The 134,664-nt window shown below is 39.4% G+C and overlaps 14 protein-coding genes across 20 annotated transcripts; 6 read left to right on the top strand and 8 right to left on the bottom strand.

Moving 5' to 3' along the window:
- The first annotated feature begins 1,299 nt into the window (after positions 1 to 1,299).
- Positions 1,300 to 7,946, top strand: LOC306820262 (phosphatidylinositol 5-phosphate 4-kinase type-2 beta-like). 2 transcript variants are annotated; one of them, XM_079338065.1, is made up of 6 exons: positions 1,300 to 1,480; positions 3,045 to 3,083; positions 3,587 to 3,700; positions 4,529 to 4,796; positions 5,051 to 5,154; positions 6,754 to 7,946. In XM_079338065.1, the coding sequence occupies exons 1-6, from the start codon at positions 1,382 to 1,384 to the stop codon at positions 6,832 to 6,834; spliced, it is 705 nt and encodes a 234-aa protein (XP_079194191.1). In that variant the 5' UTR covers positions 1,300 to 1,381; the 3' UTR covers positions 6,835 to 7,946. The 2 variants fall into 2 exon arrangements, with proteins under 2 accessions (XP_079194191.1, XP_079194192.1); XM_079338066.1 differs by having other exon boundaries at positions 1,302 to 1,480; positions 4,529 to 4,790.
- A 949-nt stretch (positions 7,947 to 8,895) lies between these two features.
- Positions 8,896 to 12,078, bottom strand: psmb3 (proteasome 20S subunit beta 3). Its single transcript, XM_079371993.1, has 6 exons — positions 11,941 to 12,078; positions 10,732 to 10,916; positions 10,283 to 10,390; positions 9,964 to 10,141; positions 9,139 to 9,233; positions 8,896 to 9,059 (listed from the first exon to the last, which is right to left on the bottom strand). The coding sequence occupies exons 1-6, from the start codon at positions 11,941 to 11,943 to the stop codon at positions 9,011 to 9,013; spliced, it is 618 nt and encodes a 205-aa protein (XP_079228119.1). The 5' UTR covers positions 11,944 to 12,078; the 3' UTR covers positions 8,896 to 9,010.
- A 600-nt stretch (positions 12,079 to 12,678) lies between these two features.
- On the bottom strand, positions 12,679 to 16,397 carry cwc25 (CWC25 spliceosome associated protein homolog). The gene is made up of 9 exons (XM_079338326.1): positions 16,207 to 16,397; positions 15,623 to 15,795; positions 15,301 to 15,537; positions 15,149 to 15,218; positions 14,778 to 14,923; positions 14,604 to 14,667; positions 14,307 to 14,506; positions 13,234 to 13,401; positions 12,679 to 13,086 (listed from the first exon to the last, which is right to left on the bottom strand). The coding sequence occupies exons 1-9, from the start codon at positions 16,222 to 16,224 to the stop codon at positions 12,975 to 12,977; spliced, it is 1,188 nt and encodes a 395-aa protein (XP_079194452.1). The 5' UTR covers positions 16,225 to 16,397; the 3' UTR covers positions 12,679 to 12,974.
- Positions 16,398 to 19,986: 3,589 nt separating this feature from the next.
- On the bottom strand, positions 19,987 to 26,531 carry sp6 (Sp6 transcription factor). Its single transcript, XM_079337720.1, has 2 exons — positions 26,294 to 26,531; positions 19,987 to 21,761 (listed from the first exon to the last, which is right to left on the bottom strand). The coding sequence occupies exon 2, from the start codon at positions 21,637 to 21,639 to the stop codon at positions 20,713 to 20,715; it is 927 nt and encodes a 308-aa protein (XP_079193846.1). The 5' UTR covers positions 21,640 to 21,761; positions 26,294 to 26,531; the 3' UTR covers positions 19,987 to 20,712.
- Positions 26,532 to 35,880: 9,349 nt separating this feature from the next.
- Positions 35,881 to 47,305, top strand: scrn2 (secernin 2). The gene is made up of 9 exons (XM_079338306.1): positions 35,881 to 36,052; positions 36,737 to 36,899; positions 38,574 to 38,755; positions 39,187 to 39,386; positions 41,057 to 41,272; positions 41,711 to 41,876; positions 43,115 to 43,295; positions 45,082 to 45,238; positions 46,756 to 47,305. The coding sequence occupies exons 2-8, from the start codon at positions 36,738 to 36,740 to the stop codon at positions 45,232 to 45,234; spliced, it is 1,260 nt and encodes a 419-aa protein (XP_079194432.1). The 5' UTR covers positions 35,881 to 36,052; position 36,737; the 3' UTR covers positions 45,235 to 45,238; positions 46,756 to 47,305.
- Positions 47,306 to 51,217: 3,912 nt separating this feature from the next.
- LOC306820267 (uncharacterized protein) lies at positions 51,218 to 56,081 on the top strand. Its single transcript, XM_079338073.1, has 3 exons — positions 51,218 to 51,925; positions 52,018 to 52,113; positions 53,398 to 56,081. The coding sequence occupies exons 1-3, from the start codon at positions 51,290 to 51,292 to the stop codon at positions 54,688 to 54,690; spliced, it is 2,025 nt and encodes a 674-aa protein (XP_079194199.1). The 5' UTR covers positions 51,218 to 51,289; the 3' UTR covers positions 54,691 to 56,081.
- Positions 56,082 to 57,014: 933 nt separating this feature from the next.
- Positions 57,015 to 66,615, top strand: LOC306820333 (uncharacterized protein). Its single transcript, XM_079338152.1, has 6 exons — positions 57,015 to 57,087; positions 59,351 to 59,878; positions 59,963 to 60,091; positions 61,350 to 63,395; positions 65,838 to 65,913; positions 66,168 to 66,615. Exons 2-5 carry the CDS (start codon positions 59,393 to 59,395, stop codon positions 65,910 to 65,912), a joined length of 2,736 nt encoding a protein of 911 aa, XP_079194278.1. The 5' UTR covers positions 57,015 to 57,087; positions 59,351 to 59,392; the 3' UTR covers position 65,913; positions 66,168 to 66,615.
- Positions 66,616 to 68,218: 1,603 nt separating this feature from the next.
- LOC306820114 (group XIIB secretory phospholipase A2-like protein) lies at positions 68,219 to 72,040 on the bottom strand. The gene is made up of 4 exons (XM_079337809.1): positions 71,713 to 72,040; positions 70,220 to 70,308; positions 69,346 to 69,511; positions 68,219 to 68,620 (listed from the first exon to the last, which is right to left on the bottom strand). Exons 1-4 carry the CDS (start codon positions 71,969 to 71,971, stop codon positions 68,502 to 68,504), a joined length of 633 nt encoding a protein of 210 aa, XP_079193935.1. The 5' UTR covers positions 71,972 to 72,040; the 3' UTR covers positions 68,219 to 68,501.
- A 1,523-nt stretch (positions 72,041 to 73,563) lies between these two features.
- Positions 73,564 to 81,174, top strand: LOC306820098 (uncharacterized protein). Its single transcript, XM_079337777.1, has 11 exons — positions 73,564 to 73,849; positions 73,936 to 74,014; positions 74,439 to 74,771; positions 76,298 to 76,411; positions 76,520 to 76,635; positions 76,999 to 77,107; positions 77,205 to 77,341; positions 77,448 to 79,057; positions 79,156 to 79,257; positions 79,360 to 79,487; positions 80,812 to 81,174. Exons 1-10 carry the CDS (start codon positions 73,791 to 73,793, stop codon positions 79,443 to 79,445), a joined length of 2,745 nt encoding a protein of 914 aa, XP_079193903.1. The 5' UTR covers positions 73,564 to 73,790; the 3' UTR covers positions 79,446 to 79,487; positions 80,812 to 81,174.
- A 1,103-nt stretch (positions 81,175 to 82,277) lies between these two features.
- Positions 82,278 to 99,094, bottom strand: LOC306820091 (integrin alpha-L). 3 transcript variants are annotated; one of them, XM_079337757.1, is made up of 31 exons: positions 98,681 to 99,094; positions 96,863 to 96,983; positions 96,359 to 96,450; positions 96,119 to 96,201; positions 95,921 to 96,035; positions 95,700 to 95,830; positions 95,451 to 95,593; positions 95,119 to 95,269; positions 94,078 to 94,213; positions 93,894 to 93,967; positions 93,303 to 93,417; positions 92,795 to 92,937; positions 91,815 to 91,967; positions 91,532 to 91,729; positions 90,973 to 91,103; positions 90,541 to 90,698; positions 90,281 to 90,447; positions 89,839 to 89,955; positions 89,145 to 89,215; positions 88,921 to 89,062; positions 87,975 to 88,070; positions 87,735 to 87,814; positions 87,537 to 87,617; positions 87,358 to 87,433; positions 86,774 to 86,881; positions 86,644 to 86,685; positions 86,428 to 86,553; positions 86,221 to 86,334; positions 85,472 to 85,522; positions 85,260 to 85,370; positions 82,278 to 85,098 (listed from the first exon to the last, which is right to left on the bottom strand). In XM_079337757.1, the coding sequence occupies exons 1-31, from the start codon at positions 98,793 to 98,795 to the stop codon at positions 84,937 to 84,939; spliced, it is 3,603 nt and encodes a 1,200-aa protein (XP_079193883.1). In that variant the 5' UTR covers positions 98,796 to 99,094; the 3' UTR covers positions 82,278 to 84,936. The 3 variants fall into 3 exon arrangements, with proteins under 3 accessions (XP_079193883.1, XP_079193884.1, XP_079193885.1); XM_079337758.1 differs by having other exon boundaries at positions 90,281 to 90,444; XM_079337759.1 differs by having other exon boundaries at positions 95,212 to 95,269.
- Positions 99,095 to 99,198: 104 nt separating this feature from the next.
- LOC306820108 (nicotinate-nucleotide pyrophosphorylase [carboxylating]-like) lies at positions 99,199 to 103,289 on the bottom strand. The gene is made up of 5 exons (XM_079337800.1): positions 103,036 to 103,289; positions 101,994 to 102,247; positions 100,761 to 101,071; positions 99,902 to 100,033; positions 99,199 to 99,816 (listed from the first exon to the last, which is right to left on the bottom strand). Exons 2-5 carry the CDS (start codon positions 102,244 to 102,246, stop codon positions 99,631 to 99,633), a joined length of 882 nt encoding a protein of 293 aa, XP_079193926.1. The 5' UTR covers position 102,247; positions 103,036 to 103,289; the 3' UTR covers positions 99,199 to 99,630.
- Positions 103,290 to 104,239: 950 nt separating this feature from the next.
- On the top strand, positions 104,240 to 117,144 carry ppp1r12c (protein phosphatase 1, regulatory subunit 12C). Of its 3 annotated transcripts, none has more exons than XM_079335250.1 (20): positions 104,240 to 104,670; positions 105,655 to 105,829; positions 105,923 to 106,053; positions 106,466 to 106,584; positions 107,236 to 107,395; positions 107,521 to 107,665; positions 107,814 to 107,888; positions 107,973 to 108,052; positions 108,254 to 108,363; positions 108,472 to 108,539; positions 109,296 to 109,426; positions 109,612 to 109,699; positions 109,902 to 110,022; positions 111,675 to 111,790; positions 113,474 to 113,526; positions 113,774 to 113,813; positions 114,208 to 114,321; positions 114,629 to 114,679; positions 115,246 to 115,296; positions 115,898 to 117,144. In XM_079335250.1, exons 1-20 carry the CDS (start codon positions 104,459 to 104,461, stop codon positions 115,982 to 115,984), a joined length of 2,127 nt encoding a protein of 708 aa, XP_079191376.1. In that variant the 5' UTR covers positions 104,240 to 104,458; the 3' UTR covers positions 115,985 to 117,144. The 3 variants fall into 3 exon arrangements, with proteins under 3 accessions (XP_079191376.1, XP_079191375.1, XP_079191377.1); XM_079335249.1 differs by having other exon boundaries at positions 104,242 to 104,670; positions 108,251 to 108,363; XM_079335251.1 differs by having other exon boundaries at positions 104,243 to 104,670; positions 108,251 to 108,363; positions 114,208 to 114,312.
- A 1,943-nt stretch (positions 117,145 to 119,087) lies between these two features.
- LOC306820116 (rho GDP-dissociation inhibitor 1-like) lies at positions 119,088 to 129,932 on the bottom strand. The gene is made up of 6 exons (XM_079337811.1): positions 129,780 to 129,932; positions 125,850 to 126,038; positions 124,440 to 124,523; positions 122,116 to 122,192; positions 121,739 to 121,802; positions 119,088 to 121,022 (listed from the first exon to the last, which is right to left on the bottom strand). Exons 2-6 carry the CDS (start codon positions 126,034 to 126,036, stop codon positions 120,823 to 120,825), a joined length of 612 nt encoding a protein of 203 aa, XP_079193937.1. The 5' UTR covers positions 126,037 to 126,038; positions 129,780 to 129,932; the 3' UTR covers positions 119,088 to 120,822.
- Positions 129,933 to 130,800: 868 nt separating this feature from the next.
- LOC306820110 (aly/REF export factor 2-like) lies at positions 130,801 to 134,050 on the bottom strand. 2 transcript variants are annotated; one of them, XM_079337805.1, is made up of 6 exons: positions 133,696 to 134,050; positions 132,700 to 132,855; positions 132,465 to 132,612; positions 132,293 to 132,365; positions 131,341 to 131,542; positions 130,801 to 131,241 (listed from the first exon to the last, which is right to left on the bottom strand). In XM_079337805.1, the coding sequence occupies exons 1-6, from the start codon at positions 133,882 to 133,884 to the stop codon at positions 131,227 to 131,229; spliced, it is 783 nt and encodes a 260-aa protein (XP_079193931.1). In that variant the 5' UTR covers positions 133,885 to 134,050; the 3' UTR covers positions 130,801 to 131,226. The 2 variants fall into 2 exon arrangements, with proteins under 2 accessions (XP_079193931.1, XP_079193930.1); XM_079337804.1 differs by having other exon boundaries at positions 131,341 to 131,545; positions 133,696 to 134,048.
- Between the last annotated feature and the right edge of the window lie 614 nt (positions 134,051 to 134,664).

The raw sequence follows: 134,664 nt of genomic DNA, 5'->3' as shown, positions 1-134,664 counted from the left end.
ACACAGACGTATTTGTGAAATGTCAGTAAAGAGAGTAAATGTTGTGAGGATTCATGATGTTTTCACACAGTCCATCCTCTAACAGAGCTCGTTCAGATAATGACAGACATGAAAGATCTTTTTTTTTTAAGGCCCCGTCCACATGTAGCCAGGTATCTCACAAAACGAAGATATTTTTCTGCATTTTGGCCTCTCATCCACACGAAAACGCAGATTTACGGCATCAAAAATGAAGCTTTTAAAAACCTCAGACCAAAGTGAAGATTTACGAATTCTCCGTTTATGCGTTTGCATGTGGACGTCAATAACCGGGGTTTTGCGTTTCGAAACGTCACTGCCTGCAACAAAATATGTTCTTACATCACATATGCGACCTGTGTTTACATTCGGAAACAGTATGGATGCCCTTCTATGGATAGGATTTGGGGAACTACTGCCACCTAAAGGTCTGGTATGCTTGAGTGTACTTAAAAAAGCACTTCTGCGGTTACGCATGGATTAAGTTTTTTCTAAAAACAAGGTCATGTGTACGTTTTTTTAAGTAAGTTTTTAAGTTTTTTTCTAGACGGAGGGGGCAGGATATTAGTTTTTACAAAAACCCGGCTACGTGTGAACAAGGCCTAAATCAGATAGCCATTACATTGTTCTGATCCGAGGCTCAAGGACTCCATTGACAAAAATAGAAGTAATCCCTTAAAGAACACACGACTGGCTTGAATATTGTGCATCCGTTGCTTTTTGTGTTATTGAAGCAGCAGTACAGCAGAAACTTGTGTAATAATACTAAGTTGCACTTTATTAATCCCATTCAGTTTACACTCTGTCTAATGAACATGAACACACACATGGGCCGAGGTACACACTCATGCACAAACAGGATCCTAGTGAGGGGGGCTGCCCACAGCGAGCACTCCAGAGCAGCTTTGGGGTTCAGTGCCTTGCTCAAGGGCTCCCCGGCAGTGCTCAGGAAGTGGTCTGGCACCTCTCTAGCTGCCAAGCCAATTCAAAACGTGTCTTACGTGCAATTTTTTATTTCAGAGCCTGAAAGAAAAAAGAGCCTTGGGTTATAACTACTGAAATCACCATTTCATCTGTACATGCTCAGTTTTTAGAGCTCCAGCTCTTCAGAGATATTTAACAGCACCAGTCTGTGAAGGTTATGAAAACAACCCAACAGTTCCTTCATTTGAATCCAAAATCACAAAATGAAGCAACAGTGTAGAAATGGTTTGACTGTTGAGCAGTGTTGTTTCCAGTATTAATCAGTTTTCATCCTGTATATTTGATTCCTCACTCCTACACTTAATGTGCTCCTCTCCTGATTTTCCTCCAGTTTATAGTTGAGTGTCATGGCAACACGCTGCTCCCTCAGTTCCTCGGCATGTACAGGCTAACAGTGGATGGCGTGGAGACGTACATGGTGGTGACCCGGAATGTATTCAGCCATCGGCTCACCGTACACCGCAAATATGACCTGAAGGTAGGATGTGTTTAAGTGCCTGTTTGACTGCGTCTCTCACAACAGCTTTAACTTCACTCCAAGTGAACACAATCAAAGGTTATGGACGTTAAAACACGTGCATTATTTACATGAAAGATTTCTTTGAAGACAAGTACACTGTGGTTTCCTCCGTTTAAAGAAAAGAAATCCATCTTTATATCTTGGATTTTGCTGTCAGACAGGCTGAGGTCATGCCGTGCCGTTAGCTTCAGTGAAACAGATGCTATAATGACAAAAGGGGGAAAACTCAATGAAGGGGAAATCTTGACGTTACTCATCGAAGTCTGTTTGTTTAGATATGTATGTTTCAGATCTGGATGCCTTTCCAAAATATGCCAGCACTCTGAAATATTTGCCTAGTGTATATTCCCAAAATAAACGATCTGGCTTCAGGGTTTATTTCTGTCAGTGTGGTGCACGGAGCGTGTGCACTGAGCGTGTGCAGTGGTGTGTTGCTGGCTCGGCCTGCTCGGAACACAAGTTTCCTTCCTGATGTCGGTCTTCGTAGCCGCAGGGACATTTTTGTCCTGTATTTGTGGCAGTCGGTTGAAATTTAATGGAAGGCTGAGCGGCAACGCCGTATCGAGTTGTCTGACCGAACTGTCAACGGTTGAGTGGTATTCTGGGTAATGTAGGCTTCAGCTTCAGTCAACTAAAATTATATGTTGGAGGAAAGAGTCATATCTGTGGTGGTGCTGCTGCAGCACTGACTCTGGATATCCAGTAACCTGGAAGCTTGAAAGGATTTTAGGTGGTGTATAAAATCAGATCTGATTGTTTGTCTCTGAAGAGACATTTGTCTTGGACTCTGTCCTGCAGTTGCAAGAGAATGAGAAGGAACATAAACAGAGATTATACAAAACAAAAAACCTTACTGCAGCAGTGACTTATTGACATATTGCACTACGTGAACTGTTATTCAGAATATTAATGAACATCAGTCTGGTCTGAGGGACTCTCTGGGCAGATTAATACCAGGGTTGGGTTTTTTTTACACGTCTGCTCTGTATCAGACCTCTCTAAGTGAAGTAAAACATCTGCCATTGTTCTTCATCTAACGCTAAAAAAAGTCATTAAATCAAGAAGTGGTAAGGCTCTGTCGAAACTCCTTCATATCTTTGAAACAGCACTTACTAAACATCGAGTGAATAAAGACCTCATTGAAATCAGCTGTAATCTGTATCTGTTGAGTTTCAGATGTCCTCTCAGAAGGGAGAAATAGACGTATCATGTCACTTCAAATGTGAAGTTCAAAGTCCAGGTTTTAAATTCACTGGAGAGATTAAAAATACGGTTCATTAAAGACAATGTTGAGGTTTGTGCCGAATACTTCCAAACCAGTAGATTTGGCAAATGATGCTCTGACTGCTTCTTTTACTCTCTCTTAAAATAATCATTGATGATCCTCTTCTCCTGCACAGTGTTTTACCCGTCTAATATCAACGATTGAAAGAGAAGCTGTCTGAGTAACAGTGGGTAATGTGCTTTTGATATTTCTCAAGCTGCTTTCAATTGATTCTATTTTGAATCTTTTTTTTTCCAGGGTTCTACGGTCTCCAGAGAAGCCAGCGACAAGGAGAAGGTGAGTTTTATTTCAGTGTACGATGTCTGCTGACACGATGGGACTGAAATAAATGCCCTCAGATCACCTTAGAGACAAACTAAATTAAGTTGTCTTAAGTAATGTGTGTGTGTGTGTGTGTGTGTGTGTGTGTGTGTGTGTGTGTGTGTGTGTGTGTGTGTGTGTGTGTGTGTGTGTGTGTGTGTGTGTGTGTGTGTGTGTGTGTGTGTGTGTGTGTGTGTGTGTGTGTGTGTGTGTGTGTGTGTGTGTGTGTGTGTGTGTGTGTGTGTGTGTGTGTGTGTGTGTGTGTGTGTGTGTGTGTGTGTGTGTGTGTGTGTGTGTGTGTGTGTGTGTGTCTTTAGAATAGAAGCGTCCTTGTGATTAGAAAATAACTCTTTGATTTTGAACTTTGTCTTGCATGACTGTTTGAATAGTTAATATTTATGTCCCACATGTGCACAGTTGATGATGACCACCACTATTTATACTGCAGTCTGATACCCATTTAATATCCCTCTCTTCAGGCTAAAGAACTCCCCACTTTTAAAGACAACGACTTCCTGAATGAAGGCCAGAAGCTGCAGATTGGAGATGACAATAAGAAGTACTTTTTGGAGAAGCTAAAACGGGACGTAGAGGTTAGAGACACATCCAGATCATCACACCTGCTCCAGTATAAATAAGCCTCAAAGTACGATGCTGACACTGTCTCTTTAAGCAACCAAAAATCTGGTCTTCTACATTTACATGCAACAGATCAGTTTTATTTCAGACAGTGTTACACTAAGGCTACGTCCACACTAGGAAAGATAACGTTTATTGATTGAAAGCCCAGTTGGAAAAAATCCCTTGTGATACAGTAGCTAAAAGGTCAGAACAGAAAAACAAATTTCTTTCCAAGCCGGGGTTTTAGTTCACCACCTTTCGCTAACTCAGTCTGTTGTTTGCAGACGGGCAGTTTATGTGCAGAGGATGTGTAAAAGCCTTTTTTACTCCTTTTTTTTTTTTTTTTTTTTCTTTCCTGGAACCAATTTAGATTAAAAAAAAAGTTTTGGCCCAATGAGACAAAAGAAGTTCAAATGTTCCTCAGGGGCAAATTTGGGTCTTTGTTTTTGTTTTGGTCTTTGTTTTACTCAATCTTCAGATAATTACGTTTAATTAGGTGCACAGAGTTCATAGCGGTGGCGTGCAGAGTCGATGCACCGTGCAGCAGTTAAAGTATAGAAACATCCCAAGGTAAATTCTCTGGATAACATCCTGCTTCATTTTCATATCAGCTCACTCAGACTTGCAGCAGGAAAAATATTAGGGGGCTGAAGGCCAAGTAAATAGAAAAGGCTGTTTGTGGTCACACATACAGCTCCTCAGGGAACTATCCAGAGTTTTTCAGGAGTTTTCTGCAAGTGTGAAAGCACTACTCCAGACAACAAAGCCCTTATCTCTAATGTTTTCTGTGCATGTTTCAGTTCCTGGCCACCCTTAAGATCATGGACTACAGTCTTCTGGTAGGCATCCATGATGTAGACCGGGCAGAGCAGGAGGAGATGGACGTGGAGGGCACAGGAGAGGAGGAAGAGTACGAGAACGATGGGATGGGAGGAGGTGTGCTCACCGGCTCCTTCGGCACACCTCCTGACAGCCCGGGGAACCCTCTCAACTGTGGAGGATTCTTCGGCCCCGGGGAGTTCGACCCTTCTGTGGACGTTTACGCAATCAAGAGCCACGACAGTGAGGGTGGTCTTTGACTTTGTGACTTACATTTTACATTTACCTTTTGCATGCACAGTTAAGCCGAAATACTTACACCAGGCAGGTTAAGGAAACTTTAAACTAAGGAGTGGAGCAGACAAGGAGTGGTCAAATGTTGTCATACAATAATAGAAATGTCTTTGTCATAGAGCCACGCCAAAGAAATGAGGTTCTGGCAGTAGCAGCAGGTTGATTTTCAGTTGGTAGTTAATGCTTGTGTTGTGTTGTTCTTGTCCCAGGTGCTGTGAAGAAGGAGGTATACTTCATGGCTATCATTGACATCCTCACGCACTATGACGCTAAGAAAAAAGCTGCACACGCTGCCAAAACTGTGAAACACGGGGTGAGTGTCCAGACTGCAGCTCTGAGGCCTTGTGGGTAAAATGGGGCGTTCAAAATAAAACGTTGTGCAACAAACATGAATTAAAGCACAAAATGAGAATTTTGCATTTGCTCGACTCTAGTGATACCTTACGCCATCGTCATGATGAAGGGGTCACTTTATCATACAAAACCTGTTCACAAATGTTTTAATATTTCTGCATGAAGTATGTGTTAAATTCTTCCTAAGTTTAAGTTCTGTTGACGTTGAAGATTTAACTCGACTCGTGCTAGCTTACAACAGTGCCACCTAGTGGTGTGGGATTTAAACAACAACGTTGTAAAATAGAAAGAAATGCCTTTATTGTCCTTATACATTTGTACTACGAAATGATTTGGCTTCACCTCAGAGTGTACACAGCTAAAAAGAAAACAACAAAAGAGGAATATAAACAATGTGATGTCTATTTGATTAAGGTTAAAGGATCACAACGATCAACATAACTAAATAGTTACTCAAATTAAAAGATTAAAAGATCATCTTAATATTTGAAGGATTAAGAGATTATAAGTGATTTGACTGAATTATTAACCCCAAGGATTAATATGAGATGTTTTTTTTCCCATTGTCCTTTTTCCCCATTCATTGACTTTTGTTTATTCTTTTTATAATTGGTTTCCCAATTCGGCGAATCACTTGCTTCAATGTCTTTTTTTCTGAGAGTAGAGCTAGAATATAATATGAAAACAAGGACAGCATTTAGGATGCATTAACACAGTTACATTAAAACGGTTAGTCAGAAGGTAAGTGTCAAACACAATGATTAAGAGGACTTTGATCTCATTCCTGATATTTCATTTCACTTCAGTTCCTTGACAGACGTGATCTCCGACAACTTCAGCTCATTTTTTTTTTTTCTCATCAGAAGAAAGGGACATGAATTCATAACGAGTTTTACCTGATTCTGTTGAGACTTAGAATTACATACAAATAATATATGAATTTATATTTTTATGTTGATAGTTTAGTTTAAATTTTTCTTTTTTCAATTTTTTTAGTTAGTTTTCCAAAAGATAGATGCACTTAATGGTCAGAGTGTAACACTGAGTCTTAAACTTCAGGTATATCAGTCTTTCCATTTATGAAGCTCAAGTTCTTATGAATCAGTTTCACCTGCTTTGCTTCAAATGATGGTGACAGCAGGTTCAGTGGAGAGGCGAAAGCAAGACAAGGCCCAAAAAGAAATAGTTTAGCTCATGGCCACCACATGCATTGTTCTCTAGTTTTCTTTTCTGCCAAGCTGCTTCTCAGTGCTGGCAGCTTGAGGTTGTACCTGCAGCCCTCAGTGAGTTGATGAATTTGGTTTCCTTTGTATTTTTGTTCTCAACAAATTATACAATATGCATCAGTGAAAATGTTCAAAACGTAAAAAATTAATTGATCAAGATCAGATGTGTGATTTAAGTGTTCCCTTTATTAGCTGTGTGGTCAATAATTATTAAGCTTTAAATCCTGAATATCTACTTTTCTTAGGAGTGGAGGAATATTTTTTTTTGCACACAACACTTGCATTTGTGTCACTCCATTTTTTTAATAGTTTTCTGTGATGTTGTTTTTCAGGCGGGAGCCGAGATCTCGACAGTGAACCCAGAGCAGTACTCTAAACGATTCTACGAGTTCATGTCCAACATCCTGTCATAGACTCATCTCCCTTCCCCAAGTCCAGCCTTTCACTTCCTGTCATGGATCTGTCAAACGCCACGCACTTATTTCTCTTACTCTACTCCTCCACCCGCCCACCGCCACCCCTGCTCCCTGCTTCTCTACAGTATGTCCTTTAAATGTTCTTTTTTTAAATATCAGTATCTTCCCAATGCCAGCATGAGTCTGGCAGGAAGGATGCATTGAGCCTGTTACATTTCCCACACAAATCTCCCTGGCTCCCTCATCCACCGCAAGGAAAACTTGTGAAAACCCCTCACTGAGTTTGGAACATCCTGATAAATCTCCCTGTTATTTAAAAAAAAAAAAAAAGAAAAAAAAGTCTGCCTCCTGATCCGCCTCAGTCACCTTGTTACTCCTCACGCCAGCACGGGAACTGTCTCACTAATGCCTTGAACGAGTGTCCGCTTCGGCAGTTACCAGTTCGTTAGTAGAGTCTCTTCGGTTTCTGTTCATGTCGATGTTCTTATGATTTCTATTAGACACAAACACACACACGGATGTAAACAACTCACACAGATGCTGAATGGTCAGATTGCATGACAAACTCTTTGACAGTCTCCATCAGACTTCTCTCTCTCTGTAACAACAGAAAAAATACAAAGTATTGCTGACAAATTGGAACAACAGGGGATAAAACATTCATATATAATGGTGTATTATGTAAATGAATGCAATATCAAAATGCATGGCTGATGTGTACATGAGACTCCACCAGTACGTTGAAACATCAAACCACTGAACTTAGCGTCTGACTGTTTTGACTAAAATGACAAAAGAAAACAAAAAAAAAAAAAAAAAAAACAGGAAAAAAAACTTGGTGTTTGAATGTTACGTTGCCATATTGTTTTTGAATATTTTGGGAATTTATCTGTGAGCTTGGTGGAGGTTGGTCTAAGAAAAAAAATTGACAAAAAGGGGAATTCTGCAGCAAATACTTGTTTTATTACCATAAGGATCATTTTTATATCTTGTTTACATTAATGTAGCAATTTTGTGTTTGTATACAGTATTGTTTTGTTACCAACAGACATTAGAAAAAAAGGTTACTTGAAAATGATTCATTGCATATTAAAGGGAGTTTTATCTTGTCTTGGTTGTTGGACTCTTGATTGTTTTCTTAAGTGACTTCATTTTTATGGCATGTGACAGCAAAGCTGTCTCCATGACAACTGGCCTAAATAAAAGTCACAAGATAGAAGTGTTGATGCAGGAAAAAGAGTAAATGGACCCTAAGGGCTCTTTGTCTTTACAAAATGACCAAAAAAAAAAAAACCTGACTGTGCCATTATCTCAAAAATCTAAATGTGTGGATCAGGTTTCATATAAATAAGAGATTTAGTATTACATTAACTCAGTTTGCCGATCGTTTGAACAAAAACATTGCAGTGGTATTATTGTCCAGGTTGACTCTCTTGCAAGTAAATTCACACTCTGAAATCAGAAGTTCCCTAAAGTTGCTTTTAAACAGAATTAAAAAATGAATCCATCCTAAACCCTCGCTGGGATAATCCTGACGTGTTTATTTCTTTTTTAAGAGACTTGACAGCTTCCCACAGAAGCCCACATTACAGAACGCATCATGTACAAATCATTGCTTGGGATTATTTAAAAATGTGTTCAGTAGTTTGTGCGCTCAACTCCTTAAATTACATTTTATTGAATTAATAAAGTACCATTCTACTTTTTTTATATTTGAACTTTAAGTTAGAAGCTACTTAAGAATATTGGTCATCCTTTTTTAACGATTTGAGAACATCTTTTGAATCAAAGCGTGTCAAAATCGAAGAAGTGCGTCTCTCTGCAGTGTGACATACTGGACTTCAGTTTTGTAATCTAGATAATCCTCTGGACATTTTAAACAGATTTGAAGGCTCAAGTGTTTCACATTTAGACAGCCCTTCATGTGTCACCTTCCTTTTATTTTTAGTCAGTTGCCAAAAACAGCATCTTGGTTTGTTGCACAACTTGACATGTAGGGTTTATGAAATGTGCAACAAAGAGATCTGTACAGCACAGCAGTGACAGCAACGCGTTCAGTCAAGGTGATAACCCGGGTTCATTTATTGAATAAGAAAAAGAAGACGGTACAAGCATTGTTTATTATTTTATACAAAACATTTGTAATGGTGAAGTGCAGAGAGACGCAGACGCTCTAGTCCATCCTGGCCTTCAGGGTTCGTGTGGTGATCTTGTCTTTCTCACTGCCAGAGAAAAGAGAAGACTGTCAGTTACATCAAACCTCTGACCTGTGCACACAGCTGTTGTTACCACGTAACTTACATGACGTGTACCACCACTCCCATGCCAGACACGGCATCTCTATCAACTGCATTCAGCATCGCCTGGGAGATGGTCTCAAACAGGTCCTCTGGTTCCTGCACAGTCACACATTCAACAAATGAACAGTCATCAGTTTTTAAGTAAAGACTATCAGGAGCAAGAACAACAAGAAGCTTGGCAGAAACTGCAACAGGGAGGGGTGTGTGCAACTCAAAGCCTGAGCAGAGATCACAGATTGCAAAGGTTTTTTTTTCTTCTGAATATGAATGCTGCTTCAAACTGTCACAACTCCATACTTTCCCACACTACTCTATATTATCAGATCATTTGACATCAGGTAACAACTGGCAGGATGTTTAAACTAAAGCTATTAGCAATAACAGAGTTAAACATGTACAACACATTTAAATGAAATGGCGCTGTTGCAGCCTCGTTTACTCACTCCCCATGGAAGATAAAAACATCCCATTAGGGCATGGCGTCTTTTGAAATAATCTTCAAAAGACTTTAGAATTATTCTTCTAAAAGTTCTGAACGTTCTTTTCTTGTATAAAGAAGAGTGTCAATCGTCTGTAGACTTCCCATACATACTTAGATCTGGAAGGAATCAAATCCAGATTTAAACTTTACACACTGTCAAAGACCCCTGTAGTTCTGACCATGTTTCCATACAACATGTGCTCTACAGACACATAGAGGCAAGTTACACCAAGGATTTGTGAAGATAGGGACTATTCATTTGCAGATCTTTTTTCCCCTATTATATTCAGTGTGAAAACGTGTGAACATGTATAACACTGACGAGAAGCTTCACACACTACTTACCATGTCTGGCTCCCACAAAGATTCACACATGCCGTACATCTGCTCTGAGCAGGTTCCGCTCACGACAAAGTCTTCTGTGACCATGGGGCAGCCAATCAAATCCAAGGAGCAGATGAAGGGCTCTAAGGTTTTGGGATCTAGTCCTGCGATCACGGGCTCAATGTAGTACGGCCCAAACCTAATGAGAGGATCACATCATCATTCACAATTATACAAGTATCTAAACCCACAGAAATTATTTTGTCATCTTGACACTTTTAAGTCGCATGTGGGTGTCACTCACATTAAAATGGGTTCCAGTTAAGTTTAGTGTACTCACCTCCTTTCATACAGCAGGTTGGACACCATGCTCATGAAGGTCTTGGGCTTAATCTGACGACCCTCTTTCAGCTCATACAGGTTTAGTCTGAACTTAAGTCTCTGGGATCTACATGCAAGGCAAAGATATGCAGTTACCGAAAGAGAAAAACACATCAGAGTGAAAAGTTATTTATTTCCCATCTTCCACTAACATTAGAGATGTCGACAACAGTTTCCTCAAACAGTCAGCAACAGTAATAACTAGTCTAGTCAAAGTCCACACTGGTTGTCATCAGAGACGTATTTCATTAAAGTGGTTTTGAATTCCACAGTTTCTAAATTAGTTGGTACACATAAGTCAAATCTGCACGTTGCTAGTTTGTAGAGTCTCAACTAAAGCGTGCACAATGCCCAAAGAGTGAAGGACAACATGAGAGAGATCAGATCATGAGGGTTATTCACACTCACACTGTCTGAACATCAGTGGCCAATCCAGCTAGGCCAATGTACAGCCGGTCTCCCATGGGGAAGATCTTCTGGAAATCTGTGGTGACCATCTGAGCTTGAATACCAAACCTCCGGTCAGCGGCTATCGCCACGCAGTTCTTCCCACGCATGGCCATGACAGCCCCTCCGTTATAGGACATAATAGACTGGATGAGGAGAGAGAAGAGAGGTAGGTCAGATCAAATTAAATGATTCATTGTGTAACATCTGGCGGCTTGTATTCAGCTCAGAAGAATGACTTTATTGTCAAGACAAATACAGAAAGTAAAACCAACATTTCTTGATGAATGTACTTGGGCTTGAAATAGATTTAATAACTGTTCTTGACTTGAATTACTGTGCTCTGGTCAAAACAATCAATTGATTGATAAAATATAAAAAAGGTCAGAATGATAAAATCAAAAACGATCACAAGTAGAAACTTTTACATTAAGTTTGCAGATAAAGAGAAATGACACTAAAATAATCCAAAGGCAAAAAGTATCTAAACCCACATCAACATCACATCAACTAATCTTGTTTTTAGCTCGTGACTTCTTGTGTTTTGTTTTCATTTCTTTTTTGGATGTCTCAGTATTTTACAGTATTTAATTATTTTTTGTCTCATACTGACTTCATGCATATAAAAAGAACTTAATTCACTTAAGTGTTAAACAGTTTAATCAGCTGAGCTTAAGTCTGATATTTTTAATAATAGTTCGATTTAAGTCTGTTTATTAGTTAACCTTTTTTTATCATGATGTTGATGCTATTCAAGCTGACAATTGACACAATCTGATCATTAATGTTTGTTTACCTCAGGTACAACAATAAAATCATTAAGTATCAGTGAACTCGCGAAGCTGAAACAAAACACACCTGTAATGTGAGCTAAAGCTAATCAGTTAGCATCCCGGATATTACCCGGCTACATGTGTGATCAGTCGCTCCCTATCTTTATCTAGGGTTTTATTTGGAATATATTGTTATATAAAAACGTGATAACCTTAAAAAAACTTAAGTTTAACACAATTAATTTAAATAATTTAACGTTTGTTAGCTGAATGCTACATGTATGTTGACTGCCAACGTTAGCTTAGCCGAGCTGTGAAAATGTGAGCTTTATGAACTAAATTAATTACATTTTAAATACAAACCATTCTGATATGATCTAATCCACGCTGTTCTTACCATTGTGATAGTTTTGTGTTATATTCCCAAACACCAGAAACTAAAATCTCCTCTTCGTTGTTGCTGTGCTCGTTTCCCAGAGTGACTACACGATTTAGAAACACAAGGATCAGACTAACGTGATTGAGCTACGTCATTACGCATTCGTGAATGCAATTGGCTGAGGGAACTGCGCTCAGTTTTAAAAACTGCTACCATTGGCTAATGTGGATTGAAGCGAGCATTGGATGCATAGTTAGTGTGAGGTGAGTTAAAGTGAAATTATAACCGGGGACATTTTCTGAAAATGGTTATTAACGATATTACTATAACAAACATCAAAACGAGACTGACACGAACAGGTACGAGAGTGTACGGGAGATCAACTGGTGCTAAAAATTAAAGGATATAAATCCTGTACTGCTATCTTATTGAATGTCCCTCGGGATCAATAAAGTATCTATCTATCTATCTTATACTATTATATTAAATTTCACCATTTTTTTCGAAAGAGTAAAACGTTTCCACCACGAGTAAGGAGTTGTCAAACACCTTTAAAAAATGTTTTATAACTACTGAACAATTAACATATTTATAATTAAAACAATTAACTCCATTGATCAAAATGAAGATGTAGTTCCTTATCCAGCCCTTTATGTTACCTTTATAACGGTTCATTTGTGCCAGGTTTGTTTTCATCATCAGAATAAATATATTGACCCCCACTGACAACATGATTGTTTTAAAAGAACAAATACGTTATGGAAGATGTTTTTATTCCATTGGATTCTCACAGAACTTTACAAAGTAACAAATATACAGTATTTTATAAAAAAACAAGACCTATAATACTGGGGAAAAAATTCAACTACACTTTGTACATTGTTGGCCCTTGTGAATATTGGGGGCCAAAAAGCCAAAAATAAAAGCCACTGGGTAGTGATCAAGCCATACAGACCCCCATCACCATCCAAACTAAATACATAAAAGCACAGTTTGTCTGAGCCTTTAAAGTCAGTTCATTTAATTCTATCTGTACAATAAATGGTTTGTGTTCATCTCTTCATAAAGTTGTCTAGGGAGGCCGGCGTCCTCTGAATGGAGTGAATGTTCCTCTTTACCCTGTCCTCTAAAGAAGAACTGGCAGCACTCTCCAGCTTCATGTCACTGAAAATGAAAGGGGGGGGGGGTTAGTGGAGCTGTTTATGTAGGTTTAAATAAAGAGACATTATTCCGAGATTAAGGAGGAAAATTTGACAAAATGTCTACATGAATCCAAATCTTTTCTTTCCAAGCTCCGTGAGGATAACTTACTGAATGAAGCCAGCATGGCGGTCACGCTTGACATTTTGTTCCCGCTGTTTTTCCTGCTCATCTTGTGTCTTGTATTTCTTCACATTATTCTCTCTGTCCTCCTCCCTCTGCTTGGCCTGGTCCATCATTTCCCGCCTCTTGCGCTCCAGTTCCACTGCAGAAAGTTTTCTACAGAAGACAGAAAAAAAGTGACAATGCTGTTAATGACTTAGTACAATTGGAAAAGATTCATAATAGCTTTCACACAAAAATCTCGTACAACTAATAGTTGAACTACGAGCAAGTGTGGTTGACAGAGGAGATATATTTGTATTTTGAAATGATTGAAAGAATGGATCAGTGCAAAAACAACAAGTCGTTCTATGTTTCACAGGAGAATTTGCAACACAATGGAGACAGGAGGGACATTATAGTGTTACTCAGCAGAACAAACTGTTAAAAAGAGGATTTTTTAATAACATGAGGGTTGGAAACTGAGCACTGAAGAGGAGACTCCAACATTGTGACGAGTTACAAAAAGGTTTATAACAGCTGTTACCGACACAGAATGCACGCTTCTACTTCTAGCCGTCCAACAATAAATACACAGTCTACACCAAAAATATTCATTTGAACATCATCCAGATTACGTAGAGGCAGAGTGTGAACACTCTCTTTCGGCCTTGTTGGGTTCTCAAGTCTCTTAGTATGCATGATGTCCTCTGTTCGTTTTTTGATGGCTGGTAGTGAGTGGGCCTAATTAAGTAACGGAGGTGTGAAAAGTGTGTGACATAAGAGTCGAAACGAAGCCAGTGTGTGACCTGACATCCAAGCAACAACTAGACAGACAGCCAGTACCTCCTGATTTCTGGTTCCTTTTCATTTGACCAACTTGTAAACAACAACACTTGAGAAAGAGACTGAGCGCTTGTGTTGGCCTCTTGTGTGAGGCCTGGCTGTCGGAGCTCGCCACTGACCAGAGGTAAGCCCCCACACTACACCGCCAGCCAGCCACTGTTTGTGTAGTCTATGTATCTTTGTGTATCTTATGAGCCTCCCCTTGACTATCCTTGTAACAGCCCTGTAACGCTTACTTGGACACTTGATGTCTCTGTCTTTGGTAACGCTGTCTCTGTGGGCTGACACTCTTGGGTTCAACTTTTCTGTCTCTTCTCTGTGAAGACGAAGAGTAGGAGTGACCGTTGTTCTTGTGAGGCGATCGGGAGCGGCTCCTCTCACGGCGCCCGGAGTTATTGGAGGGAGTCGAGGACTGGTGGTGTCTGCCAGCAGGGAGCTGAGACAAAAGACTGAGCTGTTAAGACTTGGACGAGCAAGAGATGTACAATGTACATATCCTGTATATGAATATATTAGCTCGACTGCTTCCTTACCTGAAGGCCGTAGCCTGGGACATGATGAGAACGCGATTTGGTAGATTCATCTCTTGAATGTGTCCTAATAACATTTAATTAATACAGTTTAGTGTGCACAACAGCAGTTACAATGTAAAACATGTGACATTTGTTTGTAGGGCTAATAATGTAACAACCTGTCAACATATGTACCTGTGTTTTCCCTCTTCCTCTGAGCTTGAACTCGAACTCCTTCTCTTGTTCTTCTTCTCTTTTTTCCTTTCTTTGTCTCCTTTCTTCTCCTTTTTGTCCTTCTTCCTCTTCTTTTTCTTTTCTTTCTTGCTGAGATTCTGGCGGAGCTGTGAGAAGACAAAATAATTCATGATAAGACGTCCGTCAGTACAAACGTTTTTTAGTGCATATGTCCTAAACATAACATTGGATGGAGAAACAGATTATTAAGTGTCAAAATTTGAGTATGTAAAGTTCAGACAAGCTGGGTTGGTTATTTAAAGCAAAATAATTCAATCCAAAATTATATAATCTAATAAAGCCATTACAAAAAAAATAAATAAGAATTTTACCATTTCTTTGATTTTCTTCATCTTCACAGGGTTACTCAGGACTTCTCTTTTCTTTTCTTCTTCACGTTTCCTTAGAAAACAACAATGAAATTAAACCACTGGCAACTTTGAAATTATTTTTCAAACACTTTGGAGAACAGTGTCTCGCTCACCTGATTTCAAAAAGGGGGTCTTCCCTGATTTTGGCAGCCAGGTCCAGGTTGGAAGCAGGGGTGGCAGGGTTAAAGATGGACCCTGGAAGGAGGCCAGTCTCGGCTGATGGACCACTCTCAGGCTCCTCATATTGATCAGTGATCTGCTTGTCGATGGGACGTCCCAGCAGATACTCATCTCGGGACACCTGGCCAGCAGGGCCTTGGTACATCCAGTCCAGACGATCATCTTTCTTTCTGAAATCATAAAAAGCCACAACATGAATCAGACACTTTGTATCGTACCATAAAACAAATACTTAGATCAAATCAGAGTATTTACTTGATGGCACCCGATTCTTCTGCATATCTGGTCATTTCTTCTCGGGTTCTTTCGTTTTTTAGTTCCTTTTGGAGCTCTTCAATCTTCTTGCGTTCAGCTTCATGTTTCTGTTCAGCTTTCCAAACTCGTTCAATGTTTTTCATAGTCTGGGGATGCCAGCTCTTTTTCAGATTCTGAAATCAGACAAGATTGAAGACATGGATTTACTGTAGCTTTAATTTAACAGACTTTCTAAACAAACACACTGATCTATTAGAAACCGATTACATCTTTGGAGTTTAAACTATTTGCTTGTGAAACAAATCGTTTTAATGTTGTTTTCTTGACTCTTTAATGAAAGCATCAGACTTTAAGGTGAAGTTAGCTTTGGCTAACAGTCTTTAATAAAATAACGTCTCAGTAAATTAATGGATGCTCGATTAAATCGTGATTTCCAACAATGCCCAGTGGATAATGACCCATGTTTCACCAGCTGTATGTATATTTGATATTAGAGGGACAATTTGAACACACGTAAATAATCTGAACAGAATTGTGTAATCATGAAATAATTTAGGTTTTTTTTGGATAAACTTTATACTTACAAGATCACCTCCCCCCATCTTGATAATATCGTCGTTTCAGTCCACCAGAATTAGGAAAGAAAAATGTCCTTAAATAAAGATAAAAGGCGAAACACCAGTTCGCCGTGAGAGAGAAAATGGAGCAGCTAAGTGTTCAGAATACTTCCTGTTTTCTTCTACTCTGTTTCCGGTTCAGTCTTCTGGTGCCTTCAGGTGCATTTCTTTAAATCGTTACAAAATCGTCGACTGTAAAATTATACATATCAGGGAATATATAATAATATAATAATATATATATATAATATATATAATAATATGATGAGTTTCACTCATCATGAGGTCATTACAATTTAGGTCACATTTAGTACAAATGAACGTACACACGCGCGCGCATACACGTTGCACCTTGATTTACTACATTTTTACATTCCTCTGCTTTTCTATTTTACATCTTTATATTGTACAGTGTATTTACTAATGCTTGAGTGTTTTTATTACATGCCCTTGCAGAAGAGTCATTTTGTTTGACTGCCCATGGTTGAGGATTTTTAAAATAATATCTTGAATCTTGTTAAATTGATACAGATTCTTTCTGCATGGGCAGAACAGGTTGATCCTAAAACAGCATCTTGACAAAGTTTAATTGTTCCATGTTTACTTACCTTTTGACTTTTGACCCCTTAAAACTAATATTTATATTGATTTGTTTAATGGTGCAATGACAACTTCCTGGAGCTCAATGTGGTTAAAACCAAATAAATGACAATTGATTTCATGAAGAATGTTGTAACCCTGAAGCCTTATCCGTAATGAGAGTGTTAAAACAATTGAGTCATATCAAAACCTTGGGACCGTGAAATATTATTTTGACAGTCAACATTTTGTCATGTTTTTTAAACATTTCTTTAGCAGGTTGTCTGGGAAAGACACTACAGCACCAACCATATACAGCATATCTTGAAAGTCTACTCAAAGACCACTGGAGTCCAGCTGAGTGACTTGAGCTTCCTTTGGAAGGAGTGTGTGGTCAACAAAGCAAAATGAACCTTTAATCGACCAGTACATACATCTGTTTCCTTTAATGACCTCGAGACAGCGCTTTCTTCCCCTTCAAGGAGAACCACCAGATATGCCCACTCCTTCAATCCTTCCTATCAGGATGATAAATGCTGAACAACTTTAGCTTTAATTGATGATGATCAGTTCCTTAAGCAGCCTGCTGTAGGGTTTATTCATAGAGGTCTCTATTTATTGAAAACATTATCTGATGTTGAATGTATTTATCACTTGAATTTCCCTCGGGATCAATAAAGTATCTATCTATCTATCTATCTATCTATCTATCTATCTATCTATCTATCTATCTATCTATCTATCTATCTATCTATCTTATCTATCTATCTATCTATCTATCTATCTATCTATCTATCTATCTATCTATCTATCTATCTATCTATCTATCTATCTATCTATCTATCTATTATTCATAACTGTTTGAAGATCTGGTTGCTCTTTGTCGACCTGTTTATCTGATGATATGTTGTAACTGACATGTGAATGTATCCCGAATGCTTGTCCTAGAGGATTAATAATGTGGTTTTAACCTGTATGTATAAACCAGACATAATTTAAAGTTTTTCTGTTTTTCATTTGAAGGCTTTTTATAGGCACACTGTAAGGGCAAACTTTCCTTTAGAGCTTGAAACAAGTAATTTAGCAACTGAATAAAGAAAGCTATGCCTTTTCTTTGCTTCAAATGACATAATGATGTATAATTGTGTGTTGTTTTTTTTTAAAAGTCCATTGACCATAGTGTAGTATCTGAGATTTGGAACAATCAAATTGTGCTCTAAAACATCCAATTAATGTCTGCTTCTTCCGCTTGGATAGGCAACTGGAGCTGCGACCTACAATTTCAATAATAATAATTCTGTCTGCTGTTGCAAATGGGTAAAATCAAGAAACACAGAAGAAGAAATATAGGTTCAACATGGACACAGAATATATTTTTTATTTAATAAAGAACAACATTATGGATTAAATACAAATTATTAATCTATGATATTTAACTTAATACAAGTTTTAGACCTTTTTTATTACAGTCAACAAAAGCATTTACTACAGCAACCAAATTTAAAACAAAATGACCATGTTGTGCTACTGACCAACATTTAAGAAGACTATCTATGATATAACAACACAAATGAAAAAATAGTCAATACACAATACTTGACTGTCTATACATAAATACAGCGATAGTGAACTTCCAATAATGCAAGCTCCCAACTAAATATTAATGTAAGCCTAATGTGTGTGATGGTTTACATCCTAATAGTGTTTTAACTGTAAAGCCTCTCACTGCCTGCTACAAACACATAATGAACATTCTACTGAACACATAATATTGATCATAAACTAACTTTCCAAAACTAGCAATCTAAACATTTGTGTTTCTCAACGGCAGTTTACTCAACTGCTAACTTTGTCTGCACGCTAATAAAGAGCCAAATGGTTGTCACATTTAAAAATGTGTTTAATGTTTATTCTTTTTAAGTGAACCTTTAAAACAGAAGACAATCTAACACATGATGATGTGTTGAGTAATAGCCCATCTGCTGCAAACTGTAACAACTTGTGTAGAAGAACTGTTTAATAATGCTAATGCATACGTTTAAGGTCCACTGTTTGACATTTTGTGCATACTCATGAGGGGTGAGGTGAGCTGCAGAGTTATTATTACTTGTTGAATTAAGCCTGAAAAAAGAGAATTAGGACCTGACAGGGGGAGTACACTAGAGGGGGAAGATGTTTCTAAAGTTTAATTTTGAGACTAAAGTTGAAATAATTCAAATAAAGCTAAAATATCGACAATAAAGTTAGACCACTTCAGAATTAGTTTCAAAGATATCAATAAAAGTGGGAATAATATGTCATTACTTATTTATTACTTTGCACTAATGATAAGGTAAAATACATTTACATTTTAAGAACATTTTAAATGTAATGAATTATGTCTTACTTTCAGAATAAGTGCAGGGACATGAATATTAAATATTAGTTGGAGTTTTAAATCAGAGGAGAAAAGATCTGTATACCTATCTGAAGTTTCAAATGTGTTCATATCAAACATTGGAAATGATTATATACGATAAGACATCCTCATTTGATTTTTTTTTTCTTGTGCCTGACAGCGGTACTTAAGCAGAATTCTGGAATTTAAAAAAAACAAAAAAAACAAAAACTTTATTCTTAAAATACCAAAAAGGAAACTTCATCCTCATCTCTTTATGCCTGGCCATAAAAATCTTAAGCTGGTAAGTAATTTCATGCATATGTGAAAAAGACAAACGTTTTTGCAGCTTTAAATGTTTGCACTGCAAAATACCACTGGGTAAAAATAACTACCTCTCTGGACATTTCATTCAGCACCAGGAGCCTGTAATGTTGACAAAGCAGATTGTGGAGTTGTGTACATTTTAAAACTTTTCATTGTATCGATAGCTACACAAACCAGGATTCAGTTGACCAGGCAGCATTTGCTCTTCTTGTTTGCCACTTTTTAAGTTCCTGTTGTTACCTCCTTGTGTAAGTGGAGAACACCAATTGTCGGTACTTTATCTGTAAGCTTACCCTTTTCACATCATTGTTTCACTTAATGCAAGTATGCATTGTTTGCAACACAAACCAGTGTTCACATTCTACAGATGTATGAACTTTTCTTTGACGTGATTTGCAATTAAAATTAAAACACTTGGTAAATACTAGCATTAGTAGTGCATCTATTTTCCAGTTTTATTTTATAGTATATTATGTTCTATTATATTATAACGTGAGCATTACATTATCTTAGTCTGTATGTTTCCTTAAGCACAGCCTTAGCTCTTAACGAAGTACATACCAACTTAGATACACACCCAGTTTTATGGCATGAACCGACAACAATCCCAAACGCTAGTGACCTTTATAATGACACAAAGTACTTTAATTTTTCAGTGTCTCATCATCATCAACAGCACACGCCCCAAATATGGGGACACTCATCGTCAAGCTCCATTCAAAAGCATGCTGCCTTTGAAATTATAGAAGAAGAATATTTTTCCAACTCTACCAGTGACATATTTAATTAATTCCACTGTAAACAAATTAAAAGCCACCATCAAGTGACCTTAGCCTTGTCGCTCTGTCTACTGGTAGCTCTAGCAGCTGCAGCTTCAGCATTGTTGCCTACGTTTAGTCACCTTTCATTTTCGGTAAACAGAGGACATTTTTATCCACAGAATCAGTAAAATGTTTTTTTTTTTTTCTTCTGCGGGCCATTACATATAGTTCACAACTGAGTTAACCCAGTTAATAGACTTCACAGGAAATCCAGCAAACATGTTCTGTTCAATCCAACTTTTATCAGTAAAAGTTTCTCCAAACCTGTTTGCTACTCTCTATTCTATTTTAAAACTATGGCACCTCTACTGTATGGAAGAGAGGTCAATAAATGTTGAACCTTTAATTGCAAGAAATATTCTGCTGAAATTAGTCGGACTGCCCCGTCACACTTGAGACTGAGGGGTCTGCCTCACATTTAAGCTTCAGTGGAGGCTCTGTGCCTTCAGACAAAGACACATTTGAAGAAGACTGAGAAGGTGTAGCAGCTTCAAAGCCCTTCTCTAACCTCCCGTCTCCATTCACTCTCTCCTCTCCATGTCCTGGAGGGGACTCGTGTGTGCGCATGTGTTTAGCCAGGTGGTCATTCCGCATAAACACTCTTGGGCATAATGCGCAGCTGAACTTTTTAGCTCCAGTGTGTGTCTGCAGGTGGCGCTGCAACTCGTCAGACCGTGTAAATCTTTTGCCGCAGAAAAGCCAGTTACACACAAATGGCCGGTCTCCACTGTGCCATCGTAGGTGAGCCTTCAGATGGGAGGTCTTGGCGTAGGCTTTGCCACAGCCAGGTATGTGGCAATTGTGCATGTGTTTCCTTCGGCTGTCTTCTGTGCTCTGGCCCATCTGTTCAGCATGGACACAGTTGGGACATCGACACACAGCCTGGCCCGCACTCCTAGAAGAGGAGCGGCGCTGGGGCTTGGGGCGTGCAGTGACTGGGTTTTCCTGTGGTTCCTCGAGGGAGAATGGTTCTTGCTGCAGCATTTCAGGGGCCAGGGGCTCCATCTTAAAGCCATCATGAGGGTAGAGGTGAGATGAGTGTGAGGGTGGTGCATGTTGTGCAGAGGGCAGAGTGCATAGCTGAGGGTCAGAGCCGTACGGCCCTAAAGATGGCTGCAGCCCCATGGAGCTCCCTGGATTCACTGAAGGTAAGCCCACTCCTTGGCTTGTCTGCAAGTCAATCCAGCTCCCTGGTTGGACGTCTCTATGCAGGTCCCACCAGGAGGGGATGTTCATGTCTTCTGAGCTGCCACTAGGTGGTGCTGTCCGTAACCAAGGCTCATAAGGATGGGCCATGAGAACAGCTGCTGCAGGTGCAAAATAGTTGAGGAGGTTAGCTGCTCAAAGTGTTGTTCACAATCTTTAGGGTAAACCCACGAATATTACAACATGGTGGGATGGCAATTCAGTGAAGACACCTACGGAAGAAAAGAAAAGGCAAACTGTTAGCTCTTTAACTCAGCTGTTATCAGGCTATGACTTCACTAAACCACTTGTGATGACTTTAAAGTTCTGAGGTCATTTTTTTCAAGGCTTTGAAATTACTCAGCTTCTGCTGATCTAAGGTTTCAGAACTTTTGAAGTACAGGCACTCAAGCCTAAATCCTCCTGTCTACAACATTTAAGTAACCAACCAGAGCACACCTCCTTCATCACCATGGATACTGCGGTTCTCACGCTGCGTGGCCGTGGAGACAGAAAAGAGGGGGAGAAAGACGTGTCCAGGCAGAAGCCTGCCACATGCATCCGCTGCCAGGTACTTCCCATGGAGGACAGTCAAAAGAGAAGCTCAAAGAAAACAACATGGTCGGCTGTGTGCAGAGGTAGAAGTAGTGGAGGGGGGGGAGGGATGAGAGTGAAGGGGAGTGTTGACAGGAGAACAGTTTGGTAAAGTAAGAAGTTCCAGGGAGGTATGGCTGCGGGCCAAAGTCTATTTGTACGTCTCTGAGGTTTGTGGAGATGAAACCTGGCAGACAGCAGAACCTGTTTTTTATAAATCACACATGATTTACAACAACAGGCCTCCGGGCGAGTTACAAAAGGAGTCCCGTAAAACTTCCTGCCTCTTACACATCAGCTTCAGAAAGTATCAACAGTAAAAGACGACTTTCAGAAGCATGAGACAAGGAGTCCAAGCATGACATGAGAACAATTACTTTTATATTTATAATTATGGGCACACGCTCTGAAACAGCTTTGTATCCTCAACACACTGCAGGTATGTTGTGCACACCTTCAGTCTGTCAGCAGGGGGAGGGATTCTATTTCCAGAGGTGACACAAAGCTTGTTAAAATCGAACTAGTCTGTTGAAATTTATGACAAGAAGCTACCAGCCCGTGAGACTTGTGCCTGGCTCAAAACATGTCCTAGCCCCAAACAATCTTGTTGACTTCCACCACACCCCCATCCTGGAACATCTACAATTATCTTTACAGCAGGAAACAGTAAAGTCTGAAGCTTCTCAGTCTTGAGATCACTTGTTGTGATACCATATCTGACGCATCAAACTGCTAGAGGTCGTCCTGAAATAAAAGGTCAAACTTCCAGAGGAAGAGATACATGTCTGAGATGTAGAAGGAGGAATAGTGCACGTTGTTTGACACACACACTCTGACTGACAGAGCCAGATCCCCTTCAGTGGATCTCAATTTGTTAAGTCAATAAGACAAAACAAACAGGATAACACTTGCCTCAAAGGTTCAGGTAAACTCACCGATGATGCTTTCTAGTCACAAAGAAATCGTAAAACAATTAGTTTGGAATTCCCTAATGAAAGGTCTGGAGTTAAAGGTCAAGCTGATCTATTTCATGTCGGCCTGGAGCCAGAGCTGCTCTGTAATTTTTTGGGAATGCATCTCAAATGTATGGCGAACTGGTCTCCCCATGTCTTACTGACACGACCGTAAACAAACAGAGACAGCAGCAACCTCCCCATCTGCTAGCTAAAGTGCTGGAAGCACTGCAAGCTCCCAAGGGAAACAGCTGGCATGGAGGGGGCCCCGGGGAGGGGATGGCAGGATGGTACAGAGCAATGACAGAGCTTTGGTCATAAAACTTGCCCGACCAAGACCCAGCATAGCCCACGGTTTACAAGTCTGACATTGAGAAGAGGTACAGAAAAGGGGTGAGGGGGATTTTCAAGTAGAAAACAATAAGAATGCATTCCACCTTTATTATTTTCATGAATTGTATTCATCATCCAATTTTTTTGTAGTAAGAACTTAACGACAAGGTTTTTACACACAAAAATGACATACTCTACCCACCACATTTTTCCTATAATACCTTCCAGACAGGAGGATATTTAAAAAAGTCACACTAAGGGTCAAATGATATTTGTAAGTTGTTTGTTTTATCATGCCAGAAGAAAAGTTGGGTGAAAAGGAACACCTCAGGGTCGGGTCATTTGTGAGCAGCCTGTAGCACCATTCACTTTAAAGATTTTGAGTTAAAAGTGCAAAAAAAAATCTCAGTTTTTGGTGCTTATGTTTTGATGTTCTACATCAAACATGTTTTTTTTAAAATGCTGTAATGATACACCAAACATGCAAAAAGTTCAAGAGGGTGCCATGTAGAAACAAGAAAACGCTTTTCTTTTTATTAAAGTGATTTGTAATTCTACTTCCGATAACTATAAAATAGGATAACTGACATTTACATGTCCTTCGTGTCCTTCGAGTGATGGATTAAGTTAATGACATACAGAGTTTTAGATGGAAGGCTAATTTCATCGTACTTGCTGCTCTTTGCTTCCGCTGTGTGATTAATTGCAGAGATAGTTTGGATATGGATGACAGTTTAACATCCTCATGATTTAGGGGCATTTGTGTGACATAGATTTATATAAGCAATGACACAAAAAAGTATTTTTTTAAACAATCTGCACAGCAAATGTACAATTAACAATAAACAGCTCTTTACGGAAAACATTCTCCTTTGAGAAAAAGTTGAGAAAAGATTTTTCATTTTGACAGCTGCCTTTATCAAGCACTCTACGGTGACGACAAACAAAGTTCAGACTCCTTCTTTTTAACCAAAATCACACAAGCCTCAAAAACTGATTCTTTTGATTCACACACATTGTCCAAAGAAATTGGCAACTGATATATTGATAGTAAAAGTTTAGAAAATATTACTAAAAATGAAGGGACTGTTTATTTTACATTGGAAGTCATGATTACCAGACACTTTTGTGAAGTACAATGATTTTTTAAAATGTTATAGGTTTTTATGTAATACCAAAGGTCTCCTGAAGACCTGCACCGAGAATCATCCTCTTCCTTACAAGCTTTTGGTTTGGCTCAAAATACGTCATGAATTGGTTACACTTAAATTGCACTTTTACATTTTTGTGTTTTTATGTCACTTGTTGTATTACCCTCTTCTTATTTTGCATGGTGTGATTTTAATTAACTGTGTTCTTTGCCTATTTTCCTTCAGTTTGAAGCACATTGAGTTTATGCCTGTCATATGTGTTAAGCGAAGTTGAACTTTTTTATCAATTTGTCCGTGTGTACAGTACATACATATATTCTGAAAATCTTTAAACAGAAAGTTCATTAAACAGAGTTGAACATAATTATCAAATCAACACTCAGTAAATAAATGAAGTTGACTTGACTTAGGCGACAACATTTTGGTCTTATAAAAAAATGATTTTTTTGGATCAAAATGTTGCCCTTCATACATTTTCTCATTGGGAACTGCTGAAAAATGTACAGATCATCTTTCCCTTTTTTCTGTAATTTCAAAAAAATTGTTGTTTCTTTTCTTTGAGTTGCTTTCACTTACAGTTTTCATGTTTATAAAAACACTGATATAAAATATAGATCACACAGATCAGGCAAATCAGAGACTTTTTTTATACAGATTTTTAGTATAGATATAAAATACCGTGAAGATTGGGTGCCACAAAAATACAAGCAGAACATTAATGTAAGTGACGTACTTCCTTCTCATTAATGCTCCTATTTATCAAACATTGTAGACCCACACTTTTAATTGAAAATACACGTCTGAGTGAGCAGTAAAAATATAAAACATACGAACATGAAAAGATGCAGTGTTTGAAAAGGTAGCTTCCTTATGAAAGGTATAGTATTAGTAATAAAATGTTAATCATATAATGTTGTAATATTCCACTATAACACTGTCAAAGCTTTTTTATACTTTTAGTACAGTTTGTTTACGCTTTTACTTGAGCTTTGTATTATGTCTATATCTTACATAGACATTAATTTGAAAGCACTGATCATTCACCACCATACATGTTATTTATACAAATATACATGTTATTTAAGTTTCACAAATTACAATATTTAATCCCTGAATTGTGTTTCAAGCTCACTTCACTTGTTTATTCTCGAGTTTAAATCCAGTTATGAGAATTGTTCCTTCATAAACATTAAGAGCTTTAAGCTTAACTAGATAATAACTAGTTTAACAAGAAACAGGATTCTTATAGTGACAGAAACCAGAATCTGTAATAACGTTATTATTAGACCTAAAACATGGCTTTATAGTCTATGATGTTCTAATTATACATGTTTCATTAAGGCAGCTATATAGACGTTCTTATAGCTGAGTTCAGTACATTTCTTCAATAGCCCACTTTTTCCAATTTAACATGGGAATTTAACACAGCATTTTTAATAGCCTAGTATTAGGATAAATATTCTTGTTGTACATGTTGTTAATATTTTTCTGCTTAATGACACTTTGAAATATTGCTATTGTCAGCATGAATTTGAAATACTTAGATTTTCTCATGTGGTATAATAGTTCCTTACAGCTGACTTAAATCAAAGATACTGTTTAATACTTTACATTCGTGCAGGCATTTCAGGCTGTTGCTACTGGAGATCAGAAAACATAAAAACAGTAAAGATAAAGAGAAACGGTAACGCATACATTAGGTCACAGTGTTGTAAATGACATTTCATGTGTTACCTGTTTGTCCTTTGAGCGGCAACTTCTTTTATTTTCTGTTTGAAACTTTTTCTAAGCTCAGCTCTGTTGTGTTTTCCTTCCGTCGAAAAATGTGAACAGAACAAGAATATCCTCATCATATTTCATCTCTCGGAGACGGTCCAGGTGAGGCGATGTCGGTGTTTCGGCGCACAGGTAAGCAGCGTTGTGAGAAGTGACAAACTTTACGATAGGCTGTGAGTCTTGAGCCACCGCAGGCTCCGCCCCCTCCATGCCGGTGTGCAGATTGCAACCCCCCCCCCCCCACGGCTCGCGCCATCCTCGACTGCAGGTGAGAGACAGCGATCAGTGGGACAGACAGAGTTGCCTAAAGCCAGATTGTGTTATAAAGGGTCTCTGTCTTAAAAGGTTTTAATCTCAGCCTGTTTTCTATATATTTACAAATAGAACAGATGAGAAGGTAAACCCTTCACATTTAAGGACACGTGGTTGCAAATTCAACTATCAGACAACAAATTAAGCAGTTTAAGAACTTCCACTTTGACAAACTGCATCATTAAACTTTTTCTTAATAGTAAATCTATAATACAGAGTGATTTTCATAATCAATGCTTTATATATTTGATATTTCAAAGAACTTTCAGGTCTTCATGTTTATGTAGCTACTTTTATGTAAAAATAAATTTGCTGGATTTCACTTTTAAAAGAATTGGTATATAATGTGGTTCTGCTGGAAATGACTTGTTGAGGTACTACTGCTCTGAATGGGAACTCTGCCCTCTCACTGGCAATTTTTTAAAAATAATTTTATATTTATGCATCCACCATAGAAAAATCCTACAAGTTACAATCGAAATAGGACAATTCCTGTCAATAAAAGCACATCAAGCAATTACACAGTTTAAAGTAAATCAACTTTTATTATTAAAGAAATGTACAGATAAAATATTCTGTGCCTGTAAATTATCATTCAGATTTTGCAAGCAAAACAACGTTGTAAAGGCTGTTAGAGTACTTTCATTGAAACAGCTTTTAACACCCTTGCCCTAGATATTTTCAAATAAGATCAAATGATTGTTCAATTGCACATGTTTTTTTTTTGTGTTCCTCTAAGAAGGTAATATTTTACCTATTACTTAAATATTAATTCTTGTACCTTGTCCACTTCGTTGCTACAGCACTCCTCTCTTGTGATTAATTTCACTGACAAAAATGTCACAAACTTTGGAGATTTGGCACATCATTATTTGGCCTTGTGTCACACTTTGTATAGAGTTATAGTGATAAATAGATGAATTGGAATCGTTTTTTATTGCCAAGTACATTTGCACATACAAGAAATTTGATTTGGTGTTTTGGTGCATAATAAAAGTCCCCTGATAGACTTTGAACCGTAGTCCTCCAGGTCAGTGCTGTGACGGCAGCCTGTGGATCAGATGGTTGAGACCTGGAAATCCTTTGATTGAGGACACTCCTGAGAGGTGGTTTAGCCAGGGGCAAACACAGGCACAATAATACAGAACTCTGGGGACGTTACCTGTAGTAAAAAGTCAGCGATTATGCTAGTCATTTTAAAAGAACCATTTTACATTACTTAGTATAATTTATATTAAGTAATATTATGATTTGACAACAAACTGCTTAAAGAAGACGACTTGCCAAATGATACATTTCTCCCAGCTTGTATGTCTTATAATATGTCAGAGTTTAATGGACTGCATTTTAAACGTGTAGCACAAATGTAATAGTTTATAGCGTCTTTTGCCTTTGAGGTTTTTTTTTTTTTTTTTTTAATTTTGTCTCCTGGCTGAGTTAATTCCTTTCCTGTCACAGCATGTTGGTGAAGCAGCTTCAAATCAACTGACAAACACAGACCACAGACAGGCCGGCGGGAATTGACTTCCTACCCCCTCTGTTTCCCTTTCTCTAAAAAAGCACTTGACATATGCAGACTTTTCAACTGATTACAAAAAAAGAATCAAAGGGCATTAAAGGAAAGTATTGAGGCAAGAGTGGGCACACTAATCAGAAACTGTATTTAATTTTACACATCAGCAAAGTACTTGACCAGAAATGGTTCCAGATTTCTGCCTAGATTTTAACCCATTAAAGTGTCTTAAACAAATGTTTGTTAAGGCATTATTGCTTCAATGCATCTAAATATTGTGGTTCCTAAATATACCCAGGAGGTTCTTCTGAGGTATTGACATTTAGTCTTGTCATTGATCCAAAACATATTTGAATGTCAGTGTCATACAGTTTGCCAGTTACACCAACGTTAACTTTAATGTTGTTGTCCTGAAACGACAACAACAAAAAAAATCTTACAGTACAGGTTATTTCCAAGTCACCTTCAAGTTAGGCTCATGAATGTCAATCAAATCACAATTGTTGAAAATATTGTCAAAGTTCATTTTGAAAAGCATATGAATGCTAATACAATTTTTCTATTTGATCTAATGAGTCAAGTTTTAATTTGATTGAATTAATTTTAGGAGCAGCTGATACTGCTTTCAATCAAACTTTTTTTTTCTGAAATCAAATCTCTTTAGTTTCATTGTGACTTGCACTGCAGAACAGTAAGTCTACTTAAAACATAATATAGAAATACACACACGTACTCAACTCACACACACACACACACACACACACACACACACACACACACATAGTATGGAGATATGACATGGCACTGAGGACAAAGGAGAGGAAAGGGCCACATTTGGGGGCCACCCCAGAGACTCCCCCAGCCCGGGCAAGCCGGCGGATCCCACAACCATATTTTGGGTGCCTAGCAGTGAGCGCGCCCCATGTATGGAGGTTATAATACTACAAGCAGGTGACCTGGGTCAAATTCAACCCGCGGCTTCTTTCCTTATCCCACTCCTCCCAATATACTCCATCCGCTGTCCAATCTAAATAAAGTCAAAAACACCCAAATAAATCATGCAAAAAATAATAACAAATTTAGTTACATTTAAGAATGTGTGTGTAAATGTGTATGTCCATGTGCCATTTCAAACAAACAGCACAAACATTATAAAAATAATAATCGATGTAAACTAAACTATCTCTAGACATGTAACATCATGGGCCATGGTGGAAGGAGGTGCAGTTTGAAAAGCAAGTGATTAAACTTGAAGTCTGGTTAAAAACATTCAAAACAGTGAAACCTTTTTTCAAAACCAACAATTCACCAGTGTTTAAAAAAAATTATTCAAATGAGTATATGTCTTTAGTCTAAATAAACTACCACCAGAAAGTAGTCAGCTTAGACCAGCTTGAAGACAAGAAATAGTGCTGTCTCAGGAAGACGAAATTTAAATCAAGGTCAGGTCGTGGTGGCAACACACAATGTTAGTCAACCCAGACTTTCCTCTCCCTAGCAATGTCTTCCAGCAACTCCTGGGGATTCCAAGGCGTTCCCAGGCCAGATGGAATATTTATTCCCTCCTGTGATTTCTGGGTCTATCCAGCAGTCTCATTCCAAATGGGCTTGCCCAGAAAACCTCCAAAGGGAGATGTCCAGGATTCATCCTAAACAGATACCCCAACCACCTCAATTGGCTCCTTTTGATGCAAAGGAGTAATGGCTCTACTCCGATATCCCCCTAAAAATTTCTGACCTCCTCACTCTATCAGTAAGGCTGAGCCCAGATACGTTCCAGAGGACAGACTCCATCCTACCATCGCTCCTGAACAAGACCCTGAAATTCTTAAACTGGTTCACTTGGTGCAAAGATTCACTCTCCACAGTTCCACTGTTTTCCGGCAGACAACCATGGCCTCAGACTTGGAAGTGCTAAAACTCATCCTAGCTATATACTTGGCTGCAAACTGCTCCAATGCCACCTGGAGTTCCCAGCATGAGGAAGCCATCAAAATCACATCCTCTTCAAAAAGCAGGGATGAATATTTGAAGCCCCAAATCTGGAAACCAAGAACACTTCTATGCTTGAACATGGTGTTTGTGATGACCAATCAATGTTATTGACAGGACAATCCTTGTGAGTGTCCTTAGACACACTCGCCACCTCTCACCCTGCAACTCCGAAATAAGAGAGACATGTCTTCATTGCTGGTATTAGCATGCCCAGGCCCCTGCCTATGCCTGCATCCAACTCACATGCCTCCATGTTACATCTTATTCACCTATTTCTAATTCAGTGCAACTTTTATAATGTTTTATTGTTTTTAAGAATCGTAGTAGGTTACACTAAAAGGTGAATATAAAAATGTTAGTATGAAGTACAGAAACAGGAAAAATGGGTTCTTGGCTCTTTACTTGTGTAATGGAATCTGTTTACAAGGTCACAGGTGTGTCTTATTCAACAAAACTAAGTGTTAAAAAAGTGGTTTTATATGATTAGGGAAAAGTGGGATTTTACTTTGAACAAATTGTTCAACACAAAGCAACCATTTCTTCTTTTTTTTTCAATTGTTGAAAATTAGGATTAATTTGTTAATCACTGAGTTTTACAGATGCTTATTCTGTTTAATAATTTTGTTACTGGCCAGTTCAGGATAGCTATTCCCCCTCTTTTTTTAATCAATCTTTTGGCAAGGGAGTAAATAACTCAGTTACTAAGAATTAAAAATCTTTTTTTTAACATAAGGATTGTAGCCTACAAAACTTTTGATTGCTGTGTCTAACTGCCAATATCTTACACAAACATTGTGCAGCATTGGTTGCTGTTTCTTTGTATTTTTAATTACAGTAATTACTCAGGAACAAGTTCTTGAATCCTTTGCTTTGGCTTCTCGAAGGTCAAAATAGTTTACATGGGACATGAGCTGTACTTTGTGCAGGATTCTATTTCTGTATATTACTTGGGGCTTTCTTAAAAAGATGTGTTTTGTATACAAGTTTCCCATCATATGAAGTTGGTTCTGATTCTGATTCACTGGTCTCTGGCTGATTTGTCTTGCCTGTTGTCCCACGGGAACCACGTTGGTGTCCCAGACAAATCCTCCTGCCAACAAGCCAGCCTCCAGAGAGCTAGGCCGACTAAAGCCTCACTTCCCCTTCAGAGGCAGAAAAAAACCAAACAAAGTAAACAGTAAGCACCTAGTAGTCAACTTCCTTATCCTTGTTAATTATTCAAAATCCCGGAGGAGAGACCAGCCCACAGTTGTCTTCTGAGTCACTTTTTTTCCCTCATACATGTACTCACTCACCACAGCGCCCCCCCCTCTCCTCCTGCGTCCCCTTTCAACTTCAAACCCAGTCATTTCTGCAAGCTGCGCTTTGATTGTACCAAACACCTGTATTTTTCGAGGAGAGACTTCCTTGTGAGCCCCCGCCTCCCATCTTTGATTGTTAAACAGCAGTGGCGCCGTCATTACTGTCTGTGAAACTGATGCCGCCCAGCTTCCCCTCCCATCTTCCTCCTCTGCCTTTTAACCAGAACTTTAATTGCGTAGACATTTTTGAATTGCTTTATGTTATCTAATTTTTTTTGCTTGTGTGAAGGGTTGAACATTTTAAAAATGTGCCTTGCTGGATCATCAAATGAAGTGGAGATGATCACAGATTTTCCACCCATAAAAATCAGAGCACTTAGCCTCCCCCCCAAAAAGTCCTCAGATTTATCAAAAGAGGAAAATTTGTACATTAAAAGTGTAAAGTTTTAAGTATGCAGATGGACCAAAACACCAAGAATTTTTTTTTCTAGCTCACAGGTAATCCTCCAGGAAGACACATAGACAGACAGACAGTCACACAGACACACACACACACACACACACACACACCTTTGCAGTAGTAATACCATGCTTTATTAGACGGCCTCTCCTGCCATCCTGTCTCCCCCCTCAGATTAATATCCTCTGGGCTTCTCACCAGCTGTTTCCGTTCCTTAACACCCCTCATCTTCCTCCGGCTGGCCCTCTGCTTCACATGGCTGGGTTTTCAAACTGGGCATCAACGCCCGCGTGGCTGTAAGACACGTCTTTGATTTAGCACTGTGTATGTGTGTTTCAATATGTGAGTTTCTGAACCAGCAAAATTGCAAATCTCCTGTCCACGTAACTAGAAAAAACCTATACCAGTGCTGAGGCGCAGTGTTGATAGATTGATGGAATATGTGAGCAGTGGTTTACACCATCTTATTTGCACCCACTCAAAGACAGACACAGACAGATGTAATTTTATCTGGATTTATTTTCTTACCGCTTTCAGCTACAGCTATTTCACTACACTTGTATAGATTTTTACAGGTAACAAAAGCCAATAAATCCAAAGACAGCTGGGTTTATTGGCTTTACTGATTTCTAAATCACTTTGATCACTTCAACACTGTTGTCAACTTTATTTGATATATTGGTTTATTTTTTCTTATGTCTGTGCTTGATTCTTTATCTGAGTGTGTTGTGTGTGTCTGTTTGTTTGTGTGTGTGTGTGTGTGTGTGTGTGTGCAAGGTCTCGCTTGGGTGTGTCTGCCTTTTTGCTGCTCAGGCGGGTGTTTACCGCTCATAGTTTTCTTACTGTTTGTGTGTAAGAGCAGACAGGATGTGCGGTGCATGTCAGCACGCTCCAAGAGATGAAAGGAAGGAGAGGGTGTGGAAGTAGCCAAGTGCTGTTCAGGTAACAGGTTGTCTGTTCAGAAATCTCTCAAGAATTCAGTGCTGTTGCCTTCAGCATTCCTATTGAGCCATAAGTGAGCCCCACTCACCACTGAGCTGCTTCGAAAAATAACTCAACACCTCACACAAATGTGGGCAAAACTGAACACTTAGGTTCCAGGTGCTCACTCTCCAAACACAACTATCTGTTGAACATTTAGAGCAGCTAGGTGTGTGCTCCTCGTTTGCATGTTAACTTTCTTTGGTTAAATGCTGTCAACTGATTGCGTCAAAGAATCCTGGCATGAGTCAGTTTTAACAATGTGGCCTCCTGACATGCATTTTGATGAGCAGTACTATTGACAGGAAAGAAATCTGGGTTGGATGTTCTAAATTAATCACCAAAAACATTGTCAGTCACTGCAATGCAGTTTGTCAGGTTTGTATGATTAGGTTTTAAACATACAACAACATGCTTTACAATCTATTGTTAACACAGGTGTTATTGTAGTTCCACAACTTCTCAATCATCTCCATGTTATAAACTGAACGTTCAATTTTCAAAACAATTTTAATTCAAGAAAAGTCATTTTAAAAGATTAGTAGTTACAAAGTAAGCCTGATAATCAGGTCATTTTTCCCATGGGCATCATGTTTTGGTTAACTTCATTCTCTTGGAAAGTTGTTTGCCCCAATAAGTACTCAGTGACAATTACTGTTTGTTTGTTTGTTTTATGACATATAGACCAAATCAGTGTCAAGTCCCTGGAACACAACCACTTTAGAGCCAATTCATGCGTTGAAGATAAAGCAGTATAAAAAAAACTATAGTTTTCCATTTTTTGTTTAACTCATGCTGAAGAGTTCATCATGGTTGCCTGTTAGTTTATATTTACATTATATTTCTTTTCTCAGGTATTAATAAAACTGGGTTGTGTGTATCCATATCTGTAGAAAACATCTTCCCAAACTGAACTGAGTTATCCTTATTTCCTATCAACAAAAAAAGAGAGAAAAGAGAGAGACATATATCATCAGGCCTGGACAAATAAATCATGAACTATTTGCATTGCAAGAAACATTAACCTAAAAAAATGATTTTGGTGATTTGACCCTTCACAATCACCACAGGATGAAAAAAGTAAGAAAAGATGAAAGGTGTTAGGAAAGAGTGAAAGGGTGAGACAACAGACAGGAAGTGTCAGCTAAGTCATTTAATCAAACATGAATCGGAGACATAAACACATTGACACACAGGTCATTTTCCAAACTTTAATTACACTTATAAGTCAACATGAGAATCAGTGGCTCTTAAAAGGCACTGCTACATCTGAAAGATTCACAGTAACAGAACAGAGGGACTTTCAAGTTTACAGTCAAAGTTATGATGTTGCTCATGCGTTTCAGTGTCCTACATTTTTGGTGCTGTGTAAAATAAAAACTGAATGTGATCATTTGCAATCATTCAAACCCAATATTTGAAAATTGAAATAGCACAAAGACGACAAAAGAAATGTTGAAACTCAGATATTTAACATTTTTGGAAGATTATATGCCCAAATTGAATTTTTGAAAAATCCCCCCCCCCCCCCCCCAAAAAAAGTTTTGGAAAGTTACATTTTAAATGAACAATACCATTTTGTTGCATTATTATTGCAAATATAAGCAGTAAATCTCTTTTCATCCTGAAGAATATGTTCACTCAACAAGCGATTGAAACGAAATGTGAGTTTTGTTTGCATGGTTATAAAAAAGGATTCAAGTTTTACTCTTTTCTGCAGTAAGCATTGTTATGATAACGTAAGTACTTCTAGGTTTAATTTTAAATGCTTTATTAGATTGTTTGATGCCACTTGATAGTTACTCTGAATACATTTCACATTTAAGGACTGAAAAGAAAGTGTTCTACGTGTATAGGACAAATACATGACACATTGTAATGAACAAAAGAACAAAAAGTATAAAAAAAGTAGTTACATTTTCACATCAGATGCTTCTTCAATATACGCATGTGCAAGAATCAAATACAGTGTTGTGTATCTTGAGTACTGTACTGGTCTTTTGTATTTTCAATATCACAAAAAGTAAAATGCTCTAAAATAAAAGGCCATTCTGTAGTTCATAATTGTAATTGTTCTTTGGTAGCTTTTAAGAGAAAGATTTCAAAAAGGTGTAAAAAATATAAATTCTCTGGGATGGCTCTAACTTCTGTTTTTAACAATCTGAGCTTTAAGATGACTCACTTTTTCTTTTTAGTAAAGTACATTCTGAGGCTGCTCCTGCAAAATGCTTTGCATACTGAATACATAGACTCACTTATTTATCACAAATGTTAACTTTTAAATTAACTATTTTACATTTACATCTGTCGCAATCAGTAGCAAAAACTGTAGCCTACTGAAAAAAAGGTATATTGTTGAAGAGATCATTTTCTTGGTGACATCTTCCCCTGCATGCTCAGATTTTAGAACAGAATAGACATACACGCAGACTAAATTAAATGTGAGTAACAATTAGAACACTAAATCCCACATTTCCTATAATGCCAGCTTAAACTATGGTGACATCATGTGGATAGTTGTTTTAAGAGTTTCAACACTCAAGACAAGACAGTATATCCTACAACTGAGTCACACTACCTGTGGAGTAAATGACACCTGGTGTGTAAACGGGTGGAGTGCTCTCAGTTATGTTCGTTATGAAAAAAATATCTTGTTTACATTGGTGAATACATGGTGAGACGTTTGTCCAGCTCATCATTTTGAGTCACACAGACATGAACTCATGACTTGGTGAAGCTGATAATCAGCAACTATGATGAACAAATAGTTTGCATATAATTAAAGTTTTATTGGTACACACACTCAGGCTATATTTACAATGAATGTAGTGTGATACAATTATTTATTTACTGAAAAGTTTTTTGGAATTAACATGTAGGCTCTCACAAGTTTACTGATGAGTGGGTTTTCAGCATTGTAATCGGTGTCTGATAAACAGACGGAGGGGAGTAAGAGCTACATTATCATCGGGCCTGTTGTGCAGATTTTCACAGGTGTGGACTGGCCGCTCGTGTGAGACGGTGAGCTGTGCTTGTGGCCAGACGAGACGAGACCTTTAAGTACATACCTTTGGATTTCTCGGTCACGTGACTGGGTTTCTACAACCTGCCTTCCTCCAGTCGGCTGCCCGCTCCCACCATTGCAAAAAAAGAAGGTAACGTTTTTTTTTTTTCAGCATTCACGGACTAGCACTAGTTTGATTATTAGCGTTTAAATTCTCCCTTCCCTCAACCCCCGTGAAAAAAAAAAGCGGAATGACATGAGGCGACAGGCGAGTCGCTGCTCCGGAAAGACACCGGACTGTCAGTGAGCTCAGTCAGGCCTGTATCTGTCAGAAACACTGAAAACAAACCGAGCTGCGCTGCTCCACACTGCTTCTATCAGCACACCTTTACCTACATTATTGCCGGATCGAAAGCGATACATTGTGAATGCGAGGCGAGAGCGTTAATAAAGCAACGTGGCGGTGGGATTTGAGAAGATTACAGTCAATAAAGTGCTCTGCACAAAACTGCCTCCTAATCCCTGTGTGAAAGGGATGGGCAGTGCACCGGCTAGATCCGACTTTCTGCGAAAAGCTGGGTGGGGGAACAGAATCAGACTCTTCCTCTTCAATCCACGCAATAGGCTACATTATGGACTCACTTGTGCCGGATGTCAAACTCATTGTCAGACTTCAAGAGTAGTTTAAAATCGGATTGTTGACATGGTGTAGGCTAGTTATATGTCTGAAGGCACAGCTTAATTTACACATCATCACTTTTAGTTTTCTCCCCAGATCCAGCCAGACTTTCTTACAGTTCCCCACCCGTTAATTTTGTTGTTGTGTTTGTTGCAGGATGGCAGAGTCTCCCATGTCATGTGATTGTTTTGTTTCCTTGCCCCCTGGATCTCGCGATGACCATGTGATTTTTGGGAAGAACTCAGACCGTCCCCAGGATGAGGTGCAGGAGGTGGCCCACTTCCCTGCAGCATCGCACCCTCCAGGCTCCATGCTGGAGGTAATGCAGCCCTGCATCATGACTGACAACAGGCATCAGAAATACACAAGTAGTGCACAACAAACAATTACATACATTTAACAGTATTCACCACCTTGGACTTTCCACAATGTTTCAGTGGTAAACCGCTCCTTGGATTTAAATACCCTAATTTCCCCCTTTACCAGAAAAATCTGTGTAAAATAAGATATCTGATGGATGCAAAAGTCAATCCTGTAGGCAACTTGTTGCACGTTGTTTTTTTTCTGGGGGTTTCACAGCAACGCTTTTTTATATTTTCAAATAACATTGAATACCACAATTCTCCTCATACTTCAAAATGAGGCTCAATTGCACACAATCCTGATTAAATTCATTTTAAATGGTAGTTTTAATTAAAAAAAAACCCGCTACATATGGACATTGAAAGAGATTAATATTGATGCAATAGTTTTTACAATAATCTTCTCCACTTTGAAACTGGTGAAATATTTACATGGAAATATTCTCTCCTGTTAATTTTTAAAGGAAACAAAGTCAAAGTTTAGTCTGTTGAATCTTTTCTCTCTTTCACCTCTCAGTCATGCATGACTGGCTTTAGGCTCTCCCTATTCTGCCTTTATCTAAAGAATGATGTAATGTATGTTCTCTTAAGTCATTAACGTTTTTCATGTATTAAAATTAGCAGTCAGAGCTTGTGTATCTAACCTGAAACATAGTCCCAGGAAACTTCTCAAAGAAACCAATTACTTGAATGTCTGATGTATTAAAAAAGAGGGTTTGAAAATGAATTTTTGAATAGAACTATAAATCGTTGTCCAAACATTGTTTGTCTGTTGCATGCTTTCTTCTGTAACCACATTGCAGTGTAGAAGCTTGTTGAACAAAAAAATAAAAACAAAATAAAAGATGGGGACGATGTAGTGGCCATAGGTTATTTCTGAGACTCAGTGCTTGTTACAAGGTAACTAGCAGGCCTTTCTGTAAACAGGTATTATAATAAATAATTTGAACCTTGATAATAGTTCCTATATAAACACTAACAGCTACTTCTAAAGATGACATTTCTTATGCCCCCAACCCAACCTGTACATGTCAAACTTACTTTTTATGTTTGCGTTCATTAAAAATAAACAGTTCAAATGATCTTATTACATCTCATCAGCATCATTTTATTAGCATAACAAGTACCAGAAGGAGAAGTGTACAAAGAATTAATTAACCATTACAAAACTTATACAATAAAGGAACACAATGGTAATCAACATCTCAGTCTCTGTCTGAATAAAGGTATGTAACATATTCACACATACATATTTCACATGCAGTATACCTGCATTGCCTTCTTCCCACACATCTGAAAAGATCTGTTTGTAAATTGTAATTTAACTTCTCTTGCTTTCTGTAGTTGTAACAACTTAAAGATTTCATTGATTGGAATTCTGTTTAAAAGTACTGCAACACAGGATATACAGTTGTGTTAAACAGGATGATGACAATTATTGATGTATGGTAAGAAGTTGCACTCATTTAGTTTCACTGATGATGGAAAAAAAAAACCCACTTTTATAGTTTGAATGTTCATCTTTAGAATACCTGTAGATTCGTGTCCAAAATTGAGACAACTGACAATGTTTGTGGATTGCATTATGACCTTCATGTGAACTGTCTCGCACGCTCCAATTTTTGCTGCAGTGCACCTACGTCCAGATCCCCCAGGTGGAGCAGACACATGCTGTCGTCCTCAGTAAGCCTGCCTGGATGTGGGGAGCTGAAATGGGAGCTAATGATCATGGAGTCTGTATTGGGAATGAGGCTGTCTGGACAAAAGAGCCTGTCTCCTCCGGAGAGTCTCTGCTGGGCATGGACTTTGTTCGGTGAGCACCTGAAAACTATAGTACTTTATTCTTTTATTTATTTATTTTTTTTTGCCTTTTTTGTGCCTTTATTGGAGAGATAGGACTGTAGAATGAGTGAGAGAGAGAGAGAGACAGAGAGAGAGAGAGAGAGAGAGAGAGAGAGAGAGCGAGAGAGAGAGAGAGATTGTGTATTCAGTATTAATATCAACTCAATCCTTTTAGGATTTGATCAGAAGGGTGTGTAGATTGTCAGAAGCATGTTAATACAAATGTTTTAAATACCATTGAAGTTAAGCCCCCGCTGTAATATTTCTTCTAAATAACAAAACAAAGAGCATGAAGGAATCACAGACTTTATTTTATTTACAACCACATGACTGTTGCCTTGTAAAAGAGAAACTCAGACTTTAACAGTTAAAGATAATCAAATCTTCTGGCTTTAATCGCAGACTGGGGCTGGAGCGAGGTGACAGTGCCTGGGCGGCGCTCACTGTGATCACTGGCCTCCTGGAGCAGTATGGCCAGGGGGGGCCATGCAGGGAGGATCCTGAGCCCTTCAGCTACCACAACACCTTCCTCCTGGTGGACCGCAAGGAGGCCTGGGTGCTGGAAACTGCTGGAAAACTGTGGGTGGCACAGAGGGTCACGGGTGAGGATGCAGAATGAAACAGTGTGAAATGGGTGCATTTGTAGTTTAGACAAATACTCATTCAATAAAATGAAAGGGCTTTATTTGTATCAACATTTAGGAAACAGGAAACAGAGGCATCAAATGACAATATTATTTACTCGTAATTGATGCTGGGGAGTTGATGTTTGGTGTCACCGCTGATGGCAGAACAAAACTTTATTTAAAATAACAAAGCCTGTTGCTCGTTTCAGGACTTGTTAACACTTTAGATTGTTGTCCTGCTGACTTTGAACAATCTTCTGTGGTCTGTTCGTTTGTGACATTAGGTGTTTTACAGACAATATATTTTCATAACCACCACTGTCAGCCTACTATTAATGCAAAGTGCTTTGGTTGCAGTTACCTGAATGTGCCAACATTAAGGGGACATATTCAGAGACGATATCAGGTATAAAAAACACAGTAGTTTTTTTTTTCATGTTCTCTGTGATAAGTTTTGTCCTACAGATATTTACCTGTATTTATTTGAGACAGAATACAGCAGGCAAAATCAGAGTATATATGGAAGAAAAGAAAAGAGAGGCAAAATCTTTTTTGTCTGAATTTACTTCATTTACGTAGATCACTAAAAAGACATTAACATAAAAATATGGCAACAGTTCCCTTCAACAAACTTTGGTTGATCATGAATAATTAGGCCTTACACAAAAAAAACAATATCTAATTAGTCTGTGTGCTCTTTGATATTGGTATTGTATCCACCATCACCTCTTTCTTTCAAGGATACTTATGAAGTTCAAATTGTGATTTTTTTTTATCACTTTATCAAATGCCATTTTTATGTATATGTATAATATAATGTTTATGAGATTATTGTATTTCATTCTATTGCATGTACACTACCTTCTGCCTAGAAGCTCATTTTTAATCCAACATCTATTATTCTGTGTAATTCTCAGTCTGTAAACTCTGCATTTCCTGACTCTCTGACTTGGTGTATCAACCTGAAAGGATTTCAATGATTTCAATGAAAAACATTTTCAAAATAATTTGCACTGCACATGTCAGCAGGCTTAGAAACAGTGAAGCTTGAAGCAAAATGCTAACATTGGATGGCTAACATGCTCACAACACCTTTGCTAACATTTCTGCTTCTGTTCAGCACAGGATTTGATTGGAAACTGTATTCAACAGTGCTTTAGTTCTCGGGTAATGTGAGCAACACTGAAATGCTCTGGAGGGTTAAAATATTTAGTACCTACGTGACTCACATCTGCTCTTTAATGTGGCAAACGTTAATAGCAAAGTAAATAAAGCTCTCTCAGGTTTCTTTGTTCATAAGTCAATCTTCAACTTGAGTCCACAGATTACAAAGATGTGTTATATAATTCAGGAAATCCTGAAATTGTGATAAAGGGTTGCTCATTTATCGTGTCTGGATCCTCCTGTCAGCTGGAGATCAACTGTGCAAGCTGCTTTATTCAGACAAAGCTAAATATATGACAGCCAAATCCAAGCTCAAGATTTGATACAGGACAAAAATCATTGTCAAATAAAAAATGTAAAGGGTGTTAAAATTGAAAATTGTCGCAGTCCTAAACAAAGGATTTTCTTGTGCTTTTAAAAGCCACAAATTGTGTTTTCCAAAGCTCTCATAACATCTTAATAGCTGTTTTTTTTAATCTCAGAGGGTGTGAAGAACATCTCCAACCAACTGACAATCGGTTCAGAGGTCTCTGCAGAGCACCCGGAGCTGCGCAGTGTGGCCCAGGCAGAGGGCTGGTGGGATGGAGAGGAAGAGTTCAACTTCTCCAAGGTGTTCAGCCCAGAGAACCCGCCTGCAAGGATGGAGCTGGCCAAACAGCGCTATAAAGGAGGCACGGAGCTACTCCAGCAACATGATGGTGAGCATGGCTGCCGCGAGTTTCAATGTAACAAAGACTTTGACTGTAAGTTAGGTGTGACTCCAAATCACGCTGAAGAAAGATGTCCTAATTCATCCTTTGCACAAAGAACTGACCCTGCAAATACTTAACACTGCTGTTTATCCAGCTGAGAATATTTCCCCTATGAAGGGATTTAGAGTATGACTACATTTTGAAGCATACTACAAAAAAAAGACAAATATAAAAAATGTTGCAGTCAGAAATCTATTAAATAATAGATGGACGTCAATGACGCGCGCAACAAACACAATTGACAAACTATGTAATCACAGCTTTATAGAGCCATATGCCTATATGAGCCAATATTTCTGAACTATTTTATCATTTGGTGCAACTTAGCAGCATAGTGAGCATAGTGAGTTTTGTTCTTAGTTTGTTCTTCTCTCCTGCTCCCAGGCTCAGTGACAGCAGAGGTGATGATATCCATTCTGAGGGACAAGCCCAGTGGCATCTGCATGAACTCTGGAGGTTTCTGCACCACAGGCAGCATGGTGTCTATCCTGCCCAGAGACTGCAGCCTGCCTTGTGTCCACTTCTTCACGGCCACCCCAGACCCCTCCAGGTTAGTCTGTAACCAATCTAATAAATCATCTCGATTAAAAGCATCGATTATGACTATTCCGCTTCGCTCTGTAGCAAACTGCTGTAAACCCAATACTGTAATAATCACTTCAAATGGAAAGTTCATAATTCTTTCTAAAGTATTCGAACTACAAGGGCTCATAAGTGATTCACAGTTTATTTTATTTGTGTTTAAGAATGTTATTGCTTTACTCATTGTCTCTATGATTATTTCCCAATCATTTAAAGAGTTACTACTTTCCAGAGGAGAATTTGTTACTAGTAGTCTATGTGTTATACTTCAAACTAATTCCAAATGTTAAATTGTTGAGTCTACAGTAAAGCATACAATTTGACATACATGAAGATAATTCCTTTATAAAAAATATTTATACACTTAAGTGATATTGTGCCGATCTTTAATGGAAATAACTCTAGGAAATCCTAATCATTTGAAAATATCTAATTTATTTCAAAACTGTTTAAAGGTTTGTTTTTGGACTTTTGGGGCCTTTATTAAGAGACGTGGGAGGGGATAGAAATAAAATAAAAAAAGTCAGAGAGAGAGTGTGGGAAATGGCATGCAGAAAAGGAGCAACAGATTGAGTTCCGGAAAACTTAAAAAACAGTCAGAAAATAAAAGCTCCATAAAAGGCATCACTTATAAATGTTTCGATTTTTAACCCTGGACGCTTTCCCTACTAACGTCCTATTGTTTGTCTCGGCATCCTTATTTCACTTTTTATTCAGTATCATGAGGAACAGTCGACTTAAGTGCAGAAACGTTTCTGGTGTGTGATAGCTTCTGTTCTGTGGGGAAAACAATGACGTTGATTTTCCATTTTTATGGCATCAGAAACAAAAACATTAAAAACAAAAGGAGCAATATTGACTAAGAAATGACAGTGAAACAACAAGAAAATTATTAGTTCACTCTTCAATTCAATGCCTCTTTTGTATTTGAATAATCTTTCTTTATGTTAAATTCTGAATTGGCAGATTTGTTTGGTCACGCATATGAAATGATAACAATGAGAAAAATGAACCCTCAACATGACATTAAAAAAGACCAGATGTACCAAACTGTTTTTCAGACCTCAATAATCTTTCAACCTTATCTAACCTTACTTTTCCTGCATTTTTCTGTCTTCACTTTGGTTCAGATGAAATTTCTTAAGGCTGGGTTTCATTCTTTCCTCTTCCTTTCCCTGTTGACCTACCCCACCCACACTCTGGTAGGTCTGTATTCAAGCCTTTTGTCTTTTCGGATGGTGCCACCCCAGTGCCGAGGGTGGTCTCCCCACAGTTTGGTCCAGACGACCCCGTCAGGAAGCAGCCTCGTTTTCAGAGCCGGGTGGACCGCAGACATGACCTTTACAAGGCCCACCAGGTGGCGCTCAGCTCCATGGAGACTAACTCGGTGGGCACAGATAGATGACATTGGTCAATGATGGCTTTACACAGAGCCTGGCAGAGCTGAAAGTTCTCATTCATTTCATTTATACATCCAAATTTAAACCTTATTCACAGATAGCTGAACTCAGTCGTATATTATTAAAAAGCTCAGAAGAACAGAACTGACACTCACAGTGTCTAGCTAGACTCGCGGTATGAGTTTAGACTAAACAGAAAACATACCACAAGTACACATTGAACTCCAAAGAGCAGGGTTTAAATCCTGTTGCATCCAAAGGACAAGGTAATGATGCTGAGAGGTATTGTTACTTCCAAACAAAAACAACATCGTAGCACTTTGTCTGGCAATCCAGACAGAGAAAATTGGTTGTCTTGTGGAATCATTGTCAAATACTTTTAAGAAAAACTAACATTTGAACTTTTGTTAAGCCTTTTATAAAGAAATGTATATTACATAAGGAAAGTTTTTGCCTCAAAGGAAGTCCAGGGAGCGTTTTAAAAATACAGGGAGGAGAGATTTGTGCCAATTCTGAATTTTATACTATGATTCAAAAAAGTAGTAAATATCAGCCTGCATGTCTTTTGGAGAGTGTTATTATTCTTAACTATTCTCCCACAATGCAGTGTGTAATGATAGGTCGGCTGCAGTTTAACAGCAGCTGGTGATGCATCATGTATAAATTGCATTAGGGTAAAAAAGAAGCACAGTGTAAAAATAGCTTAAGTTGTGAAGTCTAATTAAGTTATTAGCTTAGGTATTAACTAACTTGTGGAAAAACCTTTTCTCTCCTACAGTACAGGAGAACACTGTTCTTGTTTTGTGTTTATTCCCACTGATTTATTATTCTAATCTAAACCCTGATCATTTGCTGACTCTAACCAAGTGTCTAAACCAAACCAAACCCTAAGATAACTTATGAGGGAAAGGTTTATGAAAGGATTGTGGTTTACATTAGGATTATAAAAAGAAGGTTGTTAGAGGCACATCACGGAGGCAGGAGGGTTGTGCAAAAACAGCATACTGAGGAAGAAGGTGTGCCTGCACACTTAGTCAAATGCCACAGAAAGTTTCAATTCAGCGTTTCGACCTGAGGTCTTCTTCAGGTGATCGAACTGAAGAAGACCTCTGGACAGAACACTATAATTGTAAGAGAAGTGTAACACTGAGAGTTTGTTTTTACACAAAAGATCAAGAACAGCGACTCCCTGGGTAAGAGTTCTGCCGTTGACCTACTGTATGAGCAACATAGCCAATTATAGCACAGTATGGTGGGGGAAAGTGATACTGTAGTGGTGGTGCTTATTTCACTCACAACTTCAGCTCTTTAGTTCAACTTAAAAGTAAAATTCTAAAAAAAAGGAACTTTAGAAAAATAAAATACTCGAATTTCCCTCGGGATCAATAAAGTTTCTATCTATCTATCTATCTATCTATCTATCTATCTATCTATCTATCTATCTATCTATCTATCTATCTATCTATCTATCTATCTATCTATCTATCTATCTATCTATCTATCTATCTATCTATCTATCTATCTATCTATCTATCTATCTATCTATCTATCTATCTATCTATCTAAGAATCAGCATCTAATAGATAGCCTATTTAAAATAAAAATATATATAACATTTCAACACCACTATTTTATACTGCTTCTCCTTGGGCTTGATAATGTGAATAAGCAGATGTGGCATGTAGATGAACTTGACGGTTTGTGATAGCAGATGAACTTTTCTACACTGATGACTGGTGTTTTCACGTGTCTGTCTGTCTCTCTGTATCTCAGGATGAGGGTTTAGCCATCTATGAGATTCTGATGGATCTGGAGTCGCAGTGTCTGAGTGAGATTTCAGCCATGCTTAACGGAGAGATACCAGGAGAGGAACTGGGTGGCTTATTTTTTGATTGCGTGGACACAGAGATTAAGTTCTACCAGTGAGCAGGTGGGTGGCATCGACAGCTGCGTTGATTTTATTTATTATGTATGAATGTGTTCCTGTTTAAGGAAAGCTTCAAACTGCAAAGAGGGAATTCAAAAACTAACACAGATACATTCATTGTTATAGTGAATGACTTCAATAATACTATGACTTGGGTAGAAATAGTGGTAATAAACTACAATAGTTCATGGTAATAAACCATATAATGCAGTAAGAAGTGTACATTTTAACGATGGAATACGTAATGCATAAAACAATGCTTCAGGTGATCTACAAACAGTGTTATGGTGTAGATCGTACAGGCGAGTGTGCTAAACTCACTTTATAATACCCTCAACACTATAGCTGCGTCACAGTTCTCTTTAGTTGCATCCATCCTTCCCAAACTTGCATCCTTTACTTCGGTCTTACATTAATCCCTTCTGGAGAGACGCAAGGAAATTAAATAAAGAAAGCACAAGGACATACACACACATACACACACACACACACACACACACACACACACATATATACTTGTACTTCTGGTTTGAACGAAGAGAAAGGAACAAGGAAACATAATTTAAGAGAACTGAGATTCAGCGTATGTGTAGCAAATAGTTACCGAGCAGTGGTCCACAATCAAATTCTGGATATAGTATAATAATGTTAGCTTTTGTTGGGTTGAGCAATGTATTCATAAAAGCAGACATCTGAGTATCCTTGCTGGAGATGTATTGATTTACGATGAGGGCCCAGTTGATGTAGAAAGGTAACATCCGACAACATACCTTGTGATACTAACGTATCCAAACCAGCGATAAAGACTCATTAGAAACCTGTTTAGAGAGGCAGAGTATTAAACCTCAGTAAACATTTCAAAGAAGTTTAATTCTCGAAGTAGTTTACTTTTCCCAACTGTGTTTACTTTAATTTGTTCCTATTATTTGATACAATCTAATAATCTAACTTGTTTTTGTAACTTGTAGAGTTAGAAAGAATGCCCGTGCACTGCACTTTGGTTCAATTTAATCAAAAGAACTCTGTCTATTTTGTTTACACAGTCTATGGGATCCTTGCATAGCTTTGAGTGTAATATCTGAATCAGACCCAGGTAAACGATGATCTTAAAGATCATTAAGAGTTTTTATTTGTATGGTGAAAAGAACTGTGAAGTCGTCATGCAAAACAAAAAATGGAAACAGCATGCCTGAAATCCAAGTGGAAGACCAGCCAGAGCTGTCACAAGTTTTATTAATCAAATATTGAATGACTTAACCATCAACTTTGAACAGTCAGGTGTTGTTTTTGGCATCAGCAAGGAAGCCTCAAAACATCAGATAGCGTCAGTCATAGTTAGACAGTGAGATTAAGAACTGGAAGTTGTTATGAAAGCAGTTGTTCTAATAACACGTTTACATTTTCTGTTGTTTTGTTTAATTCTTAGCAAACATGTACAATCCCTCTGTGTTGAACTGTAAATGTGGATGTGTTCCCAGCATAGATAAATAAGGTCATAATGCAAATTTCCTTTGTTACAGCACCCTCATGTGGAGATCCCTAGCACTGGCTCGGTTGCAGGACAGGGCTCCTGGGACTGATATGAAATGTGTTCCACGTCTGATGGGTCTCCGCTATGCTCACATCATATACATCCCTGACACCATTCCATCATTAACACAGACTTCATGTCTAAAATGCACATGTGATAGGAGAAAATGTATCATCTGTATCACCCAGGGAGCAATGACTGCACTTCAGTAGTGAGAATAATGATGTAGATAAACAGGAGCCTATGTAGAGGGGGTTGCACAAATACTGTGAATACAGCATTTCTATACTGTTTTGTGTTTGTTGGAAATGAATTATTTGTCATTTGATGAATACCTGTCCGAGAAGCTCTAGTAAAGAATAAGCATAGTCTTTCTTGATGTGTTGTAAGCTTTACGTGACACTTTAGTGTTGCTTGTGTGGGCTATGTTTGAGGATTCACACATTAATCTTTTAAAATTCGTTAATAAATATTTTGCAAACTCCTTTCAGGTTAAACCACATTTCTTCTCTACTCAAAATAAAGATTTATTAAATGTACCTCCATTATTTGTGAATCTTAAAATCAGCTTCAGCTCGATGTTTCAGCGTGTACTGCATAAACTTTGTGTTAAAGTTAAGAAGCCAAACATACACTGTAGGTATTGTATAATGAAACACGCATTGTTTACCATTAATCTGTTGAGATAAATTCAGCCATTCCCTGGCTGCGTACACTGTTCAAACACATAAGGGAAAACCTTAAACAACACAATGTGATTCCAGGTCACTCACACTTCTGTGAAATCAAACAGTCAAGTCCACTTGAGAAGCAACACTGAGTGACAATCAATTTCACATGCTGTTGTGCAAATGGAATAGACAACAGGTGGAAATTGTAGGCATCAGGTAAGACACCCCCAATAAAGGAGTGGTCACTTTTGAGTGCTTTCATTCTCGTGGTAGCATGAGACGGAGTCTACAACCGACACAAGCGGCTCAGGTAGTGCAGCTCATCCAGGATGGCACATCAATGCAAGCTGTGGCAGGAAGGTTTGCTGTGTCTGTCAGCGTAGTGTCCAGAGCATGAAGGCGCTACCAGGAGACAGGCCAGTACATCAGGAGACGTGGAGAAGGTCGTAGGAGGGCAACAACCCAGCAGCAGGACCGCTACCTCCGCCTTTGTGCAAGGAGGAACAGGAGCCCTGCAAAATGACCTCCAGCAGGCCACAAATGTGTCTGCTCAAACGGTCAGAAACAGACTCCATGAGGGTATGAGGGCCCGATGTCCACAGGTGGGGGTTGTGCCTACAGCCCAATATCGTGCAAGATGGCATTTGCCGGAGAACACCAAGATCGGCAAATTTGCCACTGGCGCCCTGTGCTCTTCACAGATGAAAGCAGGTTCACACTGGGCACATGTGACAGATGTGACAGAGTCTGGAGACGCCGTGGAGAACGTTCTGCTGCCTCCAACATCCTCCAGAATGACTGGTTTGGCGGTGTGTCAGAAATGGTGTGGGGTGGCATTTCTTTGGGGAGGCCGTACAGCCCTCCATGTGCTCGCTAGAGGTTGCCTGACTGCCATTAGGTACCGAGGTGAGATCCTTAGACCCCTTGTGAGACCATATGCTGGTGCGGTTGGCCCTGGGTTCCTCCTAATGCAAGACAATGCTAGACCTCATGTGGCTGGAGTGTGTCATCAGTTCCTGCAAGATGAAGGCATTGATGCTATGGACTGGCCTGCCCGTTCCCCAGACCTGAATCCAATTAAGCACATCTGGGACATCATGTGTTGCTCCATCCACCAACGCCACAATGCACCACAGACTGTCCAGGAGTTGGCGGCTGCTTTAGTTCAGGTCAGGGAAGAGATCCCTCAGGAGACCATCCGCCACCTCATCAGGAGCATGCCGAGGCGTTGTAGGGAGGTCATACAGGCACGTGGAATTCAACTTGTTTTAATTACATCAAAGCTGGATCTGCCTGTTGCGCGTTTTTCCACTTTAATTTTGTGTGGTTAATAAATTTGATTTCCATTGATCATTTTTGTGTTGAGCAGTGTATATTCTGGAAATGTTGATTGTGTTACTTATTCCTCTGTACAATCTGTTTAAGATGCATGCTAGTCTAATTATTCAACTATCAGAGAGAGTTGACCTATTGATCTATGTTTGCTCTTTGACACTCCCACATGATTCGGTGATTACTGTCCAATCCTTGTGTGTAAAAATACTATTTAAAATCCCTAGAAGCCATACCGAAATTACTATCCCTTAAAACAACCAGTTTTAACGTGACACCTGTAGCCAAATCATAATAAGACTTATGGTCCAACTGATATATGGTACAGTCTAGGCCTACAATATCCATTTGGTTGTTCTGTTCATCCTCCTCTGTTTGAATATGTATTTTGTCCTTACCATTGCTGCCTCTGCTTCGTTTGTGCAAAAGTTTTATCTGGGCTGATTTGAGGCTTTTTCAAATGGTGGCATTCACAAATTTCTTTCTCCGGTTTAACCAGCATCTCCTTTCATGAAACTAGTCCTCTTTCGACTGGAGGAACTATCCCCCGGAACTATGGTCTTTTTGAAGAACTGTGTGTTTTCACCAGATCTACCAGGGTATAAATGTAGTTCTGGGGTAGAACCCCTAAAAAAGATCCTGCTGGATGTACTTTCTGAAGGTCCAAGGACTTTTGACAATATAGAGCATGCAACCCCTGCAGAGGTGAATGTCTCTGATTGGTCAGTCACAGCAGGGTGTTAGACTGACTTCATTGGTTTCTTTTTTAAAGAGATTCCCATTGAGGCAAACTAAATATGATGCAGAGTTCCAGTTGGTCTCAGAGCATATCTGTATTTGTGTTACTAGTATTTTAATACAGGTGTAGTCTAAACACTCAAGCTTTGTCGATTTTAAATATGGCTGCAAGGAAAGAGCAGTTTATTTATTTTAGTTCATTCACACCTCTTTAGGATATTTTCTGACACCAGCACGTGCTAATTAGAGTAGGCCTATGATTCAACATGAACTTGAAATCGCCACCAGCCATAATGGGTTTATGTGCCTATATGGACACAAATATCTACATGAACTTTAGTGTGTCTGTCCTTAAAGGATTTACCTTGACGTTGTATACATTGTGTTTTTTATTCAGTTCATCGGTGCTGCAATATAGCCCAAGAGGTGGTGCTTAATTATCGGGGTTGATTAAAAACTAATAAATCCCAAAGCATTGTGTTGTTCACACTCCATCCAGTAGGTGGAGGTAATATATAAAATGATCTGCTGCCAAGAGGGTCAGTAACCAACCAACCCCGCGTACCACCACCTCATAGAAATGTGTATGAAGTATCGTGAAGAGTATACTGCAGTTTTTTGTTGCATGGGTTATTATACAAATTAATAATCATCGTTTTATCATGTGCAGCTTGTTCCCTTCGTCCAAACTGAAGGTATGGGGCCGTTAAGTTGGTTGCTATGTGGGGTTGTTGGCTAACAGTGTTAGCTTAGCCATCAGCTGCTCCCTGCAGTGCAGACACGGTGTGTTATTGAGGATAAATTTCTCGAACTATAGGTTCAATGATCGATTTGGTTTATCGTTATAAGTTTGGGAAAATCCCAAACAAACAACACTTGTATTTCTAATTGTCAAGCTTCGTGGGTTTACTTTTTCTATACTAGCTTGGAAGCTAGCGTGATAGTAGCACTGTGATAACAGGTCGACCTGTCTGGATCAGAGATCTCAGTGGTGATTTAGTCTTTGTAAAACTCAGGCTGTCATCCACCTTCTCGTCAAAGGACACTGCTAACAGTACGGTAAGTTCACAATAATTCCTCTCTACGTGAAAGCAGATGGTCTTTTCTGTGAGTTGCATTGAACTGGTCACTTTTAGTCCACTAAATCTGAATCACATCTTATTATTTACTTACTTTCAATTCAAACTTGGCTGTGTTTGTTCACAAAGTTGTCACGTGTATCTTTTCCGTCGTTTTAGTTTGCTCAACCTGTCCTTTCACGAAATCTACCTCCTCTTCTTAATACCTACTGTTTCTCCTTTTCCTCCTCTCTTTCTTTCATCTCCTTCCCTCTTCCTATGCCTCCTCCCCTATTTGTTCCCCATCTCCCCTCTTTCTTACATCTCCTTCCCTCCTGCTTCACCACTTTCCCCCTTTCTTTCACCTCCTCCTCTCTTCCTACACCTCCTCCCCTCATCCTTTAATCTCCTTCACCTCCTCCCCTCTTCTTTTCCACTTCTTTTACTTTCATCTCCTCCCCTCTTCTTTCTCCTTCTCCCTTCATTCTTAAATCTCCTCCACCTCCTCCCCTCTTCCTTTTGCCTTCTCTCTTCTTTTACCCTTTAACCTTTAACCTGCTCTCCTCCTCACCTCCTTTCCACTACTCCCCTCTCAAATCCACGAAGTGCTGATAACTAAGGATATTAATAACAAGTCCTATGAGCTGAAACGGATGCCTACTATTTCTCCTTTTCCGACAGTCTTTAACATCCATCTACCTGCTGGAGCTGCTGAGATGAGATAATGTACTCCAGGTCTGAGTACAGTGAGAGGGGGCAGTACAATGACAGAGGTTCAAGGCAGGGGGATGGCTATGATAACAGATGGAAAGAAAGATTTGAACCTCATGGAGATCTACAGCAAGATTCTTATCATAAATATGGCGGGGATGGACACAGAAGTGCAGAGAGGACAAGCAGAGGTAGAGAGTACGGGGACTCACCTAAGAGGATGCACAGTAGAGATTCATTGAACAAAGAGTGGAGTAGAAGGAGCCCTGTAAGAAGACGCATGTCCTCATCAGATTGGGGATCCTCTGAAAAGAAAAGGCGGAGGGGTGCAGAGGATGATGAGGATGATTACAAATACCGACGTGAGACTGAGGATAGATCAAATCGATTTTCTCCAGACAACTTCTCACGCTCGCGTACAACCAAGGATTTTAAACCCTCAAGGCCACAGGACGAAGATTTAAAATACAGTAAAACAGCACAAGACTCGAGACACAAATATCGGCATGAGGAATTTACCTACAGGCAACAACAACAAGCTGATTTAGTTTGCAGAGCATCTTCTGGATATGACAACGATAGAGATAGCCGCGAAAGAAGCTGGGACCGTTCAAGAGAGCGGAAAAAGTCACAAGATTACTCTACCAAGGTGAGTCACAACTTACACTGTTTTGATGCCATGTAAGGATTGTTGTTTGATCAATTGTTTAAAAAAAATAAATGCTCCTTACACTTTAACAGAAATATGCCAAACCCAGAGACGACAGCTCTTCCACAGACTACGAGGATAATCATCACAATAGAGCAAGGAGTTCTTTGAATGGATCTGGAGGACAGGTTGGGTTTTTTTTTTTTATTATGTTGCAACTATGGGCTATTCTCATCAAGAATGAGAGATAGTAGAAATCTGCTTTGGGTTCAGAATATTATTTTTACCTACAGTTGAGGGTTGGGAACTGAATGCAGCTCCAACAACATTTATTAATTAATGTTATTGTCCCAATAAAATACCATACAGGGACATGATTCTTCTTTTTTACTTGAAATAATAACCCAGTAGACTTTAATCATGCATGGAAGTGCTCAAGGAAAAAAGGGTAATGCAAAACAATATAAATGTTTGCATTTCATCTTTTCAACACAGTCACAAATCACACAGCTGCGGCAACAAATCTCTTTAAAATGAACTGAAAGATAAGGATACCCACCCATGATCCCATCCAAAGCCACAGACTTGATTGTGTTCATTTTTTTTAACAGCACATACTGCGATTACAATGGATTCCTGACTAAACAAAAACTGCACATCAAAATCTTGGATGTCAAGACTATCAAAAAAGGCCCAAACAGACAGGTTGCACAAAGAACTCAGCAGAAGATATTTTTTTTTATACAACTAATCCCAGTAAAGTTTTTAGTGCCCTCAATGATCAAACACCAAAAGAGCAAACATTGAGTCAAGCCAAATCAAGTTTAAAAACAGCTTCAGCTGAAGAAAGTGCTTTACAGGCTTCCAAACAGATACTTACCTAGACTAAAAACAGTCTGGGACTCAAATCATCAAAAGGGTAAAAAACAAACGTTCTAATAAATAAAGTAAGTCACGGACTTGGACCCTTAAGATAAGGTCGGGGACCCACAGGGATGCACTATTCCACAATCGCAGTCTAAAATATTCTCTGATCTTTCTTTATGTAGTTATATCATATATCATATGTAGGTATCATTATGGACTAGAAGCAGAAGCTCCAGGCACAGTTGGCACAGTTAAGAGTTTACTTTTGGTTTAATTCATCATGGAGCTAAAGAAGATACCTTTGCGGGAGGGAACTGGCTTTTTTCAAAAAGTCCACGCCAAAGATGACTTGTAAGAGACGAATGGTGCGATGAGGAGTGTAGCCTCTGTAAATGGGGCAAGCTCTACAAACTGCCAATTCAGTGCCACTCAGTATTTTCCTCTAATTGTCAGAAAACACAATTTGCCCGGCTACAGGTTCAATCTGAGAATCACTACAGATGTTGCACATTTTGTTCCATGTCCTATGTTTTCATTAGTCATAAATGACCTTTTTTTTTTTATATATAAATTAATTTGGGTTGCTTCTGTGTGTTTCTCATCAGTCTTTCAATAGCAATGTCTTCAACCAAAGCTCTACTGCTCCTGAGCAGACAAAGGCCAAGGGTTTCCAACGCTTCCTAGATGTGCTCAACAAGGGTGTGAATGTGGACATGCTCACCAAGATAGTGACTCAGAACTGTGACGGAGAGGAGGATCGAGCACAGTCTCCAAATTCGTTCATGCAGTCTGAAGATCGAACATGGTCCCCGACTTGTGTTAGAGGGCAACAGGGACGTGTCAAAAAACCCAGCGATTGGAGTGAAAGCCTGGGACCACAGAGAGGTGCGTCTCCTCATCACAGGTCCTTCAGCCCGAAGAGGAACTTTCTGTCCGATGATAAAGTGCTGCAAAGGGGTGAAGGAGGACGCAGCTGCTTGAGCTCCAGCAGCAGATCCAGGTCTCCATCAGTGGTGGAAAAGACGACGCTGACACCTGAAGAGGAGCACAAGCGCCGTCAAATGCAAGATGTTTTGCAGGCCATTGGCATGAATTTAGGATTTGAGGAACTAGGCCAAATGTCACATCGGATCCAGGAGCGTTTGTATGGGAAAAGGGACGGTGACAGGGAGGGCCACCGCAGAAAAAGCAGAGAACGGGACACAAGACGCACGTATTCCCCGAGACTGCATAGCAGGTCATCATCAAGTAGATCAAGTATCAGTCCACCTCCTCCAGAGAGTGACTTGAAAAGGGATGCTGATAGTGCTCAGAGGGATGTAACAGACGTACAACAAATACAGATACTTCAGTCTGCTGAATATGAGACAAATTCCAGCTCTAACACATTTCATGATAAGGAGAATTGTGAAACACACTCTCAGGGAATGAGTTCCGTGTCTCAGGCATTTTCCCAAAATCCCACATACAATTTGTCAGAGCCATCTCCTCCACCTGTGATGCCAGTGTACTCTCCGGTAAACCGCTCACCCCTGCCCTTCTCAGCCCTGCCCCCCACTCTGCCGTCAGCTCCTCCCCCGTCTCTGCCTCCAGCTTTTCCACCCGTTCCGCCCCCTGCACTCCCACCTGCTCTGCCTCCTTATTTGCCTCATGTCGGACCCAGGTTTTTATTCCCTCGCCAGTTTCCCCCTTTTCCTGTCCCCCGCGTCCCGAACTTGAACCTGTTTCCAGCTCTGCTGCCTCAAATGAGACACCTGTACCCACAACACATCGGCAGTCCTCAGCCACCGTTCTTTAACCTCCCACAGATGAACCCAGTTCCGCCTATTAACAACACACAGAATAAAAAAACACAGAGGCCTCGCTGCTTGCAGGTCATCGAAACAAAACAGGCTTGATGAAGACGGTTGAAGAGGTTTAAAATCTGAAACTGACTGATAAAGATGATCAACATGTCTGTCCACTGCAGAACAAGAAACTGTGTTTTTTTTTCTTCATGAAATGAACAGTCTTGACTTCAGCCGGTCCAGTTATGACACCGAAATGAAACTCTGAACATTGTTTCGAATAAATTAAAAAGTGTTAATTAAACAGTCAAACTTGACCATTAACAACTTGCATTTTATTAGTCAAATACCTGCACATTTTAGCTGTTCAATTGTCATGATTCCGGAGTAATGCAGGAGTAAGATGATGGCAGGACGAAAACAACAATAGTCCAAAATTATCAGTCAATGTTCATTATCATGTGTTTTTTAAATCATCTAAATTATCTGTAGAAGTCTCCTTCTACAGGAAAGGAGAGGAAATCCTGCAGAAAACAACGTGACGTACATAGTGTCTCTCTAAAGCTCTCCATACTGTGGACAACGTCAGGAGGGGCTGCAAACTGAACTGCTGCTAGCTTGTTCATTATGTGCTCTTCTAGGTAAGGACTCCATTGTTGTTCAGAGTTGAAGTGGTTTTTACCGTGAGCTGAATGATTTGCACAGGTCTCTTCCTCTTCAAAAGAAATGGGGCCCAGTGATGTAAAAACCATTACAAAAAAAAGAATCAATGTTTAATGTAAAGCAATCTTTCTTTCTCTGACCCTCCTGCAGGAGTTTCAGGGGCTGGGAGCGGATCTGTCTCACAGATCAATCATAAAATAAAAAAAATAGGGATCTCAACTTAAACCACCAAAGAAAGTATTTCAGTTTGTTTTGAAGGTATTCGACAGCTCCATAGAAAAGTCTGATTAATGATTGTCTTGCACGTAAACCATGTGAGTCACATACAGGCTGTTTTAAAGTTGTGGTGGCACTGCTCTGGTATTTAGCAACGATCTAAAACCTACGAAGCAGAACAGCAGAAAAAGAAATCTTTTGTTCCCAACAATATGAAGGACATCAAGTTGATTGAGAAAGCTATTCAGGATGTTTGAGCTCCTTTATGTATAGCACATTGTCATGCTAAAGAATTACAGAAACAATGTTCAGATAGTGTCCTCTGATTTTTTTTTTCAAAACTTTCCTGTCTTGATTTAGTTTTTCAGAGTATCAGAGACTTGGTACATTTGAGATGCTGTTTGAGTCATCATTGTCTCCAGAGGTGGTCTTATCGGGAACAGGACTTTATCCTAATAAATCACCGTAGTCAGGTGTTCAATCTCACTGGCTTTGTTCAACATGATCACTAAAACTGCTCTTTCCTTAAGCTGTTGGGTTTATAGTTTGACTTGCATTGTTTTTGTGTATAAATGTGTTGTGTAAATAATTTGAATGACAATATTAAAACACATTTAATTGAGGTTAAAGCTGTTGACTTGAATTAATCCTTTGCTACCTCACTTTATTTCTGCATGTAGGGATCACTTGGCAGCTCTTACACACATTTGACCAGTTTTGACAATGACGTGTATGGACTCATGTTTCTGACATTACTGATTCGTGTACTGATTGTTTTGGAAATTTATTACGTTTTCAGAAAAGCTGAAAACCGATGAAAATGAGACGGGAGCCGCCGCTTGGATTCAAGTCCAGGCTGCCCGCCTTGAGGATTTTCTGCATATTGGTTGCACACACTGACCAATAGGCATACATTGTCCAACAAGTTTTATTATGTGCAAACAAGTTGGATGATAACTTGTGTGCACAAGAAAATTATCTTGTTCCTAACTTGTGCACATGAACTACATTTCATCTCATCTTTACTTCTAAAATATGGTACAACTGGAGAACGCAGACCCCAAATAAAGGAGTAAAAGAAATCCTTTATTAATCCATCCAGGGGAAATGAAGAACCCATTTCATATTGTACCTAACTCTGGCATCATGATATATTACATGCAAACAGTTTGAAGCTGACATACATCCTGCTTTATGTTATCAGTCAAACATTTCACACCCATTTCACTGTGAACTTTAATCTCGACTATTTCCTCACCACATAAACTTTTCACAGAATCTTAAACTAGAAAACAACAGAACAAACAGTCTCACAGTATACATAGATGGAGTAACACAATGGATACAAACAGAAATTGTATTTCTTTCACAATCCAGTGTGTTTTGGCTTTTTGTCTGCCATCTCTAAAATCTATAAGGTAAAAATACAGGATTTTTTTATGTAACTTGAATCTTGTTAATAAACAAAAAATTGTGGAGAAAAAACAACCATAACCTTAGTTATTATAAGAAGAAAAAAAGACTCTTGGCTTGTATTTGTGCCTCTCAAACATAGACACATTTCCTGTGTGTTGAGCAGGTGATTCCTGCAGTGTTGTCCTCCGTCCAGCAGCGGCCGCTGTCTAAAAGGTTTGTACACCACCGAAGCAGTGAGAGTCTCCTTTCCATCCTCTCCTTCGGTTTTAGATAGTTATAGGTGTTAACGGTTGTTTAGAAACTCATGAACCAAACCAAAGACCAAAACATTTTAATGAAGAATAATTCAAAATAAAGGGTAGAAAAGGAAAATTTCTGTCACGCGACAGAAGAAAGGGTCGCCTAAGAAACTAGTAAGTAAACACTAACATTACAACAAGGCTAACCGTAGCCTACAAAATATAACATGTTTAACCTTTTTTTGTTTTTGTTTAATTCTGTGTTTTCCCTAACAACATAATAAATCACATATACTAATCACGGAGGTAGATTTATCAAGCTAAGCTTTATGTGATGATCTGGTAAGGTCGATTGCTTTTTGTAGTTCACAGGTAGGTTCGAGTTAAGAGTCGACTGGTGCAAGCTTTTAATAATAATAATACATTTTATTTATAATGCCCTTTTCATCAACAGATCTCAAAGTGCTACAGTACAGGTTAAAAACAAAGAACGATAACAAAGGGAATAAAAAAACAAGATGAGCAGTTATTTATAAAGGTTGAAAAACAAAAAACATCTAAGGGGAACCAAAAGCTTTGCTAAAAATGAATGTCTTTTTTAAAACAGTCAGTGGATTGTGGTGTCCTCAAGGTGTCAGGAAGGGCACAGACGTGGGGCAGCAGCACAGAAGGCCCTATCTCCCATGGTCCTGAGTCTGGTTCTGGGTACGTGGAGGAGGTTAGAATGAGTGCAGTGGAGGGAGCGTGTTGTATTTTGTGGGTTGACAAGTTCTTTGAGGTGGGGGGGGGCATGTTCATGGATACATTGATGTGATGAGATAGAGGATGAAGAGGATGGGGCCAAGGAGTGACCCCTGGGGGACACCACAAGTGACTGTGTGTGGATTTGATTTGGAGTTACCCCAGGAGATGTATTCTGTCTGGTTTGTGAGTTAGGACTGGAGTGCAGTGTTATTGAGTCCAGTGGTGAGTTGGAGCCGGTTTAGTAGAATGCCATGGTCCACTGTATCGAATACAGCAGAAAGGTCCAGGAGGATGAGGAGGGAGGGGGAGCCAGCATCGGATGATGTGAGGAGGTCGTTAGTGACTCTTGCCTGGGCAGTTTCTGTGCTGTGGGTGGAGCGGAAACCGGACTGGAATTTTTTGAAGGTGGTCCTGGAGGTGGGAGGCAACTGCTTTCTCAAGTACTTTGGATATGAAGGGGAGATTGGAGATGGGCCTGTAATTGGATAGGACTTCCGGTTCGAGAGTGGGTTTTTTAAGACTGAGGGAACGTGACCAGATTGGAGGGAGTGATTTATAACTAGGGGCTGCAGTAGCTCAGTCTGTAGGGACTTGGGTTGGGAACCGGAGGGTCGCCGGTTCAAGTCCCGGCACGGACCAAGTCTGGAAATTGGTCTGGTTGCTGGAGAGGTGCCAGTCCACTTCCTGAGCACTGCCGAGGTGCCCCTGAGCAAGGCACCGAACCCCAACAACTGCTCTGGGGCGCTCTCTGTGGGCAGCCCCCTCACTCTGAGACCTCTCCATTAATGCAGAGTGAAAACCGAATTTCCCCTTGCGGGATTAATAAAGTATATAAGAAAAAAATAAAAAATAAAAAATAATAGCGGTGGCCGGGGACTTTAAGACAGTGAGATGGGTTTTTACCAGGGCGGTTGGGAGAGAGCCCAAGGGCACAGGTGGAGAGTTTCATCTTCCTGATGATGTTCTGCACCTCTTCTGATGAAAATTCAGGAAGCGAGTTTAGAGGTTGGGAGATGGCATGTGTTGGGGGAACAGTTAGGGTCGGAGGACCAGAGAGGGCAGAGCGAATGTGTGCAATTTTTGATGTGAAAAATCCATGAAATGATTGCACTGCTCTTCTGTAGTACCAGTAAGTGTGTTGGGGGGGGGGGGGGGGGGGGGGGGGGGGGTTCCTGGACTCTTTCTGATGGCATCAGAGTAGAAGTGTGACCTTGCCTCATGGTAAGTTTGCTTATGGATACCGAGGCCAGAGGCTTTGTAGCGCCGCCCTGCTGCCTTCATCTTACGAAGCCGATCTGTGAACCAGGGGGCTGAGCGGGTGAAGGTGACTGTTCTGGTTTTAACAGGGGCGTGAAGGTCCAGGAGGCTGCTTAGATGGCTGTTGTAGTAGTCCACTGCATCCAAAAAGTAACTCACATTTTCTTTAAAGCAGGTAGGAAGTTGTTGTATTGTCACTCAAGTAACAGTCAAATACATTATCTTGTATGTTTCAGACAGTATCCTGGTTACTTAAACTGGAAAAGACTGGCTGAAGGATGGATTCACTTCTCTGGGATGCTGTTCAAAGTCTGCGGAGAGGGCAGGACCCAAATCACCTGAGTGTAAATAACAGCACGGACAAAGCCTCAGAAAGTCATAACACCCAGGATACTTACTGTGAATACTCAAGAGGCTACGACAATAGACCACAAAGTGATGTTAGAGTGAATGGGGGTTGGGAGGAACCCGCTCCTGCATCATGTGACTTTTACAGCAAGGAGTCAGAAGCCGAGGACCCAGACGGAGCGCCACTTTTAGAGGAAGATGAGGATCCAGAGCTCGCAAGGAAGCGACAAGAGCTCAGAGAGATAGAGGAGCAGATTCAACAAAAGAGGGTTTTCCTTGGTCTGAAAAATGCTGTACACATAGTGCACAAGGCAAGTCCTGGCTTTTCTTGTAATGGTGAATCAGAGGGTCCAACTCTTAAAGACCGAGTGAATGCAATTTTACGGCAACGACATTCTTACAGCTTTTTGTCAAAGGTGAGTAAACGATTCCTCTGGTAGTGAGGTGTTTAGGCAGTCTTCATAACGTAAGAACAGAAATGACATTTCTGTGCTTTCCAGGTCCTCACACCTAAAGAGAGACTGAACTCCTCCAGCCTGCCCAGGGACCAACATCCCTTGAAGCTCAGAGTGCAGACAATTATGAAGCAGAGACTGACTGATGCTGTTGTTCGGCCAACATACAGAGAGGTTTGGGATCTGATTTTACCCCTGAAAACATTGTGTTTCGTCTTAAAATCTGAAATTTAATTCATCGTTATTCTGTAACTAACCATCCTGTACACTTCCTCAAGAGCTGATATGTTTCCAAGCATAAACCCGTTAATAGATACACGCTCACACTGGACAGGTTGAAATAGGGTTATGATAAAACTAACATGCACGATTGTGTCTCATCCAATCAAATACCATTGCATTTTACTGCATCAAATGTAAATAACTATGTTGGCTCAATAAACGGAAGTACCGGTAGGTAGAAATTGTAATTTGCCTCGAAGCGGCACCCTCCAGTGATGAAAAACGAAACGAAGGCGAAAGTGCTACTTACAGTCTATGTACAAATCCTTCGGTTAAACGAGTAAGACCTATAGTATGGCTTTTTTTAATGTAAACACCATGCAAAATTATTTGATAAACAAAGTTGTCTGGCATAGTAATTTGTTGGGCAATCCCAAAAGATGACAACGTGTGTGACGTTCTCCACCATAGCGCATCTGAAGGTTCAAAAACATTCAACAAAGCGACACAAGGCATGTTCAAATATCTTATTCTTTATTTCCAACCAATTATTTACATAGTTGACTGTTGTTCACTCTCTCACGGCTGTTGGCCCACACACCTTCAATTACGATATTCAACTCTATTTCCCATTTTTCTTTGATGTTTCAGGTAGTTTGGGAGATGTCAGCTTTTATTTTAGAACAGTTTTTTATTCATAACGACACTTCCTTTTGAAACATGACTTTATAAATGTATCAAACCGCTAACGTTGAGACACCATGAGTCATTATTCTAAAACTTGCAATATGGAAATTGGTGTAACTACCGTAATTTTTTTGCAAGACAGGCAAATCAGCTGGCTGATATCATGTAGCTGCAGTTGTATTGATGACAGCATTCATACCACTCAAACACCAATAGCTTCTTTAAGAGATGCTTGTCAGTCCACCTCTCTGAATAATATCTCTAATGAATAAATATTGTAGTCATGTTTATTCACAGACAGTGGTCTCTTAATATTGTTTAATCTTGTGAACCTTTTGGTGTTCCAGGAAGTGTATGAAAACATATCCAGTCAGATTGTTAAAAGTTGGATTTTATGAAGATAAATGTTCAAGGTTCTTTTTATTTGTCAAATATGCCACATGTTAAACATACAGCACAGATGAAATTGCATTCCCCCCCCCCAGCATTGGGCATTGCACAATGTATGTGTTATCTTTCGTAGGTCGCTGATATCACGATGCCTCACCAGGGTCCAAGGAAGTCTTCAGCAGAGAGGGAGGCGACCAGCATGGACCATGACCTCCAGCACTTCCCCACTGTACTCAGTCAAAGAGAAACCCCTCCTCCTGGCCACAGGGAATCTTCAAAGGAAAAGAAGGCAAACAGCGCAGACCTGGGATTCCAACGCTTCCTTAGTGTACTCAACAAGGGAGAAATGCCTCCTCCAGACCGCGCAGATTCTTCAAAAGAGAAAGAGGACCAGGGATTCCAGAACATCCCCAATTTGTTCAACAAGAGACAAATACCTCCTCGAGTACAAAGAGGAACTTCAGCAGAAAAGGAGGCCCACAGTGAGGACCTCGGTGTCCAGTGCTTCCCCAGTGTGCTCAATAAAAGAGAAATGCCTCCCAAAAGCCTTGAGGAAGCTTCAGGGAAAAAGGAGGTAAACAGTGTTGACCTGGGATTCCAGCGCTTCCTTAGTGTGCTCAACAAAGGAGTTGACATGGACATGCTCAGTAGGATTGTGAATGCTGATAGCGAGCTTCTTCCATTAGACGAGGAGGTGCTAAACATTCAGCCCCCTGCTTTAGAGAACAAGTCAGATCTGCCTTTTAGATATGAGAGCCAGCTATCCAAACGTGGAGCCTCAGTGGGGAGCCATAGTCCCACCAGTGGTGGAGAGAGAAAGACCGACTCACAAGGCCGCGAGAGATCCAACAGAGAGGTGACTTACCTATCTGATGATAAGGAGGAGAACGACAGAGGAGAGCTTTGCTTTGTCTCTAGTAATCGATCCAAACGGTCCAACAGTGGAGCCTCGGATCCTGGCCACAGTCCCATCAGCAGTGAAGAGACAAAGACCAACCCGCTCAGTCACGAGAGATCAATCATTCGGGGGCTCTCCCTACAGGATCACACAAAAGACAGAGGAGACCACTGCTCGGCCTTGAGTCGTCGATCCAAGTCTCCCCCTGTAGTGAAGAAGAAGAAGAAGAAGAAGAAGAAGAAAAAGGAAGAAACACCAAAAGTGGAGGAGCATCAAGAGCATCTCCAGAACATTCTTAAAACTTTGGGGTTGAGTCTGGAAGTGGAGGAGATGATCCAACTAGCAGACCGGACTCAGGAGAGGCTGTATGGAAAGAAGAGGACTGAGTGTCAGCAGATAGGCTCTCACAAACATCTCAGGAACGTCTCCCCTTCTTCTTCTTCTTCTTCTTCCTCCTCCTCCTCCTCTTCCTCTTCCTCATCCTGCTCAACATCGAGAAGCTCAAGTCCCGGTCCTTCACGCCGCCTGTCCTACAACAGAGACTCGAAACAAAGGAGACGGTCTGAACGCAGCCGCTCAAGGGACAGAAGCAGAGATAAACTGACAGACCAAGACAGCAGTCAGGACCGTAAACCGCGACAGACACTGTGGGATACAGACAAAGATAACAAACTAAGTGAAGATCCACATTCACATCAACCAATCGCTGTTTGTCAAAATTCCCATCCTGATGGTTTTCCTATATTCCAGAATCACAATTTTCCTCAATCCTCACACTACGATGCCTATCAAAGCAACATTGTCCACACTGCCACAGATTCTTGCTGGGTGGATCCACCCTTTTATCCCAGCGAGTATCATTATCCTCAACACTCCTTCCAACACTTCCCTGGCCCCGTAGCAGCACCTCAAAAGGTCAACAATCATCGCAGACTTGACATTGACTTACTTGTGAATCCAGATCTGTCGACAAGTGAAGGACAACTTGGGCCAGCTTCTGGCACGAGGTGCCTGCATGTTCTCACCGCTCAGCAGCCAACTTCTTCAGGCTATGCACAGATACCGGCAGTAGACAAAAGGGAACAAAACCGATGTAAGAAGCGACCTAACAAACATCAAAGAAGGAACTTAAGAATAGCAAGATTATCAGAGATGGCAAATATCAATGCGATGGAGGTGAAGGTGGAGAAATCTCCACAGGATCGTGGACCTATTTGTGCATCAGAGAAGAAAAAGCAGGTGCCCACAGAAGATGAAGTCAAGAAGAACCTGAGGAAAATGGTTAGTGGAGCGATGGTTAACACATATATTTCATCTTGTCTTAGAAGACGGAGTTAAGAGGACATCTTTTTGTCCTTTTCATATGTACATTTGTTTACAAGTTCCAGTAAAGACCAGGTTCAATTATATGTTCGAGAGAGCTGAGCAAAAGCCCAAGCAGCAGTTGATTCATTTCCTGCAATCAGGGTCCGCATTCATCAAGTTTAATATTGCCACATGATCACAAGCGTTGTTTCTATAAAGATTATTTGTTTTTATATCTGACAATTTCTTTGATTTGTGGCACAAAGTCCTGACTAGTAAAGATCAGTTTGACTTCAGCTTTCTTTGACAGCTCAATATCAAAAATATATAAAATATATAAAACAATTTGGTCACAAAACATTTTTAACCACTATACAACTACTTCTACTACTGCCACCTGGTAATGTGAAGTGTTTCAATTGGGAAGCAAGTCTCACTCTCCCCCACATGGCACATGGTTTTAAATCTGTACTTTGGAGTGGGAACTTTAAGATACTCTTGGAAATAATCAACGCAATATAAATGAAACCATGATAAATATATAAAACAGCGTTAAGAACAGAGACAGAGTAGGTGCTCTGTTTCCTGTGTGTGACATCACTGCCCAGGATGCTCAGTGCAGTGAACGTTAGGGCTGATGTCAACATGCAGCGTATCTACACACAGAGGGAAGTTATGAATGAGCAGGTGTTCAAAGGATCATTTTCCAGGTGTCTCCGATGTTTAAGCATCGACTAACCCGTTTTACTTAGTTTAGATTATCACTGATTTTTCCATTTAAGAAAGCTGTGCTTCTTGTGGCAGTGTATCTCCATTCAGTTACATTAGAAACAATGTTAATTTATCCTGCCTGTAAAGATGTTGGACATAAGATGCGTTGCTAATCTAATGTCTTTTAAAATGAATAATGGATCATCAACACTGATTCCAATATCTGGAGTTTGCTTATCAATCAATCTTTCCGACAGTCAGTGTCCAGGAAACAAGAGCACACAGACGAGTTCCCCTCCAGCAGATCAAATACCAAACAGCCAATGGTGAACAGTCTTTGTAAAACACAGAGCATTACTGGAACCTCCTTATGGGTTTAGCAGGATGCAGTAAAGTCAAGGTTCATTTATGTAATACAGTGCATAAATATTGCTATATATGAATGAAGTGATTGGCAGCCCTCAGCAGCATAATCATGTGACGTAGTTCTCAGTCAATGGTTCAGTATATTTGCACATCTTTAGTTCAATTGGTCGTCTTTATTTCATTTATTAACCATCTATTATTGTTGGCATAACATTACATAAATGACTTTTATTTACCTAAGTTTGTACACAGAAAGTATCAGGTCAGCAACCCCCCCCCCCCCCCACACACACACAAAAAACCCCTCAAATAAACAGAATATTTATGATCTAACTTTTATTTTCCTCTGCAGCTAGCCATGACTCAAATCAAAATAAATCTTCAGGTATTTTAATAGTTAATCACATCCACATTTTTCTTCATAATAATAGATGCACTTGAAAAAGCGGCATCATTTCACTTCATTTTTGGTTTTACCTTCCACCACAGACCTCAATGTTACAAACACTTACTGAAAATATTTTTGTCTGTAACAACTTAGCTGTACTCTACAGCTACTCTTTTCTGTTATCTAGTTCAAGCTTTGGCAGTGTTAAACACACACACACACACACACAGACAGCGTTCATTTACTGGATGTGTGTGTGTCTGTCCAGTCAAAACAGACGGGGAGTGTTTGTCTTCAGTTTTAAAGGTGAACACATGGCTCTGTAACACAGTTTGGTTGTCTAAGTTAACAGCAGTCTGTAACATATATGTGAGAACTTGACTTCAGATGGATAGATAGATAGATAGATACTTTATTGATCCCGAGGGAAATTCAGGAAAAGGTTCACACAGCAAAGATTGGAGCCTCAGATGGCTTAAGTTGAATAAGTTTATATAAAATTTGTGAGGAGAAGTGAATTAACACGTGTGATGCAGTGCCTTTCCAAGCTAGTTCTGATCATCCCATATGTTTAGTATTCATCCTGAAGAAGGTCAAACGTTGTTACCCTAACTAAACTTGAATGTGATGTCGAAGACAACTGGGAGCAGACACTAAATCTACTAAACAATCCAGATATGAGGGGATACACAAAGTGACCTTGGTTGTCACGGTTACGGCTAACTTTTTTCATCTCTGACTGTCGTCAGGAGCAGAGACTAATCTATAGCTTTTCTGTTCAAAACGTTTCAAACTTTTCTGTTAAAAGCATGTTTAATCATAAGATCAGTTTGACGCCCAGTTTCTATGAATCATTTTTAAGATATATTTTCTCACAGTGAACGTCCCGCTCTATGATCTGAGCCTTAATAGAGCCCAAAAAAATCTTATTAAACCTTTTTCTTTTTTTCTAGCTTGATGCATTTAACCAGAAGCCAAAGCCAAACCTCATACAGCCATACAACTCTGTACCTTTCGAGACTGATTAAGGTGAGTGAGTGTGTGTATTCATTAAAGAAACTAACAACATAACCATACACATTATGGTTATTATTCCCTTATTATTCCCTTCCTAATTGAAATGTTATTTCTGTTATCACATAAGTTAGGGTTCTACATCAGATCAAATTTAAGTTGATGTTTTGGAGTTAACTTCTTTGTTGATTCTTGGATTATTATAAATGTAAAGCAGCATAGAGCATATGTTATTTCTTTCCTCTTATTCCTCTTTTGTTCCCCCACAGACTGGAACAAGTGTCTGATCTTTGAACCTGCTGTGAGCCCTGGGAGACCATGTGAACCTCATGTTTTATATTCATCATTTACACAGTGGAACCGGACCACTCGATCTTTCAGTCACATGACTCGAGTTCAACTGAATTATTCTCAAACTCTTTGAGTCGATGAAATCTCCGTTCACAGATTGTCTGTGCAGTTAATACCAGTTTGCGTTGGAACAGATTGTTACTCAAACCAGTGTTATATTTAAGTGGATGTCACTGCTTTGTTATTGTTTTTACTTCTACTCATTTCATTAGGAGAACTATGTTTTGTAGTATCTGCATTCAGTTGTTGAATGATGTACAATATTTTTTATATATTTCATATACATGTTCTGGTCCTGCTTCACCTGCTAACGGTTTCCGAACTGAGTAAAGAAGTCTTTGATTAAATAGAAATGGAATAAAAAAACAAATTGATATTTCATTTATTCCTCTACACCTGAATCTTGATGACTTCTCTTGGTCCTCTGACTTTTTTTTTCTTTGCAGAGTTCGACTGACAGAACAGGATTTCCTCATGTCTGGTTTGAAAACTTGGAGAAAGATTCATCTGTAATTTTCTCTTCAGAATTAAGGTCCTTAAAAACAATGCCTGCAATGAGATCTGAGGCACTATTCTAAAATGGGCACTACAGTTTGGGGGGTTGAGTTAGAAACACTTAACTTCCCCGATTTCTACATCCAGCTCCTCATCACTGCCTGAGGCTACAATTGCCTGAAGTAGTACAACACAACAATTCCAGATGGGTATAGATGGGTAATGTAGGCACATGAACTATGGCGACCAGCTGGTCCAGTGGGAGTTACCCAGAAAATGAGCCGACTGTACTTCTTTCTTTATTTGTGACCTCAGCAGATATTTTTCTGAGTTGGTTCCTGAAACACAGTTCAAGCCATCATCACAATATCTCCAGGTTAAAATGTATGGTCCAATTTAAAGCCAAATAATCAAGTATGTCATTATATGAGTCATTACCACATGAACATGTTGTTCAGGTCGGCTGAGGCATTGAACCCTTACATTTCTTCACCCTCAATGGATTAAATGCAAAAACAACACCAATATGTTTGTTTGTTTGTTTTTACAATTACTAATCAAGACTTTCAAATGACAATAGGTACTCAGATTGTATGTATTACATCCATCATCTGAAACTGAAACCACCATCTCTTAGAAAGAAAAGGGACATTAACAGACATGTTCAGGACAATAAAAAGGAGAACGAGGCCAGGATTTAAGAGTAAATGAAACAAACAAACATAACACTTAAAGTTCAGCTTTATTCTCACGATTCAAAAGAAAATCTGTCCTTCACACTACTCCTTCCTAAGAACAACATGTAGCTGTTGATTTGCTCCACGATGTAAAGAATTTAATTAATTTCTATTAGCATGACAAGCTGGAAAGCTTGGTTAAAGTAAGATAACTTTCTGAACATTGTTAAAATTTATTACATCCACCATCTGATGGTCATGACTGGTGCACGTGACCTGTGCGTTTCACACTGAACCATGTCTACGTCTGTCTATGTTTCAATGCTGTTGCTTGTCTCTTAAATCTCAATCTACCTCATTTTTGTGTAGAACTGGGCCTGTAATCAGGGTAAGGAGCAGTAATGTGTAGTGTCCCTCTCATTCAAATATAGTCATTTCTGGCCCAAAACAAAAAATAAAATAGTCAATGTCGAGAAAATAAACCCCTATTGCATCCCCTCTGTTTACTGCTGGCCGTGTTAAAGCTGAGGTTCAGACTTGGACATAGGAATATATGATCTGGAAGTTTCTCAGCTGTCAAATTCATGGATAATTAATTGCTTGCTTTCATACTGAAAGTGGAAAGGCCAGTGAAGTGAGTTCGATGATCTCCTGAGGACTCAGGACATATGGCTGCTATCAGTTTACCCTGAAATTAGTTGCATTCATATTCATATAAGACTTTCCATGATAACACCTTCTAAATACAAAACACAGGAGCTTGTCCTCTCGCTGTTACGTTTAAGTCAAGCCAAAGATTGTTTTCTCCTTTTATTAAATGATCTGTAAAGGTGGTCAGAGTACAGACAGCATTGATGCAAATCTAGAATCAAACAACGAGTGCAGCCAAACTTTTAAAATAACATCCAAAAAGTGATGCAAAGTCAAATAATGATGTTGGAAAAAAGCAAAAATAACTTCTAAATAAATTACTCAAGTAGTCACACAGCAGTGTTTGCTACATTATTCCTCAGAGTGCCATCATCTGACATGTTGGCCAGGTCATACAGTTATAAATAGGCGAGTTGTTCATGTGTCGATCTAAAGTTCATCTTTCTCTTCTCCTGGGCAGTAGCATGCTGCTCTCTGGCTGTTCATGTAGGGTCTGCAACCCAGAGTCCACACTGTGTTGAACAAGGTGTCTGCAACTGTTTCACATGCTAAGGAGAGGAAAGGAGTGTCAGTACAGAGCAGCATTCACAGTACAACTAAACGAGGTCAAGTTTGGATTTTTTACTCAGCCTGCCTATTTGTTGTTTTCCTTATTTATCTGTTAAAAAGACAAAATGCTGTTCTCTCAGCTCTGTTACTTAACTTATTTACATGTTACATAAATACACTGTACCTACAAAATCTACTAAGGCCTCAAAACATATTGAAATGTTTTAATATTGAAAGAAAACATAATATTGAAACATTTCTATATTGTAATTATTGTCAGCTTTCAAGAACTTTACAATAGTTGAGCTTTTAGTTTGTTTTAATATAAGCCACATTAGTAGTGTTTTATTCTCTTTAGTCAACTTTTATTTGCCAGGATGTACAGATCCCCTGAAGTCCCAAAAAGAAAAGAAAAAAAAAACACAAGATATTGACTTGTGTGCATGATTATTATTTTTATTGTTTTACTTTTTGAGACTTTAGGGGCAGAAAGGAACAAAAATTACATATTTTGTATACATAACTTTTTATCATGATATTTAGCTTTCATATATAATGTGGATCAAACCAGGCTATTTTCACTGAATTATATGTTGTATTCAAATATAGCAGCTCCCTAAATCAGATTGATTTATTCTTAATTTAACTTTACTGCTGTTAAATGATCAAAGGTAAAAGTAAGCTGAAAATGAAGTTAGGTGAATGACTGAAGAAGGTTACCGACCTTCAACCTTGGACACAAAGCCGAGACTCTTCTTGAGGTCCGAGCAGATGCTGTGGAGGCACCAGCGGAACTTGGAGTCGCAGCGGTACTTGTTGGAGCCGCAGGTGTCATAACACATATCCAGCTGATTGCAGCACTTGGTCATTGCAGGGACTCCCATGTCCATCTGGTGCACAACAAAGGTAGTTAAGGTGATGTGCAAGTATTGGGGGTTTATAGTAAAAACCTGAAAACATTTGCTATCAGATGTCGACTTCTTTAGACATTTTGGGGGAAGCCTCCAGCGAAAACTAAAATCAGATGGTATACAGTAGGCCTACTTGAATAGGTAGTCAAAAAGGAAAAAATGTGTTTGCTTGTTTACAAACCAACATGTTCTGCTGATGTCTGAAGTCTAGATTTACTGTGCTGAGGTTTTGCTGTGTGAGTGTTTAAAACTAATTTAACTAGGAAGAAAATGGACATTAAGAGTAAATGGGTGATAAAAATGTGTAATTTGCACAGATAGTAATGTAAAAAGGTAAAATGTCAAAGAGAACACGTCTGAAAAATCTTTATTTTCTGACGTATTTCTTTCTTATATCAAACATTAAACTCACAACACTTAAAGTTCAGCTTTATTCTCATAATTCAAAAGAAAATCTGTCCTTCACTTTCTCCTTCCTAAGAACAACATTTAGCTGTTGATTTGCTCCATGATATAAAGACTTTAGCTTGACAAGCTGGAAAGCTTGGTTAAAGTAAGATAACTTTTGGAACATTGTTAAAATGAGTCAAGTGGTGGTCTAAAGGGCTACGGAAAGGGTCTTTTTTTTCCTTCTAGGTTTTGGCCCTCCTAAAAACTATTTTAGTCATAAATATCTTTGAGACATACCCCCTCTGGAACAGGAAGGCCAAAGAAATAGGAGCTACATCCATTTGGTTCTGGCATCTCGTAGCCCGTACGAGGAATAGGATCTTTACCTGAGAGGTGAGGAAAAGCAACATATCAGATGTCATGTTTCACAACTGTGCAGGGCTTTATTTGACATCCATGTTAGTTTAAATCCTGTTTGCACAGAGAGAGACAAAGATCAGGATGTTCATATCTATACAGATGTTCAGATACCTTGTGTCAAATGAGTTTTCCTGCCGGAGAATAATTACATTTTCTAATCTAAACCTGGCGCTGAGGTCACAGTCCGAGTCCATGCTCTCTTCAAGATGATAACAAAGAAGATAAGTAAATCCCACCGTGTGGTAAGGATCTGAGCATTCTTGTAGTTGACTCTGAAGTGTTCATTAGATTCCAATCAAGCAATTTATAGTACTGATATAACTTGAATTGTGTTTTTAATGGTACTATGCACACTTTCTGATATATGCTTGGCTTCTTTTTAAACAAAAATACATCAGTACAGAAATTTAATATTCATGGCATACACTGTTTATGTAGGGCCTGCCTTAGGGATAAGTAATACTTTTTTTTTTAAATCTTAGCAATGCAGTTGAATTGTGTCTGGATCTGGAGACAGAGTCGATACTTAAAGAAATTGTTAATTGTTAATTGGTTTTCTATGTTGGATACAAATTAATAAACCGCCGCCTTGGGGCACTGGTAGCCTCGTGAGTATGCGTGCCCCATTTACAGTGCAGAGGCTATAGTCCTCCAAGAGGGCGTTTCAGGTTCATATCCAACCTGTGGGTCCTTTCCTGCTTGTTATTCGCCACAGTTCTCTCTCTCTCCTGATTTCTGACTCTAATTCACTGTCCTATTTCTACAATAAAGTCATAACAGGACAAAAAGTAATACTTAAAAAACAGCCAACTGATAACGTCAGTCAACCAACACTATCTGGCTGACATTGACCTATTATAGCTAAATTAGTACAATTAAATCTAAAGTAAGCAAATATAAGCCTTTAAAACAATTCTTGTTTCAGAAGGCAGAAGCTTGTGTATCTTTGCATAGTCTTATCGATGCAAAAATCTATTTCAAATTCACATTCATATCTAAATTCTCCATTCATGACTTTCCTTAGTCAGTGTTCTTTCTCTCTGTAATTGCCACCTATCCCAAAAGTCCTATATCAGTGGTGCTGTAGATGACAATTTATTTTTATATGCATTCAATAGGAGACTCCTATTTTAAATATGAGAACATTCATAAAAACACCTTTACTATTATCATGAATATTACCAGCAACATATTTGCAACTTAGGGAAATGAGCATTACAGGGAAACTGTGAGACAGATTAATGGAAATATCAAGTATAGAAATACTTTTAATGAAAAGAATGATAGAACCGAAAAAAGCTTGATCTGTTGAGCAAACTTACTGATAAAGGGTCAATGTCAATATAATTGTAACCATAGACCAGACTTACCATAACGACAGCGGTATTGGCATACTCCATCACGTCCGCCCATAAACTCAAGCATGGAGTCAAAGTAACCGCCGACTGACTCAAAGCCACCTCTCAGGGAGTGGAGACCCCACTCATCGTCCTCTGCCTGCGTGCCATCAGAGGCCGGGCCTGGTGCTGGTGGTACCGCTGCTTGGTCCTCTGCCTCCTGACTGACAGCACTGATGGTAAAGAGCCCCAGCAGGAGCAGGAGGGGAGCAAAAAGGGCCCAATGGGACATCTTGTTTCCCAGTATGAGCACAGATTTTAGAGACTGAAGGGAAACACTGACACACTCACAGAGGCAATACTGAAACTGTCTGACGCTGTCTGGACTTTGATCCAAACAGCGTCATATGTGGAGGAACAAAGTTCAGCTTCTATCTCGTCTTTTTGACATTACTAAGCTTTTATCATTATCCCTGATTGATTAGGGAGAGAATGCTTTATTTACACATTCAGCCAAGGGGATAGCATCTGGGATTTAAATCTTTGAATTAATCAAACATCATTAAGAGCTCACCTCTGTTGCCCAGCTGCAAAGTTTGTCAAATCAGTTGATTAACTTAAAAATCAATTGAATGTAAGAAAGGCAATGCTAATATTTTATCAGATACCACCAACATGTGTTAATCTTTCTATTCTGTTATTTGCAGCTCAAAACATCCACTGCATATTAGGGCATACTATGTTAGGGTTTTTTTCTTCTATTGTTTCAAAGAGATCTATAAATCACCAGACTGAGGAGAAACAAATCTAAATACTTCTCAGTATCAGTTGTTTATTCTTCTCTACAAATGCAATAGTTTGAGCTTTAAGTAAGTAAGTTAAGTTTCAAAATGCTCCAGCAACATTTGTAGTATAAAGATCAAGTGTTGCTGGAGCATTTTGACCATGTACCTTGTGCAGTTTAGGCCACATAATATTATGGCACAGGCTTCACAAATAGCATTGTAATATTCAAGTCTGAAAACAGATTCCAGTCACTCAAAATATGCATCTGTCCAGACTCTACACACTTCAGTGCAACTGGCTCAGGTTAAGGTGTAACTAAGGTGTTATACTGAGAAAATACTGAATTTATTTTCTCTAAAATGTAAATCTTTTTTTCCCCGTTTCCCTGTTTAAGGCCACTCTATCTGAATTACACCAGCTTATACGAACATTTCCTGTTCGTGCATGAGTCAGTGTCACTCGCTCTTTTTTTGCATCTTCCTAATATAGTGTTTTTTAAATACCTAAATAAAATGAGTAGGCCTATCTACAAATACTCAATAGGCCACAAGTAAACATATTATAAACCAGCAAGAGATATAATCATATGAACAAAAATGGTTTTAAATACAGATAAAGATTATGTGTAAGTTTCTTCTTTCAGTAAATTTGATTTGAAGGTATAGTTTAACACGTTGTAATACAATTTTCTTAATTAACTTGTGTTTATGGATTAGGAATATTGCCAACAACATAATTTACTTTAATCTTGCAAAACTATGTGTTCTTGTCTTGGCTATTGGGTTTGACCATAAACGAGACTGTATAACCGAATGTTTATTTTAGTTCAACATTTGTCTGTTGTGGTTGATGAGTGTTTTTGTGTGTGTGAATAATAACGAAGTACACTGCGTTAACTTCAATGACAGGCAGCACATTGTCTATGACCTTTATACATGCTATCAAAAAGAACACTCTTTGTTTTGTGTGTTTTCTTTGTCCAGACCAGTAGATGGCGGTAATGGTCCTTCTTTAGCTGGTTCCAATACAGCCACTATAAAATCGAAGAAGAAGAAGCAGCTGCCGTGACGTATCAAACACGGAAGAAGATGGAAACGAGTGATGAACGCAGAGCCATGTGAATGATCAATTACATCTCAAAGAATTGTTTTGTGTGGCACGTCTTATCCTGTGAGATGGGGCTAAATAAATTGGTTAATATAGATAATAAGTGTTCTAATTCCATGAGGAAGCATCGTTAGTAGCTCCAGTGATTCAAGATTTATGTTTGAACTTTATCTCTTGGTGTTATAAGTCAGGTAAAAACTAACCAGGATCAAAATAACATGGCTTTCGCAAACCTTTTCTCTCCTCTGTCTGCTGTTGAAGATGGCTTGGCACAAAGGTATATTCAGAATTAAAAAGTTATAAGCTTAAAGGCTTCACCTGCACAGTCAGTTCTAATGTCACTCTAACACGTTTGTTTCACAGGAGGGAGACTGGTGATAACAACAGAGGCAATGCAAGAAAGAGGAAACTTCAGGGTGAGCAGATGGGCTGTTTGGAAAAGGTCAGCAGACTTTGTTATATCATAGAGATAAAAACACATTTAAGATGAAGCTCTCTTTGTCTTGTCTCTGTAAATTACTGTCGACTGAATAAAACTAAATGCATGACGTTTTTTAGTTTTGTTTTTTTAGGTTTGTCAAAAGCGCATCTAAGAAGGACGTGTAAAAAGTCATTTTTAGTCTGCAAAAAACTGCTTAGTCAGAAGCAGTTAAAGTTAAGTAGCTTCATATCTGAAAGAGTTGAGACATTAAACATTTTATAATTAAAATAACCAACCAATACTACCTGCAACTAAATAATACTTAAAGGGAAATAGTTTGAGGTAAATAATGCTTTGGGGAAACTATAAATGTATAATTATTGGCTTTCTTTAAAAGAAATTGACATCTAATGACATTTAAATTGTGTGGATTTTCCCCCCTTAGAGGCCGTGTAACCAAACACAGATCACTAGGAGCTATGAAGCCACATCCTTCAGAGATGACGACCATAAAACCAAACCCTCCTACATGCAGTACAGTCATCAGAACAACCCTGGCAAAGCAGGAAGACACAACCACAGGGGTAAAGCTGGCCACCATAACATGTCTCCCAATGTTCACAATACCAGAACCAACAGCAATCAGAACCAGAACAAGAAACATGAGCAAAAAAAGAAGACGGGGTGGCAGAACAATCAGCATCATCAGAAAGATGGGTACAGAGGGGGAAGATGTACTTCTAAAAAAGGTGGACAGGACGGGGAGAAGAAAAAGCAGGTGAGAGCGACACTTTGTCTGTCTTGTGGAATATAATTTATCATTTAATTTTCAGCTCCTGTTTTGGCTGCAAGACTTTCAGATAAAAACATTTTTCCTGTGATGTTTTTCGAACGTCATCCCACACTTTCTCGCAATTCATGCCTTTTCTCTTTGTCAGTCAAGTCTGTTTGTTTTATTAATAGGGTTGAATTAATTAAGCTTTTGCCATTAATAAGGTGACATGACACTGTGGCTTCGTGACCGTAAAGCCCCCAGGAAGATAAAATGGCTTGAGATGAGCGACTATTCTGACTCTTGTGCTGAAACTAACAGAAATCCAAACGGTCACAAGTGAGGAGGAAATGTGAGGTATGAAACTGTCGACATGCCACATTGCCTGTCAGAAAAATGAATTTAAGAGAAGAAACAGGCCTAAGAATAATCAGATCACTTGACGATAGAGTGATATTAAAAACCTTATCCCAGCAGTGATAGTTTATTTTGTGCCAGTTAAAAAGTGTCGCTGCACCTGTGAGGATTTGTGTCTTGATTATGTGTTTAACTTCTTCTTATAGTTTGGTGAGTATGACACTCTGCTGACAGCAGACTTGTTCATGTATGTAACTGGTTGTATGTTGCCCAGAAGAACTCATCCTGTTAATAACCAGCTTGCTTAGCTTTGTCAGGGTGAACCCAGATAGGATTTGGAGTATACCCTTTTTTTTATTGGAGGAAAACAAATGACTAAACACGATCGAAACTTCATCTCCTCTGTCATCTGGCCTGTGACCAAAGATCTCAGAGAATCATCTAGAAGGAAGTCTCAATTAGCAAAGTGCACATCAAGGAGAAATGAATGAGGAGAGAAGAGAGTAGCAGAAAGACGTTTCTTTAAATGTGCACATATATTCTGTAGCATCACTGCAAATGTTCAGGTGACAGAGAATGACATCATCGATGCCCAGATGTCTCTTTTTGTCTTTAGTTAATTTTCTCTTTCCTTCTCTCTGCTTTTCTGTTGTCCCATCAAGAGCTCATATCCATTTAAGAAGCAGGGGTTTATATTCTGAAGAAGGCCACATTTTACTGAAGCAACAACAATACATCAAATGTGTGTTTTTGTATCGTTCAGTAATTTCAGTAATGAGTGTTAAGGTGTAAAATATAATTTGGTTGCTTAAAAATTGGAAGTTTGTTTCTTCCATTGGCCCTCCCCAATGTGGCTGGGCCCCAAAAAGCTTTTCCCTTTATCTCCCCTTATGGGCGGCCTGGTCTGTGAGTGAAGATGAATAATCTAACAGAGATGACGCGTGCCATGGAAAGCAGAAAAATAATTTTCTCAATTAGAAAAGGAGCTGTGTATTTAAACAGGTCATCACATATGATATTACAAATAGTGAGTTTTAAATTGAAGTTATTACGTCAAACAAAAAAAAAGCTAAATCTAATCGTTATTTTTTTAAATATTTTTTTTTGTTTTCATTTGCCCCCCAAAAAATGGATGTGAATATCATTAATAAATTGTCATTATCTTTTCCTCTCAGGGCTCTGAGATGAAACGCACAAGATTCATGTCACAGGAGTTCAAAGAGCAGAATGCTTTGTGTGTGGACGGTCGCCTCCTCTGTAAACATTTCCTTTTGGGAAAGTGCATTAAGGTAGGCGACGTTTACAGTATATGTAAAAAAATACATTTTAATGTGAAAGTCAAATTATTCAAGGAAAGTAGTGTCCTTGCACTGATGTCTTTCCTCTCCTGTATGCAGGATGGTGACTGCCAGCTGGAACATATTCAGGGTTACAACGATCTCTTTAAGGAAGCGTGCAAGTTTTACATCCAAGGAGCCTGCTTTAAAGGAGAGAGCTGCCCCTACATGCACAATATCCTTTGGCTCCAAAATACCAGTACTGGTTTGCATCAAAAGGAGCAAGTTGATATGGTGCAGGTGTGTGGTTAGGGTGTCTCCAGGTTTCTGCTCTTTGAAGGTTTTTTAAGGCACATTCAACCAGGAGACCCCGGGGTGTATATACTGTTCTATACCGCGATACTGTTTGGGCCATTTAGTTATGTAAGGCCTTGAAAGCCCCTACGAGGAGCTAGAAAACATTACAGTAGGGAGGGATGATCGACAGACAAACTGATCAACTTACCCATTGACTAGCTTGTTATATTTTATAGACCTATTCCTGTGTTTTGCTTTGAACTGCAGACTGTTGAGCGCCTCTTCCTTTACTAAACTGCACAGTCCTTCCCTTGCAAGTTCTTCCACAGAAGAGGAAAATGTATTCAGGGAGAAGATTGCAAATTTTCCCATGAGCCTCTGAATGACCTCACAAAGAGACTGTTGGATGAGGTGTGTTTGTAAAACTCTTGATTTATGAAAATGTTTCAATTGTTTTAAGTGCCTGTGAGTGAACATGATTAAATGTACTGAACTTCTTCTGTTGCAGGCACTAAAGCGAGATCAGGAAGTTTATCATCTGGCAAAGAAAGCTGAACAAGAGTCATTCGGGCAGCCAGTGAACACAGATGAGTCCAAAAATATAGACACGGATGAACCCCCTGATATACTCTTACAACCACTGAGGTAGAAACTTAGAAAAACCTTTTCCTGCGATTCTGACACTATATAAGTAGTTATACTTTCATGAAAGTTCATCCTCATTCATGACAACTCCTTTTTAATTTTTCAGGCCGAACTTCTATCAGCATGTAGAGACGAACGCTGAGAGTCAATCTTCGGTAAATCAATCAGAAGAAACGACCGAAAACATAAAGGAAGAGGAAAAATCACATTCAGCAGACGTCGTCCAGGCTCCCACTTCTCCGTCAACTCACTCCGATCACAAGGAGTTAGTTTGTTATTCAGTTGAAGCAGTGCTCGGACCTCAACTATCAAAACCTTTCCCTCGTTTCTTCACATCTCCAAGAAGTCAAGAATCTGCTCCCCAGCCTCCTTCTCAAAGCGCTCCAGCGTCTGCAAACCAAAGCTTGGTTCCTTACTCCGTTGAAGCTGTTCTACAGTCTTTCAAATCAGTGGAAACACCCACTCCTCCTCCTCCTGCACAAACTTTATCCTATAAACCAAAAGCCAACTTTGCGGAAAGTGCTGATTCTCAGTTAAACTCGGATATAAAAAATAACAAGGTCTGGTGTTTAGTAAATGGTAGAAATGAAGGAAACAAACCCCAGGACACAATGGGCAAGACCTGGTCATCCCCCCAAACACGTACAGCGCTGCTTTCAAAGGCCTGCCCTGATCTCACTCTGGACTCTGAGGATCATAAGACACAAGTTTTGAATGTGCAAGAATCCCTGAAACCTGTTCATGAAGTCAAATCTGAGTTGTTGCATTTTGAGAAGTCGTTTTTCTGCCATAGGAAAGGAGACATTAAAGAGAGTGTGCGTCTGTCTACAGAAAATAAACCCTCTGTAAACTGTCAAAGTGTTTTTCAAGTGGCACCTGATAATTACAGACGAGTTTGTCCAAGTGCCTCTCGTCTGTCTTCTAAAAATCCTGATCAGACGGAGCCAGAGCTGTTCGCTCTCACGTCTGACTCCGGAGCCTCTTTTAAACCTTTTTCTCCTTCCTCAGGTTTCACAAAGTTCACAAGTAAAGCTGCTGTTCTCACCAAACCAGTCTCCATCTCTGTCAAGTCAAGTGACTCTGTTGGTCACCTGGCAGCCAAACAAACCCCTGAGAGCGACATGCTCTCTGAAAAAACCCCAGCAGACTGCAGCGGTAAAAAGGCGCCTTGTGTTCGTGTGGCAGGTGGATGTAAACAAGCCCTGAGAACATCTTTCCATAACCTCTTTGCAAGCCCGATCACTGACTCTATGAAGCCTAAAAGTGATTCTGCAAAAACTTCCTCTTCTCCCAAAAGCTTGATTCAATCTTCTGGTCCTGCTCAGAAGTCGGCATGTTTGAAAAGTAATCCTCTCATAACTTCAGTTAACCTTGACGAAGCCCCCACTCGGTCCTTTGTCAGCCTTTTTGAAGCTCCTCTCCCAGACGTGTCTCGACCAAATTATTCAAAGACTTTGTCCGGTTCACAAAAGACAGTCCAGACAGTTAATGATGTGAAAAAAATCTCTCGTAAGCCAAAACTTCCCAACATCTCTCCGAAACCTAAAGTAGAAAATGAGGGCTGTTCACCTGAGCGTGGAAATCAGATCATAAATCCAGCTGGTCGCCTCCGTCCTGGTTCTGTCAGCAAAGGGTCTTCCAGTAAAACTCCTCGTATCAGGTTTCAAACTACAAACCACGCTGATCATCCAATTCCTGAAACGCCACCCCGTAAAGGTAAGAGGGCATGCCACAAGATGCTTAGGAAATTCTGGTTTGCTCTGTAAGTTTGTTAAATTGTCTTTTTTTTTTTTTTCATGTTGTTGGTTCTGAAGAGGTCCCTGCAAGTTCAATTCTGAAGACTCTGTTTCTGCACTTGAGCCCGTACCCCGAGAATGAAGAACAAGAGGACAGTGTTCAGATCGGTGCTCCGCCAGGTTTGCTGTTCATACATTCCTGTTAAAAAAAAAATCCTTTGTTTTGATATCTTTGCACAGTAGACATGGCCTCTAATCTGTGTTTGTTTTCATGTATTTCAGGAAATGAAACGACGGACAAAATGGCTACGGGGGTCTTTAAGAAACAGAAACAGCAGAAGAGCGAAAGAAAGGGCGGGAGATGTTAGCCCGGCAGCCGGGAGAGAGCTGAGCCGCTGAGCCAAGTGGAAGTGAGAATATTCTGCTTCTTGCTCACTTAGTTTCACTCCGACACGAAACATTAATCTTTACGCTCCTCAGGTTTCACCCTGCATCAGACAGATTAATCATCATTTGCTTAGAAAACAGACGCTGGCAGCTAGCTAGCCATCATTCAGAACTATTTAGCCACATCATCTTTTACAGTAACAAAGCAGGTGCATTTAAATGACAGCTTCTTTGTTGAGCTCGTCGCTTTCAATTTGAGAGAAAATATTGTGTGAATTCCACTGCTGCAGTCTTTGGTGAGCATGCTTTTAAATTATGGTTTGAGCGCAACTGGGGGAGAAATGTTAGCTGAATGGAGTGGGAGACACAGTAACACAACTTCTATCTGAAAAATGAGCTTGATGTAGCTTTCGTTCCCTAGCTCTCTGGTTCCTACTGAAGCTGTGTAGGTTTGAAATCTGATACACAGTTTGATTAATAGCCACTCTGGAAGCATGAGTCCATAGTTGTATGATTTTGAACGGTCAGCCCAACCATTGTGGTTCACTCTAAAATATGTCAAAAGCCACTGGATGCTTTGCAGTATTCAGGCATTCATGATTGTCATGACCCTTATTGACTTTTGTAATTCCCTATGCTTGCCATGAAGCGCCAGCAGCATGTTACTTGCATAACTTATGAGGGACTTAACACAAAGCCTAGATGAAGTGGACTAAGTTGATGTCTAATTATAGCCTCAAATAGCAGCTAGCATGACCTGTTTATTTTTCTTTACTTTCTTTCTTAAAGGTAATTTTTGGGCTTTTTAGACATTTTTCTTTTTAGATTGGACATTAGATAGAGAAGGTAATCAGGGAAGGAGAGAGAGTGGGGAATGACATGCGGGAAAGGAGCCAAAGGTCGGATTTGAACCCAGGCTGTCCTGGTTCACGTCCATGACATAAGATGTCACCCATTTGTCTCTGTGCCATGAAGAATAGTTGTGCATTCATAATTCAAGTAAGGTTGGCCGTGGAAGCATTTTGGCTTCCCAAGACAGAAAATGAAAGACAAAAACTGTGTGCAGATATTAGAACAACAGAGAATTTCACAGATAACAACCAAAATGATGCAGCAGTTAATCAACAGCACAATGAGAAGCTCCAATCACCTCCTGATTCTCTTAAAATAAATTGTGAAAAGAATTGTATCGTGAACTCAGTACAGTGAGTTGAGTGAATGGTTACATGCCTAAAAATTGTAAATGGCTTTTCGTATTAGAGGGAATCAAACATCAGATAAAAGATTGATTATGGATGTGGGAAAGCTACATTTTTTTAGCTTGTATGTTTTTACTCTGCTCCTCAGACTCAACAGAGCAGCAGCCCTCACATCAGACCCCTCCGATCTCCTCGCAGGCAGCAGGCGTCGACCCTCAGCAGTCCACGATCAATATCAGGGGAGAAACTCTGGAAAGCACAACTTCCCATCAAACATGCTGATGAATGTCACTCACGTCAAAGGAAGAACGAACAAAAAAGACGGCCAAAACCACTCAAGGAGATTTTTTTGGACACCAAAGTTTTCCATTTTGTCTTTTAAACTTTTAGTTATTGGTGTAAAATCAAACTTGAAGTAATGATGATTTTGATGATTTATTTGGTTGAATCATGCCAACATGCACAGGCATAATAAATGACAACTATGTCCTTTAAAAGTCTATAGACTTTGTTTCACAAAGATTTGTATTATTTTTTTTACGGATTTGTTTTTGGCTCTTTTGCCTTTATTAGAGAGAGATAGTGGACAGAGTCGGAAATCAGGGAGAGAGAGAGACGGTATAGACCATCGACGTGCGGGAGGGAGGCCACAGGCCGGGGTCGAACCGGGGTCTCCCACGCTGACGACTGCAGCCTCCATACATAGGGACGCGTGCACGAACAACTGCGCCACCAGCACCCCCACTGTCAGCAGGATTTTATCTTCCAAATTGTTTTTTGTTGATTATAGAACATTAAAATATTTCTAATTTGTATGAAGGTTATTTTCTGTCATTGAAGAATAGAGCAGTCTCAACACAGATGTGTGTGCCTGTCTAAAGAGTAAAAACCAAAAATTCATGAAGTGCAACCAGCATGCTGCTTCTCCTGAGAAATATCTTAACGTGCATGTTTGTTTAGAACATTTTTGTGACAACCTTTGTGTACATGTCAATATTGTATCTGCTACACATCAACTTATAAGGGACTTAACACAAAGCCTAGATGAAGTGGACTAAGTTAATGTCTAATTATAGCCTCAAAGAGCAGCTAGCATGACCCGTTTATTTTTCTTTACTCTCTTTTTTTAAAATTAGTTTTTGGACTTTTTAGGCATTTTTCTTTATAGATTGGACATTAGAGAGAGAAGGTAATCGGGTAAGGAGAGAGAGTGGGGAATGACATGCGGGAAAGGAGCCACAGGTCAGATTTGATCCCAGGCTGTTCGCTTGAAAGACTACAGCCATTTGACTGACACTGAGAGGAGTCTATATTTGTGAAATGACATGATGGTGTTTCACCATGTTTGTTAAAAAATGATCAGGGATGTAAAGATTCATCATGAGGCAGTTAAAAATCGACTCAAAAGTGTCAAGATCAAAAATCAGTTCCCCTAAAAACTCAGTATCGTGAGTTGAGTGAATCGTTAAATCCCTAAAAATTATAAATGGCTTTTACTATTAAATGGAATCAAACATCAGATAAAAGACTGAATGTGGACTTGGAAAGCTGCTTTTTTTTAGCTTTAATGGTTGTACTCTGCTCCTCAGACAAAACACAACAGCAGCCCTCACAAAATTTTTGTTTATATTTTACAGTACAGAAGATAAGTTGTTTTATCGACACCACAAATTTCACACGTCTATACAGAGATTTTATTTCTATGAACATTAAAGTTATACGCTTAGAGTACATGTATGACTGATTAACATGATCAGTTATGCTGTTAAAAAAAGCAGCCCAACTTGTGAGAGTAAATGCTATGGCAGTACGACATCAAAAGCCTGGATATCAAAAGCATTAACTTTGACTTTAAATTGTCGGTCAATGTATGTAAAGTATAATGTCATGTAATGCTCGCATCAGTTGTTCTGAGGTGGAATATGCTTGTTGGAGAGTTTAATTATGACACTATTCTGATTTTATTCAGAGTGATTTCAGTTCTTCACTTTCTGAAACATGTTTTCTTTTAACCATTTGAACACCAGCAGTGCTGCTTTCGAGAGAACTTGCTAAATACTTCACATTTCTCTTGAGTGCACTTTAAAATGCAAAGCAAGACACAAAAAAAAAAGTCTTGATGACAGAACAGAAGTAGTAACTCTTTCAACATTGTTAGGGGCTGGTTGAACTACTAAAAATGGCATTTGCCCAAAACCTTAACATAGAAAACATCACAATAATCTGGCACATTTAAAAGCTGGTGCATGGTGCAACATCTCAGCTTCATTAAGCAGCTGAAGGATAAATGGTTTGGCAGCCACTGCACGAGTAGCCTCGAGTCACTCTTGTTGTTTATGCAACATGTTTGTACACTACATACATATATACAATATGTTAAATATTGAAGTGGTAAACTCTAGCTTGAGGTCTTAAATTGAAATGAATCTCAGATGCCAACTTTTCTTGTTTTTTTAGCATGTTTGAGATGGCTGCAATGTTTTGTGAAGTCACACCAAACCATTCACTTTATTTGAGGCAGAGTTACAGTGTTGGTGGTCAGATTGTAAATACTTATGACCCCTTCCACTAAGTTTCATAAATAACAGGTTGAAAAATAAAAAGACCTCCTGATGAATCAATATAAACTGTCATTTGGTCATTTCTCTCCTGAGAACAACAAAAAAAACACCCAGAGTTTAAAAACAGTGGCACTGATTACATTACACATCTCATTTGGTGTTGTTAAAAGCAGGGTTGGTCTTTTTTAAAACTACAGTAGCATGATTTTGAAAGTAGCATTCCTTCAGTGCTCCGTCTACACTTCTCTGTGCTCCCTCAAAAGCCATGCCCCTCGGTTTGAGTGTTGGCTAGTGTACACAATGGGTAGAGAACGAGCAGGAAGATAGTGAAGCACATTGTACATTGATCCAAGTTTTACATGCTTACAACTGCTACGGAAGAATGATTTTCTTTGTTCCTTTTTCAGAGCAAATGAATTGTTCATTTCTGTCAGGGCCTAAAGAGAATTTCTACCAAAACCTTAAAACGTGTATCTGGAGAAGATTACCAATTTTTAACTATATTCATGTAATGATGCCTTTAAGTCAGGATTACATGAATAAAGTTCAATGTGATACCCATTCTACCCATTTCTACCCATAATTTAACACAAAGGTTAAGCTATAATACAATACAATAAAAAAAAAACACTTAACTCAATAGGCTACTCATCACAGAATAAATCATAAAGACTATCTAATCAAAAGTTACAGTATATTATGAAGCACATAAAACAAACACAATAATTAATAACAATAATGTAGAAGAGTGCTATGGAAAAACAGTGAAGACCCTATTTTCCAGCGAAGAAAACAAAGGATGATGAGAACATGCTCGATGTACCAACACACAGGTATCATCACATCACACATCACGTCATTACTGTTATTCTGATGTGATCATTCCCCAAGACATGCTATATTTTAAACCATGCCAGCTTCTATCCAGTTGAGACTGCTTCTTCAGTCAGTTCGGTCTATGTTGTAGCTGAGGCCGCAGTAGAACATGTTGCTTCAAAGTTGACCACTACAGGTGATGGCTCTGTTTGGACGCTTGGCTTCTAAACACTTGTCAGTGCTATTTAGGAGCATTCTGCTTATTTGTGAAGCTAATATTTGAATCAAATGTTTTGAGTCTCTCAATGCCAACTGTTGCTTTTACTTCATTATTACTCTTCTTATATCTAAATAAATGTTGGAGCCAATAAATGTCATGAAGCATTTATTGGCTCCAATTCCTGCTTGATTCCTCCAGTCTGATTAAAGGTTAAAGACCATCAGCAGCACAGGGGAATGAAGAGAGCCCATACCCAGGCTGCATTTTGGCAGTGGAACTAACAAGTACAAGTGTAAAGTCAGGCTGAAGGGAAAACGGGGAGATGGAGTTGAAGGCTTTGAAATGGACTTTAGTGGACGTTTTGTGGAAAAAACCCCATCAAAAATCACTTAACGAAGCTTGGCAGAGCAGATACACTGAATACGCTGCTGTAATATTTTTCTTTTTTCAGCACTTTTTTTTTTAAACTTGTAAACATAACAAGATATTTCTTGTGATTTAAAAAGAGCATGATTTAGATGGACCTTGTTGTTAGATACTGTAAGCTTTGCAAGGCTATCAATATCCAGTTTCATGAAGTAAATAATTGTGCCTGTAACAGGTCATAATGGCAGGCTCCTATCAGCATCATCTCTTCTCTTCGCAAGCAGAAGAGTTGTCGTTTGCCTAAACATCATCAATAAGCTTTTTTTTCCTCTGGAGATTGGTCCGATTTGTCCTCTGATTGGCTGACTGTCCGGCTGGTGGGAAGGGGAGTGACCTCTGTAGGGGTGTCAGCCTGGAGAGCATCATCTTCTGCTTGATAATCTTCAAGGGTTTTCCTTTTAAAGCAACCCAACTGTGATAGAAAAAAAAGACAAAAATCCAATCAATGATCATGAAAAACAACATAAATCAGTTCCATAAACTGAGGCTACAGCTCTTAGAGTGAACTTCGTCCTTAACTTGTATTTATGCGAGTTGTAGAATTGTGTTTTTAAAAGAGAAGAGTTCATTCACCTTAAACATGATGACTGTGATAATGATCAGAAGCAAGAGTCCCATTCCTACTCCAGTTAAAATGATCTGGAGTTGATGAGGAGGGATTATGAGTTCAACCCGGACTTCAGTCTGTTGGCAGAAAAAAGTAGAGTGGATTTAAAAAAAATAAAAAATAATCAGTTAAACTTCTTACAGATAAAAAAAAAAGTATGCCAATTTTATGAACCTACCCTTTTCACAGTTGGATCTTTGTCTTTCCCCAGGCCAGTTTCATCAGACTTCTGTTGAAAAATATAATTTATTCACAATAATTACGTTTTTTTTTTTCAAATTGCATCAGACTCAGACTTTCACTTTAGACTGCCTTTTATTCAAAATAAACTTTGTTTGTAATCAGGGCTAGGGATATAAAGATTAAGCATGAGGCAGTTAAAAATTGATTCAAAGTTGTTGAAGTAAAAAATGAATCGCAGTAATATGGTGAGTGTCAACAGCTGTAGAGCAGAGACGGTTAGATATAACAAGCAAGCGCTATCATTGCAGCTGTTCAGCCAAACCCTACTAACAAGCGGGTGTGTAACCCTGCTTGCCCAAAGGAGTGTAAGAGCCAAAGACATAATGAGGTGTTTTCTTAAAAAAAAAATTAAAGGAATCGTTCAGTCTTCTTATAATTTCTCTTCATTCTCATATTGTAAAATAAATCGTGAGAGAATTGTCTCATGAACCCAGTATTGTAAATCGTATTGTGTTGAGTGAATCGGTACATCCCTAATCAAGGCTATCTTTTATTTGTTAGATATTTGACCTCTGCCCCTGTTCTTGAAGAGCACCTGATTCTTGTACATGTTTAGACCCAGTGCAGAACTTGCTTCTATCTTTTTTTCTAATGTAATTCATTGTTTAATAAATGTCATCAATGGAGTTTAGTGTGAAGCAGTACAGAGATATCTTTTCCAAAGATGACTTTACAGTGACTTACCTCTTTTTTATTTGCATTCAGCGCATATCTTTGCTTGTCATAGTCAACATGTATAGAGCTTTTCAGCTTAACCTCTGCACCATCCCCAATATATCGCTTGAGAAAACCGATGTTCTGCAAAACAAGAGCATGTCAATTTCAACACGTTGACTTAATTTCACGGTGTGTGTCTTTTCTATGTGAACTTGTTGTTTAGTTACCACGTACCGCTGCATACTGATGAAGATCCCTGAACTGTACGTCTCCTGATAATACGAACTCAACAGCAGATTCTTTTTCCAGAATGAAACTGTTGCACCTGACCATTTTGCAGTATTTCTCAGGAGAACAGTCCTGCAACACAATACCAATGCAAGTTATTGCATGCATTTGTATCTTTATTTAAGGCTTAGCTTTAAGTTAATAAAACCATGATTTACTTACGTCAGTGTTCATGTCCTCAATGTTGGAACATTTGGTTTTGTTCTGAAAGATAAAGTAATAAATGATTACTGATTCTACACAGATAGCCTTATGTTTGGTTAATAATATATTTGAAATGATTTGAAGTTACCTCTTGGACTAAAACTCGGTAGTTTGTCATTTCAAAGTTATGTTCAAGTTTGGTTGGGAAAAACAAGGACACGTTGATCGGAAAACCCTTAAAGCCAAGATTATTTATCTGCGAGAAGTGAGAGTCAACTTTAAAAGACAGGTTTCATTGTAAAAAACAAAAAAACAAAAAACACAGTCTTTCTGCAGTTTTTATTACTGCCAGCAGGGGGCGACTCCACTTCTGATAAAAACAAGTGAGGCTGTAGTTTTGATGAGTACAGCATTCTTGTTAGTGTTAACAGAAAATTAAGCATGGTGGCACCCTAACCCTCATGTACCCTACACCTTCAAATTGTAGCAATGCATATCCACCTTCATGCGTAAAGACAGTCCCTTCTGACATAGATAAATTAACAAGATTACTTTGATCAAAGAGCTCAATTTCAGTCCGAAAGTTTATGTACAAACAAATGAGTCACTTTATAGTAGCTGTTCCCACATCTTACATTCAGTCTAAGGTATTTGGTGCTTCTTAACTTTCCTCCAAATAGGTCCAAAAACATGCTTGTGAACTTCATCAGTTACTTTTATGTGATTGCTTACCTTGTATAGTACTATCAATTTTTTGGGTGCAGTATCGTCTGTTGTGAAGTTGAGATAGTTTATTGAGTCTTCTCCCCTAAAAGAACATAGGATGATGACAATGTGTCGGTAGTTGTTAGTTGAAATCAACCCATGTATTATAATTACAAAATGCTATCTATTGGAGTAGCACCACTTACACAGTCACTGCTAATTTAACTTCATACTGTACAGGGATACTTTTGGTCAGGAGGTTAGTTCTGGTGCCGTTTGTGTTATCACTGAGGATATAAAAGCATGAATTGTTTATATCAAACATGCAATAGTATAAACAGTATTTTATAACAAAAAGACAATGTTTGTGCTTAGTTCTGTGTGTTGCATGAGAAAGTCATCACCTTTTTCCAGTGATAGTCATTGAAATGGTGTCATTCCATTCAAAGTCGGACATGATGCGGAAAGAGGACTGAAACGTTGCCTTCAGAGAAAAGAGGACAAAGGTGTTAGATGTAAAGATTCAAAGAGCAAGTATCAAATATCTACATGTGAGAGGTAAGTGCGAAAGGTTAGGAAACCTCTTGTTTGTGAAACTTGATTTCCGTTTGTTAAGGGGGTGTCTGACTTGCAGTATGACTCACCACTGAATGGCTGCGATACACAGGGAGGCTGATGCCACACTCTGTTCTGTCCAGTACTTCTAGATCAAGACAGTTGTGAAGAGTTGGTCTGGTAGACTGTTTAAAGAAAAGTGGATGTGAGCTCCTTTAGGATTAAAGCACTTCCTTTGAATTCAATATCAAATAACGTTGATCTCAAATCATAGAGCAACTTTTAACACTAAGTAATGCACAATGAAAACAGCACATTAAAACTGAGTGAACCAAAAACAACGTAAGCCACCAAAGTTTGGTAAGTAGTAAAACATTAAGGAAGTCAAAATAACAAGTCATACAACAAACTAAATCAAAAATAAGTGTGACATTTTTTTTTAGATCATGTTTAAAGATATTGTTACAGAACCACAATAATATAAGATCTATAAAAAATAATCTCCTGTTCCTTGATTTAGTTGGCTCTCCGTAGCTCAATTTCATGTATGTGACGAAAAAATGATCTATATTTATGTCATTGTATCCCAACACCGGGACTCGTTCCACTGTTCCCTTGCTGAAAAGGCTTTAGCACCTCTGTGTATCTCAAACAATCAGTAGTTCACAACCCAGTGAGGGCAAGAAGAGTTTAAATATTTAATTTGGCGCAAAAACGTTAGCTACAAATCTAAAAACTGTTATTTTGACTTCCAAACTGGGATTAAGGTCGAGGGATATAAAACTTCATGCCTCAGGGCAGGGAATTACTGTAAATACTTTAATATTTGATTGAAATATTTAACATAACTGGACAGGAAGAGATAAAAAACTTTTAAATCAACACACCTGCACTGGTTTAAAACCCCTCCATTTACTGTTCAGGCACAATCATGTTCTTTGTATATCTCATGCTAATTGCTATCCTAGTGTCACACCACTTTACAGATGGTGTTTAAGGTTTTAAATGCAAAAATAAGTCAGATATTTATCTCACCTTTGTCAGAGTCATCTTAGAGAAGGAGAGGCCTACAGGATAATGCATTATAAGGCTTGTGTTGTACGAGTCATCCCCATGATTGGACAGTTGTATAAGCACGTTGAAGGAATTGTCTTCTGTCACAAGTAGTGTCGAGGTCCTGAGAGAAAGAAAGTGCTTCTTACGTTTACACTTACTGTAAAATGAACGGTCCCTGTGTAGTGTTCCTCAGATATACATACGTGAAGTTGAAATCCACCTCGAGTTCAGCAATACAGGCGTCATTTCCCCTGCATTGCTTTTCAAAGGGAATCTGGGGAAAGAAAAAAAAATGTTTGTTTAAATGTCACACTTCTGAATTTAACAACCCAGAGAAGATTGTGTAAAAAAATGCCAACAAACAGCCCAATTTTTGTGACCAGAATAGTTGAGATAAAACAGTGCAGATGTTCATGGTGATGTGACTGAAAAAGGGAAAACTTAATAAGTTTATTCTAAGCCTAATTCATGAATTTTATTTGTGATGGGTCTTTAATCTTTTGCATCTTTCATGGAAACATTTCCCTACAATATTTTGAAAAATAATGTGTTTTGTGGTTGTCCTGGTAAAACTTTGAAACTGTGTTATGAATAGTAAATGTGAATCAGAGCCATAGGACTACTGCAAAATGGGTCAAATATCATAGTTAGTTTGTAACATTTATGTCCTGAAGAGAATCTTACATTCTTTATCAAAGAGCAGTCCTCAATGACTAATATTCTTGCCTGACATTTGCAAATAGACACGTGACTTTTTTGATTCTTATGAAGACTGATACCCGCTCCCTTCCTGCATGTTATTCCTCACTCTCTTTCCCCGGTTTCATCCTGTCCTATCAAATAAAAACAAAAAGCCCCAATATAAATAGAACAAAAAAATCATTCGACTGTGCGTACCTGCACAACAGACTCCCTTTTGCTATCCACATTTAGGACAGCTATGGCACTCTCACTGTCAACTTGGGAGAAATGTAGTTCGACGCTGATGGGTGATAATGTGTCTAACACACATTTCTGCAAGAAAAAAACAAACATGAGTAAACTGTATATTGTTGAAGAGAGATTCAAACAAACTACTCCATTTGAACAAGTCTATTTTCAGATATCACTAAAAAAAATGAAAAGGAGTACTGTGCTTGTTTTTCACAATTTGAGGACCTCAGGCCTATGCACAGAGCATTATTTTTGTGCTATAGCTCATCATTGTTAATATTTCGAACTAAGTACAGTGGGACAAATCAGTATACTTTCATTGCTTTTTTAATCTCTCTTTTATTTGAATTTCTTTACATAAATATGAACGTTCTATATATATGCAGATAAAAAAGTCTCTACATACCTCCATGTAAATGGAATAGTTGAAGCATTTTTCTTCATCCCTCAGCTCGAGGGTGAAGTTAAGGCTCCTGATTTTCCTCTTAAGTTGACTGAAGAACCCCCGAGAGGTTTGTCTCATCGGATCCACGTCAAGCGTGTACACGATGTTTAGTCCAGAGCTCACTGCTGCTGCAAATGCACGCAGTGGGGTTAAAATTAATCAAAGTATGGAGGTTGCATTGTCAGCAGCTCTTAATAGATTATGTTTTTAGATGTACTAACCTGTGTTGCTCTTTGTGATTTCTGCTTTTTTAAAACACGCTGTTATGTTAACCATCGGTAAAACTTGATCTTTGTTGCTCGGGCAGTAAATGTTGTCGGTGCTGATCTCCTCAGGTTGAAAAGACAGATGTGCTATGACATTAAAGACAGGCTTGGAGCTGAAAGACATTGATAAGATCAGTTTAAAAGTATTATTTTACTTTCACTATGTTTGAGTAGGATAGTTGTGTCTTACTATAGGAAAGATTGGTAAACAAGGCAAATGATCACTATTTGTCTTTTCCCTACAGATTCCCCTCAAGGAAACATTTTTTTGGAGAGAGCCATAATCAGTTTTGGTGGGTGAAATCAGAGCTTAATGAAGTTATCTCCATCACTGAGATAACAGTTGGAGTTTCACTTGATAGACATACTTTTACACAGTATCCATACCTTAAAACAACAGCCATGCCCTGTGATCCAATCACTATATCTGGGAGCCCGTCAACTCCAAGATCCAAGTTTCCATCAATGGCCTGTCCAAAGTATCTCAGCCCAGGCTTTATGTTCCTACCCATGATTTTCTGCAAAGACAGAGTCTTGACAATTCAAAAAGTGCATGTTTCTCAGCGGTGGGACAGATTCAAGTTGGAATAATGAGAGCCAGGGCACAGGTTTAGGCCAGTTGATAGTGTGCTTTATACACAGAGGCTACAATCCTTGTGGCACTGATCCAAGGTTTGACCCCTGATCCTGATGCTATTTGGTGCTGATATATATATATATAAATACTGATGAGTAAACATTGATATCTTAGACTATAAGTCATATAATACTTAGGAGTTTTATTCAGAGGATAATTTCAGTGTTGTATATCGCATATGTATACATATCTATATTGTTGGTGGCCTATTCTTATTTAACCTTTTTGGACATGTTGTGAAAATGAGTTGCAGGTTTGGCAACAAAGAAATCACACCTTGAAAGACGTCAAGTATCTCTAATGTCTCACCTGGCTGAAACTGCTTCGCATCCCTTTGTGTCTGTCACCAAGGTAGATGTACACAACCCCCCTGTTCTCATCCTCCATGGGTGCTCCAACAGCAACATCACGCAGTGCATCTCCATTCAGGTCTGCCAGACTAGCTATGGTGGTGCCAAATCTCCCCATTGAAGGCGCTATCACATCAAGTTCCTTTATCAGTACCTTCTGGAAACAAAATATGTGTTTAGCAATCAAGGTAGAGAAATACTTTCATTGTCTCCCACTTCATCTTCTTAAATTTTAAACCGACATCGAGCTCATCAGTCACTGTGTAGACGTAGACGTGGCCTTCCCTCTTCTCCGACGGCTGGTAAAACAGTGGAGCTCCCACCAGAAGGAAATCAGTGTCTCCGTCTGAGTTGACATCTACTGAGCACAGCTCTGCACCAAAGTAGGAACCAAACTAAAAAACAAAGTTTACATCACTATGGTTACAAAAATGGATGGATGGTTACAAAAAAAGATGCACTACATTTACCGTTTTAGAGAAACACCTACACAACCCAATCTGTAAAAGCAACCTTTTCTTTGAGCAAAACTCTGCGGTTTTCTTCCTTCCAACCACCAACATATTGTGTCTTTGTTTATAAGGGTGGCACCTTGATAGACAAGCAGTTCTAAATGCAATATTAATGTTTGGAGCAAAACAACTTTATACATGAAATGATCAAATTAATTTACAATATTGTCATTGTTTTCTGGACACAAAATAATAGATTTCTCTACAAAACTTTTTTTTTTTTCTAACGTCAGGGCACTTGCATGAAAGACTTTCTTCCCAAATTACAAAGCACAAAACAAAACAAAACAAAAGCATCCATCTCCTACTTTTTTTTCTTCAGTTTGCTCGAATACTTTTGTTTTTTATGAAGCATGCTGCACTATAGGCATCCTTTGTCAGTGGTTACAAGGAGGAAGCAGGCAAACTTCCTTGCACTGGCATCTGGCCTTTTCTTGTAGAGCAACCGCAGCCATCTCGCCATTGGTTGAAAACATGCTTTAAAGATTTCATCTTTTGCTATGTAAAATCTGCCTCCATTGCAGTCTTGCATTATTCAAGTTACGACCAAATTCTTTGCAACACCTAAACTGAGATAAATCCTCCACTAATTTACAATGGCAGTCAGAGGTTTCATATGCTTAGCATAGTACTCTCTTAAATCCCCCCCCCCCCCCACTTTTCAGAATATGGCTGATGAAGCAGGAAACTTTCTCAAAACATTTACCAACCTTGTCCCCAAGTACTCTTTGTGCTACCTCCCACTCCTTTCCATTGTGTCGGAAAAGTACAACCTGTCCAGTGTGAAGAAATCTGGGTGCACCGGTGAAGTATAGAGGAGTGTCACTCCTCTGTCCAACAGCAACAGAGTATCCTGTAACAGTGTAAGATATGTGACAAAGTGCTTAAATTTGACTCCAGTCAAAGCTATTGTGATTATCATACAGTGATGGAAGTAATGTGTTTCTCAGATGTGCTCAGTTTAAAGAATCCTTACATGCTACTGTGTATTATCATAGTAGTTGTAGATACACATTCATACAGCTTATGATCCCACAGCTTTGCTACTTTCACCACAAAGCCACACTCATCATAAAACATTTAAATATAACTTACTGTGGCAGTAACTTCAATAAATTAGAACATCTATAGCTCCCTCAGCAGAATGACAAACAATTAAAAACAAAGTGTTGCCTGGCATTTTATCTGAAAAGAAAAAAACAGCTTCATGTTTGGTACCCATATAGGAGTCCATCTTCATTTCTGAATCTTTAATATGTTCATTTTGTCCATGAAGCTCTTGAATTGAGCCAGTCCAGCTGTCAGTGCCCACTGATCCAAGAATCAACGTGTCCTGTTGACAGAAATGTCTGTTCAAAGCACGGAAAGAAAAAGAGCTAGCAACAATGGTAATGTTGGAGGACAGTTACATTTTGTCTCATTTGCTGCAAACTATTTTGACAGTCTATTTTGTTAAGTGAGGCATCCATCACAGAGTAAATCAGCGAACCAACATCCAACAACTCCAACCGTCAGACACAGTGGAATCTTCATTCTCAATTGCTAAACATTACATGTTGACACATTTCGTCTAACGTTTTGTGAGCCTTGGATAATTAGTTTTGATGGCCAAGCAAGTACCCAACTAATATAAGACATTTTTAGTGACTTTTCCTTTTACATTAAGAGCCAAGTGTAAAGCTTGAAATACAGTCTTTTGTGTCTAACAGCACTAATTCAAAGACAAATTTATAGTCATATAGTAGTTGCATCTATAACTGAATCTGCTTGTGTGCAATGTTTGTAACAATCGACTCTGACTTTCCTCACCTTGTGGAAGACTGCGCTGAATCCACTCTGTGACATTTCATTTGTCATGTCTCCCGCCAGAGCCACCTTGGAGCCTAAAAAACAAACAAATAAAGTTTCATTATTACTATCGTAGAGGCCCACAGGTAACATTCAATTTGAAACAAGTGTGAAAAGAGTTTGAAAAATGGAAACCACACATCACCTTCCAAGTTAAAAACTTTTATTTGGAAGTTTTCCAGCACTCCTGTAAGTCCGTCATAGTTCTCAATTTTGAAGGCATTTTTCTCCTTTGGTTCTGAAGCAATGTCCCTGAATTTTTCCAGATTAGCATCTTTGACCTAAAACCAGAATTCTGTTTAAGAGTATGTATGAAAGTGTGATACAGACACAAATGTGATCAATTTTGCACAATATTTCGCTTGGCAATGAAATTAATGAAAATTGATTGATTTGGGAATTAGCTGCGATGATTGTTATGTTTTGCTATTTTACTGAAAGACCAAATATTTAAAATGTTCCAATGATTTTTATGCATGTCTTTACTTTTATATAAAATATATATATAAAACATCCCCAAGGATTGACTGCTGAGATTGACAACATATTACTGCTTTCAGTAGTTTTTCAGATAGTTGTAAAACAATAAAATGTATTATGTGTATACTTTAGATGTACACAAAGTTAATTTTGTATGCTTAAGTCATATTGAATTTCAAAATTCATTCAGACTTCTATTCAAAAGGAAATGATTGTTTTTGCAACACCCAAATCATTTCAGTTTCAAATCAGTTGCATGAGGATTTCATCACTTGGTGGGGCTTCCTGTTGCGAAGGCTTGTTTTTTATCTGCTACATGATTGTCATTTTAGTCCTGATCTTTAGCTGTAACTTTGACATGAAGATGTGAAAAACTTGTCTTCATTTGGTGATGATAAGACACAAAAAAGTGCAGTTTGGTTGAGACCCTGTGCCTTAATATGCATGTCACCTGTGCCAAAAAGTGTTAAAACCTTGAACTTAACTTCTAAAAGTTAGACAAGTAAGTTGCATAATTGCAGTCTGATTGAGAAAACCTGCCCATGTAACGCTTCATTTATTATCATTTTGTGGCTATGGCATATGGCATCATGATACAGGTTTGTTGTTGTTAAACATGGAAGCAATCAATTTAGCTACAATAATGTATTATTATATACTGATAAGAGAAGAACAATGAGAAATTTAATATCATTGCACAGCTTACCCCAATGACAAAGCGAATGATGTTTTTCTTATCGAATTTTTCAATAATCTTATGTCTGTTTGTGTCGCTGGGATCTCCATCAGTGATTCTTACCAATACTTGGGTAGCATCACGAGAGGCACCTGAATCTGGGTTTCCAAAGATGTCTTCCCTGAAACATATGTTGAACAAATCATTTTAATGCTCAGGAGAAATGTGATCTGTAAAATGAATGAATGTGACGTCAAAAATGAGATGTGAATAATGTCACATTTTTACTTTTTACAGTGTTCAGCTTATGCCTCTTAAATGTTTTCAGTTGTAAAGAGTTTGTGTGATGAAACAGAACTTACAACACATATTTCAGTGCTTTGTGGGTGTTGGTGAGAGACTTCATCTGTTTTTCATTTTGAAGTTTTCTGTGAGCGGTGCCGGCTATGTAGTCATTAAAGTCAAAGACTTTTCTGAAGTCTGTAGAGAACTGGACTGCTGCAAACTAAAAAAAGGCACCATGTTATGAAGCAGAAATTATATAAAAGTGTGTATGTTTAACTTTGCAGGTAGATGCAATGAATGATTTGACGTTGCAACTGTCGAGCTACCTTGATTGATGTGCTTTGAAGGTTTTTCATTATATCCACTATAAACAATTTATTTTTGTTGAACTCTAGTTCAGACATACTCGCGGATCCATCGAAAAGAAAGACCAGGTCCACTGTCTTTTTTGTGCATTCTGAAAGTATATACAGTTTAAACATGTACATGTATAGAAAATGTAGTAAGATCAAATTTTGTGGGAGTTTAAACTTTAAAAATCGTTTACCTTGAAAATCCGGTTTGAAGAAGGAGACTGGTTGAAGTCGATCTGTCATATTGTAACACACACTGTTCAGAAACGAGTTCTCATAACATTCATGGACGACACTTGGACTGCAAACCTTAAAAAAAAAGAATTTGATTTGTTTTCAAAGAAGTAGAGACATTTTCTTTTTCTCCACTCCTTCATTCATTGCTCTCTTACTGTGAAATGGGAGCCTGTTGAATCTTCAGCTATCGACAAGCCAAAGTGCTTGACTGGCACCGTCGCGTTTTTCAGTGAGATTTCTATAGTATCAACAATATCAATCCATTAGTGCTTTTAAATTACACACAGCTATATTATGACATGAAATCCATCTTGCAGTCTTTTTCCATCTTGTTGTTTGAGTACATATTGCACAAACCATTTTGCAATATTTCTTATTGAACTACATTTATATACCTTTGGGGTTGAAACACTTGGGGGATTGGTTTTGAACACTAGTGCATATTCCCCCTGATCCATTCAGCTGCAGAGGTGCAGTTACTATGATCCTGTGGACAATAACAATAAATAAACAAACAAATATGAAGATAAATGTTAAGTGGACAGAAGAACGATGTTGTGGTTTGTTACAGGATATGATGTAATTCAGAGTGTTAAAAACCACACTGTGTGGCTCCTCACCAAAGCCTCTAATACAAGGAACTACTCATATCTTCCATCTCCTCATTCATTTATAATTCAAACCATGCAAAGGCCGAGGAGGAGGAGCAGCGCCACAGGTGGAAACCTGATTGGTTACCTCAGTGGTCACCCTTAAGATCCTGACTTTTCATGTTCCTCTGATATCCGATATCATCAGATATGACCCTACATGGCACTCTAGAAGCTGCAATTTATCTGAGTAATAAGGATATTGACAATGACAGCAATATACAAAATCAAGTGAACTATGTAACTCACCCTTTGTTTGTGCCGGACATGAATTGAAGCACTTTGTAGCCAAAGAAATCCTTTTGTTCACCATTATGCACATCAGCATCATTTACATCTATGTTGAAAGCCAGCAAGGTCGGGATGGCTGCTGTTTGTGAAATGAGGAAACGTATTTTAAGTGAATCTTTGGGCTCTTGAACTCTAACTTTTAAACAGGTGATAATGTTAATATTAAACTGATCAGTCTATTATCATACTTGGCTTTTATGCTGAAACAACACATATATTACTATTGTTACTGACAATGTAGCAACAAATATATATTATTCATTGTTTTGTCTCTCTCTTCGCAGACGTCTGTTCATCACGACTCTGGTTCTGCTTGAGGTTTCTGCCTCTTGAAGGATGTTTTTTCTTGCCAATGTAACTTTGCTAACTGTTTCAAAGTGCTGTGTTCATGTGTGATTACTGTTAATGATTAATATAAGAAAGAATAATGTTTAGTCCTGCTCTTTTTTTAAAGTGTCTTGAGATAACATTTGCCATAAATTGACGCTATTCAATTGATTGACTGATTATTTTAAATAATAAATAACCAGAGTCTGAACAATATAATACAACATTATTGTATTTACCTTTACCGTTTTAGAATGCTTTGATTTGTCAACAGTTGTGAAATTTTTGCTCTTCACAACCCAATTCAACTCTAATGACCGTTGTATAGGAACACAAAAACTTCTGAAAATTAAGTTTATGTAGAGAAATAAATCATTTTAATTATTAAGGATGCCAAGATCATGCTTGATCATCAAATGTCATACCTAATCTACCTATCTATAAAAATGATAAATCAGACTAAGAATAAAAAATTCGAAGAAAAGATAGTGATCAAAACTTGATTCTTGAACCAAAATCAACTTTATTGCTATTAATTCTGTCAAAGATCGGGTGTGTTATGCTAATATGAACTCTTTAAGGAAGATCAATAATCCGCAGCAGAAGAGAAGTATGGTATTGGTAACACTTTTTATTTCGAAACTTAAAGTCTTCTGACAAATGTTTGAAATACATCACTTAAACGTAATTGATCACACACAGTTTTGAGCTCTCAAAGTCGCCATTTAGTTTTGACAACATTTTGTAAAATTTAAGCAGGTCAGCTCACCCAAATCACAGAAAGGGTTAGCCCTTTTGTTTGTGCCAATAAAAAAAAGAAAAAAATACATTTAAAAACTACAAAGTTTGTTTCCTAAAAAAAAAATTTGTGGGGGCTTGAACCCAAAGACTTTTCAGTTTCTATTGGCAAAGTTACTTTGCTACAATGAAAACTGTCAGAGTTACTTTTGGAAGTCTTTAATCTTGAAACTACATAATGCCAAGAAAGGTCTGTGGTCAGGCCCTACCCTTTAGCTTACAGCCATAGACATCTTGAGCTTTCGTACTCGGCACAGTTTCTTATATGATAATAAAAAAAAACTTCTTTTTTTTTTTTTTTTAGATATTGAACAATACAGTAAAATAAAATACTATATTTTTTAACAATACTTGTTTCCATTTGTCATAGATTATCCTTATCACTCACTTTAGCCATAAGTAAGGTCCTTTACCTGATTTTTGTAAACATAACAATGAGCATGGTCTTGTTAATGTTAACAGACAAACTGTAAGGTCCTTTACCTGCTTATTGTAAAGTGTCTCGAGATAACACCTGTTATGAATTGACGCTATACAAATAAAGATTGATTGATTGATTGAGTAATGTAAATTTTCTACAAAAGTTGTTCTATCATTGTTTTACAGATGAATTTCGTTGAAGACTCAAAACAGTAAAATTATTGAACTTACCAACAGCCACCATGTAGGTGAGCAGAAAGATGCGACCCTGCCCATGCATCTTTCTCATCGTCTTCTGTTGACTGACAGATCTGCTGCAGTTGTCTGAGAAGATTTTTTTGCTCATTTCCTTTGTGCTTTTTCTATCTGTATAAAGGCGTTTCCGTAGCAGGTGGTTGTGACACTTCTGCTCTTACAGCAGCGGTCTTTTCACTTGTGCTTCTCCTTTTATTTTTCAATTCCTAAACCCTTTGTTTTTTTGCTTTTTTAGAGAGGAATTTCCTGCCTTTTTAAAAGAAAAAGAGCTGCCAAGGAATGAGGAAAGTTGAAAGTTGTTATTGTTATTGTTTTGTTTGCACGTTTCTCTGCAGAAGTCTGAAAATCAATAAACTTTACCATTATTTTCTAGAAGAAAATTAAATGAGAAAGCCTCTCTGGAAGGGGACATCCCGGGGGCGTGGTCAGTTACCGCTCATTTGCATTTACAGACACAGAAACAGTGTATTCAAAACAGGGCGGAAATAGATATTTCAAGGCATTATCTAATACAGGATAGGAGGAGAGGAGTTTTCTTACCGCCGTTTCTTCACACAAGATGTTTTGTGAAGCTCTGAGATGTATTTTATTGTTGAAAAGAAGTATAACATGTTTTCTGGAAACACATGACCTTGTCATTTGGCCTGCATAAGGCTGAAAGTTTTGACATGTTTTGTCTACTTTCTATTCCCCTTTGATCTTATCTAACATATTACGCAGGGTGTAAACAGGACGTCAAATATTTCCCAATCCTAAGCAACAGTAGAGCGCTGTAATCGCAGTTCTCTCAAACATGAATCAACACATTTTAAAGAAGTGTCCTCCTTTTAATTTAAACAAAATTCCACAACATTTTCTCATTTATTTGGTTTGGATATGGCTGAATATTATAGTCATGATGCTCATAATTTTTGAAAACTTCAAAGTCAAGGCTTTTTAACTTTGAGAGAAAAGTCCACCACTGGGCATCCCTGGGTTATGCAGCCGAGGGAAATTATGTCCACATGAGGGGAGAAATAAGAAGCTAAGTTTTCTGGGGTCACTCCTCCACTTGCTTCAATCAATAAAGTTGGGAACTCCTCCTTCAGTGCACAGGCTGCAACATGGAGCTCCTATAGGCGAAAGACAGGGTGTTTTAGTAAGCGAGTACATATCAGGCAATGAAAATGAGTTGCATTGTGTTTACCCTATGTATACCTGAGGTAGGAAGTTGTCCAGCATAATGATGTCTGCTCCTGCTTGGGCCGCCTGTCTGCCCTCCTCTGCAGAGCGGCACTCCACCTCAATCTTGCTGCTGAAGCCACACACTGACCGCACATCTTTTATAGCCTAGAGAGCAAACAATTGTTGTTGTCTTTGTGACAGACATCAGTCTTCTCTATCAGGCTTTTTTCAAGACAGGACGATGGGAGGAAGTAAAAAGGTGGGCGTAACAGGCCAAAGCTTCAGCCAACAACTATATGATCAATTCCCTTAATCTAATTGTTAGTAACTTTGCAAATATGCAATTATCATATATCTGCAACTGTATTTTGTTGGGGATATTTTTTTTTCCAACCAAAGACTTCAAACTTCAAAATGTTCACTTTAACCAATACTCAAAATAAGATCAAGATTTTAATTCAAAATTTGACCACCCTTTTTGTGATAATATATTAAAATATTAAATATAAAAATATATTTTTACTATATGATGAAGATTATTTGACAGATTATGTACCTAAATTTAAAATGAATCAAACTTTTTTTTAACCTGAAAAGTTAAAATCTTATTGTTTAATTACAATCTTTTTGACTTCGAAACCAAAATATAGCACAACATTTTAACAACTAGAATCTAGTTTCTGTGAGGCTCTCGGGATGGCAATGTGAAATGTGTTGACTTTTCCTTTGACATAATTGATATTAGGTGAGAGCTTAAAATCAATTATGCTTTATAGAAAAGCTACCTTGTGATTGACAAGTCACAATCACATGTTTTCATTTTTTCCTCAATAAATTATACGGCCCTACATTGTGGCAGCTATTTAACTTAAACTGAATCCCAGCATCCCACCTGTGTGATGCTCCCTGATGCCCAAACATGGTTGTCCTTCAGCATGACCATTCCACTCAGATCCTGCCTGTGCATTGATACACCACCAACCAGCATGGCATACTTCTCTACCAGACGGAAGCCTGGGGTGGTTTTGCGTGTGCCAGCCACTTCTCCATGCCAGTCTCCTTCTGTTGCTATTGCCCGGAGCTGAGAGCAGCGAGTGGCAATCCCGGATGCCCGGGCAAGGCAATTGAGAGCGGGCCTCTCACCCAGGAGGAGGCACCTTGCTGGGCCTCTCACAACAGCGGTTACGGTGATGGCATCTGGACCTGTGCAGGTGAGAAAAAGGAATAAGAATACATCAACTAGAAAGTAATCAATCTACCACTGATAGTTTAGAGAAAATATATTTCAGGTAAGTATTTTTTAATCAATATGTAGAAAATTCTAATAATGATTGAATAAAGAATCTTAATGGTGTCTTATTTGCTCATCTAACATCCCTCAATTGAACTTTATTTGAATGAAATAGTATTGCATAAAATATAAACCCTCTCGTTGGTATTTGTAATTGGTTAACTGCCATCAAATATAGAAAGACAGGACCATGTATAATCTTTATTACAACCCTTGGATCATATGTAAAAAAATGTTTTGAGAATGTTATATTAAAGCCCCTATTTGGCCTTTATTTGTCTTTGAAAAACATAGTTAACTTTAGTAATACATACCAGCCATTAAGACATTCAGTATCTGGTAGCTCTGTCTGCATCTTTTTTTCTTCCTATTCACAGTCTAATCAGCCTAATCTCCTGACCTACACAGGAGCTCCTAAACTAAACAAATTATTTAATAATCATAGATTCAAGCAAAGGTTGAAAGCGCTTCTAAAGGTTTCCAGTAAACTTTTGCTAGTGTTGGTGTTTTGGCTACACAGAGAGCTGTGGCAGGTCTTTTAAGTGCTTTAAATCGTAAATGGTATAGGACCTTCTAGATAGCATGCCAAATCACTACATGTCTACATGTTTACTGTGTATGTCAAATTCACACCATATTATCACTATGCCAAATTCTCATTGGCATTCACAGTTTAGGGTTATACAAGCCCAGGGACATTTGGACATGTGACTGTCACTGCAGGAGTCAGGAATCAAACCCCTAACCCTTTGACTGAGAGACAGCCAACTCAAGTGGATTCCTCTCTTAAATGTTTGATTTGCTGGTGCAGTGATGTAACTCTGAAGTGCATACCAATCTCAGCTCCCTCTTGATGAATCCAGTCCACAGTGCAGCCGACCTCAGAGAACACTGCTGTGAAGAAGGGTCTCCCTGCCAGGATGCTGTGCGGTGTTTTACACAGCAACCTGGCTTCCACCTCCTGGGACCCCACACACACTCCTGCTGGGTCAAAGTTTGGTGTGTCCTCTGCCAGCCACTCTCGAGCCAGCCTTGTCAGAGTGTGAGGTGGGATTGTGTGTGCTGCTGATTGTGAGGGTGGAGACATTCTGTAACACGTGAGAAAGGAGGGAGGTTGCTTTTTATTTCTCCACTTAATTGTTCCACGAATGAATGAATGAATAAATCAATCTTTATCCTTGTGAAGGGCTGGTCAGCACAGCCCATCCCTGATGGGATTATTGAGACACATTTAAAGAAAACATTTCCTACTGCCATCAGGCTGTTAATTTAACAACACCAAAAACACTGGTATAACTCAATAATTACCGTATAAAAAAGAGAGAGTAAAAGGGCAAATGCGAGAGACTGAGAGATGTGTAAGTGAAAACTAAAAGCAGTTACTGCTCGTTATAGTTATATGAATGAAAACTGTGACGTTGCTTTTGAGCACCCTTCCACTTTACGCAAAATGTATAGATTACACAAAAAAAGTCAAATATTAACTAAAAAACAAAACAATGAAGGATATTCAGGCACTGAATGATAGGAGGAGTATAATCATATGATCGGCTGGATGCTGTGGCACTTATAGACTATAGAATAAGAAACCAGTTGGTCACCGATTAAGTTCATTTTGTGTCGTTTATCTACATTTTTTGGGGAAAGTGATTAAGAGGAAAATCATTCATGGAAGCGTGCATTTTACTGTGTCTGTTTAATTTAAAATTTCCTCTAGTCTAAGCGGTAAGTTAGCTTAAACTGGGTGAACATAACTCTTGTGTATTGTTATGCAATAGTATTACAACAATTGATTCTGTATCACATGAACAACTTCATGTTTTTTTGGATTCAGACTAGAAATGCAGAAGTAAATGCAAATAAGATATTTACCTACTTTCTGGCTCCACTTCTGTTGGTCTCAGGCTTCAGAGTTGTGGTTCTGAGCACACAGCCACGGGAAAAATGTGACGTGGAATTTGACCCTGTGTTCAGGTTGGAATGTTTACAAGCTATCTAAGTGTAAGCATTTACTGCGGAATATTGATTGTTTTAAACAAGGCTGATGCAAAGGCCAGAGTGAATTGTGAAAATGAATTGAGGTAACTTCAAGGTTTTAAGTTTTATAACTGGAGAAATACCTTACTTTAGAATAGTCAGGCCCAGTAAAGTGGTTAGACTTGCTACATAGTTGCTGCCTTAAGGTAAAAATTATAAAAATTATATGAACTATGTGTGGCTGAGCATCATTTCTACCTGTGTGTGTATGTATGAATATATATATATATATATATATATATATATATATATATATATATAGTAGTATATATATATAGTAGTTTCTATTCATAATTGTGCATTTTTGATTTATCATTTTTCTTAAAGCTTTTGTTAAGAAGACAAACTTTATTGAACATGCCACACACACAAAGGCCAGGATCACACACATACAAACACAGTCCTGATGAGTGAAGGTGGGAGGCTGCATGCAAAAGAGTGCCCAAGCACATTTGGGGTTTGGTGACTTGCTCAGAATGTGAACCTCTTCAGCAACCAGTCCTATTTCCACACTGTACTGGGACTTCAACTAGCAACCCTTTAGTTCTAGACCCAAGTCGCAGGGTCATCCCTCATGAAGACCACAAACCCAAATGTGTCCATCTTATTTGTTAATAAAGTTGATCATCATAGCACAAGTCCATGATTTTGAAGCACTGGTTTAGTTTATTGTTAAGTGATAGTTTGATCTTTAAAGCATTCAGAAATGTTATAATAATATATCCTTGGGTGCATTTTTCGAAAACATTAGGCCAGTAGGCTAGTCACAATGTGGGTGTTACAATAATATCACTAAATAGTTTTGGAAGGAAAACAAGTATATGGTATAAAACTCTTTATAAATATATACTTGTCCCCAAACAGAATTTTATCTCTACCGTGACGCCAGCAGATTTTTTTTTTTTTTTTTTCTTTCAAAAAAAGAGCCTACATTAACAGTTGTATTAAACATAGAGCTGGCCTCTGAAGAAGCACAATAACAGGAAGTATAGTGGTTACTGTCTGCACAATGCCCAGGCACATAGCCCAGGAATGGAGCTGCTTCAGTGTTTCCCCTCTGGGCTCAGCGTGGTGACGTCACACTGACAAGCCTGAGCAGCTTTGCGCGCGCTCCCGACGCCGCGGACCAGAAGCAGAGGAGGCTTCCTCCACATCCAGAGCAACAGCAAGAACCAGGAAGTGAAAGTGTACACATGGAGGGTGTGTCTTTCCCTGCCAGCGAATGTTTTATTTTTAAAAACCCTGTCCTCCTCGGATAAATCATGGGGGACTCGGCGAGGACAAAGCGGCGGGAGCAGCTAAAACGGTGGGCCGAGTCCTGCACCAACAAAGCGTCGGCCGTGCCGAGGCGGAGGTGGCGGGGCGATGCCGAGACTGGAGCAGGGGATCCAGAGGACGCCGAGCCCAGCGACCCACCCAGGGACCAGCCAGTATCCGCGGGCAGAGATGAAACCAGCCCCCTCCTGAAACGGCGGTAAGAAAAACATGTCTCAGTTTGACAAAGACGTCCAGTTTACAGCTAGTTAGCTTAGCATAGACATCTGAAGGTATGCTGGAGGAGGGAGGCTCGTGCGTAGGTGGTCAGATGATGGACACAATTATATTATAAAGCACCAACTCTCGATCTGACAAACCATTTCAACACTGAAGAAAATATTCTATTTTCCTTTTTTTTCTTTTTCTTTTTTTTTTTATAAACTAACACTGTAAAATAGTCATTTCTGGGGTCTGTAGTGTGCTGTTGTTTTGTGTTAGCTGTCTAGTTAGCTAAAGATCCTGTCTGCCTTGTGTGGAGCTTCTGCAGGGTCTTTGTTCATTTTGATTATTACCTAATAGCCTGCTATTTCATACAATATGTTTTTCTTCAACACAGTACAAACGTTGACCATTTATTTAAGGTCCCACTACTACTAGTACTGGTTTTATATTGACTCTTGTATTACAGTAGCCACTCACGTTGAACCTCCACCTGTCACACTCACTTCAACGGGGACTATTGTTGATTAAAAGTTATGATTTCATCACCTGCGTTTGGATACAGTGGTCACACACAAACAGAGACTTAAAGATGTTTAGTGTATTAACAATAATAAAGTCACATATTGTGCGATTCATGACAACTTATCAGTCGAAGAGACCTCAAAGACCCAAATCATCATCGAGCAGTGTGAGAATCAACTGTTCTCACTGTCTGATATTGCCTCTGGTTTCTTTTGTTGTCTGAAAACAGAAAAACAAAAATCCAACATTGATTGTCACAGTATTGATATGGAGGATGTGTGGAGCAACATGAACACAGTGGTTTATTTTGGGTTGCTCCCACGCACGCTGTCCTGCTGCCTTAAATAATCACTCGCTGAATCTGATGTAACACCGAACTCGGCACATGTCTCCTCTGTCGATTGACAAAAACAGTCAACTACTGAAGTAATGTAGCTCCTTGTGTCTTCCATCTTAGGAAAAGAGTGAGATTTGACAGTGCTGCAGAGTTCCTGGCTGCCTGTGCCAGCGGGGATACTGAGGAGGCCCAGGTGATGCTGAATGAAGCCAAAGAAACCAAACTGAGGAATGGGGAAGATGTTGCAGAAATCATAAACTGTGCTAACGCAGATGGGATCACCGCTCTCCATCAGGTGAGGGAGCGTCTCCATGTCTAAGTTCAATTTGAGTAATTCATTGATGCTATGATGCATCATGTCTGCCCTTTGTTTTCTGTCGTCTACAAGGCCTGCATAGATGGCAGCATGGAGATTGTGTCCTTCCTGTTGGAGCGTGGTGCCAACGTGAACCAGGTTGACAGTGAGGGATGGACTCCACTGCATGTTGCTGCTTCCTGTGGTTACCCTGACATTGCAGAGTGTGTATTACATGCCTCAACAGTTAACCGTTAAAACAGCAGCATTGCTGCTTTATAATACAGAAGTCTGTGTTGCTTTGGGGACGTCAGAATGCAGTGTGGGTGCCAGAGTATTTTTGTATTTAACAATGCTAACATTGTTGTCCTGTTTGGCTGGACAATAACTCTGCTTAAGCCTCAGCAGACTTGCCAGGCACTTAACGCTCTATGGTTTGGAAAATAAAGATGCCTCTTTTTCTACAGTCAGTCGTTTCTTGTCTGTCATATCTTTTGTGTCAGCTTATTGGCACCCCAAAAACAGATCATGTGATATTATTGGGGCTTTTCAGATGTGAGTTGTGTACTTGTTTTGGCTTTTGTAAGCATTTTTCCAGCGACATAGATTTTCTGACTTTGCTGTTGTTTTTGTCAGATTTCTTCTGCAGCAAGGTGCCTGTCTTTCTGCTGTGAACTGTGACGGTGATGTCCCTCTGGACATTGTTCTGGATGAGACCACTGAGTCCCTCCTTCAGGATTACACTCTGAGACAGGGTGAGTGCTGTTCTAACAAGTAAAAGAAAATGTTGTGGCAAGTGATGAGGGCTCACAACCTTTCTTCCGTTTGATTTATGTGACAAACTTAGCCTTACTGTAACTGTAAAATATCAAAAACACATTTTTTTTTTAATCCCTAAAGCTCAGGCTGTTTTTGTGGGTCGATTTTAAGGCATGGCTGGCTCTCGGTTTTGAAACAGATCGGTTAAAACTCTGCACACTCCTTTTGAAAAGAATTTGTATTATTTGTTTGGACTTAATCTGGTCTGAAATTTGTTTGTTTCAAAGTACATTCTGCTAAATCACACAGCACGTACTGTGTTTTGCATACTCAAACTTATCTGCATCGATACACATGGATTTGCATGATTTGCTGTTTACAGACTAACGGACAGGATTGAAGGCAAGGCTACTCTTGAATCAAATATTTGGTCAGAACTCATTCTGGATCATGTCGGAAGGCAGAAGTATTTATTTTGTTCTCATTGGCCACATTTAAAGGCTTCCATCATTAAACCAGGAGGAGACATGCAAAGGTTTGCAATAATTAGGGAAATGTAATGCAACCTCAATGTGTGTGCCTCATACTCGAGTCAAAGACCAAACAAAGGAGGAATATATTTGACTTCTTTTTTTTTTGGTGTCTAGGTGTTGACTTGGAAGCAGCCAAGCGGCTGGAGGAGGAGCAGATAATGAAAGACGCCAGAGCCTGGCTCATTGATGGTCCACCCACTGACCTAAGGAACCCCAGGACCGGAGCCTCACCCCTGCATGTTGCTGCCGCCAAAGGATACCTAGAGGCCTTGAAGTAATCCCATCCTCATTGTTTTCATAATGGATTGACTTTGATACTTTTAGCATATTTTCTTCTCGGGGGCGTCGATACGCGGTCTCATGCAGTCATGCTGTTGTCGTCTTGCTGCTGTCTTGTAGGATATTGTGTCAGTGTGGGCTGGATGTGTCCGCCGTGGACTTTGATGGCTGGACGCCTCTCCATGCAGCAGCACATTGGGGACAGGGGGAGGCCTGTCGTGTTCTGGCTGAACAGCTGTGCAATATGGAGGCCCGCAGCAACGCAGTAAGTACACATAAATAATGAAGACAGTCCTAATTGCAGCATACTTCTGTGTTCATTCCATTATTTCATATATCTAATCATTATTTCATATATCTAATCATCTAATCCCCCCCCCCCCCCCCCCGTCTTTGAACTTTGAACTTTGCAGGGTCAGACACCTTTTGATATCGCTGATGAGAGCGTTGAGGAGCTTCTGGAGGACTTATCACAGAAGCAAGCCAATGTGAGAAAGTGCTTATTGTCTGGTATTATGTGCATCCATTCCATGTGATTCTTGAGGAAACTTACAGCCTCGTCTGTCTCTTAGTGGCGTAATGAACAGTCCATATCTGAGAAGCAAAATCCCCCAGGTGTCAACACAGCGAATCCACAAAACAAACGGCGGAGGTCAGTATCTGTCCTGAGTGAATGTTCACGCCATTAATTCTTTTTTGCAAAGCTAATTCTTAGAAACAGACACTGCCTTTTCTTTCCCCCTAAAGCAATTTGAACAAAAGTCAGGCACACAGAAATAAAGAGTCTGTTTGGGCATTGTCAGCTTATAAAATCCCTCACTGCCATTATCTGTCCTAACTTGTCTCCCAGAAGCTCCGTGTGCAGGATGAGCAGTAGAGAAAAGATGAACGTTCAGGACCAGTCTAAAGAGAGGGGAGTTTCAGGAGGTCTGGAGCTGAGTGAGGAGAAAGACAGCAGCCCAGGTGAACCAGCGGAAGTCTTTGACAGTTTGAACAGAGAGCAGCACATGCTCTCCTTTAACGTTTCTCTGGTCGCTCTGTTTACAAACAATGTCGGTTCTGTTTTCACAGAAAGCTCCACCGTGTCCAGTCCCGACACTGAGAGTGTAACCGCATCCACAATCAGCCCTGCTGACAAGGTATACATCACACAGCACGCTCCTGTATTTCAAGAAGTCTCTCTCTCTCTCTCTCTCTCTCTCTCTCAGCCTCTCTCAAGAATGCTCATGTTAATTAGACAAAGATCAGATAAGCTGAAATAGAAGAGATCAAATGTGATGAAACATCCTTAAAAAGACAAAAAAGAGAATATTTAAGATGTGTTGGGATGTTGCTGTCGTCCATATTACAACACATTTTCTGCACAGATGTCAAATCAGAAATAACTGACTGATGTGAAGTAAAGAGTGCATTACTAGCTCTTATCTGATATAAAGCATAACAAAGTATGTAGGCTCAAATACAGTAAAAATGTATTTAGTAATTAGACGCAAATGAATGAACATGTTTATTTTCTTTAAATTGATGTGTTCCCCTTTGTCTACAACATCTATATATTTCAGATTTACGTTGTATGTTACAAATATGGTCTAAACCACAAAGTATGACAGAGAAAAGCATTTTTAACATCAGGTCGCCGCGAGAAAGCGTGGTTGTGTCTTATGTAAAGGCAATTTCAAAACGACAGCCATAATAAATATTCCTTAATGGAGAAGTGTTTATGTCAAAATATGTTTGTAGTGAGCCAATTTCCTCAGAGAGTTTCTGACCACATGACTGATGACACCCAGCACACGTGCTGAAAGTTAGCTGCTCAAAATAATTTCCCCCTTCGGAGGAAGTAAATCCAAACTTTACTAATTCCCCTTCTCCCCGCTGTGACTCCCGTGGTTCAGACATCAGAGGAGAAGGACGAGGAGGAGAAAGAGCAGGACAGAGCAAGCCGCACCGCCAGAGTCCAACCCACTCCACAGACGAGAGATGCTTCAGCTGAGAGCCCAAACACCCCCAACGCTGACCGACGCAAGTAAGAAACAACCCGGTGTTCGGGACTGGACCTCTGCTTGGTCCACTTCTTTCTTTGTGCCGTACCAAGTTGGTTCTTTACATCTTCAGGATGTCCCAAATTTCCTTCTATAATTTTACACATGTCATAACCACTGACCAAATGTTTTTATCGCAGCATGATTTCATGGATGTCTGTGTGTTTAGGTTCCAGGCTCCAGTCAGAGACGAAGAGTCTGAGTCTCAGAGGAAAGCCCGCTCTCGGATGATGCGTCAGTCTCGCCGCTCCACACAGGTACTTCTGTTCACACTGATGCTTGCTGTTTTCTTACTGTGCAAAAGAAGTTTACATCCAGTCGGCTTTGTTTTAGCTTGTTTATAATACAAAGGACGGCTGAAATACTTGACCAATATGTTATCATTCTGGAGGGGTAAACGGTGCTGAGGACAGCAGGAGGCTTCAAGGTGGCTTTGCTTTTTTTGCGTTGTGCCTGCAGGGTGTGACGCTGACAGACCTGAAGGAAGCAGAGAAGACTGTTCCTAAAGTCGTCGCAGACCAGCTGCCTCGCAACATCCAACCTGTCAGCCCCATTGTTACCGTCACACCGGCTGAAAGGGGTAAGTTGGGAGAAATGCACAACCCACTTCTGGTGTTGGACCGACCGGCTGGACTGATGTTTGGGGTGAAATATCTGCACAGTTTCTTGTTATCAGCCAAGGTAACAAAAAGAGTGGCTATTTTCACAAATAAAGCTCTGGTGAATTTATCTTTGATATAGCCGTCAGAAAAGTAAAAACGCTCTCTTAGGCAGCTGTACTGAAAGGTATTGATCATCACACTCAGGAATACAAAGGTCAGCACAGACTACAAAACATGAGATAACAGTATGTTAATATTACTTATCTATTATGCTTCATTTAAATACTAATATAGGTTAGTTTGCGTTCTCTGTGGGAAGAGTTGTGTGAGGGGACTTTACAACCATAAAGGCTTAAACAAAATACACTTTTGACACTGTGATGTCATTTGAGCTGAATCATGAGAAACTTTGATGTGACCTTGTAAAAGTGAAGCATTTGTGTTCTCTTGTTAAAAATGAAAAAGGAGAAGTTTATTTTCAAACCGCATGTTTTCTCAGCGCGTATTTAAATCACCTTCCCTTAGTCAGCGAATAAAAAAAAAAAAGGCCCTTAACAAGAAAAATATAAATACCGTAAATTCCAGACTATAAGCCGCTACTTTTTGTCACGTTTTGAACACTGCGGCTTTTACAACGATGCGGCTTATTTGTGGATTTTTCTTGGGGGACAATGGGCTTCTGCCGCAAAAACATTTGACCTCGTCACATCGGATCTTAATATCAGATCTTAACACACGGAGAAATACATATGATGCAGCTTTCAAGTTAAAGGCGATTGACCTGGCTGTCAAAGAAGGAACTAGAGCTGCTGCACGTAAAGTTGAAACTGACAGCGACATCGAAAAAGAGACTGAGGAAGTGAGTAATGAAGTCATTCTGAGGCAGTGAATGGATGGACTTTTTCTTGTAAAATGTATTACGGTAATCTTTTTCATCAGCCGTGTTACAGACACTGTTCGATAAAGGATTTCCAGTTAGTAGGCTTCGTATTTGCGGATGTAGCCGGTAGCCTACGTATTTAATTAAAAGTTAAAACAACGTTTTTGTGTCACGTCTTTCTGTGTAAATCGCTTTGTTACAATGTGGACACCTGCGGCTTATAATCAAGTGCGGCTTATATATGTACAAATACATTTATTTACTTATTTTTTGCCGGTGCGGCTTATATACAGGTGCGCTCAATAGTCCGGAATTTACGGTACATTGAAGAAATAGATAAGTGAGCTCACAAGGTGTGAGCAGTTACATCATGTGACCGCAGGCTTGATTCTGTTTACAGCTCCACTGTTTTTGGGTCGAGCGCTCTTCAAGAGTTTAAAAAGGAAGTGAAGTTTTCTCACGTTGGCTCTGAAGTCACAGGCTGTTCAGAGTATTAGGTGTGGTTCATCTCACTGGGTGGCTACTTTATATATTCTGGTATTGCTGACAGTAAATGATCCACTCTTATGCGGTTTGGGGGGGGAGTGTTCTGTGTAACTGAGTTGAATTCCTATCTGATGTATCTGAATGACATCCTGTTTACATCAACGTCTTTGAGTATGGGGGGTTGTTAGTTTGATTTCTTTCAACCAAAAGTCCATCCACAGTTGATTTATGTATTTTTGTCCTGTCAACCTCTATTTGTTTCAGATACAGACCCGGTGAAGCCAGCGGAGCCGGAGGGAGAAAAGCGTTTGGGAGTAAAGGAAAGAAGGAGAGGGAGGAGGGAGAGACGCTCCACTGGCATCGTTCTGCCGGGTGAAGAGGTAGGAAAATGAACATCATCACACCTTACACAATTGCAGGAATTAGGTAGGAAGTTTGCTTTCCAGCTCTGTACTCTCTCATTTTCACTGAGCTTACACGGGTACTGAAAGCAGGGGAAAGGACCAGCTCAACCACTTCCTCTTTGTCATAGAGTGTCAGGGATTTTTGATGAGCAAGTAACTTTTTGTTTGAAAGAGGAAACTTTGCTGTCCTGTCCTGAAAACATGAAACATAAAAGGATCAGTGATCAGTGAATAAATGGAGCTTGAGGAACCCCAAAACCCTAAATTGTGAAACACCGTCAGAGGATGTTGAGCAGAACCATCCAGAAATACGTTTGTAAACAGCTTTGTACGATGTTTGCTTTGGGAACTAAAAGACTCGTTTACTGTCACTTTATATATGAGGTGAGTCATAAAGCCTTTTCACACAGAGACTAATCACACTAATGAACTTTCCTCATTCTATGGATCTGATTTAAAATAAATAAATAATGAAAACTCAAGATTCTTTTTTATAATCATTTAAGTTCAGCACTACGTACCGTTCAGACATCTACTTCTAGATGTTTCAGCTCATTGCCTTCAGTATACACACCTCATGCCTGGTACACATTTTTAAAATCTTCAACGATTTTGAAAGTGTGAGGTTACCCCAAATGTTAGCGCAATCATGACCCATTAACATTTTACATGTGTGTGAGGTGTGTAACGAGACGATGTGTGTGGTTACACACTGACCGATTCATTCACCACCGGGACTTTCACAGCACGGTTAGACGAGCAAACAAACATGACAGGCAAGCTAAATGTGGCTAGCTGTTAGCTGGTGGATCCGTTAGAGTAAACATTTTGGTCAAACTCCTTGTCAGTTGGTTTGTTTTACCGGACACGTTGGAAAAAGCACTGGTGTTGTTGCCACATTTAAAAAAAAAAAAAAGTTGCTCCTGAGTTTATGACATCCATTAAACTGAATGTTGTCGCCATGGTAATCGTTGCTGTGCTTCCTGCTTCAGTCAGCTTGCTTCCCTATTGGCTATTGTTCCGTTCCACGTGACAATCCGCAGAGTCCGTGCTGGGCTGTCGTCGGTGTTCTCGCCACACAACAAGAAGCGTTGAATAATTACGATTTGAAATCGAGGCAGCTCTGATCGTCTTCGAGCACATCGGGGAGGTTAGAATCACTCTCAACACACCTCACGCCACAGGAGAATCTGCCGATAGTCGGGCCTTTGCTGATTTTCGTCCGAAATGGGGGAATCGGACCCAAAATCGGCACAATGATCTTGTAGTGTGTTCCCCGCTTTAGCTATCGAAAGGGTCTGATTTCTCAAATCGCCTCCTTTTAGTTCAGATCAGTGAAGTCAGGAGATCATCCTGACTTTGTGGTGCAGCAGCTGGCCAAGCCTTTTTTTAGTAAAGGTTTTTGCTTCTGAACATTTTAAAGGTCACATATTGTACCAAATACACTTAACCATGATTTTCTATCACTAATATGTGTCCCACGTCTGTTTACTAACCCCCCATAAATGAAAAAAGTCTGTCCTCTCCATGTTTTAGAAATGATGTGCTCAAATAGGAAGTTAGGAAAGGAGTATAACATGTGACCTTTGATGCAAGTTGTCATGTATAATAAAGTGTGCTCTGACTGCAGTGATGATAATCTGAAGTGATATGTTTCAGAATGACGAGGAGGACGGCGAGTTGGAGGACACAAACAGTGACAGTACTACAAAGTGAGTCACTTTTTCTTCTCTTCTGATGTTTTGTGTAAATCGACTTCTGCAAAGACAAGCGAAGCACCTCTGTATGAGTAAGTTCTACCTTCCTGTAGTTTTATAACAGGAAGTCTGTATGTGTGGTTTATCATGTCATGACGTGTGTAAGGCTGAAAGTCTTATCAAACAGTCACAGGTGATGTCTTCTTGCTGTCATATCTGGTTGGAGTGTTTTTATCTTCAAGCTTTGTTTTTGTCTCTGCAGTGAGAGTGAAGTGGGAGACTCATCAGCTGGCTACAGAACGGTACGTGTTCAGCCCTTCTCTCATTAAAAAAAAAAAGTCACACATTCCTGAAAACGCACTTGAGGGCCTAAAGCAGGAATGATACACAACTGGCTTTAAGAAACATGAAGAGAAAGCCCCAACGGGCTGAACTGTGGCATCTACCGAGCTCTTTTTTTTTTTTTTTTTACCCATGCACATATGAACTTGTGGTTTTTCTGAAGGCCTCCCTCTGTGTGTGTGTGTGTGTGTGTGTGTGTGTGTGTGTGTGTGTGTGTGTGTGTGTGTGTGTGTGTGTGTGTGTGTGTGTGTGTGTGTGTGTGTGTGTGTGTGTGTGTGTGTGTGTGTGTGTGTGTGTGTGTGTGTGTGTGTGTGTGTGTGTGTGTGTGTGTGTGTGTGTTTTAATTCCTTCCAGCTGTACTTTAAAGTGCTGCAGGAGAACCTGTCTTTGAAGGACAAGCTGCAGGAGATGGAGCTGCTATTAAGTCAAAACAAAGTGGAACTGGAACGACTACGACAGGTTGGGCAGGTTTGGTTCTGCTTTTGACCTTTTCTAAGTGTGTGTGTGTGTGTGTGTGCACGTGTGTGTGTGACATAATACACTGAGCGTTGAAGTGTGTTTGCTGACGTTTGTCTGAGGCAGCCATTAGTAAAATAATGTGAATATCTTGTTATCCATGATCTTTAAGTTTAGTTTTTGCTGACAAAGCATTAATTATTTATTTTTTTTCAATTCCTGAGGATGTGGATGTCTTTTCATATGATGCTAAACAAGTCTTTGTTGCTTGAGTTAGACTTTACAGATGTGTTGCGCTCAAGTCTACTCTCTGTTGCAGAGTCAAGAAAGCAGCACGGAGAGGCCGGCCTTACTGGAACTGGAGCGATTTGTAAGTGTCCGGTTTTTTTCCAGAAACAATTCTGATTAATTATCTGAATAAATAATTGATATGTTACTTTCACAAGTGCAGTAGTGTAGACCTTTTTTATATGGGCAAATGTCTTTATACTCCACTTTTCAATCTCAAGGCAATAAGTAGCTGGAGGTTGACACTGCTCGGTTTTCATCAACAATGAGGAAACTGTCCCAGATATCCTAAAAGCTCTGTTCATGACCCACAAGTAAATCATGCACAAAGACCATTTAATGCTTTATCGATATGTAGGATCATATCCTGTTAGCATACTGAAAGCTCTACAGGCAACATTAAAATATATCAGCCGGTAGTAGAGCTGGTAGTTCATTTCCTGTTGAGTTCAACCGTTGAAGCTGTGAAGTTTGATGTGCTAACTCGATGAGATACGACCTGAGGATGTCTGTATTTTTAGCACCTTAAGCAGAGTGTGAAACAGAGGTGTCAAATATATCAGCAGGGCTTTCTCATCGTTGTTTAAAAAGCAGCAGGGAAACGTTTGCTCTCAGTCAGTTCGTGACGTTCAGTCTTTTCGTTCACAGGAGAAGTTGGCCCTCCAGAGGAAAGCTGTGGAACTGGAGGACGAGCTGAAGGTACAGATGTTCATTTGAACGCTGATCACTTACTGGAGCAGCTGAAAGAATTACTGTTTTGAATATACTGTTCAGGTAGTATGTAAGAGGCGCCTCGGGGCACCTCAGGGTGCTGGTAGCCTAGTGGTTAGTGTGTGCGCCTCACGTGCAGAGGCCACAGTCATCCAAGCAGACAGTCTGGGTTTGAATCTGACCTGTGGCTCCTTTCCTGCATGTCCTACCCCCTCACTCTCTGCCTAAATCCGACTGAATTATCTGTTCTGAATCACTCATTTGAGACCATTTTATTTTTCATCATAAATACAATTTAGCTGCAGTTTAGACAAACTCATTCTTAATGGGAACTACGTAAGTGGTGCTGAGTGAGACAGCAACAATTATGTGTTTATTCACAGAGATTTAAATAAAACCTCTTACCTGAAGAGGTCTAAACTGCTGTTGTAATTATTACCAGAAAGAATTAGCTAAATTCAACAGCCTTACAGAGTGTTTGTATGTTTTCACATTCTGAAAGTGAACTGTGTTCAGGACAATGCTAACCTCAGAGAAGCACAGTGAGAGGAGCTACAGCAGGCTGATACTGTTTGATGTTTTTTTGCAGGTTCTGGGGGATCTCAAATCAGACAACCAGAGGCTCAAGGACGAGAACGCCGCTCTAATCCGAGTCATCAGCAAACTATCAAGATGAGCTGTTGATTTAAAAAAACAAAACAAAAAAAAAACCTGTATGGAGATAAAAGTATTACATTCTTCTATTGCCCAACTCAGAAACCACAGACCGGGAAGGGATGCGCCTTGAACACAGCACAGCACATTCAACAGTAAACAGAACAGTTGATAGATTTCAGGGTTATTCGCCTGTGTTTGGGTCTTCATGTTTTGGCAGATCTACTGTAAAACAAGCTGGACTGCACCTCCTGTGGACTTACAGGGCCTTCCTGTTCTACGTCCACTTTGATATTAAGTTTTTATTGTTGTATTTTTTTAACTGGAATATTTTAATGTGCTTTGCTCCTTTGATGCTTTGTATAGAATCGGTGAGTCTTAAAGCCATGCACAGTGCCAGCTAACAGTGACGCGACCTCTTAAGAGGTAAACAATAAATGCCAGTCAGGTTTGGTTGCTGTGGGGGGGGGGGGGGGGGGACGGGGGGGACAAGAAATGAATTGTGCCAAAAACCAACTCTCGTTTTGCATGTCCTTCGGGGATAACTCAGTGGTCAGTGTTGTTTCTCAGGATGAGTGACGGGTCGATGCTTTCTGTTCTGACTGGCTTCTGAAAAGGTGGACCAAAATTTGCATGCTCACTTCTCCCCGCTCCTCCGAATGTATATTTAAGATGTATATTTATGTACAGGGGCCATCTGTCCCAACAGTGATGTAAAGGTATTATCTTGGTTTGTGTTGTGAAAAAAAGGCGACGTGGATTTTTCGGGTGCTAAATCATGGACGTACGGCCATGTTCAGAGGGAATTTTACAGAAATTGTTTGTTACAAACAAGATATGTCTTTCAAGGGTTTTATGAGAACGCATGCTCTATCCTTCAGCACCGTAAATCAGTAGTTGTTTCACTTTGCCATGTTGACTGGACACTTATGAAAGCAGAGACCCCTAAGCTAAGTATTCTCCCTGTGACGGTTGGCTGTGAATTTTTCAACAGACAGGCCAGAGGGGTCAACTCTTGAATGTTTACTCCAGTTTTATGGCAAACAACCTGCATGTCAAACTTGTCTTTTTGATGCTGTGCCTTTCAGTATACATTTCTATGTCATATTTCTATTTTACTTTGGTTAACACTGTTAAGTATAGAATACAGTATGGGCATAAATGATTAGGCCTCTGTGACTTCTTTGGTCGTCTTTGATGTTTGTTATAAGAGGAAAGTTGATGGCTACAATGTTTAAAAAAAAGAAAAAGATATTTTGATTCAATGATATTTTCATCGTGGCAAATAAACACCAAAAATGTTTGCTCGGTGACAAAATGTATAACCATTACATAGAATATGATAGATACTTTATTGATCCCGAGTGAAATTCAAGGCATCCAGTAGCAGTACACAGGCAGGACACAAGACATTAGTTACAATACACACCCGCTGTCCCCCTCCCCTCTGTATACAATAATCCCCCAAACAAGATTTAGCCCTTATGTGACGAAGAGTAAACAAACAGGTTAAACCTGTGCAGTTAGCATTAGCATTAGACTTAAACTTATATAGCATAAATGTACATAACCTGTGAAGGAGAGAAAATGTGTGCTGGTTAAAAGAGACCTGTAAACAGTTAAAGAGCCTTAGAAACAAAGTGCTGGCCTTCTAGAAACTAGTTACATGTGCATGTACAGAGGTGTTTGAGGTAGTGCCAGAGGTGTGAGTACAGTCATTAAACAGTCAATGCAGACAGTTAGGGATGCAGATTAAAGTGCTCAGCAACATAAAGGAGCAGTAATTAGCATTAAGTGGCCAAAACAATAAGGTGAAACCAGGAGTGATTAGGGTGATTGTCATTAAGGTACCCCAACTATTGAGGAGCAGATTAGCATTAAGTGTTGAAGACAATAGAGTGAAACTTGACCTAGTTAGGGTGATCATGTCAACCCTTACAGATGTAGCATAACACAACAGTAGGATGAAACCAGACATGATTAGGGTGATTATCATTAAAGTGACCAGTGCTCAGTAAGGTGACTATCAATATGCATTAAAGTGTCCAACTGGAGGCTGACTTTGAGGTCAGCAGTGCAGATGAGGAGTGAGAAAAAAAGTGAAAAATGAGTCCAGGGTTCACCGTGTGCTTCCTCCCTGCCGTGACAGTGAAGTGTTATACAGTCTGATGGCCAGGGGGACAAAAGAGTTCTTGAGTCTGTCTGTGGAGCACGACTGTGACAGCAGTCTGTCACTGAACATGCTCCTCTGCCCGGTGAAGGTGCTGTGCAGAGGGTGGTGTGTGTTACATAGATGGTTAATGCACTTAGAATAGCCTTTCAAATTGTCGAATAGTACGAACATAAAAGTACACACATTCATAGACTAGTCGCTATGACTGGTGCTGGGTCTGGAAATCTGCTGGTTAGAATCAACCTCGAATCCAGAGTCATCCATGACATCATTGGTCAGTGTATATTAATACGTGAGTGTCCCTGTCATGAATTAGCTGGATATAATTTAAGACACTGAGGTGATTTGATTCTAATATTAACATTTCCATTAAAATCCTTAAATGTTCAGGCACTGCATTGAACGTACAAGGTCCACCTTCAACACGTAACACCTTATAGGGTGATTACTTTCACTTTTAAAAAAAACTGAGCAGATATGACTTATATGTAACATATATGTAACACATGTAATATTTTAGTTTGGAACCACTGCATTTGCACAGAAAATCATGTATTTTAATATTTTGTTAAAACTTGAGTCCTTCCTGCAGTTAAAAGAAGTACCGTACTTGGCTGGAAGTGTCCTTAGGAACCTTAAACAGTGCTTTAAAATGTGTATATATAAGAAGCTATTGATTAAAAAAAAGGTCTGGAATACTTTAAAAGGAGGTATATCCTCATGTTTTACATGATGGTTCAGTATAGATAATGGATGATTTCTGTTAAGTATTTGGTCTCTGAAACTCAAGTAATTTTCTCCCTCAGAGCCAGACACAAAACAACTCAAGGTAAGCTTTAATTTAAATTGGATGTTACCTTTAAAACACAGTATCAGTTCAAATATTGAACCCCTCGAATCTGCAGGAACTAAACTAAATTATTTGCAAAACAGCAAAGTGTTGGAGGCCGGATTGAGCAAAATCTTTATTGACCGAGAAGAGCAATCACAAATGATGATAGAATATACAACCCCACCAGCATGCCAGCGTTTTCATAGAAACTGTACAATGTGAAGGAATGTATGGAGCAGGAAGTACATCATTATCAGAAGAAACAAAAAAAATGTTTTACATCCATATGTTCTGGTACAGTACGAGTCGATTTGGATTAGTTGTTGAGTCCGTTGTGTCAGAACTCTCATTAAGAATTGAGCATGTGTTTCATCTGTAGTGCGTCACCTGACCTTTCCTTTCACTGCTTCCTTTCTGTGAGGCTAAAAGGGAGGGCCTGGTCAGTTTCCTTTCTCTACTTTCATTGTTTGTCCGTGGGTGAGACCAGACACCACCAGGTTCTCCTGCAGCAGCAGACGGTGTCTGGCTCAGCCTCCGCTCTCTGGCACTACTCTTCCACAGCCAGACTGGTGACTGGCGGCTAAGACTTCTGAACGAGCAAAGCCGAGGACATTTTGTTGGGGGAATGATTTGTGTTAAGGCAAACGGGGAGAACAAATTTTAAAAAAACAAAAAAAACAAAGGCAAAATAAGACATGTTTGTTTTTCTCATAGTCAGTGTTAAGGCCTTCATGGCTCAGAGGAACACGAGGGCCCAGTTTCATCAATGCTTTGTTTGGTACCTTTTCTCAGATTATGAACATTCAGTCGCCTTTCATTACAAGGTTCGTTTATTTTGGGGCCAGTGGGTGTGTGCAGAGCTGTATCTGAGTAACCTGTATGAACAGTCTACTACAATAGGGCTACAGGTGAGATAATGCTACAGGTGAGTTGGTAGCGAGAGTAAGCCCTTGATATTACAGGCTTATTGATAGCGCTGCTCTTACACACAAGGCATGCAGAAGGAACATTTTAGACATTATTCAAAACATAAGGCAGCTTCTTTTTTTTTTTTCTTACTCCCTTGTTCATTTTGGCCCCAGTCCCCATTCAGAAGGGGAGTGGGTGGATACATGTAGGGAAGGGAGGGAGGGAGAGGTGCCTAAGAGCAGATGTGAATGGATTGTTTTTCCAAGGCAGGTATTGGTAATCATATCAAAAGTCAGTAAGCGTGTAAGTGATCAAAGGAATGCTGTAGCAAAGGTGTCTGTGTGTGTGTGTGTGTGTGTGTGTGTGTGTGTGTGTGTGTGTGGGGGGGGGGGGTGCAGTTGGACGTGGTGGGGCCTTAAATGAACACAACCGTTGATTTACAGTGATGTGAATATAGCCACATGACAACCACTGATACAATTATATAAAAAAAGGCAAACCAAAGTTGATTGTACAGTTGCTTTTCCACATGTACTTCATACTGAGAGAGGAAGACACAATTCTGGAGATGTGGAAGGCGGGGTTAATCTCTTCAAGCAGCGAGAAATCTGTGAGAAGTGATGAAAAGAGGGCTGGGTGTGAGGAAGTAAGGTGCTACACGGCACAGCTCAGTGGATGAGGGGGACGGTAAAGCAGGTAGGTGGGAAGGTGAGGACAGACGGGGACTGCTGCTACTGCTGATGCTACTGCTGCTGACAGAGAGGAGTGGGAGGGTGATAAAGACAGTGATGCGAGAACGAAGGCGTGAGAGCATGAAATGCAGGACAAAGTAAAAACAGAGAAGGCAGAAATGGCGGTGGACACGGGGCGGGGATGGGGGGAGGCAGCGGCTGAGGAATGATGGGGGATTTTCCTTCGCCCCCCACAAACAAAAAGGCCTCTTTTTTTAGTCTTTCCAGTCTTTCTTGATATTGAGGTTCCACTCCCAGGACAGGTGGTCATGCTTGTCGTCGTCAGTAAACTTGGATTTGATGACATAGTTGCCTCGGGCGAGCACACCTTTCGGAGCTTCCTCAACCGTGGTCAGGAAGTCGTATTCAGCAGGACGAGGCCCGTAGCTTCCCACCATGTAGTCCGATTTATCAACTGTTCCAATATGAAAGAGGACATTAACACTTAGAGAGAATTCATTTGGCTGTACGGTCAGATAGGTAATGTCATTTATGTTGACCAATGTGGCCTGTGTGATTTCCTTAAGAGCAAATGTTGTTTTCCTGACTTTCGCAGCTTTATAAAGTAGAGAAGAGTTGTGACACATTACACTGACACAAAGATCATGTTACTTAGGCACATAAAAACAGTAGAAATCAAGTGTATGAGTCATGTATCAAAGTACCTATCAGTCTTCTAAGTACCTTTGCATAGTCACATTTGTGCATAACCCACTAGAATTCCTGAAGAATGTTTTTCTTCAGATTATTATGTTTGGGCTCCTCATGCCTTTATGTAGAGGACATGACAGTGAATTAAGGCAGACACACTACACAGGGATAGCAGAGTGGAATAATGACGCGTGTTTAATGGCAAAGGCTGAGTGGAACGATATACTATACCATAGTGTGTGTGTGTGTGTATGTATATATATATATATATATATAGTACATGTGATGCTCCACTTTACCCTGCGGATTATCCAGTGACATATAGCGACTCAAAATAACCTTTATTTGATCACACTTGGAATATGTCAACGAAACAGCACTATATCAACAGGTCATATGGACAGAAAATAATATTCTTACTGGTTCATGATCAGATGGAAGCGAAGATGAGTACTTTGTTTAGAGGTGGAGTTCACTTACTCTTCATTCCTTTCCTGTACGTCTGCTGCACATACTTCAAACCAGAAACGATCTCCTTGTTCACCTGAGGAGACACAATCACTGTTAAAGGCAGAAATGTAATCATGGCATCAAATTAACGAGGACCTGTGCAAAGTGTCCATCAGCTACGATGACAGTGAAACCATCCAAGTACCCTTTCATGTATTCAATTGTTTTACTCACTGAAAAATAACAAAAGAAAATAATGATGTCAATCTGCCACTTTTACTATTACTGTCCCACAGCTGGAAAACAAGCAGCATCATGATGTATTGGATTTCCTGGTATTTGTTTGGAGGGTGAGTCGACCACGGCCTGTGTTTCCTGTACACAGCTGGAGCTACAGCAGCTCTCACCTTAAAGCTGATCTTTATTTTGTATTCCACTCCCTCCTTCAGGATGAACGCCTGCTTCTTAAAGGCTTCCAGGTCTCCTGTAGAAAACCAAAGGGGAGAGGCGCAGACACTGAGTTTTTTTTTAGTTGATCAGAAGGTGAAATCCGGATCAAACCACGCAACGACAACACAGAGGAGCCAGCTACACTGGCCAAGAGTGACAGATACAATCTGTGTGTCAATTATGTATGGGACTGCTTAGCCTCGTTTCCACTAAGCGGTCTGCTTTGGCCCAGTACGGCTTGGTACGGACAATGAAGCAGGGTTTGTCACACAGTAGCCTTTAATCTCGAACGTGTCCCTTTGCCTTTACCTCGATCTGTGTTGACTTGTGTTTTAGCTTTCAGTAAGGATCCCTTACTGTTACAGCAGCCTGAGCTGGAGCGCTGCAGCATCAGATACATCTGGCATACAGGAGCTGCACTGCGTGGAGCTAATCTGACTCACTGACTGAGGCTGCAGGACTCCTCTTTAGCAGGTTTTAACCTCACACAAAAGATCGATGATTACTGAGTATTTAAACACATTTAAATATATGTTTTCTTCTTTTGTGTTGTATAGGGAGGTCTGCCAAATGTATGCCTCTAAAAAGGACATGTTACTGTAGATTCAACATGTAGTATATAACATAGAAACATGTTGGAGGCCGTATACAACTACATCTGAGAACTATCAAGCGTAACCTGAACAGTAAAACCAAAAATACCTGCAAGGAAAAGTGCTTCTCCGTACATGCTAATAGCTTTTGAGTGGAACTCAACCTTTACGTGTTTGTAATGTTCAAATGCCGAACATAAGGGAGAGCAGGTGTGCAAAGGCAGAAAGAGAAGCAGCAGGTCACTGATATTTTGAAGAGAGGCCTCTTGCAGCTCTCTTTTGTCATCATCACTTTAAACATGAGTGAAAAAAAAAACGGTTTCTAATTTGTCATCTCATTTTGGTTTTTAACTACGTGGCTCTGAAGTGGCTAAATCTTTACAAATTGTGAATCATTATACCTGACCTTTTGTTCCTGGTGCTCGTAGAAGGACATAGGTGATGTTTTAATAAGAATGGTGTCACCTACCATCAGGAGAATCTATGTGTAAAGTGATGCAAAGACCCTCGTTCAATAATGCATGTTCAGCATCCCAATAAACATTTCTTATCAGGGTCATTTCAATAAAGAATTCAGTTTTAGGAAATGAATGTGAAGCTTTAAGAGGTATTTCTACAGTTTGTTCTATCTGGGTCTTTATTCTTAAATTAATATAAATGTGAACCCACAATTAGTCAAACTCTGATTTCTATTTACAGTCTTTACATTTGGTGGAGACGGTCGGAGACTGGAGGGGCGCAGTGAGAGGGAAGACAGAATGTTCTGGATGGATTCAAATCTGGGCCATCTGGAGCGTGAGCAGCTACAGAGGCAGAGGTCTAATGTTCATGCTCAGTCAGCTCACTTCCACAGACTGATCACCTGCTTCTGTTAACTAGGCATGTGATTGGCTAAAAGCATGAAAAAGCAGGAACAAAGCCCCCCCCCCAACACCATCGTCATACAAAAGAGTGGAACACCACAATAAATGTAGAAATGCACGTTCAGTTCATTTAAATCGTTCCTTTGTTTCTTCAATGTCATGAAGACATATTGCTATATGTGGCACCATCAGATAAGACAAGTCTTTGGATCTCTCCTGGACTATGTTAAAAAACCAGACGTTTTATTTTGCCTGAACTCTGATGAATACAAAAACACTTGGCCATCAATAGTTCCTATATTTCTGTTAGTCCTGCAGCGTTTCTAAATTCCTATTATACACAAGAAATGTGTCGTTTTGTAGGACAGTGCTAGGTTTACTTTGTTGTTCGGGCAGCCATTTGTAAGAATGGCAAAAATATGCAAATTTAAGCTTCATCCAGAACACGATCATGTCCGAGAGGCTGATCTCTGGATGAGTTAGTGTGTGTGGCATGCGCCCAATGTACAGAGGCTGCAGTCCTCTAAGTGGGCAGCCTGGGTTTCAATCTGACCAGAAGCTTCTTTCCTGTGTGTCACTGCTCGCTTTCTCTCTCTCTCTCTCTCTCTCTCTCTTTCTCTCTCTCTCTCTCTCTACTGTCCTATCTGTAAATGGAGGCATATAAAGGCCCAAAATAAACCTCTTTCGGTCTGACCTGCACACTCAACAATCTGTCAAAACGATGGATTGAAGTCCATATCACTTAACCATTACGTCCTTTTAAGTAAATGTGTTGCAAATATTTATGTAGTTTGAGCTTATAAAGCCGGTCTGACTGAGACTCACCTGTCAAGTCCAGGATCAGGGGGTTGGGGGCTGTTTCACACACCAGACACATCTGGGTCACTTGGACATTTGGAACAGCGGGATCTGAAAAAGGGTTTACAAAAAGGTTGAAAAAACAAAACAAAACAAACAAAACAACAACAACAACTCACATTTCAAACATACTTTTGCAGAGATTATTTTTATTTAGCACTCACTATTAACCAGTCCTCCAATTGTTAGACAGAATCTTAATCATACAGCTATTTGTTGGATTTCTACAAAGAAGCTGACAACAAGTCAGGGTGTCAACTGTTTTCATTTATATATTAACAATATGTGTGCAGGTGCTTGAAATCTGCACATGATGTGTCATTTAACAAGCACCTATGTAAAGCACTCTTCAAACTGCCCGTTCAACGTGCGACATTTACATCCCTGTGACATTTCTCCTTCAGCATGAAGGTCACAGAGGCCGAATGTACCGTCTTCAGGGTCACTAAGAGAAGGTGTTAAAGGGGCCAGCAGAGGAGAACACCGCTCTGTGTGTGTGTGTGTGTGTGTGTGTGTGTGTGTGTGTGTGTGTGTGTGTGTGTGTGTGTGTGTGTGTGTGTGTGTGTGTGTGTGACAGCAACATTGTGAACTCAATAGGAAGGTATAGAGGTGTGATGATGAGGTCACACTCTGAAAAGGGTTTAAGGTTTAAGTGAGTGGAATTTAGGGGGCTGAAATCATTCATTACATTTCACTATCTTCAAAGCAGCCTTTTTTCTTCACTGACACAAGACATGAGCATCAACATCAGGATTCAACATGATAGAAAACATATTTGGTCACGGGTTGCAGTGAATAATTGCATATTAAATACTGGATGAAGGTGCCAGTAGTCTTGTTATGTAAGGCTCCACTCGTCTGTGATGAAATAAAAAACAAAATAGTCAAATCTATTTTTCAAACTGTGGAGCAGGGGGTGGCTTTTGGCTTTTTATAAAACACAGCTTTGCAGTCCTCAAGTGTGCCAATGACAGACGGCGTCTTCTTTTTTAAAGATTTACTGATGGTCTTGTTGTGTCTTTATTGTAGAGATAGCACAGTGGACAGAGTCAGACAATCAGGGAGAGAGAGGAGCCACGGGGCGGATCAGAACCCGGGCCGCCCGCTTGGAGGACTAATGCCTCCTTACATGAAGCCCCCGGACTAACAACTGTGCCAAAAGCGCCCCTGCGACAGAGCACTTCTGAGTAGCTGGAAAGTCCCAGTTAAACTTGTTCTCAGCCAATAACAATGTTCAAAGTTCTGCGTGTAGGAATTCAATATTCATTAAGCAGGATCACAGGCTCCAGTCTTTCCATACAGAAGTTGTTGTAGACAAAGCAGAGAATCTGTTAATCAATCAATCAATCAATCTCACACACACACACAGAGCATTACCAGCCTCAGTGGCTCCGGAGCCGAGTAGAGCTTCTTTATATTTGCGTAGACTCTCATCGTCTTTGTCCAAGTCGTGGATCTCTTTCACCGACTTCACGGCTGGTGCCTTGTAGTTCACCTGCTCCTGCTCCTCGTTTTCTGCGGCGATGGCTGCGAGCTGCTCCTCAGTCACCTCATCCTCCGCCATGTCTAGAGAGAGCACAGGCAGAAGATTAAGGGAGACTTTACATGAAGAGCGTGCAGACTATTCTTCCTTTAATGCTACGGGACTCTGGTCTCTTTTGAGCGAAGCTGTTATTTCTGGCACAAACACACGACCACAACAAGATCAGTTCAATAATGAGTCCAGTCTGCGGGTCATGTCACGTCTGAGAGGCTGCGAGCTCTCTGATGGATCAGAACTGTGGCTGCTGTGTGATATCACCCTCACACATGACTCTGAAGTAACATCATCTCCTCAGGGAGAAACATGAGTGAGGCGTGTCACATGACAACTGAATGTCTTGCTGGAGGAATCCCTCACATACTCAGACTTCAAGGTAGGCCACAAGAACTTAGTTCCTTTTGACAGAGCAAATGACGACCGCGCTTGTCTGTTCTGTGTGTACATTAACCCTCCAACCATGTCAGACCTATTCTTTAAAGTCAGGAAGGTTCTTCTGCTAGCTCAATGATTACGCTGTATGCATCGCAGGCCCAACAAGAAAGGTAGTTAAGAACCAAGTCATGGATTCTGACCAACAACCTTTGACGCACGCTGTCGCCAACACTTCTCCTCTTTGCAGCTCCTCTCCTATCAAATGTAAGGAAATCACAAAATGTCTTTAATGCAGTGTGCTTCAGTTTGCAGATATGTGGATTACCATCTAAGAACTAGATCACTTTCTCCATAACTGTATTAGATCGACTGACTTGATCTCACACTTGACTTTTTGTAATAACAATCGATTCATTTGATAGGGATTCAATCTTGGTTTTTATAATTCCAATCCAGCACACGTCATTTTTGTCCATGTATCATCATAGAAACAGCTATCAAACATTCATTTGACTAAAATCTTCACAGCTGTGTTTTGGATGGCTCTTTTCGAGGGAGTTTAGTATTGGGAGAGTTCCCTGTTCTGAAGCATAATGAGTAACAAAAGCAGGAAGAGCTTTGTTTATACCAGAAGGGTTCATATTCATGTTGAGGTCATCCCACCATACAGGCCTCAAATCGCTTGTTATAGACTGCGGCAAGGCAGTGGAGACTTTTTTACTGTAAGGATTTATGTCCACTCCTTACTGTCGGATTCTCTTACAAATCCAGAGTGAAACAACGTTTAATATTGTAAATAATTATGTCCCAGCTGCACTGGGAGAACGCTAACAGACGGTTCTGTGTACAAAACTCATTTACAGTCATGTGGAAAACCCACTAAGTGAGTTAAAGATGTAAACTAAGATGTTCATGTGCAGCTTGGAAGCTGTCTTGAGCATCAACAGAACTGTGTCAACCTGCAGAGAGCTGATAGGTCATAACACATCTCATGTTTAGATGCAACTGAAGAAGCAGATCAATAGATCAGCAGATGCATCAGAGCAAAATAAATACGGCCCGATCAGGCACGCATCCTGGTGAGATTGCTTCTTTTTTATTCTGGTATATCAGTGATTGATCGTTGACCTTTGTTGTTTCGCTTTTTTTTTTTTTTTTAACTTTTTTTGGACTGATTTTGTTTTGGATGAGCAAACGGCCGCGTTGGTATCCACCTGCTTTTTCTATGGACTAAAAAGACAATTTAAAACTGAACTTTTATAGATCATATTATCTTTGTTTGGGACTTTTAGTTTATTTTGGATTGATAAAGGGGTAAATCATAATGTGTAAGCCACAGTGTTTTCATGTCTTTTATATTTCTAAATGTCCACGGCGTTGTGTTCATGTGCGTCATCATGTGCGCCCGGCAAATAAGATGCAATAATCAGAAACCGGGATACTATTATTGATCATGTATACAGGGATATAAATCCGTAAGTCCATGTAAACGCACTCAATGTGACCGCAGCCTAAATTAAACATCTCTGCTGTACTGTGGACAATTTCTTTTTCCCAGGATCCCACTGTGACGTCACAAAGAGGGCAGGTGTGAAACGGTGCATTTGTCTCTGTGTTGTCTTAAGCAGACCTCAAACAAAAGGACTGGATGAGTTTATTTCACATTTTGTGGGTCAGTAGACACTCAGGTTATCCAAATAAATGTTCAAAAACACTGTTGAGAAAAAAAAGTGGATTTTTCACAATACATCCCTTTAAGCCCTGACTTCTAACTTTAACTCAGAGTTATCCTGTAATGTAAAGGCAGTTGTGATAAGCACAAGATAGTTTCCACCTAAAGCAAAACAAACATAAATCTAGCTGTGTCTGTCATCTGGCCTGCCCAAACTAGCTCAGGAATGTATGCAAGCACTAAAGGGGAGAACTTATATATTGTCCAAATAATTGAGCCTGGGCAGAATCTACAAAAATGTTCATTGATCTTTACAATTCCAACAACATTCACATAGTTAACAAGTGTCAATGCTCACTTTAAATCTGGTTGCACAAGGATCAAAACCCCTCTTTAAGTCAATAAAAGAGGAATATTTTTTGTTTTTACATTTTTTCATTGAGGAGAGTTTTCTCTTACTTGTACCCATTATAATGTTCAGTTAACATATTGTTCAACGTTAAGAGGAAAAGACAGAGTAGACCCAGTTCGAAGATGGGTTATAAAACAAAACACTGCAGTAAAGGAGGGCTTACTCGGTTTTTATTGAACACTCCTTCGATTACAAATAAACTCTGTCTTTCAGCACATTTGGAACAAGGGCGTTCTTTTAAACAGGAGATACTATGGTGTAGGAGGGGGCTTCACAGTCAATGCATTATGCAACTTCTGGCTTTAAACACTGTTACTGTGAAGAGAGAAGCCTCTTGTTCGTAGCATCAGCAGAATGGCCAGAAGTTGTTCTTAAGGAGACATGTCCATGATTTGATTCATTTGGCATTTGCTGCACGTCCTCTTCTTCTATACATCAAATGTGTTCAAGTCAAATGTCTTAAAATGGAGCTGACGCATCAAGACATCTGGGCCCTAAAGACCATGTTACAGACCCAGCTCACCTGGTTGAAGGGGAAAGAATCACAGCACTACTCTGTGAACCAGACAGAAGGGGGAAAAAAAAAAAAAAAGAGTTCAAATTCCCATTAAACAGAGGAAATGCACAGTGGTCTGGTTTAATCCGGACTCACTATGGTTTACCTCTGTTGGTTGGTCTATTTCCTCCACCTTAATTAGTTTCTGTATGAACAACAAGAAATGTTTTTCTACTTGTCTGTGCTGGCCTCAAACAAATATTTCATGTTTGGTTGTAGATGTAGATGACCAACACGTTCATCCATTGTGTTAAATAAGTAGATTAATATATGATATGGTGAGGTTTTTTTTAAAACTTTTAATAAAGAGGTCAGCTGCGTTCACATTACTGTCTTCTAAATACTTCTAGGATATTTAATAACACCTGGAACAGCTGTCAAGACAATAACAGCAGATAAAACAGAATTGACACTTACAGGTGCATCTGTCTCACCTCTGGAGGATGGCATCTATCCAAAGAGCTTCTTTTAACAGGACGCACACGTTCAAAAAATTTAACCTCAGTAATAATATTGATTTATAGTCATTGTAAAGGGGGGTCCAATTGTGCTGGCGCCGACCCTCTTATTAAGGGTGGGTCTGAGGAGACAAGCGGCTAGCAGTTCGTTGTTCAACAGAGCTAACATGGCTAACATTAGCTTGACAGGTATCACCAGTTAACAGAAGTGAAACAGAAGCGTCAACGACGGGTGCCTGTTAGGATCATTCCGAAACTCACGGTATATATACCAAGAACACCGGGAACACTTACCGTTCTTTTGTATGCAGTTGTGATTTCAGGTGCCTTTGCAGTAAGTGCGTCCGTCGCACCGCGCTCCAGTGGAAGTATGGCGAACAAGGGAACGGCGCCGCCCCGTGCGTCAACCGCGCAATACGGTTCCGGGAACACGTCCGCGCACGTTGCACGTAAATGACGTGATTAGGGCTGCGTGACATCCAACCATCCAACAAAGGGGTATAAATTGTTGACCTCCATCAGTACTACACCCATACTGTAGCGTCCAAAGCAACAAGGCTGCAAAGACATTTTGACTTTTGGTGTACAAAAATTGAGTTGATTTTTTTTTTTTTTTGTTCATGCACATTTTAAACCCATTCAGATCTTAGCACGTTGTTCTCAACGTTTGGCCTAATTTGCAAACAAGGACACATTAATGTTCAGAAGATTAAAAAAAAAAAACCTTACAATGAGAAATAGTTTAAAAAAGAAGAAGACAAGCAACCCTTATGAGTTCCTTAGTTTTGTAGGACCAGTATCTAATAGTGGTCAATGAATCGTTTCCTAACCAATAATTAAAATCTCTGTATATCTCACCTTTGACATGAGCTCACTTTTGGGCTATATCTGACACATTCCGGACTTAGTCTAAGCTCTCTCTGATTTTTCACATCTAAGCAACCAATAAAATAAATGTACTGTACCTTTGAAGTTTTTGCCTGTAAAAGTACTATCATGACTATTTCTCAGACACCAAAATACCAAAGAAACTACTGACATGTCATAATCTACTTGGAACGAACCCTGCTCTTAATCCCATTACTATTCTCCATTTGTGGCATTTGTGTTATTATTGTCCTGTAACCGTCATTTGAAGCTTGATTCTCAATGGCAATTAAATTTCAGAAGCTTATTTAGCTGCTACTTCAAATGCCTGAAAAGCAAATGGTGGTTTAGCTGATACAGATAAAAAAAATTAAATATGGCAACATTACTATTTAGTAACATAAGGATTCAAATAGGAGGATCCATTTCTAAATAAACAACAAGATGACTCAATATAATCATTTATGTACAAAACTCTTTGAAATGTCCATATGCCAAGTTTACAGTTCCAAACAGCAGAACTATATACAACATTTAACATCTTCAAAATTACGTGTAATTGTCTTGTCAAACCATTAAATCATGTTCCCATGGTTGTAAAAAAGAAAAAGGGAAAAAAAGGGAAAAAAAAGAAAAATCATATTGACAAAGAAATTGTCCATTTGGAGGACACGGGAGCTGGTGACCAAAGAGAATAATCCTCAAATAATAAAACCAACACAGCTACAAAAATATTTCATAAAAAAGTCTAAATCAACCATAATGGTCTGCACAGTAAAATGGCTTCAAAACACAAGTATAACAAGATGTGATCCGTCAGAACCATTCATTCATAAGAAGAAAAAAAAAAGAGCAGCATACTCTCTGAGCAGTTCTAACTGGTGTCCATCTGAAATGAAATATGAGGCAGAGATTATTTTATTATCACTAAGAGCTCAATGTTTTGTCACAGTGTACTACAATATTTTGACAGTAATTAAGTACAAACCTTTGCATTGTAAGCATCCAATTGGGCATCAAGCTCCTCAGCAGTAAATTGAGGTTTGTTTCCTCTTCCCCCTCTTCCTCCTCCTCCTCCTCGACCTCTTCCTCTGAAACCTCCACTGCTGCCACCTTGCCTCCTTTCACCTCTGTCTCTCCTTTCACTCCTTTCAAACTTGGGCTGTCCGAGCCGGCTGCGGTCAAACCCTCTGCTTTAACAGAGAAACAAAACAATATCATGCATTTGGAGAGACCACTTTGTTACTGTAAAAATCAACCGCCTAACCAATCACTGGGATGTACAAAATTTGACTGCCAGATAAGCAAGCTTCCGAGAAGGCAGTCGTGTTTTTAAAAAAAAGTTCAGAATCAAAATCAGAATCAAGAGGATGTACGACTCTGTACTTTCTGTCATCCCACTCCAAAAAAAACGAAACAAGATTGGATATTAAACCCTTATTCTGCTGCTGCAGTTAACAAGTTTAAAAGAACTGGAAAACTTCTTTCTGCCCGTCAGAGTTGTGATAACATGTCTCTTCACATTTAGTCTCTTTAACACAGCTGTTCAGGTTGGCATGTTGTGCTTTCTAAAAACGAAACCAAAAAGCTCATTTACAGTGAATAAATTTACCCTTATGCTAGCGTTTACTGAAAGCTGTATAAACTATGATAACCTCAGTGTTGTTAAGTTGTCTGCAGTCCAGTTATGAAGAACTGCGAGAAACGGCAATGATCGCCTCTTCATTTAAAATGATCTGTATACACGTCGAGAGAATTTTCTTCAAACCGTAACATTGTCTTTAAAACCTCATCTTCACAGCCTTGTGGACTTTAGAGAATCAGGACATACTCATTTTCCACATCTCTGTTGTTCCTAAATTCAGCTCTATCATCCGTTTTCAGAAACTCCATGACTCACTCCTTCATTCAAAGTGTATGGGCACCATGTTGCAACTTACCTTTGTACAGTTTGTCTACTCGGTGTGCTTTCATCATCGTCTGAAGTCACTTGCTGGACTTTCATGGGGCGGCCTGAAGAACAAAAGGCGACACAAAGTGTTAGAATCTTTTCCCTCCTAAAGATGCAACTTTGTGCAGAAATTTCATTAAGCGTGAAAAATAGATCTGTACCATCAAGTGGGACGCCGTTATAGTGCTTCATGGCTTTGACTGCATCCGCCTTCTTTTCAAAGTGAATATCTGCAGTTCCTTTACTGCGACCAGAGCGGTCGTAGTGTACAGATGCTTTACTTAATTCGCCAAACTCTTCAAACAATTCCTGGAGATAAAAGAAGAAACATCAGGTTTCTTTCACTACGTGGCGAAAGTTAAAAATAGCTGGGTATGGATTGGGAACATTACGTACCTTGATATCTGAGTCAGAAACGCCAAAGTCCAGATTGGAAACCAGGAGCTTGCCGCTACTTTCAACACTTCTTTCTGCCACTGCACTCGGCCCCCTGCGGCCTCCAACATGCTCCTCAAACATGTCATGCTGCCATTTGTCGGGCAACTCCCTGGGCTGCAAAGAGAAAAGAAGAAAACACGGTCTTTAGGTTCAGTCGAATGAAATTTCCAAGTCTCCATAGATTAAGTTCAATTTAAAAAGCTATGTTGTCCAAACACAACACGTGATTATGGAGGTGATCAGAACTTTCATTCCTTTGTATTAAAATTTAAGACAGAAAACATGGATGGATTCCTGAGGGAAATTCCAGACATCCAGTAGCAGGACACAAGATATTAATTACAATAAACAACCACTGTCCCCCCTCCCTTCAGTATATAATAAACCTGAAACAATATTTATAAGCCCCCCTATATGACTATGAATAAGCAAATTACAAATGAAACCCGTGCAATTAAAATTAGACTCATACGTGTATAAAGAAATGTACATAACCTGAAAATATATATGCTATTTAAAAGAGACCTGTAAACAGTTAACGAACCTGAGTGTGACTAATTTCTGGGATTCAAGTATTTTAACAGCTGCAACACGAGTAAACACATTTATAGAAATGTTGTAATGGTGGAAAAATGATTTGAAAGGACCCTGTGTAGCAGCTAGTCTCCCTCACCTTACGAATAAAAGACTCAGAGCAGCCATCTTGGCTCTCACATGGGAACTAGTCTCCGAAGCGCTGCTTCCATTTAGATGCGTTTGTTTATTTCAGAGGGAAAACACGGACACGTGATGTTTAAAAATCTGAAGTCATTCAGGTTACTGAGGACTCCGAGTTCCACTGCTATTTTCTAATATATCAGTCGCTTATTAAAAGACGTATATTAATATTGAAGAACTAGCGCACGTTTTAAGCCACACGGATCACGTTACTAACAAGGCGGTTCTCGTTCATACCCTGGTGTACGGTGTGGATCTGTTGTTCCTCTCACGGTTGAAGTTATTCTGTCGGCTCCTCGGTGGCCTCGACGATCCGCCGGTCCGTCCTGAACCTCCAGTCGACCTGAACGATCCTCCTCCACCGCCGCTGCCTTTCTTGTTCATCTTAATGATGTCGTCCAGGGACATGCTCATCTTCTCGGACATGGTGGCAGTGAAGCGTGTGAGAGAGCTGAGATGAGGAACAAAGGACTTAAAGTGTGGAGATGTGATTGTTTATCTGATGCTCGAGCGCGCGGTCCTAAAACTGGCGGAAGGCGGAAATGCGTAGTTGGCACATTGGCAGATGGCGATTACGTATGATTACGTCCGCTTTCTCTCCTTCTGTTGATTTGATTGGCAGGTAGGAAACCGGCCTAAAGAGTAATCATCGCCACCTACCGGAATGAATGGTGTCGCCCGATATACTGACAACCAAAAAATAAAAGCAGTTTTGCTATTGTGAGTTATGTCTTTGATTCTTTTAGAAATAAAAATCAGACTTCCCTCCTTTCTTCCTCAGAGCCCCTATTAAACAGTACTTGTTGAACAGACTGTTGTACACAATGTATACACCTTTCCCTATTATTATAAGTGATTTATACAATAATAATAATAATAATAATAATAATAATAATAATAATAATTATAAAACATTTGTCTATTTAACCCGGCATGCACTATCTTGAGGTGGGTGATGACTATAGACTAAGGTGCCCATCGTCCTTCACAAACCTATCATTACTGAATGTTATACACATACCTCCCTGTGTTGCCATTGTTTCCCAATGTCTTTTAATAGGTGATGTATTTTCAGCTCACTTTTTTCTTTGGGTTTTAAAAGCAGCTGGCACCCAAAAAGTCCTGCCATGTGCTTCAGTTAACTACACTCCACATGCTTTCTTTTCATCAGGCCATTTATCAACAGATAGGCCTAGTTCAATTGAA

This window comes from Symphodus melops (genome assembly GCF_947650265.1).
Source record: "Symphodus melops genome assembly, chromosome: 2".
Lineage (NCBI taxonomy): Eukaryota > Metazoa > Chordata > Actinopteri > Labriformes > Labridae > Symphodus > Symphodus melops.
The sequence above is the reverse complement of the archived record's forward strand: the minus strand, read 5'-3'. Positions and strand labels throughout refer to the sequence as shown.

Coding starts and splice junctions, on each gene's coding strand:
- LOC306820262 (XM_079338065.1), top strand. CDS start 1,382: ATGTACAGGCTAACAGTGGATGGCGTGGAGACGTACATGGTGGTGACC. Junction 1,481..3,044: donor ACCGCAAATATGACCTGAAG/GTAGGATGTGTT, acceptor TTTTTTTTCCAG/GGTTCTACGGTCTCCAGAGA. Junction 5,155..6,753: donor CCAAAACTGTGAAACACGGG/GTGAGTGTCCAG, acceptor GTTGTTTTTCAG/GCGGGAGCCGAGATCTCGAC.
- psmb3 (XM_079371993.1), bottom strand. Junction 10,391..10,731: donor GCCACTGATGTTCAGACAGT/GTGAGTGTGAAT, acceptor CCTTGCATGTAG/ATCCCAGAGACTTAAGTTCA. Junction 9,060..9,138: donor GGAGTGGTGGTACACGTCAT/GTAAGTTACGTG, acceptor TTTCTCTGGCAG/TGAGAAAGACAAGATCACCA.
- cwc25 (XM_079338326.1), bottom strand. Junction 14,507..14,603: donor TCCCAGGCTACGGCCTTCAG/GTAAGGAAGCAG, acceptor CTTTTGTCTCAG/CTCCCTGCTGGCAGACACCA. Junction 13,402..14,306: donor CAGAGACATCAAGTGTCCAA/GTAAGCGTTACA, acceptor TGTCTTCTGTAG/AAAACTTTCTGCAGTGGAAC.
- sp6 (XM_079337720.1), bottom strand. CDS start 21,639: ATGGCCCATCCTTATGAGCCTTGGTTACGGACAGCACCACCTAGTGGC.
- scrn2 (XM_079338306.1), top strand. CDS start 36,738: ATGGCAGAGTCTCCCATGTCATGTGATTGTTTTGTTTCCTTGCCCCCT. Junction 38,756..39,186: donor CTGGGCATGGACTTTGTTCG/GTGAGCACCTGA, acceptor CTTTAATCGCAG/ACTGGGGCTGGAGCGAGGTG. Junction 39,387..41,056: donor GGTGGCACAGAGGGTCACGG/GTGAGGATGCAG, acceptor TTTTAATCTCAG/AGGGTGTGAAGAACATCTCC.
- LOC306820267 (XM_079338073.1), top strand. CDS start 51,290: ATGTACTCCAGGTCTGAGTACAGTGAGAGGGGGCAGTACAATGACAGA. Junction 51,926..52,017: donor CACAAGATTACTCTACCAAG/GTGAGTCACAAC, acceptor ACACTTTAACAG/AAATATGCCAAACCCAGAGA. Junction 52,114..53,397: donor TGAATGGATCTGGAGGACAG/GTTGGGTTTTTT, acceptor GTTTCTCATCAG/TCTTTCAATAGCAATGTCTT.
- LOC306820333 (XM_079338152.1), top strand. CDS start 59,393: ATGGATTCACTTCTCTGGGATGCTGTTCAAAGTCTGCGGAGAGGGCAG. Junction 59,879..59,962: donor CTTACAGCTTTTTGTCAAAG/GTGAGTAAACGA, acceptor TGTGCTTTCCAG/GTCCTCACACCTAAAGAGAG. Junction 60,092..61,349: donor TTCGGCCAACATACAGAGAG/GTTTGGGATCTG, acceptor TATCTTTCGTAG/GTCGCTGATATCACGATGCC.
- LOC306820114 (XM_079337809.1), bottom strand. CDS start 71,971: ATGTCCCATTGGGCCCTTTTTGCTCCCCTCCTGCTCCTGCTGGGGCTC. Junction 70,309..71,712: donor CCAATACCGCTGTCGTTATG/GTAAGTCTGGTC, acceptor CTCACCTCTCAG/GTAAAGATCCTATTCCTCGT. Junction 68,621..69,345: donor CTTTGTGTCCAAGGTTGAAG/GTCGGTAACCTT, acceptor TCCTCTCCTTAG/CATGTGAAACAGTTGCAGAC.
- LOC306820098 (XM_079337777.1), top strand. CDS start 73,791: ATGGCTTTCGCAAACCTTTTCTCTCCTCTGTCTGCTGTTGAAGATGGC. Junction 76,636..76,998: donor AGCTGCCCCTACATGCACAA/TATCCTTTGGCT, acceptor CTAAACTGCACA/GTCCTTCCCTTGCAAGTTCT. Junction 77,108..77,204: donor CAAAGAGACTGTTGGATGAG/GTGTGTTTGTAA, acceptor CTTCTGTTGCAG/GCACTAAAGCGAGATCAGGA.
- LOC306820091 (XM_079337757.1), bottom strand. CDS start 98,795: ATGAGCAAAAAAATCTTCTCAGACAACTGCAGCAGATCTGTCAGTCAA. Junction 95,594..95,699: donor TTCAAAGCACATCAATCAAG/GTAGCTCGACAG, acceptor GCCTTTTTTTAG/TTTGCAGCAGTCCAGTTCTC. Junction 85,371..85,471: donor AAGATCCAACTGTGAAAAGG/GTAGGTTCATAA, acceptor TTCTGCCAACAG/ACTGAAGTCCGGGTTGAACT.
- LOC306820108 (XM_079337800.1), bottom strand. CDS start 102,246: ATGTCTCCACCCTCACAATCAGCAGCACACACAATCCCACCTCACACT. Junction 100,034..100,760: donor CATCAGGGAGCATCACACAG/GTGGGATGCTGG, acceptor TTTGCTCTCTAG/GCTATAAAAGATGTGCGGTC. Junction 99,817..99,901: donor TGGACAACTTCCTACCTCAG/GTATACATAGGG, acceptor TTTCGCCTATAG/GAGCTCCATGTTGCAGCCTG.
- ppp1r12c (XM_079335249.1), top strand. CDS start 104,459: ATGGGGGACTCGGCGAGGACAAAGCGGCGGGAGCAGCTAAAACGGTGG. Junction 104,671..105,654: donor AGCCCCCTCCTGAAACGGCG/GTAAGAAAAACA, acceptor CTTCCATCTTAG/GAAAAGAGTGAGATTTGACA. Junction 111,791..113,473: donor TCGTTCTGCCGGGTGAAGAG/GTAGGAAAATGA, acceptor GATATGTTTCAG/AATGACGAGGAGGACGGCGA.
- LOC306820116 (XM_079337811.1), bottom strand. CDS start 126,036: ATGGCGGAGGATGAGGTGACTGAGGAGCAGCTCGCAGCCATCGCCGCA. Junction 124,524..125,849: donor CTCCGGAGCCACTGAGGCTG/GTAATGCTCTGT, acceptor ACCCTTTTTCAG/ATCCCGCTGTTCCAAATGTC. Junction 121,803..122,115: donor AAATAAAGATCAGCTTTAAG/GTGAGAGCTGCT, acceptor GTGTCTCCTCAG/GTGAACAAGGAGATCGTTTC.
- LOC306820110 (XM_079337804.1), bottom strand. CDS start 133,884: ATGTCCGAGAAGATGAGCATGTCCCTGGACGACATCATTAAGATGAAC. Junction 132,856..133,695: donor GATCCACACCGTACACCAGG/GTATGAACGAGA, acceptor TTCTCTTTGCAG/CCCAGGGAGTTGCCCGACAA. Junction 132,366..132,464: donor TAACGGCGTCCCACTTGATG/GTACAGATCTAT, acceptor TTTGTTCTTCAG/GCCGCCCCATGAAAGTCCAG.